At 39.7% G+C, this 144179-nt stretch overlaps 1 long non-coding RNA gene across 3 annotated transcripts; it reads left to right on the top strand.

Annotated features, from left to right (window-relative positions):
• The first annotated feature begins 55752 nt into the window (after nt 1-55752).
• Nucleotides 55753-142352, top strand: LOC131809425 (uncharacterized). 3 transcript variants are annotated; one of them, XR_009345165.1, is made up of 5 exons: nt 55753-55892; nt 71889-71994; nt 123967-124099; nt 139756-139822; nt 141390-142352. It is a non-coding gene; the product is annotated as an uncharacterized LOC131809425 (long non-coding RNA). The 3 variants fall into 3 exon arrangements; XR_009345166.1 differs by lacking the exon at nt 123967-124099 and adding an exon at nt 97217-97346; XR_009345167.1 differs by lacking the exon at nt 123967-124099.
• Nucleotides 142353-144179: the final 1827 nt, after the last annotated feature.

Raw genomic sequence — 144179 nt, 5'->3', positions numbered from 1 at the left:
CCTCCAAGTTTATACCTTTTAATCACTTTTATTTCACACACACCCACACCTAGCAACCATCAGTTTATTCTCTGTACTTGAGGGTCTGGTTTTTTGTTATTCTTTCATAACATTTGTTATTTGTTATTTTGCTTTTCAGATTCCACATATAAGTGAAATTATATGGTATTTGACTTTTTCTGTCTGTCTTATTTCACTTAGCATAACACCCTCTAAGCCCATCCATGTTGTCACACATGGCAATTTCTCATTCTTTTTTATAGCTGTGTAATATTCTATTGTGTGCATTGTGTGAATGTGTATATCACACATCTTCTTTATCCATTCATCTATTTGGATGCCTCGGTTGCTTCCATATTTTGGCTATTATAAATAATGCTTTTGACTTTTTAAAACATTCAGAAATGCACAAATCATTCTTACCTTACAGGCTGTAAGGTAAGAAGTATAGAAATATAAAATATGGGCCAAATTTGAATGTAGGTTGCCAACCTCTGGTACAGAGAATAAATGAAATATATATTCATATGCTGGAATACTACATGAAACACGTAGACACAACAGTATAGATGAATCTCATGAACATAATATCAAGTGAAAGAAACCAGTTGCAGAAAGTATAAGATTACATTCAGATAAATTACAAAAGCAGGTGAAATGAATCTATGATTGCATAAGTCTGCATGGTGGTTACTGTGTGGGAGTGAGTGACAGGCAGAACAAAGGAGATTTGGGGGTGAATAGTCATGGCTGCTTCTTCATTTAGTTTGTTTAGTTTACAAATTTTCACCAGCTACACATTTTTGTGTGCTTTTCTGTATGTATATCATACTTCAAGAGGGAAAAAAATCGGGCGTCTGGGTGACCTTAAGCTTCTGCCTTCGGCTCAGGTTGTGATCCTGGAGTCCCAGGATTGAGGCCCACATCGGGCTCCCTGCTAGGCAGGGATTTTGTTTCTCCTACTGACCTCTTTCGTCTCATGCTCTCTCTCTCTCATTCTCTCTCAAATAAATAAATAAAATCTTAAAAAAAAAAAAAGGAGGAAAAAAAATCTCTCAAAATTCTCTTCATTAGTACAGGCCTTTACCTCACACCTAACCAATTTACAGGTTTCTAGATGCTCTGCCCCACTTTAGTTACCTTATTTATTACTCCAGAGAATCTGAAATACCAATTTATCTTTTGGTTTAGTGGAAAGAGCAGCCACGGTATAGACAAAAGCCTTGTACTTAGAAATGAAGAGCAGCATTTAACTCCACTGTGAACTGATCATGCAATACTTGGTCTTTTGAAATTTTATTTTGTCATCTGAAAATGGGAAAAGCTGTATCTGCATTTGGTGTAAAGATTACCCTTGTTAATGAGGAATTATTCTGTTTAGCTGTATACTTTTGTACAAATTATCACTACCTATGACTTTGTTTTTTGAACCACCCACAATGATCAAATTTAAGCACATCCATCCCCTTCCTTCTCTGCCTCTTGGTCCTCCACTTGGGGAGACAGTATGTATGATGAGGAACATAGACTCTCAGTTCAAATCGTGACTCTATCACTTGTCTTGCAGCTTCTCTGTGTCTCCCTTTCCTCACTGGTAAAATATCTACTTCATATTATTCCTCTAGAGGCTGTGGCAGTCAGCCTCCAAGATAGTCTGGATGACCCCTGTCTACTGAACTCCATGCCCTGGTATAATGCCTTCCTGCACTGTAGGAGGGTTGGGCTATGTGGTGTTAAGATATGGCATAAAGGAGGGCATTTCACCTGTGAGATTAGGATATAAAAGACAGTGACTTTCACTTTTCATGGCCTCCCTAGTGATCATTCACTTCAGGGAAAGCCTACTACCAGGTCAAGCAACCCTATGGAAAGGCCTGCATGGTGAGGAACAAGGCTTGTCAGGAAACCACAGGAATGATCTTGGGTGTGGGTCCTCCAACCCCAGGTACATTTTGAATTTATTACAACCCTGGCTGTCAGCTTCTTTGCAATCTCCTGAAAGACCCTAAGTCAAAATGATCCAGCATGCTGCTTCCAAATTCTTGAACATCATCAACACTGAACATTATCAACTGATAATCAATGACCTTACAACAATGAATGGTGCCTGATGCATACTAAACGTACAGTAAATATTAGCTATCTCAATTATCTGCTCCCTGAAAGCTGGCACTTGCACATCTATAAAGCTCATTGCTGATGTCAGCATTTTGTGCTCTGCAACAGGCAATGTCAGTGGCTTGAGCGTGGGCAGTTTCCCTTCCTTTCTGTAGCCCCTTTAAAGACCAAATATTATTAGGAGACATCTATCTGTGTGCACAGCAGTGACAGTGTGGCTGGGAGTCCCTATGGAAACACCTCCCCGCCCAGCACTCTTTCCTTAAAGGATCTCTCTAGCCTCTGCCTCTCAAAAACTTGGTCCTGCCCACTGGTCTTTGTGGCACATCCTATTATTCAGGCCTCCTTCCTGCTTTCTCTGTCTCCTTAGATGTGTTGGTGATTCAGATTCTCCTTCTTTGGATGTGGACTTTTGTTCCTTTTTGCCATAGGCTCCGTAGTTGCAGGGTCAACCAATGAGTCCCCTGGTGTTTTTAGAAGCAGAGCTGGAGACAGTTTAGGATTCTAAGAGCTTTACTGAGGGTTGCTATCTATGAGAGGTAATAGGAAGAGAAGCAGGGTGGATAGGGAAAGCCTCAGCCTGTGATGTAGACCTGACACCTAGAAAGGAAAGTTGGGAAGAAGCAAGACTGGGGTGGGAGAGCTGCAGACTCAGGTCTGAAAAGTCAGTGGTCCCACAGTGAGCCAAGGACAAAGAGCCTGAAAGAGGAGTCTCAATCTAGGCTGAAATGACCGGGCCCATATACTTTTTCCATGCTCAGTCAGCAGTGAGGGCAACCTGGGAATGATAGGGCTTTGGCTTAAAAATCCTAAGATTCATCCTAAGATGAAACCTAAAGGTGCTAATGGCTGGAGGCTGTTGGCTCACTGTTCCTGACAGCTGAATGGCAGGTTCTTTCTTGACCAGAGGTCCATGCCGTGCACTCGCATGGCTGTTGCAAACATCCTCATTTCTGTGGTCAGGCCTGGCCTCCTGCACCCCCTACCTGTGTCAAACATCTAAGCTTCCACCTTGCTTGGAAATGGGATTGACTGGCCCTAAGTGGAGTGTCAATATGAAAAAGCATGGGACTCATGGAGGTGAGATGAGAATTAATTATCTCTCAGGCAACCTGAGGGTACCCAGTGGGGTTTGGTAGTAATCAGTCATTGTTTTCATTGAGCATATACTTAAAGCTCTGTACTGTGCAAGCATTTCCTGTATGAAAACCCAAACTATAGAATATAAAATTGGAAGGTACTTGAGTCCCTAGTTAAGTCTCCCTTTCATGAACAAGAATCTCTTATAAGTACTCAATATAGGCTCACTCTCCTCTTTGCATACCTCCAGGGATAGTGAGCTTCGGTTATCTCTTTGGTTGTGAACAGCTCCAGTTGACAGAATCTTCCCTCTTTAGTAGAATTCAGAATTCTCCCACCACTTTTAATTTTTGAAGTCACTTTAATAAGACTTCCAGTTCTCTCATTTATTAATCCTATAGATATTTGAAGACAGTTGTCATTCAACAACTGAAATACTATAAGAGAGGCTACTGGAGCCTCTGATCCTCTAACTGTAAAACAATGGAGTCTGACTGTTCTTGATCACTAGGGTCTCTTTATGACCTAAAAGACTATGAAGCCATGAAGACTTCATGGAACAATTCTCAAATAAAAGAGAAATCCATATAAATTAAAAGACGATGTGCTCTCTCTGAAGTATTTGTTGTACATTTCCTGTGGAGCACAATGGGACTCAGAAATAGTGGGACCATCCACCGAGCCATTGCTCATTTATGTTGAAATAAAACAGGCTCTGGCTAATTAGAAGCATTCTCCTCAAGATGAAACAATACAAGCTTTCCAACATTTCCCCACCATTAGCAATTCCTGATGTTGACTGGACATGTTAATATAACCCCCCACTGTACCTCAGGAAAAAAAAATGAAGCAGGCATGATAATTCACAGCACAAGAAAGAATTCTTTATACTTCCACTCAACTAGCGCACGCACACACACACACACACTAATCTTACACTAGGTACTCACTAGGCACTGGCCTCCATGATAGGTTCTTTCACATATATTTATTTTCTCCTCAAAATAATATTATGAGTAGATTTTATTAACTCCACATTCCAAATGAAGAAATCTGAGCCTCAGAGTAGTCAAGTGATTTGTTTAAGGTAACCTAGTTGTTAAGTGGGTGAACTAGGGCCTTCTGATGTGAAGTCCAGTGCTCTGCCCACTCCACCAGCTACAAGGAAAATTCTTAATAAAAGACTATGTCTATGTATGTAGAGTAGGCAGTATTTTAATTTCAGTTGTTCCAGAGGCATATCCTGAAATATGGTTAAGGTGAAAGTAGTTTATTATCAGAGGATAAAGAAATACAAGAGGTTGGTAAGGTGGGTCAGAGAAGAAAAGGTAACCAATAAATTATGCATCATCAAACCAGCTATCACTGTGGGCAGTTGGAACTAAATTCTGCTGGGGAAAATCTGAAAGTTAGTGTAGGATACAGGATACAGAGTTAACCCCCTAAGGGGGAAGCGGCTAGGGCTTTTATAAACCAACTCTGTCAGTCATTGTTTGTGGTCTTCTTCTAGCAGATATTCATTACCTGGCACTATCTACCTGCCAAGCAGGTGGACAAAACATGCTTTAGAAGTCTGAGAAAGACTTCAAGCAGAGACATTTGGGAGCCGGCAATTTGAGGTTGGGTCAGTGTGGACTGAAGTAAAGGGCAGAGGATATGGGCGAGCCATGACAGCACCTGGTATAATAAATAAGTGACAGATACTACATAATCTGTCAGCAAACATATCTTGACCACCTCCTGTGTGGAATAGAACAAGGGTGAATCACACATATATGGACCTGCTTTCATGTGGCTTAGTATCCAAGGAGGAAGAAAGAAATAATTTATTCTAAATAAATATAAAATAGTAAAAATGTACTATTGTGTGAGAAGAAGAAACCATAACCCCCACTTAGCTAAATCTTACACAAAAAACAAAAAACTAAAAGGAATCCACAACAAAGCCCCCTCTCATTCAGTGTTACTCTATATCTCCTTTTACCTCAGACTCTATTTCTTTTCTCCTTGTTGGAGCCAAATTCCCTAAAACAGTGTGTTTAGAGTCTGCCTTGTCCAGTGAATTATGAGAGCCTCTGAGGGTGGGCCTTTTTTGTTATCTTTAATTGTATTATGTAGTATTTGACATATGAAAAAGAATAGATGAATTTGAACATGAGCAAAGATGCAGTAAGTTCACTCCAGCCTATCTCTTTCATTGACTACAACTAAAAACTTACAACAACAACAACAAATATATATATATATATATATATATATATATATATATATATATATTTGATTTAAAGACTCCAAACATTAACAACAGCAGGCAGATTGGGAGGGAAGTCCATTGTTGAATAATGACCCGTAACTGGGGTGAGTTTCAGGGGTTTTCCTTCTAGTTTCTCCCAGGTTTGCCATAAGGGAAGACAGAGTCCCATGTGGCAGAGAGGAGACATATAACAAAATTCTAAAAAAATTCCCCTGTGTTATATATAGCCCGAGGAATACAGACAGAGGCCTCCCAATACCTGGAGAGTATAAGAGGATATTCCTGCTTTTGTGCGTGTGTGTGTGGGGGGGGGGCAGTTCTCCCTGTCCTTTCTTGATTCTGGTTGTGGTCATAATGTGGACATTTAAGTCCACTAGTGACAACCTGTTTTTCTGGTTAAGTAAATTTAAAAAAAGGACCACCTTGTCTCAAAGAACATAGAGGAAATCCCTGTGTTGTTTTTTGTTTCCTCCACTTTGTCATGAGGGTAGGCACTTTGTCATGAGGGTAAGCACATGTCCATGGAATTTTTCAATAGCAGAAGGAGAACCCTGATGTTCTAGCTAGAAGACTTAGAAAGGGAGTCCTGTGATTTCCATAGAAAGCAAGAGTGTATGGAAAATCATCATGGGAAGAGTTCTGGAGAAGGGGATCCCTGAATCTGTGTATAAATTGACACAAATCCTTAACTCATTCCTGAAATATATGAAACAGACCTAATGAAACATAGCAAAGGCTTTAAAAACAGAACAGATATTGAAACCACCACCCACAGAAAGTGAGCTAGAACTTGTCTGACCTAACTGATCACCTGCTAAAACAACAAATCCACATTCATTAGAGGATTTTAGCAAGACCTAGGGCTTCACAACAAAATATTAAAAATTTCCAGGATTTATTCCAAAATTATTTTACATGTAAAGGACTGGGAAACTCTGGCCCACATTTAAGGGAAAAGACAATGGGTATCAACCTGGAGATCAGATATTGGCATTATCAGAAATAGACTTTAAAACAGCACTTAAAACTAATCTCCATGTAGTAAAAGTGTATAAATTTGAAAAAAGTGGTAAGGCAGAAGCTTTTAGTGACAAATAGAAATGATAATCAAGAGGCAAATCAAACTGGAAGAAATAGAAAACTGAACAGAACCATAGCCAGCAAAGAAATTGGATCAGTAATAAAAAACCTCCCAAAAAAGAAGAGTGCAGGGCTAGATGGACTCCCAGCAGAATTCTACCAAATATTTAAAGAAGAATTAATACCTATTCTTCTCAAATTGTTTCAAAAAAATAAAATGGAAGAAAAACTTCCAAACTTATTTTATGAGACCAGCATTATCGTAATCCCCAAACCAGAGAAGGATTATCTTAATCCCCAAACCCTCATCAAAAGGAAGAATTACAGACCATTATCATTGATAAACATGGATGCAAAAATTCTCACAAAATACTAGCTAATAGGATCCAGAAGTACATTGAAAGGATTATTCACCACAACCAGGTGTGATTTATTCCTGGACTGCAGGAGTGGTTCAACATCCACAAATCAATTAGTGTGATACACCACATTATTAAAAGAAAGGACAAGAATCATATGATCCTCTCAACAGATGCAGAAAAATACTTTACAGAATATAGGGTTGTTTCTTGATTAAAAACTCTCTACCATGTATGAATAGAGAGAACATATCTCAATATCATAAATGCCATCTATGAAAACCCCACAGTGAATATCATCCTCAATGGGGAAAAACTGAGAGATTTTCCCCTAAGGTCAGGAACACAACAGGGATGTCCAGTCTCACGAGTATTGTTCAACATAGTATTGGAAGTCCCAGACTCAGCAGTCAGACAACAAAAAGAAATAAAAGGCATCCACATTGGCAAAGAAGAAGTCAAATTTTCACTCTTTGTAGATAACATGATACTCTATGTAGAAAACCCAAAAGACTCCAACAACAACAACAACAAAAATGGTTGGAACTCATACATGAATTCAGTAAAGTGTCAGGATATAAATTCAATGCACAGAAGTCAGTTGTATTTCTATATGCTACCAATGAGGCAGAAGAAAGAGAAATCAAGGAATTGATACCATTTTCAATTGAACCAGAACCTATAAGATATCTAGGGATAAACCTAACCAGAGAGGTTAAGGATCTTTACTCTGAAAACTATTGAACACTAGGAAAGAAATTGAGGAAGACACAAAGAAATAGAAAAACATTCCATGTTCATGGATTGGAAGAATAAATATTGTTAAAATGTCTATGCTACCTAGAGCAATCTATACATTCAATGCAGTCCCTATTAAATACCATCAACTTCTTTCAAAAACTGGAACAAATCATCCTAAAATCTGTGTGGATCCAGAAAAGACCCCGAATAGCCAAAGGAATGTTAAAAAAGAAAACCAAAGCTAGAGGCATCACAATTCCAGACTTCAAGCTATGTTACAAAGCTTTCATCATTAGGACAGTATGGTACTGGCACAAAAACAGACACATACATCAATAGAACAGACTAGAGAACCCAGAAATGGACCCTCAACTCTATGGTGAACAAATCCATCAAAATCCTATAGGAGAACACAGGGAGCAACCTCTGTGATCTTGGCCACATCAACTTCTTGCTAGACACGTCTCCAAAGGTAAGGGAAACAAAGGCAAAAATGAACTATTGGACGACTGCATCAAGATAAAAAGCTTTTGCACAACGAAGGAAAGAGTTGACAAAACCAAAAGACAACTGACAGAGTAGGAGAAGATATTTGCAAATGTCTTACCAGATAAAGGGCTAGTATTCAAAATCTATAAAGAACTTACCAAACTCAACACCCAAAGAACAAATAATCCAATCAAGAAATGGGGAGAAGTAATGAAGAGACATTTCTCCAAAAAAGACATAAAAATGGCCAACAGACACATGAAAAAAAAAAAAAGTCCACATCACTTGATGTCAGGGAAATACAAATGAAAACTACAAGGAGATACCACCTCACCCTAGTCAGAATGGATAAAATGAACCAGTCAGGAAAGAATTGATACTGGCAAGGTTGCAGAGAAAGTGGGAACCCTCTTATGCTGTTGGTGGGAATGCAAACTGAATGCAGCCACTCTGGAAAACAATATGAAGGTTCCTCAAAAAGTTAAAAATAGAAGTACCCTATCACTCAGCAATTGCACTACTAGGTGTTTATCTAAAGGATGCAAACATAGTGATTCAAAGAGGCATCTGCACCCCAATGTTTATAGCAGCAGTGTCTATAACAGACAAACTGTGGAAAGAGCCCAGATGTCCATCTACAGATGAGTGGCTAAAGAAGATGTGGTGTATATATACATAATGGAATACTACTCACCCATCAGAAAGAATAATATTGCCATTTGCAACAATGTGGGTGGAACCAGAGGGTATTATGCTAAGTGAAATAAGTCAGAGAAAGACAAATATCCTATGATTTCACCGATATGGGTAATTTAAGAAATGAAACAGATGAGCATAGGGGAAGGGAAGGAAAAATGAAATGAAGAAAACAGAGAGTGAGGAAAACCATGAGAGGCTCTTGACTGTAGGGATCAAATTGAGCACTGCAGGAGGGGAGGTGGGTGGGGGTTTAGGTAACTGGATGATGGGGATAAAGAGGGCACTTGAAGTAATGAGCACTGCGTGTTGTATGTGGATGATGAATGACGAATTCTACCTCTGAAACCAATAATACAATATATGTTAATTAGATTGAATTTAAATTAAAAAATTTAAATTAATAAAAAAATGAAGCAAATCCAACTAACATGCTCAGTAACCTGAAAAAAATGATCCACTGTAAAGTCTCAGTATCAGAATGGAAGAGACAGAGGAAAAAGAAAAAAGATTGAAAAAAAAATACATTGAAAGATTGAAGAACGTTTGAATCTCAGCAACCTATTGAACACAAAACACATGTAATATAGTTATGAAGCAAAATAATAAATAGGTAGGAACCCATAACTTAATTTAAGAAGTAGAACAGTATCAGTACACTATCTATCCCTCTCTCATGGTCATGTCTGCTTCCCAGAGGTAACCTCACTCCTCGTTTTTGTATTTATCATTCCTTTTCTTCCCATAGTTTCATCACATCTGTATTTATTCTCCAAATTACTTATTTCAAGATGATTGTTGTTATAATACTGAGTTTAATTATTTGAAATTTGCTTTACAACATAATGTCTTTCATCTATGTCATAATCTATAGCTATAGCTAATTAATTTCCACTGTTCTGCAATATTTAAGTGTGTAACTCTGCCACAATTCACATGCCATTTTCCTATAAATTACTATTGTGTTACTCGTTTACTCATTTATTTATTTTGCTATTACAAACAATGTTGCTATGATCATTCTTTTGCTTGTCTTCTGGTACCCATTTGCATGATCTTGCTAGAGATAAATCTCTAGGAATAGAACTTCTGGACCTTGGGTATGCAAATATTTGATTTTATAAAATAATGCCAACTAATTCTCATAATGATTTACATTCCCTTTCATATCCTCACCAACAAATGTCAAACTTTACGATTTTTTTGTTAGTGTAGTAAGTAAAAACCATACCACAATTTGTATTTCTCAGACTTCTAAAAAGTTGAATGTCTTTCAATGCCATGTAAGTGTGACCTTTTTTGTTAAATGCCAGTTCATAAATTTTGCCCACTCCTATTTTGGGTTATTTGATTTTTCTAATTAATTTATAGAGGTTTTTTTTTTTTTTTTTTTTTTTTAGTATTCTGTACACTAATCTTTTGTCACTTAAAAGTATTACAAATATGATCTCCCAGTTTGTGACTTGTTTTTTCACTTTCTTTATGGTGTCTTGGTGTAAAGAAGTCTTAGATTTCAATATAGTTGACTATATCTTTTTTTTCTTTCCTTTTAGCATTTTTTTTTGGTGTCTGCTTTTATCTCATTGTAAAAATAGTCTCTTATATAATCCACTGTAAATTTTACAGTTTTGCCTATCATATATACCTATAATCCATTTGGGACTGATTTTTTTATATGTCATGTAGGAATGATCCCAATTTAATTTTTGTCTCTTTGGATATTGAATTGTCCTGGTGCCATTAAATGAATAAATCCTCTTTTTTCAAATAGGTTGTGATGTCCCCCTGTCAGATATGAATTTTTCATATATGTGGAGTTCTAGTCTATGAATCTCTATTATAATCTTGTAACTGGTTTGTCTCTGCCTACACTGATACCATACTGTCTCAATTATCAAGTTTTATAATAAGTCTTTCTATTTGATAGAGAATATTTTCCCACTTTGGAAGTGTTTGGCTATTATTTGGCCTATGATCTTGCATATACATTTTAGAATCAGGGATTCAGCCTCCTCAGAACATCCTAATTTTTTAAAAAATGATTTTATTTATTTATCAAGTAGGCAGAGAGGCAGGCAGAGAGAGAGGGGGAAGCAGGCTCCCTGCTGAGTAGAGAGCCTGATCGGGGCTTGATCCCAGGACGCTGGGATCATGACCTGAGCTGAAGGCAGAGGCTTAGCCCTCTGAGCCTCCCAGGCACCCCCCCACAATGGGTTTTATTTGCAAGTGTATCAATCTATAGATCCATTTGGAGATAATTAGCATTTTAAAAATAGTCTCTTTTTATGACTATGCTGTATCTCTCTATTAATTGAAATCTTCATTTGAATCACATTTTCAAGATATTCAGCATTTTTTATTCTAGAGGTTAATAGGAATGAAGTTGTATGTATTGATCTTATAAGCAGCCACATTTTAAAATTATCTCCCTATTTCTAATAATTGGTCCATAGATTCTTTTAAGCTTTCCAGAGATAGATATATAATTTTCAAATATGACAGTCATTCTTCTTTTTAATCCTCTAGACCTAATTATTTTTGTTTCTTACCCTTCTCGTGTCTCTAAGGAGCCAGGTTTTGTTCCTTAGAGAACTCTGGAACTATCTAGTACCTAAGACTAAGAGAAAGAATGAGAGAAACATTGGAGGGTCTGCACATGTTTTTTTCATACAGAGGAATGATAAGATTACTTCCACTTAGAATATTTTAAAGGGATGATAGAAAACAATGTTTTGTTTTAATTATTCTCCAAATCATGCTCATTCAACATATTAATTGCTCTCATATTATCTTTAATCAAGGGCTATTAGATATCATTATTTCCATTTCCAGATGAAATAATTGAAACTAAAGAATGAAACACGCTGGTCAAAGTCACAACTCTCTGAAGTATTAGAGCTGCAATTTGAACCCATTCTGGGTAGTTCCAGTCAGCTAGGCTTGGTCAAAATTTGAGGTGAGTAGAGGGAGAGGTAAGAATGCCCCTGAATTTCTAGCTAGAATTTCTAGTTAGAACCATAGAGCATGGGACACTGTTAGCAGGGTCAGGAAGGTCATGGAAGTTTTGTGGAGGGGCTGGAGCAAATGAGCTTGATTCCTGAGGCATTTTTCCTTTCATTTAGAAGCCCATTTCTCCTTCATGGCCTAGTTCACAATGATTCCGTTTTTGTTGTTGTTAATATATGGAGAAGAAGAATTTTATTGGAAATGTACTTAGCAGTTTGAAAGAAGAGCATTTTTTGCTACATTGTGGCGTGACTCTGGCTGGCTGTTCACAAGTGCCCTTTTCAGTCAGCTTAGAACAGTCACTGCCAGTCCTCAGCTGGCCTAGTCCAAGGTCCATAGCTATAGAATTCACTCTCAGAGCAAATGTAAATGAGTCCAAACCTCCATTTAGGATGCCCTGACATATCTTGCTTTTGGGGAGAGGTGGTGGAGGGAAGCCCATTAACAGCTCTATCCAAAAAAAAAAAAAAGGACTTTTCTTACATCTTCCCTAGAGCTATTTCATCCAGAAATCTGGGACCTCCACAGGAGTATAAATCTGTAACAGCAGTCGTTTTAAGACTCTTATTTAATCAGAACCATCCTCCCATAATGCAAGGGGCACCAGCTCTATCAGTCAACAACCCAGCTAGAAACAGATGACACTCTCCAACTGAATGATTTGAAGATAGTTTTCAAAAAGAACTATTCACAATGGTAACGTCATGGATTAGGGAAATAAGGGATGTTGGAGTACCCTGGGGCTAGTAACAGGAACTGATTACAGGCTTATGCTAGGAAACTGAAGGAGCAGAGTTAGTTGTCAGAACCCAGAGAGGATCATCTTAGTAGAGGATACTTGACAAGACCTGTGGCCTTCAAATCAGGGACGCAGCCAGCCTGAAGTGATCTGCTATGTAAATAGTCTAGAGAATAAGTACCTAATTTTACCTTCCTTCCGTCTTCTACTCTCCTGTCTTCCTTTGGCTAAACCAAGGAGGCCATTGATCATGGGAGTCTGTTGATAGGTTCATAAGGCCAGTGTCCAGTAGCACAGAGCAGGTTATAGAACGGTGGAGTATAAATATGGTAGTCCAATTGCAAGAAATTTGGCAATGTCCACCACCTTTGCCCTTCAGCTCCTCCTTTTGTCTTTGTCCAGGCAAAAGATTGATGTCCTTAACATACATGACACAAAAATCCCATCAAATACCATAATTTTACATGAGGGTTTCAGTTTGATGAAATTCCCATTTGAAGCCTGAAGGTTTTTAAGGAAAGGTGGTGGGTGGAAATGAGGGGTGGATAAGAAAAATGTTAATTAAAGGAAACGTGCAGATATAACCTCAGCTTTCATTTAATTGTCATGTGGCCTGTGTTGATAATTATAGCTGACTTCTTCCACCATTTGCATTTCCATTACTCACTGCCAATCCCTCAGCTGGACGGCATTTGTTATCTATTGAAGTAACCCAAATATTTATTCTTATGAGATCTAAATCCTAGAAAATTTTGCTTTGGATTGCCCTCATTTTCCATGAACAGAACTGTTGGAGAACAAGAAATGCCTTAATGAATCCCCTCAATCATAGATACAGTCCCATTTACCACCACTGTGTAACATCATTAATTCCCTCCAGCAATTAGATTCAGATATCCTTGCTGGGGCAGTGATACCGTTCTTTGGCTATTCAGCAGCATGGGGAGCCCAAAAAATATGAAGAAGTAGGAGCCTCAGTACTGTCTCATTCGAAGTAATATATCTGTAGTGAAATATTTCTCCCTTATGACAGTAGTAACCCCAAACCTAGTGAGTCCGAAGTAATGGTTTAGCAAACAAAAATTTCTCCATAGGATGTTGTCTACTACTAATGTCAGAAGTGAGACCTTATTGGGGCACTTGGTAGAGTTAGTTGGGTGCCCGACTCTTGCTTTTGGTTCAGGTCATGATCTCAGGGTTAGGAGATGGAGCCCAGGACTGAGCCTGGCATCAAGCTGCCTTGAGCCCCATGTAGGGCCCCAGCCTGCCTGCATGGAGTCTGCTTATTCTTCTCTCTCCCCATCAGCCTCTTCCCCTGCTCATTCTCATGCATGTGTGCACACATGCTCTCTCTCTCTCTCAAATAAATAAAATCTTAAAAAGAGTGAGCCCTTATTAGGCCATTCCCTCATTTCCTCAAACCGACTGTATATGAATAATGGGACACGTGATAAGACCAGTAAAGTCTTTAAATGGAAACCCACTGTCATACTTCCTTTGTTATAAAATGTTTTCACTAATTGGAAGCAATGATATGCAGGACATTATAGCAATGAATAAGGTATTCTGTAAGGCCACAAAGGGTAGAGTTGTCTTAAAGATGCAGGTGGGGGAGGAAAATCTTTACTTAGAAATTTTGTTTATTCTTGTGGAATAAATACTGCTGCTTCCATGATGAAATAGGGTTGGGAAAACCAACTGCTACTAGATAACCAGCTGGTCCCCCAGAAATGTTATCAGGGGCTCCGCAATGGCTTCTGCTGTTGCCAGGCTGGGTACTCACCAGGGAGAGATCAGAGTGAGTCACAACATGTTGTATCCAGAGATAATACACACTCTAAAAATACTGTTCTTCAGGTGAAAAATGAAAAAAAAATGCTATGGAATTAAAATAAGAGCAAATTCAAATGAATCCAAAGTTAAAGCACAGTTGGGTTTATAGGTCTTATTATTTCTTCACATGTTTTCTTAGCATCAACTATGTGCTAGGTGCTGTCTGTAGAGCAAGGGACACAGAAGTGAAAACTGTCAGCTCTAGAATCTAAAATGTCAGAACAGTTTCTAAAATATGGTAGTTGCCATAAATGAAACATGTGCTAAGTGTTGTAAGAAAGAATTGATTATTCCCAATTGGGTAAGGGAAGACTTTAGCCCAGGATCTGAATGTTGGACAATGGCAAGGTGGGTCCAGAAGAAGATAAAGAAAAGTGTAGTATTTCAGGAAGAGGGAAGAGCTTTTGTGGTGGTGCTGAGGTATAAGCATGGGATACCTTGCATTCTGATAACTCTAAAAATTTCAGTTTGCTTTTGCCATTGGGTCATGTGACTCCACAGAAAGCAGTTGGGGAAGTATAAGGCTAGGAAGATCTTGATGCTGGAAGGTCTAGATTGCAGGAGATCTTGCAAGCTGGAAAGTAGTTCTGCCTCTACCCAGAAGCAGAAGAGTATGGAAGGGTTTAAAGCAAAGTGGTAACATTATCAATAGTGTATGTTAGAAAGCACACCTGTAGAGGGATAATGGTATAGGGCTCACAGGAGCTTAATCCAAGGGAGGGAAGAAATGATTCTGACTGGACTAGAGTAGCTGGAAGGTTTTTGTAAAAAGGGTATAACAGAAGCAAGAGATATTTAAGAGATGATATGCTTATGACTTAGAAACAGATTGGATAAAAGTTAAGTAAAAGAACGGCAATTTTATTTATTTATTTATTTGTTTGTTTGTTTGTTTGTTTTTACTGAGGTGTAGCTGACACACAATGTTACATTAGTTTCAGGTGTACAACATAGTGATTCCACAGCACTGTACACCACAGCACTGTACATTAACGCTCTGCACGGCACATGTAAAACTACCACGTCACCGTGTAACACTATTGTGATACTGCTGACTCTATTCCCTCTGCCGTCCCTTTCATCTCTGTGACATTCATTCCATAGCTAGAAGCCTGTACCTCCTACTCTCCTTCACCCATTTTGCAGAAAGGGAAGACTCTTAAATGTCTCCTGTAATTAGGGCTTAAATGGCTGGCTCAATGATGATGCCATTTGCATAAAAGATAGGAAATAGAAGAAATAGGTTTTATGGGAGAAATAAATTTAATGCAAACAAACAGGATTGATTGAATTCCTATATGATGGAAATAATGTCCTGTATAGTTTGCATTAGTAAAAGGACTTTGAGGTAGACATATGTGTCTGGAACACAGAATCAAGTTCAGAATAGAAGGAGTAGATTATAAAGTAAGAGCGTTTTGGTGGTAAGTGAAATGACAAATGAGAATGAAATCTTTTAGTAACAGCGTGTAGAGTAGAGAACCTTTGTGTCTCCCTCTATCCTCTAAGCTCCACAGGACAGCCAATTGGCCTACAAATCCCTGGTTGCCTAGAAAAATGCTTGGTACAAAGAATATACTCAAAAAATATTTCTTAAATGAGGAGTGAGAAAGGAATAAACTGATCGAAAAAAGAAATGAATGAGTCTAGGGAGCATCAATATTTGAGCAGAGAGCAGGGGAAGCCATGGGAAGCTCTGGGAAAGACTGACAAAAGAGATAGAAAAACAACACAAAACAGAAGCAGGAATAGTGCTGTAAAAGTCACAGTCCAAGTAGGACAGTGGAAAGAAAGGAATGGTCAAGAGGGTCAAATGTTGCCCAGATGTCCAATAAGATGAAGGCAGGAATGTGCACAGTGGAACTGGTGATCAGGAGAGAGGAAGACGGGCCAACTTGCCCTGGATTTAACAGTGGATGGGAAATGAGAACATTGAGCCAGAGAAAGAAAGAAATGTTCTTAAGAGAATTCAATTAGAAAGAAAGAAAAAAATAGATAAAAGACAAAAGAAGTTTCAGGAGTAGGATTTAATTTTTCATTATTCTTTTGTTTGTCCTCATCTTTTAAAAAAATACATGGTTTGTTTTGGATGGATGAAACCAATCAGGGTTCTATGCTACAGGAGAAAGAGAAAGGCTGTATCTCAAAGAGGAGGTGATTGATGGGGCAAGGTTTCAGGAGAGACTTAACCAGACCCTGGAGGAAATGGTTATAATTTCGCCATTTTAGTGGCAGCTGGAAGGACCCTCACGGTCACCTTCATTTTGGATTTTGGAAAGACCTGGCTCGAGATTCCTCTTGTCTCTTCAGACTTCTCCATGGGTTTCTGTGCCCGGCTTCCATCAGCTGCTGCAGCTCAGGCTATATCCTGGCTAGAGTGGGAAAGAAAGGAAATTGAGGAAGACTTTGGAGAGAGGGATCCAGCACCCGCTCTTGTCTGGGAGCTGACTCACACGCTCAGCATCTCCCCACACCCAGCTTGTTGTGCTTGGGTTTTGTGCTTTCCTGTGGAGTCCTTCTTATATTTCCCTCTGAATCAGAGTGTGTTGGGAAATACCAGGGAATCATGACAAACTTGTCCATGTGGGAAAGAAAAGATGTTGCTGCAGTTTTTGGGGAGCCTCTGGGTAGCAGTTACAGCAGGGAAAGAGCAAGAGGGCTGCATTAGGATGAAAACCTTTACTCTTTTCTTTCTTCTTTTTTCATTAAACAGATGTTCTTTGGTCTAAGGTGGAAATGAGATGAGAAAGTCAAGTTCTCTGTCCTCAAGAAATTGTTGGTATAATCAGATTAAGATACAGAAGCATGGGCCACCAAGAACCAAGACCCACTGGGGAGGGAGCCAATTAGCAGCTGGGTTCTCACCCCAGTTTGAGAACTGAGGATCACAGAACAGATTATAAGAGAAGTCTATTTAGGGGAAGGAAGTTTGAGCATGCATAGAGTGAGGTGACCAATTCCTTTCCAGCAGCTGAAATAAAAGGAATAGAATAAAGCAAAAAAGGGCCTCTTAATATGGGCAGGCAGGGTGGGGGGCAGGCGGGGCTGGAAAGTCCTGCAGTGTTATGTGTCTGGGGGTGAGGTGATATCTCCCTTGTGCAAACTCAGAAAATTACACAGTGTCTGGCTCACTAATCCTCAGCCTGGGATCCCTAGACCTCTAGAAGTTCAAGAAGGGAGATGTGATGGATCTGTGGGTTATTTTAAGTGTCTAAACTTGAACTGAATGTATTTCAGTATGACTGAGCATGGAGGGGAACGAGGGAGTGGCTGCTGTCAGACTTGAAAAGTGGCCATTCCCTCTCTGGTCAGAACAGAACATTTTCAGTTCTTCCTGAAGTCACACTCTGGTGTGTGTGTGTGTGACACACATTATATTCCTTGTGCCTTCTCTCCTTTCTCCACTAGGTAATTCTGAGTCTTTTAAGACTTGGTGCAGGTATCATGTCATCGGGCCCAGGCAGGGCTATCTTTTTCTTCCATATCTCACACAATCCTGTATTTTCCCTGTCAAAACCTTGATCACTCCCAGTGTATGAGGACTGTTCCCATTAGTGTTCCCCACTAGACTGTGAAACCCTCCAGTACTGGAATGATCTGTGACTCATGACCCAAACTCCAGCATCCAGAGTGATGCCCTGCCTATCATAATGCCTGGAGCTGGGGGACCATATAAGTCACCCTGCAAAACATCTTTCTCTTCAGGGGTACTTGTCCTGACATTGCATGGGATAATGGAAAGAATCCCGGCCAGGGGTACCAAGAAATACTTCTGGATTTAACTCTGCCACTGATTCATCTGTGGCCTCTACCACTTACTTGCCTTCTTTGAGCCTTGTCTCCTTTGTAAAAGGAGTGAGAGGGAGTTAGAGACCAGGTGGGAAGTAGCATAGTGTGGGGAAACAGAAACCATGTAGAATATCTGGGGACAAATCCCAGCTATGCCACATGTCCTCTTTGTCAGGGAACTTCCCTGAATCAATGCCCCCTTGTGTGAAAACAGAATGAGGATACCTGGCTCTTCAGGTCATTGTGAGAATATGTGGGCAGGTGTAAAAAGTGCCTGTCATATGGTAGCTAATGAACAAATCATATTCATCTCCACTTCTAGGGGTCTTCCCATTTCATATTCTAGATTTACACATCTATACAACCAACCTCAGTCAACACTCTCTGACTTGCCTCATACAATTATGCAGATACTTTATCCCCCTTATGCTTTTGTCATTCGTTCATTTAAAAATACTTATTCTATTTAAGAAACAAAACGGATGAAGGGGTGGTGGGGGAAGAGAGACAAATCAGGAAACCGACTCTTAACTATAGAGAACAAACAGGTTGCTGGAGGGGAGGTAGGTGGGGATGGGTGAAATAGGTGATGGGGATTAAAGAAGGCACTTGTGATGAGCACCAGATATTGTATGTAAGTGATAAATCACCTGATTTAAATTCTACATCTGACATTAATATTACACTGTATGTTAACTACCTGAAATTTAAGTAAAACCTTGGAGAAAAATTTAAAAAGATAAAAATACTTATTCCATTTATTCGTTCAATATTTCAATAACTTACTTGGAAAAATCTTACCTCTGCTCTCTGAGTGTTAGCTATGTGATTCTAGAGTAGTGGTCCTCAATTATTTGGTCTGAAGAACCCATTACACTCTTGAAAATCATCAAGGAACTCAAAGCACTTTTGTTTATGTGGGATATATCTATCAGGATTAGAAATTAGAACTGAAGAATTATGATAGTATTTGTTCATTTATTTTAAAATGACAATAATAAATCCATTCCATGTTCACAGAAATGACATTTTTATGAAGAATAATTATATTTTCTAAAATAAAAATAATTAGCCAAAAGGGTGGCATTGTGTTATGTTTTTTCAATTTGGTTAATATCTCATTTAAATGAAGACCGCTGAATTCTCACATCTGTTCTGCAGCCAGAATCTGTGCAGTATATTGTTTTGTTGAAGTCTGTGTAGAAATCCTAGCCTAACACAAATATGTAGATGAGTACTGGAATCATTTTAACAACCTTTTCAAACGATCATGGATGTTCTTCTTTAATACTACACCAAAACTTGACAAGTGGTAATTTCTTAGAGCTTGTTACAGTGTGAAATCTGAAACCAAATCAATGAGCTTTTCACATTTTACTACACTGAAATCCACTGATATATCTTTCCTTCGAATGGATTTTTTTGCCCACACATAAATTTATAATATCTTATACTGGTCATATGGAAAATATCAGTTCATTGAATTATGCAGATCTTCAGAATGTTGACTCATTTCATTATACAATATAAAAAAATCACATTCCTTATTATCACCACCAATCTCATGAGAAAAGTGTATGTTAGAGTGTTGTTAAGCTCATGATGGCGGATACAAATTTTCCAAAATTTAAATTCTTGCTTGAAAGCTTGAATTCAATCATTAACAACAAATGCCATGAGTTGTTCTTCTTAAAGTGGTAGACTGTTTTCATTAAATTTTAAGAAAATATATGACATATACCCTAGTCTAAATAACCATAGTTTGTCAGTCTATTTTACAAATAATAAAAACATTTTTTACAGCTCTTTCTTAAAACATTTTTTTTGAGTGAAACTGGATTTTATTTTTATTTTTGTTTTTTAACTATGAGTACATGGTGTTAAGGAATACAACTACTAATAAGGTTTGGTGCTAAAACATCAGCTGTTTCCTCACTCTAACTTCTGCACCATCAATCAGCACAGTGTCAGCACAAATGTCAACACAAATGTCAACACAGTGAAAAAAGCAACACCTTTTTTCTGTTATTATGAAAATAGGTTTTACCTCATAGAACCTTACCTAAAAGAACCGTGGGTATTCCCAGAGTCCCCACACCACATTTAGGGGACATTACTAAGATTTTTTGTTTTAAAAGGTGAGCTAGCCTCACATGTGGACTAGACATCAAGTGTAATTTGAAAGCATTTCTCACTTTTCTTTGACAATGACCATGGCTTCTTTTCCAGATGACATCTGTCTAGTATGTAATTGGTGACTACATCCAAGTAAACATGTGGAAAATGAGAGCAAGTGGGTGTGTGGGCTCAGAGGGAATTGCTTATTTGGGGGATGATGGGAGAGCACAGTTCTGGAAGGAGTTCAGTTCTAGGAGTTTATATTTCTGGTCTTCAAAAGATTACCACATACATGCTGTCATACAATTTATAATGTGCCTGAGGGAGGTAGCTTAATGTAGAGAAGGAACATGGCTTTGCACTCAGCCAGCCTTGAATTTTAATACCAGCTCTGTTGCTACTGTCTATGTGACCTCTACCAATTAACTTTACCTTGATAAACTTTGATTGTCTTATCTGGAAAATGAAGCTACAGTTTGTAGAATAATATGACGGTAGAAATTTAAAGGATGGGACATTGGGTAGATGCTCTGATGTGCCACATTGACCTTCTCCCCGCTTCAGAAATGCACTCATTACTGCAGGGAGTGCTGCTGAAGACAACCCTCAGGGTCAGTCTTCCTTGGTGAAGAAAGCAAACTGCTTTGCTCAATGTCACACCTCCTTTCAAGGGGCAACCCACTTCCAATGACTGATCAGTAACCTGGCCACCTCATCTCAACTTGGTATAGCTCTGAAAGGCCATCTCAGCTCCAGAACTCCTCATGGGGTTAGCTGAAGTCTGTATCAGGCCATCTCAGGTCTGAGGTCTGAAAGGCCATCTCAGCTCCAGAACTCCTCATGGGGTTAGCTGAGGTCTGTATCAGAGCTTAACTTCTTACTCTGTCCAACTCTGTGTCTCTCCCCTTCCCTTCCATAGGTGTCAACTTGAGTCTCCTGAATAAAATCCTGTAAGCTAATCTTCAATCAAAAGTCTGGTTTCTGATGAACCCAACCTGGCTCAGATGTTCTATTAATATTATAATTATTTTTCATAATCTTCTACCCCCTATGATGGTGTGTGGGCTCTGGTAGCTGGGAGCCCTTTGTGTGATGATCCTTGATGGTTTAAGAGGAGTGTTTTGAGGCTGGAGACAGGAGAGGGCTGAATGAATCTCCTTTAATTAGGAGGGAGTCAATATAGTTTGTGGGGAGGAAGAAATGGAGCTGTAATGAGAGGAGAGATGGGGAAACTGGGAGAGAAAAAGATAAGAAGAACCCCCTCTGGAAGAAGAGTAAGAGGAGCCCTGATGGTTTGGACATGTCTGATGAGGACCTTTATGTAGTAAAGATTCTGAAACCACCATGTTAGGGTACAAGTCCCTGCTCTGACATTTACTTTCTCTTTGAGCAAGTTATTTTATACCTTTATGCCTAATTTTTCTCATATGTAAAGTAAGACTAGGAGCTACTTCAAAGAGTTGTTTTTAAAATTCAGTGAACTAACTCATAAGAAATACAAAGATGAGAAACAAATTTTTTCCATATATTTATCACTATACGATGGGAAGTCAGAAAAGCATATGAAAGTATCATAATAATGATGTAGATGTATATAACTTCTGTAGTTTTGTTGAAGACAGAGTTCCTAAGACTGTGGGAGGAAGATTGAAGTCTTTGCAGAAGAAGTAACATTTGAGAGATGATAGAATAAATAGGAACTTGCCAGGGAAGACAAATATAGAAGGACAGATAGGATAATACCTGCAAAGTCTCAGAGGTGTGAGTACTAGAGACTATGGGGATTTCTAATGTTATTGATTTGGTCTGATGGAAAGCTACAAGCTGCAGGGAGAAGTGAGTGGTTAGGGATTATTGCTACAGTGGAGAACTGTACAGCACCCAACATGCTCTGTTAGATCCTGAATGTCAGCTGGGACTTCATCCTGTGGGTGCTAAGTAGCAGCCATATATATACACACACACACACACAAACATATTTGAGCAAGGATGTTTACTAAAGCATTGTTTGTAACAGCCACAGTGTAAGCACAAACTTAGTATGTGTATATAGTTGATTGCATTTAATTATAGTGATTTAATGGAATACTATGTGATCATGAGAAGGACTGAAGCAGACATGGGACAATCTCCACTTCCTATTTACAGAAGAAAAAAGGAAGATGTAGAGCTTAGCACATAATGTCCCTTCAGCTGTGTAAACACGTGTTGTGCATGGAAGGTCTTCGGCAGAATACTCAGAAACTGGTAACAGTAATTGCTTTGGGAGTGGGGAGACATGTTGACTGATGGTCTGGAGTAGAAGGATATTATGGAATAAATGCTTGTGTCCCCCCAAAGTTTTTATGTTGATGTTCTAACCCCCAATATGTCTATATTTAGAAATGGGACCTGTAAGGAAGAAATTAAGGTTAAGTGAGGTCATAAAGGTAAGGTCCTTATCCAATACGATTAGTGTCCTTATAAGAAGAGACATCAGAGAGCTCTCTCTCTCTCTCTCCACATAGGAACCAAGAAAAGGCTATGTGAGGACATAATAAGAAGGTGGCCATCTACAATCCAGGGGGAGAGCTCTCACCAGAAATTAAATTGTCAGGAACCTTGTTATGGGAATTCTATCTTCCAAGACTGTAAAATAATAAATTGCTTTGTTTAAGCCACTCAATCTGTAGTATCTTATTATGGCAGCCCTAGCAGATTAATAGGAAGAGAGATTAATTTGATTTTTTAAAAAATTTTACTTATTTATTTATTTTAAAGAGAAAGAGAGTGAGAGAGAGAGAGAGAGAGCAAGAGTGAGATAGAGAGAGAGCATGAGCATGGGGAGGGGCAGCGGGAGAGAGAGAGAGAATCCCAAGCAGACCCCATGCTTAGCACATAATCTGACTCAGGACTTGATCCTACAACATTAAGATCATGACCCAAGAAGAAACCAAGAGTCAGATGATCAACTGACTGAGCCACCCAGGTGCCCTGAGAGACTTACTTTTAATTGTAATTTTTCCCTTTATATTATAGACACCTTGTTAAAATTATTTGTGTCCCCAAGCTTCACCAGCTTATGAAAGAGCCACTAAGTTAAAGGAGTTGGAAACACCTACCCTTTCCATCATGTGCATTTCAAAGGTCCCAGCTCTCTTCCTTCAAGGCCCTTCCTTTTCCCTGACAAATGGGTTAGAGGTCATGTCCTCTCCAGAATACTGCTATTGCAGACATCTCTCTGCTGCCTAGAAGACTCCAGAAGTAGATGCTGCCGTTCCTTCAGAATTTGATATTGGGCATCAGTGTTAGCCCGTTTGCCTTAACTTTGCCTCAGGTTGGCCTGGCTGGTACAAGAACAGCAACAAAGCACAGTCAGGAGTGTATTGACTTCAGAGTTAGCTAAGCCCATGACTGAGACCTTGGCTCTGAACCTTATTAGTGGCCCTGCCACAGCCATCTATGAAACTTCTCTGAGCCTCTGTTTCTTCATTAGAAAAAAGAGCTATACATTATGAAGATTAGCAACAAAACTCAGAGAGTGCCTGGCTCCTCGTAGACACCCAGTGTGGCAGCTGTTAGTGCAAATGACAGTGTTATTTTTCTTGCCTCTTTTATAGCTCTTGAAAGGGACTTTGCCAACACAACACACACCATTGTCCATTTTCTCCCTGATTAGTAGGATTGCTTCTGTGTATCAGGCCTATAACTTCTTACTCTTCCTGTTTGGTTAGGGTCTCTAATTTGGAGGAACTTGGGATACGTTTTCCTCTGGGCTGGTTGGAGGACATTTGTATGGCGGTGCCAGTAGCCACAGATAACCACACATACTCCTTTTTGCTGAGCTTAACCGCCAGACACTGTGATTTTCTTTTAACTGACAGTTATTTCCCGGTCAGCCTACAGCTTGACGGCAACCTTTGAATGAACTACCTTTGAGAATTTAATACTCACTAACTGGAGGAAACATATTCCACAATTTTTTACCTGTCTCTCAGGCAGATAGTTCAATGACACGAGAAGAACGTTGGCTTTGAGGTCAAATGTTCCTGTGTTGATCTTGATTTTGTCTCTGCTAGTTGGGTGAACTTGGGGCAAATTGGGGCAAGTTACCCATATGGTTTTGTCATCTGTCTAGTACAGGTAATACCTGTCTCACAGAGTGGTTAAGAAAACTCAATGAATTATGAAATGTCAAGTTTCTGATACAATGCCTAGTATGTACCATAGAACTAGTAAATATTAGTTCCACTTTTATCTCCCTGCAAATAAGAAAACCGTAGGCTTTCTGAGGTTGCAAGAACACCTAAGTCAGCATGGGTATTGAAGTTGGTCTCCTCCACCTCCAAATTAAAATTAAATTGGGTGCAGAATCTTAAGTACACCCAATTCAGACTACAGAGAGCCACAGCACACTTTAAGTGATAAACAGTAGGCTTTTGGAGTTAGTTTTGTTAATTGGTTTTAACAATTTTACAAGGTTTTTGTTGTGAAATTCTAAATACTAATTATATGCACATCTTTAATATTATCAATTTGCCCTGCTTCTTCATTGATTTGAGGATATTTTATTTTGTATTGACATATTTTTCTAAACTATCCCAAATTCATTGTGGAAAGGGTGGGAGTATAGAACACTTAAACAAAACAATGAAATGAAGTACAATAAAAGAAAGCCAAAGAAGGGATTTATCCAGGGCAACGTTTTATCTCCGTGTGTGTTTTGCATCTTAATTAGCCTGAAAGCTTTGAGAGAAACATGCCATTTTAATGACCAAACACTACTTGACCGATCTTTCTTTCTTTCTTTCTTTCTTTCTTTCTTTCTTTCTTTCTTTCTTTCTTTCTTTCTTTCTTCCCCTACCCACAAAGAAAACATCTAAAGAACAAAACTTTCTGATATGGAACAAATTCTTATTTTTCTCTGGCACATCATTTATGTGCTTGTCAAAGACAGAGGAAGAAAGGCTTGCTGAGGGTCATGGGAGTGTGTGGTGCTTGAGAGGCACCTGGCCTTCCTGGCTCCATCTCCTACTGGGGCACAGAGCGATGTGGAGGGCTGGATGTTTTCAGTCACACACTCACTCTGTCTGTAGCATTAACCCCAGGAGCCTTCTCCACTCTTCCCATAGCACTTGGTGTGTATCTCCTTCCCCAACCCTGGGCTCATAGAACAAACTAGTAGAATCAGTTGACACAATCTCATATCAGAAGCAACTGGGCTCGTCTCATCCAGAGCCAATAACACATAACACACAAGATGGCTGAACTCCAAGGTCACTGCACATTAACAGACGAGAGGGGAATTATCAGTGGAGAAATACAATCAAGCCATGTGGATGGGTGACAAGAAGTCCTTTGGCCAGAAGAGCAGATTACATACCAGCACTGCCCTGGCTCACCGCCCTGAAGAAATACATAGCAATCCACACTCAGGGAAAATTCCATGAAATCGCAGAGCAGAAACCTCCTGAAGCCAATGGCAACACACTCCAAGAAAAACATCCAATGAACCAAACCCCAAACAACGCAGACCTCAGAAACGTAAATAAAAATTAACTGAAAAAGGAAACCTTCAGAGTCTTGGGAAGGAACACAACAGATTAAGTGACCACAAAACACTAAAACACCAACTAGTTATTTACCCACTGCTTTGTGGTAAATACAAGGCCTGTAGTCTCCAGGAGGTTATTTCTGGGCGCCAATGACTTAGCACATAGGCCAGCAAAGAGCATGGACTTTATTTTCCTCCCCAGGGCAAGTGGCATTTATAATGCGCCTGAGAACCAGAAGGAAGTTCCTTTGAACCTCTTAGTCTTATTGCTATTTTTAAGGATGAGAGAGGAGCATAGGGTGGGAAAATCACTGGGGTTAAAGTCAGAAGCCTTGGCTTTGTGTGCCCTGCCCCTTACTAACCCTGCTATCCTGGGCAAACTACTATACCACGCTGAGTTTAGGTCTCCTCATTTGGAGAAACGAGTGGATAATAATAACAATATCTCCCTCACAGAGTTGATATGGATATTAAATGGGAAAAAAGTGGATGTTAAGAGCACTTCATAAGAGGTCAACTACAACAGGAGAGTCAGTTGTTCCTATTACTGTTCTACTGCATTTCTGTAAGATCATAGGAGAGTTAGCATTTACCTACTCTGGGTGAATTTCTATTTCTGAGATGTGCCTCGCTGAGCATCTCCTTCAATCAACTTGGTTAAAATCTAAAACCATTCACGTCCTTTAAAGGTTATAGAATACAGGGATGCCTGGGAGGCTTAGTTGGTTAAGCATCTGCCTTTGGCTCAGGTCATGATCCCAGAGTCCTGGGATTGAGTTCCGTGTTGGGCTCCCTGCTTGTCAGAGAGCCTTCTTCTCCATCTGCCTGCCATTCCCCCTGCTTGTGTTCTATCTCTCTGACAAATAAATAAATAAAATCTTTTTTTTTTAAGTTCTAAAATATAGATGAAGCTTTTCTTAATGACTTAGAACCAAAGTTACAAATACCTGCTATGGTTCTTATTAGTAGTGCAGTTCTGTCTGTGTGTTTGTTTTTGATCTTCTCTCCTTCTTGGTGGTGACACAGCCCCAATCACTGACCTATCCTAATAACTTCTCCTACCTCTATTCTGCTTGTCTATTTCTAATTTAGTAAAAACCAGACAGCCAAGCTTGTTAAAAATGAGTCCTAACTAGGAATCAGTGAGTATTTAGAATCTTAGTAATAAAATATGTGGTGTTCATGCAGGGGCTTTGAAAGCACCATAGTGGAGCTCAAATATCTATTTCTGGCATGAGATTAGAGAATGGCAGGTGTCAGACAAGTTGACCTCAGGGTGAACATATGGGGCCTGAGTTAGGAATACTTTGATGGATTTGGTCTGCTCTCATCTTTCTCAAATTTGATGTAATTACAGGTGTGATCATGGTCATATTATGGTCAAAAAGAGTAAAGGTTGAATCAGAAGGATTAACATAGGGACAAGGAAGTATCTTGAGGACCTGTGAGACATTCCTTGGGATCGACCTGTACCTAATATCTTAGACTGTTTTGACTAAGTTGAACTCCCTGTTTAGATCCAGAATCATTCAATTCAGCAAAATTAGTTTCTGGATTGATTTATTCTCTGGATTGACTCACTGTTTTATTAATTTCCTCCAAATAAACTGTTGTTTCAGCACGACAGCCTCTCACTATGGTGGAATCATGATAGAATCCCAGAACTATCATACTAGGGGAAACCTTGCAGATCACTCAGACTGCAGTTTCTATTTATTTATTTATTTATTTATTTATTTATTTATTTATTTGACAGAGATAGAGAGATCACAAGTAGGCAGAGAGGCAGGCAGAGAGAGAGGAGGAAGCAGACTCCCTGCTGAGCAGAGAGCCTGATGCAGGGCTCGATCCCAGGACCCTGAGATCACGACCTGAGCTGAAGACAGAGGCTTCAACCCACTGAGCCACCCAATTTCTAAATGCTACTCTGAAGACCCATTTTGGTCCTGACAAATTTTCACCAGTCTGTGGAAAGATGAGGAAAAAAAATGAGGACAATAGGACAATACAACCATTTTTGCACAAAGTTAATTCATCCCATTTAAAGTACTATCTTTTATACTGAAATTTTGCTCATCCTTTACCCTTTCATCTGAAATGTTTAGAACGATAAGTGGCAATTATCTGAAAAATACCTATTAATCAAATCAAAAAGTTGACTCTGCTATGTTCTGTTTCTGATCTGTGGGTGTTTTGTTTGGTTGTTTGATCTATGGATTTTAAAAGTATAAGAACTTCAGAGCTAGACCAGCTCCTTCATTTTCAGATGAGGAAACAAGCTCAGAAAATTCACACAACTGAAATTCACACAACTGGGAATTTGGAAAGCTAAAAACAGAGCCTAGGCTTGCTCTTTCTCTTCTCCATGGCTATGTCCTTCCTGAAGAGGAAGGAATTGGGGAAAAGAGAGCCTCTAATTTTCGAGCATACCAATGTGCCTGATGCAGTGCTGATGCTTCACATGTGTTCTTTCCTTTATTCTTCCAACTCTAAAAGAAAGTTAAATTTGAATGCATATTATAGCTAAAGAAAACCAAGTTTGGAGATGTGAGCCAGCTTGACTCAGAATACATCAAGCCATATTCCCACCTACTTCCATGTCATCCAACAAACATTTGATGTCTTCCCTGTATGAGATAAGTCTAATGCTAATGCAATTGAAAGATCTTAGCAAATTATAAAGTGATAAACAAATACTAATAATTTTTTAAAATATCTAATATTTTTTGCTTTTCCTCTCAAACAAGTCTGTGAGGCTTGTTATCATCCTCTCCATGAAAAGCAAGTAAATACCATGTAACCACTGCTGAGCTGACTGACATTGGCTTCCTGACTCCTCACCCTGACCTCTCTGCCTTGTGCTCACTGAGTGAGGGATACCTTTTCTGGAGAAAAAACATGGTGCACTAAAAAAACTTTGGTAGGCAAAGGATTATGAGCCAATTGGCCACAACTGTTGCTTTGAAAAGGCAGGAGCAAAAGAAGAGTTGATGGAGATTCCAGGCATGAAAGGGTCATAAGTGCTGGGGTTTCCAATACTAAGCCATTCTCCTCCAGATGATTTTAATAATCTCCAGCACATGTGTTCTAACCCCTTGATGCTGTACAATATGTGTAACCAAATAAAAGATCTCTCCAGATTTGGAGATTTACTGTTTGTGATGGGAAAAGGCCAACCAGATGACATCATTTATATTCCAAATATGAGCTGCTGCCAAGGCTGGTGATGTTAAGCTGGAGAAATTGATCCTCAACATTATTCTGTGAAAGAAAAAAGAAAAAAGATCTTGGCTTAGTGTCTTTTTGTTATTTATGTGAGTATGAAGACTAGTTTAATAAACTTCTATTTTATCCAGGATTGCTATGTCCAATGTGTGAGCTGTTTGGGCATACAATCACTTCCTTATAATTAAACTTACCAGGTTGGAGGATGAGAGTTACTATTTTGGTTGTTGTTGCTGGATGGATAATTGATGGTGGATTGAACTGAGAGGTTTGTCTGTTCCAGAAGACCACACAGGGTATCAGGACTGTGGTCACTTGTTCAAAAGCAAAGGTGCCCAGTCTATAACTTTCCTTAACTTCTTCCTTCCTAACACATGATTATCTTCTAATGTCCGTATTCTCTGCCACCATGACACCCAGGGAAATTTGACACCATTCCCAGTTTCAAAGATAGATCTTGATTAACCTAAGCCAATGGACATGTGGCATTCCCCCATGACCACTAATCTAGAAGTGTCTCATGAGTATCATCAGCTAAATGAAGGGACTTAGGTTCCATGCTTGAGGAAGCAGGATTTCCCTCTTTTACGTGGTGGATGATAACAGAGGCACAGAGCCTCCATTGCTAAAGACATCCATTTTGTAATTATGAGGGCGACCAGGTTTAGAATGAAGCCAGTGTTGAGGATAGCTGAATGGAGGGATGGGGAAAAAAAAATAACCAAAGTGCTTGATTATATCATTCAGCCTCTAGGCTGTGCTTTCCCTGTTCCTGGACTTCCTTTTATATAATACAGCATTTCCTTATTATTTAAGTCTGTTTGAGTTTCTGTTGCTTGCCCCCGAAGGCATCTTGATTGAGAAAGGTGACAGATTCATTTGCTGAGTTCCCATCAACTTTTGAACCACATTTTCAGTGTTTTAACATAAACAATGAATCTTAGAACACTGAAAAAACAAAACAAAATTTAAAAAAAATAAAGACTACAAAGGATTTTACAGATAAAATAAAATAAAATAAGGATAGAGTCTTAAATGCATGTCGAAGGACTTTATGTGTCCAGCTGCCACCACACTCAAAGTGGTTTTCTAAAATAAAAATTACTCACAACACTCCGCGGCTTCTTGATCTTGCCCATTCCAGCCTCATGTCTAATGCTTCCAGTCTCCTCTCTAGCCATGCTCGTCAGCGCCTCTATCATCTCTCAGTTACTCTGGTGTGCTGCCCTTCTCTCACCTCTAGCACGACTGATGTTTTTTCCACTGACTCTAACGTTCTCCTTGACTACCTCTTTCCCACCCCATCCCTCCATCAAGGCTTGACTTGAGTATCATTTCCCCTGGACAGCCTTACCTTCATTGGCCCTGCTAGTACTCCTCTAGCACCCTACTTATCCCCTATCAGAGCACTTTCCACTCTATATGGAAATGAGCCTATTGGACTGCGGGTCCAGTGAGGACAGGAAACATCTGTTCTGTTTACAGTTTTGTCCCCAGGGCTTAACACATAGTTGGTACTACATAAAATATTTGTTGAAAGAATGATGAATTAATTACTTAAAGCTATTCAAACAGTCTACATTGCCTAGTGCCCAAGTGCCTTAATATGGCTTTCAATGATCTGGCCTTGACTTCCTGTCCAGCCCCTCTCCTGTTACTCACCACTAACTTTTTTTATTTTAAGTGCACTGAATCACACATCCTCTGCTGTTCCATGTCTTAATGCCCCTAATGGGCATTTGCTGCTTCCTGAAACTACCCATTGCTGTGCAGCTCTGCTTCTTTAGATTAGGAGATTATTATGAAAAAGTGAGAGGAATTAACAACAACAACCCAGCAAACCTGGGTTTGAATTCTGATTAGTATCTTCTCATTTGTGTGACACTGGACAATGTACTTAATCTCTCGTCCACAACGTGGGGGTACAATTGTACCCAACCAGGTTACTGTGAGGATAAATGAAGGCACGGGTAAAAAGTCACTCAGCACAATACTCCTTGCACTAAATTCTCAGAATAATCCTGCTTGCTGAATCATTGTTGAAGTATAACTTTTGGTTTCAGAATCAACCACTGATTTGGTTCTAGGTTGCTTTGAAAAAGTAAAATCAAAGAATAAAAATTGACCATGAATTTGAACTTCAGGAAAAGAAAATGTGTGAGGGGGAATAAAGTGGCCTTGAAGGGTCTTTGTTCTTTGCTTTCATGTCAGAGTTTGGGGTTAGCAGGAGTACAGTTTGAGAAGTTATTTGGTTTGGCTAAAATGGTCACTTTGTTATGGCAGAACTTGCAATTTCCAGGAAGTTATTGAGTTCCCACAGATTCAATAACAATTGCAGTGCCCATGGGGCAATCCTTCATGGCCAAATGAGAGCGCAATGGCAGGTGTTCAGGGTGTTTTTAAGATGCTTCTAGGCAAGAGCTGAAGGACCAAGTGGAACCCCATTAAAAGCTTTTCCAATGGGAGGGAACCACATTCTCTAGGTTCACAGGGTACACTGGACTGACAGTCCTTGAAACTTCTTCCAATATTACTGGGTCCTATTCTTTTTTTTTTTTTTTTTTAATTTTGTGGGTTTTTTTTTTTTAAATTATGTTATGTTAGTCACCATACAGTACATAATTAGTTTATGATGTAGTGTTCCAAGATTCATTGTTTATGTATAAAACCCAGTGCTCCATGCAATACATGCCCTACTTAGTACTCACCACTGGGTTCTATTCTTTGATGGAGCTCCTGGTTTTGAGTCCTGGGCTTCGGTTCTCTGCCTTCTGTAGTTTGGGGGAACTTAACTATTCAGAAACTAGCTTTCCCTAGAGATATCTTGGAGGAGTAGACAAGGAAGGAAATAGCTTCCAGAAAGGTATACAGATATTAGATGCTACATATAACCAGGACTTTTCCTTCACTTAAACATCTTCATTGTTGAGTGGAAGGGGAAAAAATGTTTTTGAACAGGCTAGTTTTGAATATTGGCTTATCCACTAATTGGCTCTACGAGTTGAGGCATGCTAGTTGACCTCTTTGAGCCTCAGCTTTCTCACTATAAAATGGGATTAATATCTGACTTACAGAGTCTTGGTGGTAATGAAATGAGACCATGGACACAAAACATCTAGCAGAATGTAGAGTGCTTAGTAGGTGTTCAGTGAAGTTGACTTTATTGCTAATTTGAAAAATTATTTCCTATAAATCAACTTCAATCGCTTTGGAGTGAGATGGGAGATACAGCTCCCTTTGCACCTGACTTACAAGCCACAAAGGAAAAGAGATATAATCCAAAAAGCACCAGAATCATATTTACTTTACAATTAACCTCTCTGGAAGCTTTAACCATTATGAAGGTGGGCCAAGAAAATGTCTTAAAATGTCAAAATGTAGATCCACATTCTTCATTGTGGTTGGGATGGAGTGAAGGGTGGAGTGAGCCTCCATGGAGTGAGGATTAAGAGTGAACTCTCATAGAGATAAGGATTAAATGGGCAGAGAATGAAAAATAATGGTGGAAATGGGAATAAGGACAGCCTGAGACTCACTTTCCTCATTTGTAAAATAAAGAGGTGGGGTAAGGGGCACCTGGGTGGCTCAGTGGGTTGAAGCCTCTGCCTTCGGCTCAGGTCATGATCCCAGAGTCCTGGGATCAAGTCCTGCATCGGGCTCTCTGCTCAGTGGGGAGCCTGCTTCCTCCTCTCTCTCTGCCTGCCTCTCTGCCTACTTGTGATCTCTCTTTGTGTGTCAAATAAGTAAATAAAATCTTAAAAAAAAAAAAAAAAGAGGTGGGGTGAGATTAGTGTCTCCTAAGTATGGGCTGCCTGTTTGCATTTTCTATCCAGATCTAAGGAGAGGGGAGATAAAAGGAAGGACAGAGAAAAGAAAAACTGAAGGCAATCACTGTGCTAAAGAGCAGGGATGGGCAGGATAAAAGTAGTGATATTTTGTGTCTTTGGTACATGGACCATGGACTCTGGCTAATGCTCAAGGTCCCCTCCAGCACTTTCCTTTTTTTCTTTTCCTTTCCCTCCTCTCCTCTCCTCACCTCTCCTCTGCTCTCCTCCCCTCCCCTCCCTTCTCCTCTTCTTCCCTTTCCTTTTTCTTTATCTTCTCTTTGATATTTATTTATTTATTTATTTATCTATCTATTTATTTAATTTTACTTTACTTTTTAGACAGAGAGCACATACACACATGTGAGTGGGGGCAGGGGCTGGGGGCAGAGGGAGAGGGAGAGAGAGAGAATATAAAGCTCCCTCCACACTGGGCATGGAGCCCAGCACAGGGTTTGATCTCACAACCCTGAGATCATGCTGAGCCAAATCAAGAGTCTGATGCTTGACCAACTGATCCACCCAGGCATCCCTCCTCTTCTTCTAATTCCTCCCCTTCTCCTTCTTCTTCCCCTTCTCCTTCTTCTTCTTTTTCTTCTCCTTCTCCTTCTCCTTCTTCTTTACCTTCTTCTTCCCCCTCCCCCTCTTTTTCTCCCCCACCCCTCCTCTTCCTCCACCCCTCCTCCTCCTCCTTCTTCTTTTTCTTCTTCTTCTTCTTCTTCTTCTTCTTCTTCTTCTCCTCCTTCTTTTTTTTTTTAAATTTTTTATTTTTTATAAACATGTATTTTTATCCCCAGGGGTACAGGTCTGTGAATCAGCACTCACCCAAGCACATACCCTCCCCAATGTCCATCACCCCACCCCCCCTTCTCCCAACCCCCCTCCCCCCAGCAACCCTCAGTTTGTTTTGTAAGATTAAGAGTCACTTAAATTAAGGACCAACAAATAATGAAACTTCCAAGAAGAATATACTCAACTAAGCAAACATTGGCTGAACAGCAACAAGCAGCTATTGTACTAAATGCAAGGGGTTCAAATAGAATGCTGTCCATCACTCCAGTGACTCCTACAGTCTAGTGGGAGAGACAGAGACTCTGCCTGTAACCTCAACATAATGTGATGAGTCTGTGATGCGGGAAGCCCAGGGGCTATGGAAGCTCTGAGGAAGCAACTTGGTGGCAGATGTCAGGGAAGATGTCCCCAGGGAGGTGCTGCCTCTGCTGAATCATGAAGGAAGAATAGGAGACAGCCCTGTAAGGAGAGGTGAAGGACAGTGTATCCCCTCAGAGCAATGACCTTTGCAACCCTGTTTTATTCCTCTGCATCACTCCTGGGGCAGCAACGTGGAAACCGTTCCAAATCGTTGGCTTGGGATGGTTTATTTTGGATGTGCTCATCACTGAGTACATATTTTTCCAGGATTTCTGAGGAGATGGATTTCCATGTGTGCTGTGCTTCAGCGTGTCTCCTCAGGGTGTTTATTTACTGTGCTTTATTCCATAACCTAGCAGGGTGTCACAGCTGGAGGCAGCTGGTGGTAAATAAATAGCTTCCATTACCCAACCCCATCACCATCCTCCATCCTGCTTTGAAAACATGGTCTCAGCCCATGGGTTCCTCCACCCTCAGATCCATTGCAAAGTGTCAGAGCCCTGTGGAGTTGCAGGAGTGTTTCCTTTTAAAAATGAAATTAAGAAATAAAGCAAAGGACAGTTTAAGGCGCCAGAGGATTCAGACCATAAAAAGATAGACTTTTCTAGGGAAACGAGGTCAATCATATAAACTCCTTGATAGGAAAACAAAGATACAAACACACCTGAACAAAGCGAATGTATGTTGTGGTCTGCTGTGAAGGTGATTTGGGAGTGATTCCATAAGGCATGGTGTGATTGAGAGTTTCCTATGCGCTCTTTGCTTTCACATGTTTTATCTTCGTTGGTGATTTCGGTGTCACGTTTGTCCAACCAGTGATGAATGAAAGCAGAGTGAATGGGAAGGATGAAGGCAGGGAACGAGCAGCATCTACTTCCTGCCTGCCATGATGATTGTGTACTGAAGATGCTGATATGAATTCATGATCTTACACTGTTTCCTTATCTCCAAAACTATGAGAAGTCAATAGCACGGATGCTCTCACCCAGGTCTTTGACATATCAGACTTGCAGGCTTTCAGCTACATACAAGTACAACAGAGGATCTCTTCCTTGCACTCTGGGCAGGACTGGGGTGCAGTGGCATGCAGGAAGGAGAGAGGAGAACTCAGACATTGAATAGAGGAGAAGAAGGAAGGTCTTCTATTCCTGCGTTAGCAAACTCTAAGAAACCACTAAGAAAAAGGAGCTAAAAACATACATTTGATACTAGACACGGTACTTATTCATCGAGACATTTAAGACTTTAAAAAGGCCAAGGAATTTGTCTAAGTGAGGAAAAAATTGAATATCTATAATTTTCTCTTTTTTCCCATTTAATATGAGAATGAGTGAGGGAATGATACACTGGAATTCTTACAGCTTTGGCTTGTTAATATCCCCAGTAATATTTTTTTATTTTTTGCTTGGCAGGCATTTTCTTGAAGTCAAGCTTGACAAGTCAGCATGAAGAGTTCTCCACAAGTAGCAGATCAAACAGATCAAAATATTGCCATAAAAACAGTTTCTGTTAGACTCTGAGACATGCAAGTAAGTCAGCTCCCAGTTCTACTGGCACTCAAGCAATCAGAATGAATCCAGGAGAAAAACTGGAAGCTTGTAGAAATAAATGCTAACAAATTTGAATACAATCTCCCTTCTGAGACTTTCCTGTTATCATGAGAAACGTAACATCAAGTGAGTTACCTAAAGGTAAGGAGAATAGAAGAGAGAGCAAATGAAGGAAAATCCTAGTAAAGGAAATCCATGTGTTCTGCTTTTGGGGAGAGATTCCATTTTCTCTCCATAACTTCATTAGTTTGTTAGCTTTTTTGTTTTAACTGCAGACAGTTCTGGGCATCTGTGAAGTCTCAGGACTACTGAGTACCAAACTTACTTCACGCTGTTCTAAAAATTGATACCATGAAAGATTTGCATGTATAGACAGGAATTTAAATGCATGTGTGAAGGCTTTCAGAAAGTGAAAGTGTAGTATGTAGTGAACATAAAGGTAAATTACACACACACACACTCTCTCTCTCTCTCTCTCTCTCTCTCTCAAAATATTCATTTACTGGCTTTTTCCAGGCAATTTTGAAATAAATTTATAAGAAAGTTCATGAGCTTGAGATCCAGCCATATGGACAGAAAGATACTTTTCATAATATTGACATTGTTGGATTTTTCTTGATATCTCTATAAGCCATCATTAATTACATTAATTACAGGCTGTATTGATAACAAAGACTAAATAATCAAGTAGTCATATTAGGAAAATTGTGAGTTTTTATTATTTTGGTTTTTTTTTTGTTTTGTCTTTTTTCGTCAACATATTTTCATTTAACTTATGGAAGATGGTTATTAGGGGTCATAAGCGCAGGTAAGTGTGAGAAATCCAGAATATAATTTTTTGTAACTTTAACTTTCTTCCTGAATTTACTGGGTTGTAGTGGTGCCATGCTGTAGACATGCTTATATAGTCTTTATTATTAGGCAATTTTAATCTGTTGATTTATACAAAGGTGTCTCAAAAGAGCATACTTTAAATGTCAGTTCCCTCCTCTGCCCCAGCTTTTCCCCCCTTTCCTGGTTGTGGAGATAAAATAGATGAGGAATCTGTAAAGATAGATGGAGGTGAGATTAATGCACAATTTTAGGCATGTTTTCTTCATTTAGGCCAAAGGGATCAGACTTTATCTGCTTTGCAACTGCAAAGGCTTTGAGATCATAGAATATCACATGACTCATAGTCAAAAAGCTTGCCTAGGATTTTTCTTTCCTTTCAAGCTCTGATAGCATGACAAGAATCCTCATCCATTCATCTAACAGAAGAATTATATATAGCAATCTGTTAACTCCTTTGCTCCCACGTTCCTCTTCTTGCAATAGCCAAGTGGCTTCAGTACCATCTTCCTTATGTAACCTTGTCTTTTACGTTGGGCCAAGGCCAACCACTCCAACCCGTCTACAGAGTTGCCACCATTGTTTGCCCCACATTCTGAAGCATGCCATTTCTTATACTCAGTGCCGTTCTGCTATTGGATTGTCAGATGGTGGGGCTGTGGGGTGTAATCTTATCCTCTCTTAGAAGCTCTTGTTGACACTCAGTACCCAAGTGCCTCCTGGGTTAGGGTCAAGATCACCAAATATCCAAAGCACTGAGAGTATGGTGGCATCCCTTTCTTGTATGTAATTCAAAATAAAATCAAAGTAAGCCACAAACATTAAACTGATAATCTAGCTGAAATTAAAATCAGTCCCTCCTTTTAGAACATCCTGGAGAAGTGTACCAGAGAAGAACATTTTTGCATTCTTTAATTTAAAATTACTCATTCAGTCATTCATTCTTTTACTCATTCATTCATGTACTTAGTTTTGTTTAGATATTCATCCTTGAGGCATAGGTTCAGTTGGCTGCTATTAGAAAAATCTAGCACTGATTAAGACTCTCTCAGTCTTGCTCATTCCACTCCTCCCTCTTGGCCGTGCTACCTGTGATACAGCTGCCTGCTACAGATTTCCTTTTCCCTTGCACTCCAGAAAAATGAATGCTCTGTTCTGCTACTTAGAAAGGACTTTCTCTTGCCTCCTCTCTTGAGAAAGAAGAAGTAATTACCCTTGTTAGTACTGGTGGCTGATTAACTTATGCCTTTTCGAATCTGGTGATGTCAGTTTTCTTTTGCCTCCCATCTACAACCAAATTCACTTGATGCCTGTGTTTTGCACAATCTCTGGTGCCTGTCAGGAAAAGGTGGTCCATGGAGAAGAGCTCTTCTTGGGGATTTTTGGGTAATCAAGAATAAGCATGAGACCCACTGGGGAGGAGGGTCATGGAGGTGATGGTACTTCAACGGGACCTGGGCCTGCTAAAGGAAGTAGGAGGAAACACAACTTCTAACCCATGTGTAGGACTCTAGAGTTTATAAATCTTTCACATGATTTCCTAAATCCATTCTCACTACAGCCAATTTCACACTATCCTAATACTATGCCCATTTTACAGATGAGCATTTAAAGCCCAGAGAATTTGAGTGACTCCCAAAGTTACCCAAATGGTAGAGAAAACTTGACCCACTTGATGATTTTGTCAAAGGCTGGCCCATATTTGAGATCTAATTTGGATCGTTTCCTTTCATAAAACTTGAGTTTATTTAAGTTATTTGCATATATTGGTATTTCTGCTCCATCTTATTCTAGACAAGATTTAGGCAACACACACATATCCCAAATGAATATGTGGGAACTGCATTTTTGAAAGATTTTGAGCCCAAAACCTCAAACGGTTTGTTTAGTTTTTGGTCAACAAACAAGAGCACTTGTATTTCCATCAGTAAGTTTTGGGGCCTGTTTGCTTTTGGAGGGGTCTGAGTAATGTCTAGCAAGCCCTCTTCTGTTGGAAACCAAATACACTGATGTTGTACACTTAGACCCAGGCAGAGGAAGCCAAGACCCAGGAAGCTTGCCAGATGTTTACATTGCCTTTTCATGGAAAGCTAAGCTTTTAATTTTTGTTTGCTTATTTGTTGAACTGTAGAAGGAAGTTTGAACAAGGCCCATCACAGGGCAATGAAGGGCAGAATGTTGAGAGGTACTGATGAAATACATGGCTGACCTCTATGTGAGTGACGGTCTAGCTATTTGATAACCAGAAAAAAACTGAGGTCCCCGGGGGACAGAAGGGACAGGACCCTGGCTTTGGCTCTGTCCTGTGGATAGCCATTGTTTGCAGGGTGTGTCACAGTCCTTAGGGAATATGGTTTTGCACCTGAGAACATAGGCTCTGGGATTCGTTCCGGACTTGAATCATGATTTCATATTGAGTGAGTCCTATCTCTTGAGCTTCTGGTTCCTCATCTACAAATGAGGATCCTATCTTCTTGAACTCTGGTTATAAATGAATGCTACGGCCTAGTTAAATATCGAGCACAGTGCCCACCACTTCACTGAAGCTTCGTTCGTTAATCTACAGCGGGGCTGCCAGATGCCTCTGACTTGGATGTTCTTGGGAGCCACAGTGTTACCATGATTCCTCCAGTCTACCAGCTTTCACAAACAGTCACCCTTTTCTTGCCATTGGATGTTTCTCAAGGTTTTCCTTGTCTTTTTTTGTTGCTGTGACAACTCAGGCACCAACTTGAGGGAAGCTTCTCTCCATGTGAATAAACACATTGACAGTATAGATATATAGCTTGGACTAAGAGTTGTGGCCTGTGTCATAAAGGAAGCATTTCCATTGAGTCACAAAACTAGCCGCTGGCATTTGGGTACTGGAGGCCAGAAAATTCAAGGTTGTATGTTTTGGGGGGGGGGGCTTTTGCTGTCTTCTTTTCATTCTTGCTTGTGCTGACCCCTCATAGAAAATGTCTTCTCCCCTTTTCATTCTATACCTCAGTCCTACTGAGAGGCAGTAGGGAGCAGGAGAGCAAGTGGCACTTCATAGACACCCCTGGGTTCGGTCCTGTTTCTGCTGCTGTCTCAGTGTGACCCCAGGCACATTGTTAAACATTTTGACTAATTGGAGGCAATATGCCTGACGGCAAAGCACGGATGATGGAACCAGGTCTCTGGTTTTAAATTCCAACTCTACTGCCTAGTAACTCTGTGACCTTGATCATGTTACTGACCTCAGTTTCCTCACACTTACAATGGGGATAATGATCGCACCTTCCCTGTTGCTTTTTATAAGGATTAAATAAGATATAGATACAAACACACACACACACACACACACACACACACACAGTAAGTGATAAGTATAAATATATACATATGTACACACATATATCTATCATTTATTATATATACACTTGTATTTATGTAGATGTATATACACATATAGCACGTAGAACAGTGTTCAGTGCATAATTAATGCTAAATAAAAGTTGGCTATCACCATAATCACCACCATTAAATTCTTTACTTCTAAAATAGGTGATGATAATCCTGATTCATTGCGTTAAGAAAAGTCAGTTCCTTTTCTTCAGTCGTGCTCTTAGCTTTCTTCCCTCTTCCCTTTCCTTTCCTTTTCTTTCCTTTCCACCTTTTCTCTTTCTTTCCTTTCTTTCTTCTTTCTTTCCCTATCTCTCTTTATCTATCTTTCTTAACTATAGGGTTTTTTTCTTTTTTCCCCAAAACATTACTATCTCAGGACATACATTTAGGTAAGAAAACAGTACAATTAGGACAACAGAATGTGGAGAACAAGTTTAGAGTAATATATAAAAATGTTTTGAGCTGGTTGAAAACAGGACCATAAGAACTGCTTTCACTGAGAAGTTCTCTGAAGAGTAAAAGAAAAATGAACTTCAATTGAAAATCATATGTACAAAACATGAGGCAGTTCTAGTGAATGCAGAGGCATGAAAAAACAACATAGGCAATACTTGTGCACACAGCAGTGTTTGGCAATGGAAAATTTGTTAGAGTCTGGCTTCATTCTTTGTTAACCACGCTTTCATAAAAGAATCGCATTTCCTCCTGCTCGCTAAGCTAACCTGTTATTTCTGATCCTTCCAGCTCACATTGCTTATCCCTTTTGCTATCTTTGTATCCCCAGCATGTGATACCTTTTAGTGAAAGTTAGAGAAATAATGCTTACAAGGATTATTAGAATCACAGTTTAGTACTTTCCTTTAAAATTCAAGACTCAGATCAAATCTACCTTTGCCTCAGTAGAAGCCTTCCTAGGATCTCCCAGGTTCCTACCTTTCTCTGTGTGCCTGACTGCAAATAAAAACTCTAAGGGAAACGCAGTTTGCTCTTGATTAATAATCAAGACAGATATCTATCCACAAAAATCCCTTCTCCCCTCTAGCCTACAGCTAGGTGAGGCTTCCCAGTCCACCTTCTGTTAGGTGTGACCATGTGACTAAGTCCTTTCCAAGCGAGTATGAGTGTAAGTGAAGACTCCATACATGCCCAGCCCTGTCCACACCAATCTCCTGCATTGGCTTCTCCCTGTGCATTCTCTCTCCTGGCCCACTGAGATGTCGATGCCTAGGGCAACCTCAGAAGCCACAAAGTAAATACTGTAAGCCTCCATCAGTATGGAGGAGGAAGGCCTGCCAATACTCACCCAGACGGTTAAGTGAACAAGAAATACATTTCGTTTGTGTTAAGCCACCACAGTTTTCTCTATTTATTATCCCAGCCTAGCCTAATATAATGTGGGACACACCAACAAATCAAATTTTTTTTGGTCCAGAATAATATGACCACAAGGTTAGCTGAGCTACCAAAGTGAGAGGTAATGAAAATTAACATTCCTTTTGGGCTCTCTAAGTCCCAGAAATAATACTTCTGCAGGTGCATTTCTTAATTCCTTCCACATAGTTTGTCTTGGAAGCCCGTGGTGCTAGGTATTGTGATCCCTGCCTCATAGGTGAGGGATGTGAAACAGAGAAAGGTAGAGTCCATTGCAGAGCAAGTCGGGGAACTGATGTTCAAAGGCACATTTGATGAAGTCCAAAGCTCTTTTGTCTGAACCATGTTGCTCATGAGATGTCATCAGTTGCCCTATCCCACTGATGTATAATGGGGACAAAAAGCATCATACATATGGGCTCATGACAGTCTTATTTTCAGAGAGTTTGAAGAACTCTTTTTAAAACTACATTTCCTTAAGACTGTCTCATGAGAAGTCTCCACTCCTGCAGACTAGGAAACCATTATGTCTCACATGGCTTAGCGTTAACATGGCGACTCTCTGAAGAGATTGGTGTGTGGTCTGATGCCAGGTCAGAACAGCTGACCACAGCTTTCCTGACTGTGTTTAGGGTTCATGACTTCCTGGCCTCTGTCATACCCCTCAAAGTAGATGCCTTGTCTACATTCCTTGGTCTTTCCATATAAACAGGACGCCATAGGCCACTTATGCAACTTTCAAGAGAGGTTTCTAAACACTGAGGCATCTATCAGTCTCTTTCTGCCACTCACTGTAGTAGAATGCTGGGCTGAGGAAACCAGTTTTCCTCCAGCTGTGTCACCTTGGACACATCTCTGGGCTTTCGTGTCCACAAAAGAACCTGGTCTAGAGCCGGGCTCTTATAACTTTCCATCACCAAAGACACTACTTGACATAATAATTGGACCTCAAGTACCCCTGAGTTTTCTGTAAGGAATGAGCCTCTTCTTACCTTCAGTACCTCGTACAATGCCTGGCACAATACTGGTGTTTACTAGATAACTGTGTATGGGATTCGAGTCTGCAAAACTTCATTTTGTTGGGTAGTAATCAGTGCTCTTCACTAAATATTCCAGATGCTCTCCCCCTCCAGGCCCTGCAAGTTCAGATCACACTGCCAAGTCCCCTTGTAACTCTGCTGGACTGGCTGACTTGTTCTCGCTGGCAAGCTGTGAGCAAAAGTTTAAACATTTCATCTCCTGTGCCAGATTCTCAAGAATTCTTATTCCCACTGCAGGAAGAATGACCCAATGTTCTAGATAGGGGCTGATTGATCAGCCTGAGTCCTGGTGTGAGGACAAGGCAGAGCAAGGCCTTGGGCTGACTCCATGGACATGCAGTGGGGCCCAAGTCCACGTTTGCTGGTTTCAAGCACTGAGATTTGGTATTGTTCCTTATCATCGTGTGATCTAGCCTGTCCCAGAAGATTCAAGAAATTAAATCATAATCAATTGGCCTTCTCATTTTTAATAATTGCAAAAATATATGTCTTGCATCCAGAGCCTCTAACGAGAATGCACTAAGTGGTGTGATTGCATTAAATTGGTAACTTTCCTGCAAAAACCAAAGCAATGGGATAATTTCAACAGCAACAGTCACAACAAGATAGTTTTATCTGCCTTAAGAATATAATTTCTGTTGGATTTTAAAACTCTTGTGTACAACGTAGATGCTCATTCCTTCTTGAGCTCATGATTTTATTCAGCATGCCCTGTTTGGATATCTCTGGCCTAACATTTCCCAGAGGCCCTTCCCATCTGGCACACTGGAAAAAAAGCAGATAGTAAGTTCTTTGGAAGTTCTGTCTGGAAGCAGATAATAAGTTCTTTGACCTTTCTGACATTTTTTGAAGAGAAATGAGAAATACCACCTCTCTGAGTTATTGTGAAGATCAAATACAATATGATATCTGCTGCACTTCAAGCAGCATGTGGTCCATGGGTACCGGGCTCCCTGAGCATGTCAGGTGCCTTTTGGTTTTAAGTGTGGTGACCATGTGTTTCAGTGTGTTCCAGTTTCTGCTACTTGTTTTTACATAATTATGAATAGGGTTTCCTTTTCCTTTAAGATATTCCTGTTTTGAAATCAGTGGCCTGGGCCTCTAAGCTCTGAGATCGAGCCCTGTAGCTCCATAGTTCTGTGGTCTCCAGTAAGGGTTCCTTTGGTCATTCAGCGACCATTCTCTCCTACAAGGTAGTCAAGATAGACCTGCTGTATCCTGAAGTTTTCACATTATTGGGATGGGCCTCTTCCCCTGTCAGAGGTATAGAAGTAAAGTCCAGAGTAGACCCAAAGATCATACAATCCAACACCTCAGTTTTCTGTGGGGAAATAGGCCTTATGAGGGAAGTAGCTTATCTCAGGTCACATAAGAATTAGAAGGCCAGCTGTCATGTCTCCCCACGTCATGTTCCTTATATGCTCGCCAACCTGGTGGTAGTTGAGTATCCGAGACCCATGAGGGGATTACAGGGTTCAAGGCCTAGCTCTGCTACATACTAGTTACTTCTCATTTGTAATGTGTGGCTAATAGTGACTACCTCCCAGAGTTGAGAATGTTTAGAGAGCTAAAGCGTGTGGTATCCTCAGAGTATGCATGGAACACAGCGAGTTCAGGAAACGCTGCCTCCCTCCCACTGTCATGATCAATCTACCTCACAGTTCCAGCCATTGGCATTGTTATTTTGTTAGATTCTTGGGTACACAAATGTGTGAATGGTCTTTGTCTGCAAGGAGTATATTGTCAAGCTTTTTGAATCTCTTTGCAAATTCTTCACAATCAGTTCATTTTATTGTAAAAAAGTGGAACAGGAAATGGCTGAGGAGAATCTGGACATTTCCTCTCATAAGACACTATGCAAGCCTAAAAGTTAATAATAGAATAATGTAATGATTATGGGCACAGACTCCAACATCCATAGTCCCTGGAGTCAAATCCTCTCTCTGTCACTCACTAACCAGGTGACTTGGGTAAGTTCTTTAACTTCTCTGTGCCCCCGTTTTCTCCTCTATGAAATGAGGTGGGTATAGTAAGACTACATAGGGTTTTGGGGATGGTCAGTGAGCTAATATGAATACCATACTTGGAGGATTGTCTAGCACATAGTAAATGCTGTGTGATGCCAAGTTTTTAAAAATCATCATTATATGTGCTATTTATTTTTCTCTATCTTTCTCTACTTTCTCTGCCTAGGGAAGCACCGCTCATTGTTTCACTGTACTGTAACACCTTTTTATTCATTATACAAACAATTTTATAAAGTAATACAGACAAGGGGGAATCATCTATAACCCTATTTCTCCATCAAGTTGCCTGCTCTCTTTCCCCCAAGTTCTCTTGCAGTTTTGGACAATTCACAACCACCAATGTTACCCGGCTCTCCAGGTTACATTATTTACTTGTCTTTCTTTTAACTTTTTTTTTAAATTAAATTTATCTATTTTCAGCATAACAGTATTCATTATTTTTGCACCACACCCAGTGCTCCATGCAATCCATGCCCTCTATAATACCCATCACCTGGTACCCCAACCTCCCAACCCCCCACCACTTCAAACCCCTCAGATTGTTTTTCAGAGTCTTTTAACTTTTTTAACATAATTTCAAATTTACAGAAAAGTTGCTAGAATAGTGCAAAGACTACCCGTGTCTCAGTTTGGGCTGTTATCATAAGGCTCCAAGACTGGGGGACTTAGAAGCGACAAAATCTGTTTCACACATCTCTAGAGACTGAGAATTCCAGGATCATGGTGCCAATATGACTGGGCTCCAGGGAAGGCCTGTTCTCTGGCTGCAGACCACCCATTCTCCTTGTATTCTTCCTTAGCTGAAAGACAGAGAGATCAAGAGAGCTAGGTCATTACTCTTGTAAGGTGCTGATCCCATTCATGAGGTACCCACCCTACTGACCTCATCTGATAACCCTAGTTATCATCCAAAGATCCCATGTCTTGATACCATCACATTGGAAGGTAGGTTTTAATCAGTGAATTCTGAGGGTTACATAGACATTCAGTCCGTAATATTCTTTATACCTTTTTCCCAGATTCCCCAAAGGCTAATATCTTACTAATTTCTTTTATTATTTTCTCTTTCTCTTTACAGTATTTTCTGAAACATTTGAGAATAAGTTGCAGACATGATCATCCTTTATCCCTAAATCCTCCAGTGTTTTTTTTTTTCTTTTTTAAACAAGGACATTCTCTTTCATAACCACAGTCTAATTGACAAAATCAGAAAATTAGCACTGATGCAACACTATTATCTATTCACCTCATTCAAAATTCACCAATTGCTCTATAGTCCTTTGTAACAATAGAAAATCATGGTTTATGCATTACATTTAATTGTCTTGTCTCTTCAGTCATATTTAATCTAGAGCAATTTTGTTGAGTCTCTCTATGTCTCTCATGGGCCTGACATTTTTTGAAGATTTTACTTTTGAGTAATCTCTATACCCAATGTGGGGCTTGAACCCACAACCCTGAGATCAAGAGTCACATGCTCTACTGACTGAGCCAGCCAGGTGCCTCATGGCATGGATAGTTTTGAAGTGTACAGGTCAGTTATGTTATGGAATGTCCCTTCCTTTAGATTTATCTGATGTTAACTCATGATTAGATCCTGATAATAAATTTTTTATAAATATCACAGAATGATTTTGTGTTCTTCTCTGAGCTTCATATTAGGAGGCTGGTGCTATCAAATTGTCCCCTTACTGATATTAACCTTTGAACCTTGGTTTTAGTTAGTGTCTTCCCGTTTTCTTTATTGTAAAAACATTTTTGAGAGATCCTTTGAAACTATGCAGATATCCTGCTACTCCTCACAACTTCACCTACCAGTTTTCACACCCCATTGATAATTCTTTCCTGAATTGGTTATTATTGTTATGGTTGCTAAATGGTGTTCTTCCAAATCCAGTACTTTTTCTACTTTCATTAGTTGGCTTTCTGCTGTAAGAAAGAGTTTTTCCTCCTCTGTCATTTGCTTAGATCCACATGGACTCATATACGTAGTCGTTTTTATTCCATGGGTTATAATCTCTGTATTTCTTTCTTTAGATGCTCATATTATATCTCTGGCCACCTCTGGTCACTTTTCAAGTTCTGGCAAGGTCCACTCAGGCCAAGTTAGTAGTTTGCTCCTTTGTGTGCTCCTGGGCATGCACTTTCCTCTCCTTCCACATGTTTGTTGATAGGTTGTACTTATTGGTTTCTATTTTCACAGTAGCTTGTGAGCATTTGAGTATATTAAGAGCGTCTGATTCTACAATGCTTACTGTAATAGCTGGCGTAGTGGGGAGACTCAGTTCATCTTTGTTAAAAGCATGAACGGAAGAAAGAAAATACTTAGGTTTCTACTAGTCTGCTTCAATCTTTTGCAAAAAGATTTTTTTGCAAAAAGGAAATTATCTATTAACATTCATAGCAGGCTACTGTGTGCCTTGCAATAACAAAACCAAATCAACACGGATTAAATTGTTGACATGTTTGAACTGAACATAAATGTTTCCCCCATTTCAGGGGCTGCCTGCCAACTCTGATCTCATATCCTTACAATTTCTTTACCATTAGCTTGATACAGTGTTGTTTTCTCTATCAGTTTTTCATTCATTAAGAACCTCTCTCACCACAGATAAAATAAAAGAGGTATTATCAGCCCTTCCATTGGAGGTGGTGAATCTAATTAAAAGGGCCTGGGCTCTTGATCAAAGGAACTTAGTTTCCTGTCTGTACAGCTAGACCTGTGACTCGGGGTGAGTTACGGTAAACTCATCGGACCTTTGTTTCCTTCACTCTGAAATAGAGATCATAACACTTGTGATGTAAAGATTATCTTGGCCTCCAAAAGAGGTAACCTAAGGGAAATCACCTTGAAACTCTCTGGAGCTTCTGAACCTTGCACTTGGAGTTCCATTTGTCTGAGATGCCCTTCCTGGGCTTTGCTGCCTCTTTATTGGCCAATCCCTCCTATTTGTCAGAACTCTGCTTATGTATTATCTCCTTGTATGTGCCTCCTGGAATGACATATTATACCCCTCCAATCTCTGTTTTGTCTGCACATAATGGAAAAGGTATTCTAGGATATATAGTCTCCATTCATAATACTTACTCTTGATCTCTACCTGGGTGCTTATCTCTTCACAGTCCTGGTATTTATTTCTTTGTATAGAAGCAATTCCCCAGTTAAACATTCAACTCTGACTATAAAACTATCCTTTGGCTCCCTCAGTTTCCCCTTCTCAGGATAACCCAGAACCCAGATCCTCATGCTTGGGCTTAGTCTCTATGTGATATACTCATTGCTGGCAGCTTACCCTAACCCGGAGGATTTTCCCTAGATATGGAAAGAAGAACACCTGTAGATAGCTAGATAGACTGCAGAGGCCAGAAAATATGTGTTAAAAGGATGGCAGATATTTCAATCAGGAACTTTAAAAAAGAGCTAGATGGGGCACACTAAAATTTTTCTTTTGATGCTCATCATTAAGAAGGAAATATTGGGGGAACCAGGTGGTGGGTATTAGAGAGGGCACGGATTGCATGGAGCACTGGGTGTGGTGCAAAAATAATGAATACTGTTATGCTGAAAATTAAAAAAAAAAAAAGGAAATATTCAGCTGCTTACCTTTGGAGATTGGTAGTAAGTTCATGGTATGCTATATGCAGAAGGATTTTTAGTTGTTCCCAGGATGAAATGGAGTAATTAATTTGCAGTGTCTGTCGAGGATGCAGAAAAGGGCGACGTAGCTGCAAGGGTGCCATTATTTGTGCCACTCCTGATCTAGTCCAATGTGCTGTACTACCAATGAATCCTGTTGCCATCCTTAGGCTAGATGTGCTTCCTCGTCCTTAATAGTTCTACATTCTCAGAGTCATCTCACTCTTTCAGATGGAAATATGGGTAAGATGCTCTCCAAAGGTGGGGAATTAGGGATGATGAACGTTATTTCTGCCACTATGTCACTCTAGAATTTTCAACACTGTGGTCCTGATTTGACAAGTGATTTAGCGTCCAGGCTGGGGAAGGACTAATGGATGAATCAGTCCTCTGTGCATGGCCACTGGGCAGGAAATTAATAAAAATGCTGGCTGACATGATCTATGGTACTGTAAGCTCATTATGCCTGATTAGTTTCCAGCCTTTCACTCCCTCTGACAGCCTAAGGGCCTCGAGGTTTCCAATGGCAACCGTTCCCTTTCTCTAATTGATTGCTAGGTCTCCAGCCATGAAACCAGACCCTTCTACAGACTTGTCAGAGTGGGGCTTTTCTGCATCGTGTTACCTCTCCTTTTTGGCAATGGGAAGGTGAGCTCGTGGGTTGTCTAAGTGGTGTTGACAGTGAAGCCCTTTGAACTCAGGAAGCAAAGTTTGAAGAGGTCAGTTCAGTTCAGTTGATCAAGTTCTTATCGAACTTACTATGTGCTGACATCTGCGCTCAGTATGGATGGCAGTAGAAGTAGATCATGTGAAGCAGAATACGGGGGAGAAGTATTTTCATTTATATAACAAATATTTAGGAAGTACAGTGGCACCAAGCACTGTGGTAGGCAGTAGGAACAAAGGGACTTGAGAGAAGCAGAGAAAATAAAGTAGATAAGAGTGCTAAAAATCTGTTCATTTTAATATAGAGAGAATTAAGATATGGTTATAGTAATATAATTGGAGGTATATTCAGTAGAATCCAAAATGAATTGATGTGTATATCTAGATAGAATTTATTTATTTATACATATATTTGTATGTATTTTCTAAAAAAGCATCTGTTTTACCTACTCTACCCTCCAAGTTGGGCTAACCTCTCCCTGAAATCTCCCTTCTTGGTGCTGAACACCCAATGGCCCGTTCTTGCTCCCCACCAAATGCACACTTTTTTATATTTTTATTTATTATAAAATGCTTACACTTTTTTTTAAAATCTTGTTTTTCACACAGTTACCTTTAGCCTATGCCTGTCATTCAGAATACATGGGGGCTGAGATTTCCATTTCGATAGAGAGGAGGATGCAGATGAACAGTGAAGAGGATGAATTTCCATATGTATTACTGGCGGGTTTTATAATGATTATTCTTATGGAAGTGACTTCTAAACACATCCACTTCAGAGGGCTGTCATGATTCTTCTGCCACTGGCAGCTAAGAAGCAACTTTAGCCAATACTCAATGTAGCAGAAAGGAGGTGGTTTTTAGCTTCAGGGATAAACTCAAAAGTTACTGCTTCAGAGACGTCTTCCCTGATCTCCCACATAAGTTCGGGTTCCCTATTAAGTGGGAAGTGTAAGTGCCAGGCAAATGCAAATTACTATTATCTTCTTCTGGGACAGGATCAGAAGGAAATAATATGAGAGGATATGCTGTGCCTATCTCTGGGTTAGGTCTAGTTTCATTTTTAGCCCATGGAAAAAGGTGAACTTTTAATCTTCTCCTGCCATTCATGACCACCCACAGGGGACCTCATTAGTGACTAAGTGTTCTTGCCACACCCCTAACTTGGCCCAAGAGGTAATGGGCTCTGAAAACATGGCCTTAGAACAATTCAGACATGAATTTTTATTTAATAACATATAAAGGATAATAACCAGACAGACATGCCTGGCTTCCCCAACACTGTCTCTCAATGACCTCACAAGAAAGTAACATTTGAAATAATGTAATGTACATGGGTCTGGGCAGACTCTGTAAATCTTGGTCTTCCCGTTAGAAGTGAAGCAGAGGACTACCCTCTTTCATATTCATTGGCGTCTCATCATAAGCAAGATAAACTGTCCCAAGTTTCATTCAACTTCTAAAAGATTTTTCTAAGTACTCTATGATGCTGTTTTTTCCTCTCTTTCTTTCCCAGGGAGCACCGAGGGTGTTGTGGTTTATTTGCCATGTGAACTCAAGTGAGTCATTTTGTGTCTGACGCTGTTTCCTTGTATATAAAATGGGGATCAAAATCTTTCCGCTCCCCAGCTCTTAAAGTTGTTTGTGGGGCTAAATGAAAGATCCCATAAAACTCTGTGAACATATAAGGATTCTTTATTATCAAGGGTCTTTGGGGGGAAGGGAGGGTCCATACTGTCTTGGCAGGTCAGCACCAATGTTTTCAAAATCAAGTTGACACAGATAAATTAATGGTCCCATCTTGACATGCTCACTGGACAAGAACAAGTACAAACAGCAAAGCTCTGGCTAACCTCTCCCCCTGCCCCAGGCCATGTGTTTGTGGGTTCTGAGAGCTAGCACTGAGATGTGATCAGCTTTAATATTCTTTTCTTTTCTTTTTTTTTTTCCATATAGCCATAGATGAACCTACATCTGTCATTCTGAATAAGACATAAAGGCTGAGATTTCAATACTGATAGAGTGAGAATGAATTAATATTGAATCCATCTGATCTAGCTGACTATGACTGGCAGTAGTTTTATGATGCTCATGCTTAGGAGTACAGAGTTCTAAAGAAATTCACCAGATGGCTTTGTTGGCGATTCTCTTTCCCCGAGATGGCCAAGCAGAGAGTTTTGTTCATACACGGCATCGGAGAAAGGGGATAGGTTTTAGCTTCAAGCAGTTCTGGGTTCCAGCCTTGATCAAATTATTTTTCTACGTAAGTAGAAAAGTATATATATTATAAAAATATATATTATAATGGGGATACTTTTTTTTTTTTGGTAAAAAATGTTCAGTTTTATTCTCATATGTTATAAATCTTCTGGCCTGCAGGCCTTCTCACTCTAGAAGCAGTGGATTTCAGATCTTTAGGGGAAAAGCCGAGTGCCTTCTTACAACAAGGTTGTTGCTTAGTTTTGACTTAAAAATCAGATATTTGTTTGAGTCCGTAGAAAGTTAAAAGCTTCAAAGCTGGTTTTGTGGAGAAAGAATGTATCCTGATTAGGACTTGCGTTTGGTTGAGTGCAACCCAAACCTGGCTACTGAGACCGAAACCGTTTTTGTTTGTTGGTTGGTTTTGTCTTGTTTTTGTTTTTGTTATTCTGCATAACAACAAATCCAGAGTTAATGTGTTGGCATCATCCTGTGGTTGGGGACCCCATGGTGGGTGGTTTTGTGTGTCCACTTGGCTAGGCTCCCATCCCCGGTTATTCACTCACATGCTAATCTTGTGCTGGTGAAGGTATTTTGTAGACGTGATTAGAATCTATAATCAGTTTACTTTAAGTAAGGAAGATTATCCTCCATAATCTGGGTGGGCCTGACTCAGTCCTTTGAAAGACTTTAAGAGAAGAATGGAGTCTTCCCTGAGGGAACAGAAATTTCACCTGTGGATCACAGCTTGTTCGGGTGCCAGTGTCCCAGTCCACCCTTCCTGATGGGCTGCCTTACTGGATGCAGACTTTCCTAGACAGCCCCCACAATCACATAAGGCAATCCTTTGCCACCCCACCCCCACCGCCCACCCCCAACTCCACCTTCCCAGCGGTTCTGATGGTTTCATGGAACCAGGCCTGACACAGACCCAGGCTCCCGGCAGCTTCCTATTACCCTTCGTCAGAGCTTGCAAGGTGGTTACCGCACTGCTAGGCATCATCTCTGCATTCCTGGCAGGAGGAAGGGGGAAAGACAAAGGGCAGACACCAAAAACAAACACCAGTTAAGCTGTTTTTTTTTTTTTTTTGTTTTGTTTTGTTTTGTACTTATTTATTTATTAATTGGTTTTTGTTTTGTTTTTAAAGGAGAACCGTACTCCTAGCTCATTGGCGAGGACTTGGCTGCATGGCCAGCCCTGCCAACCCTTGGATCTGGGGAGGAGAGCACTTTTCACCGGCACATGATGCCTCGGAACAAAAGCGGGGATCTATAGTCAGGAAGAATGGGGGGATTGGAATTGAGTTGGCAACAACAGAGAGGATTTTCTAAATTCCTTTATCATATGAAGAATCCAACTTCTTAAATCACAGTTTCTTCCCTAATTGTAGAAAAGTTACTCCTTCCACCTGTGGCATCCAGGCCCACAGGTTTGCTGTCTTAATGTGGAAGAACACATGTGCAGGAAATGAGAGCCCTGAGGCCTCTGCCTCCAGCTGGAGACACTCTGGGAAGGAGACATGTGGCCGAGTCAGGAGAGATAGGCTGATTGTGCCCTGACCTCTCTTTGCATCTCAGCCCAGAGTGGGGAGCGGTAGTAGGTGTTAGGTGAGTGATACTGGGAAAAAAGGCTCTCCTTCTGGCTTATGTGTGCACAATTACAGAGGCAGGTGGGGGACCAGAACTTGGCTTTTCCAAACCACCTGTCCTTCCTGTGTTGTACGATCAGGTGACTCCTATTTCCCAGAGGCCCCTGAGGAGGTGTGGAAAGTCACTGGTTTCAGAGTCAGCAAGCTTGTCACAGGACCTGCAGTAGCAAGGGGAAGAGCCATGGGGCAGGACAGGGACCATGGCACACAGTGGAGGAGAGGCCTCGGCAAAATCTGAGCTGTCAGAGAGAAGGCTGAGCAGTTAGCAGGCTCTCCAGGGCCTTGAGGAGCTGACGGGTGTAGGGGAGAGAGAGATCTAGATTTGCCACCTTTGGCAGCAGAGGACAGGGCAAGTGTCCGAGCACAGGGAAAGTGGCTAGTAGCCATAGGAAGCAGTTCTGAATGGCCCCTCCATACAAGAGGCCAGTTACTCTGGAGATACAGCCTTATTCCACACTGCTGGTCCTCCATCTTGGCCTGCAAGATGGAGGAGGCATCCAGGACCGCATCCCGCCCCCCGCCAGACTGTCATGTCTTCTACACCCAGTATTCCCACTCCCGTCGTCCATGTTTGCTACTGTATTGCCTCATGTCCTGTCTTTCAAAGCAGATCACAATACAGTTCATGCATTTTTATTTGTATATCTTACATCTCTAGAAAGGCAAGAGCCATAGCCAATTTCTTTAGAATGCAGGTTCATGGTGGACATTTGCAAATATTAAATTAAATTAATTAATTAATGATGTTATTCCTTCCTTGGGGCCTGTATGTTTAGCTTTCAAACACCCAGTGTGGCCAATCATATGTGGGTATATTTTTATAAAGGGAATATAGTTTATAGAACATATTTCTCTCCATAATTACTATCCATTAATGTAATTTGCTAATTTCATTTTACTTTTCAAATCTAGTGGATCATTAGCATTTATCTTTTAATTTTTTAAAAGATTTTATTTATTTATTTGACAGACCGAGATCACAAGTAGGCAGAGAGGCAGGCAGAGAGAAGAAGGGAAACAGGCTCCCTGCTGAGCAGAGAGCCCAATGCGGGGCTCAATCTAGGACCCCGGAATCATGACCTGAGCTGAAGGCAGAGGCTTTAACCCACTGAGCCACCCAGGTGCCCCTGATCATTAGCATTTAAATAAACACCACCTTTAAAGTATTTATGAATCAGGACTCAAATATATGACTTAGTCTTTTTAAAAAAAATTTATTTATTAAGAGTGATAAATTATTTATTAAGAGAGATAAATTTTATTTATCAGAGAGAGATAGAGGGATCGTGCACACAACAAGCAGGGGGAGCCACAGAGGGGAAAGCAGGCTCCCCACTGAGCAAGGAGCCTGATGTAGGACTCCGTCCCAGAGCCCTGGCTGTGATCACGACCTGAGCCAAAGGCAGATGCTTAACTGACTGAACCACCTGGGCATCCCTCTGATTTAGTCTTAAAGTACAATGCCTATATTTTATTATAAAACAAATTCCAAAAATACCACCTCCAAGAATTCCATATCTTAACCTTGTTTTCACTGTGATATGTTTTCCAAAGTCTTTCTTTAATCTTATTGTTTTAGGTAAGTAAAGTCTCTTCCCATCCAGGTCCCGTTGTAGTGTGTAAGAAAGAAGGCCCAGAATGGCTTTCTGGAGAGTGTTTCCTCCAAAGAATGTGTGTTTTTGTGTGTGTATATGCATGTTATGTTTTATATACATATACACTCACACATATTTGCATGTATGTTTTATATACATACGGACTGGCATCTGTATTCATTGATGACATATTTTTTTATTATATATTTGGAATATACTACTACATGAAGGAGAAATCATAGTCATCAATTCAAACCCAGAAGGTTCCTAAAAACCATCACTCCAACTCCCTTGTATTAGAGCTGAGACAACTAAAGCCCAGAGAGGTCCAGGGACTTTCTGAAGACTTTGTGAATATCAGATCTCTGCTTTGCCTGCAGAGCTCCTGACTTTCGGTTGAGAGTCCTCTGCAGGATCCTGTCTGCCTTCAATAAATGTGTCTCCGTCTGGCTGGGGACTGAGTCCCTGTGACCAGCCTAGACACACACCACTCTTGTTACAGCTTACGATGAGAAGACCGCATTTCTTGAACTCTTTCAGTGAGGGGGCTCATTTACTCATTTAGCAACTCCTCTGTTCATAGGAGACTCTGCCCTACTCTCCTCTAAACTTCGCTGTTAATATGGCAGGAAATTGGAAAAAGGTTCTCAGGTCAAAATGCTGTGCTGAAACTATGAAGGCAGAGCCGCAATCAGAGGGTGTCTGTGGAAGAGAAGGAGCAGGACAGAGGCAGGAGAATGGAGAGGGGAGGGAAGACTTCAGGATGGAGAAACGGGAAGACAGAGATGACGCAAGAGCCAGGGCAGAGGAAGAGGCTCCGAGGAAGAGAGGAGCAGAGAGGCACAATGTGGGGGGAAGGCACACGGAGACCCAGGAGACAAGAGCCAGGTGGAAGGGAGAAGGGGAAAAGATACCCCTTAAAAAGATACCCAAAACTCAGAAGACTGAATGAGAATAATAATAGAATAATAACTGATAATAATAATAATACTATAATAATATGATAATAATAACTGAATAATAGAATAAGCTTATTTTAAAACAGTATATTACCTACTTTTTCGAGTAGGGAAATATATATATTCAATATAGATATTCAATATACTTTTCTTCAGTCTCCAGACACCTTAGTTGAAGTATCTCCATACTTACACATTGGGTCTAGTCGTTAATCCAAAAGTTCAAATAAACATACCATTTTCCTTGCATTTCCAGACTTTCTGTAGTTTGCTGGCACCCGGGGAAGAGAGAGGAACAGTAGTGGGGTTGGGGGAATTAGGGGAGCCAGGTAGAGAGGCAGATTCTGAAACTTAAGCAAAGAAAGCAAAAATGAGCCTCTTCTGGTCTAAGACTAAGGCGTATACAACAGAGCTGCAGCCAGTGCTCGGCTGTGAGGAAGGCCGGAGGCCCAGCCTGGGGGAAGGCCCAGAAAAGCAGTGGCCAAATGGCTTCCCTGGGTGAGGGTTTTAAGGCAGAGGTGGCTTTGGATTGAGAGGTGGTTCTCTTCTAACAAACAGACCCCAGGAGTTATTTTCAATGCATGAATCTGAAAAAAGGATGGGGGGATCTTTCTAGCTCTCTTTCTTTTGTTTTATATTGCAAGCTCAGATGTTATGGACTGAATTCTGACTCTTAAATTTCATATGTTGGAGCCCTCACCACCAGTGTTACTGTGTTTGGAGATAGAGCCTCCCCCAGGTAATTAAGGTTAGATGAGGTCATAAAGGAGGGTTCTTAGTCCACTATGATTGATGTCCTCATAAGAAGAGGAAGAGACACACAGATCCCTCTCTCTCTTTGTACTAATGCAGGGGAAAGCCGTGTGAGGACAGAGCCAGAAGACAGCCACCTGCTGGGAGGAGAGTCTCACCAGAAACTGAATCTTCCAGCACCTTGATGCAGGACCTCTAGCTTCTAAAACTGTAAGAAAACAATTTTTTGTTGCTTAAGCCACCCAGAATATGGTATTTTGTTAAGGTAGTCCAAGCTAATCATACAGAAGGAACAGAGTTTCATTACGATTTGTTAAATAACCTTTATTAATAGGCACTGAAATTTACATCCAGACCTGGAAAATAGTTCTCAATAAACGTGTGTTGAAGAAGACCAGTAGGTAGGTGTTTTGACCAGTTTATACTAAACTAACAATAATGCGATAACACCATATTGATGATGTATGAGATAATGATAAGATATGCAAATGTTAGTTAATTTTGCATTTGAACCTCTTAGAAACTCAACAGATAAATATATCTTACACTTGATTTCATAGATGGGAAAATAGTTTTACCCTTTAGAGCTTTGGTTTCCATCCCTTCTCTGGTGTGTCAGGGCCATACTCAAACCCATGTGTTCTGAGTCCCTCCAGTGCTCTCTTAAGCCAGAAATTCTTTGGGAAGAAGTTAAAACTCACTTGTTGGAGTTTATGCTATTTTTCAGTCTATCTGGAAAATAAAATGTGTTTCTTCAGGGTTCAATGTGATCATAGCCAGGAATTTTTGGCAACGATTTTTAGCATCACAATATGTTCTGGTCTATAATGGGTTGAGGGGTGGGGGAAGCATGACATTCATTCATAATGCATGGAGAGTGGTCAGGGAGAGCTAGAGGAGGAGAAGCAAAGCCTCTTCGGAAACAGGGACACCATGGGAACCACTGGAAGTTGCACTGAATAGGGAGGAGGATTGTCAGAGTCCTGGAACTTGACAGAAGTCTAATTCTGGAGCTTTGAGGCAGGATAATTTAGAAGTTCATGGCAAGAAGAATAGAAAATGACATCTGATACAGGAAAATGTCTCTGACCCAGACAATAAAATAAAATTAGCTTATGCTGCATGTCAGGAATGTAGGGTTTTAAAGAAAGGGACTTTTGGCAACAATTAGTGACTTAGTTTTATGGAAAGAGAAAATTAACCATTAACGTGATAGAAATTCTTCTCTCTTTGACTCCTGAGTGGACAATTTCAAAATAGATTTATGAAGAACCTGTCTACCATAGTGATGACCCAATCAACAATACATCGTTGTGTTGGCTCTCTCTCCATTCTTCTCCTCCTCCATCTCTCTCTTTTTCCACTTTTCTCCCGCCCCTCATCCCTCCTTTCTAGAATTACTTCCTAAATAAACCTACCTGCATACAAGATTTGGTTTTGGCTTTTGCCTTTGGGGGAACCCAGGCTAAGAGAGCTGGTTATGGTAGATCTCCTAAAATGTAGATCTTCAGGATGAATTTTGGGGCTCAATCAGCAGAATCTGATGGATTAAAGGCTCTAGTTCCCAAGCATAGGTGGGAGAAGGCACTTCTACCATGAGACACAGTAATATTTCCACTAACTTCAAACTGAACTTCAAATTTCATACAGTTGGTAAGACTGGAAACACCCTACTGGCCATTTTGGGCTCCTCTATCATTGGACCAACAGGCAAAGATGAGAGTTGCTATACTGGTGGGGGTAATGGACCCTAATTACCAAGAGGAGTTAGAGTTGCTGCAGCAGAACAGAAGCAGGGCTGAGTTTGTCAGGAACCAACAGATCCATCTGCCATGCACAATGGTAATGGTGAGCTGACAACCAAAATAAACCATGCATGGGAGCAGTGGAGGCTTTAGTTCTCTTAGGGATGATGTCCTGAGACAGTTCACCAGGAAAGTAGCCTCAACCAGCTGAAATGTTGGCTGGGAGTGAAGGAAATCTGTAGAGGGTGTTGGGGGAAGGGAGATGATGAATACTAATTAAGTCTTGGGATAGCTGTGACTATGAGAACCTTAGCTTTTTTCACTTGCAGAAGAGCAGTTAGCTACCTCCTTGAAGGTTATAAATTTAATGGAACACATGAGCAAATCTGAACAATGCCAAGGATGGACTGTTACCAGATACCTCTTGTGAGACACGTCAGGTCCTTTCAGCAGGACTTACCTCAGGTGCTGCTGTGACACCCAGTTCAATCAACAGGGAGCGGTATTACTTTAACTGACAAAGCCAGGAAAGGTCTGTGTCTGAATGAGTTAATTTCTTTGGGGTTATGCTTGTCCAATGGGATGGAGAGCCAGTGAATACAAATTCTTCCTTCACTCACACCCCTGGGACAGAGCTCTGAGATACGTTTTAGAGGGCTCCTTAGGAGTCCTGGCAGGATCAAGTGTCCGATCCATAGCAGTGACAGGATCAATAATCATGCATCCTCTTAATCTTCTCTCTGTGTGTTTCATTTGCACTGATTCTAACTCTGACTTGCAGGCTCACTTCTCAAATGAACTATTTGTGCACTGGCTCTTGTTTTAGTATCTACTTTTGGGGGGAATTCAGGCTAAGACAATGTAATTCTGAAACTATTTTCTAGTTGTATCAGGTAATTAATCTTGGCAATACTGTTTTAAGTAAATAATATATAATTAGATTTTTTGACTTTTTTTCTGTGAATTAGAGACTGTCTAATGTGGGACTTGGAATTATTCACATTTATTATTGCACCTATAGTTTTAAAAAAATTATTAAAAAATATTCTTTCCTGCAGTCTATTCTTATCAACAGAATTTTATCTTCCTGTGTCTGCTTCCCAGAATGAATATATTTGTGAATTCTTAGAAAGGGTGCTAATCAGATAGCTAATGCCAAGATGAGTAAGGAATCTTTTATAATCTTTATAGCTGCTATGTATTGTATTTTTTTCTAATCCATCGCTTACTTTCTTAATTATTGTTTTTTTTTTTAAATTATTGGTCTTATATTTTAATGTTTAATAATAGCCAGTGGTTAAATATATTAAACTTTATGTATTAAAATAAATAGTAACTCTTAAAACTGTGATTATAGCCAGAAAGGTATATTTATGGTATAACATTCCATGAGTAAAGAGGGTATGAGACTCTATTAGGTTGAATACAATAACAATGAAAAAAGACTGACAGTGGCTCTTCCAAGATGACAACAGAATAATCTAATCTTGGGCTCAAGGACAAAAATATTTTAAAAATCTTATCTAATGCCATCATATTCCTTAAAAATATTTTTTAGAAAAGATGGAAGTTAAATACATGCCACTTTTGGTGTCGAATGAACTGATGGGATCTGGTTCTTGTTGTGCCTGTCTTTTCCATGCAAAACACAGGGTTTTGTTCTTTCATTTGGAGAAAGTCACACTTTATTAATAATAACAACCCAATCTCTTGAGGGATTGCTGAGCAAAGGCACAGGGCTTTGGAATGCTGGGCTCTCTCCCTGCTTTCAGGATATTTGGGGAACATTTTCCTGGAAGCGTTCTTGCAATGGTCTTCTCAAACACATGTAACTTACTGGAGCTTAAAGACTTACATTTGTAAAAGCCATTAGTGTCGATTAATGTAGACAAATGATTGAAATTGGGACATTGGGAGGTACAACTCCACACCTTGTACCATTTACGGGCAGGAAATGAAGAACAATTAGGTTGGTGAGGCTGGAAAACAACCCCCGCCCCCAGCCCTGCCTGCATGGGGTCAGCTTCGGGAAAGCTCGGTGGGTATATAATGGATGAAGGGCTGGAGCTCAGGCAGCCAGTGATGGGAGCGACAGACGGCAGGGTTGGCCAAAGCATTTCTCAGCTCAGCTCCCCTGTGTTTAACATTTCTGATAATGATGATAACTTAGAATCGGGCTCCTACAACTACCTTGGAAATACACTCGCTCAGTTGTTGATTCATTCCTTAATTTTTTTTGTCAGTCAGTAAATATTCTGTGAGCATTTAGTCTTTTCAAGGGATCTCAGTGGTGAATGGGGCATAATCACGGCCTTTACAGAGGTGATGGTCTAGGGAATTTTCATAGCGTGACAGTGCATGGAAGCTGTAGGGGCTCAAGGGAGAGACTTAAATCTAGTCTTAGATATAGGAAGCTTTTCAGAGGAGGTGAGGTGCAAGGTAAGACCTGGTGGATGAATGTAAGACTTTATTTAGAAAACTGGAAAACTGGGGCGCCTGGGTGGCTCAGTAGGTTAAATGTCTGCCTTCTGCTCAGGTCATGATCCCGGGGTCCTGGGATTGAGTCCTGCATCAGGCTTTCAGCTGAGCAGGGAGCCTGTTTCTCCCTCTCCCTCTGCTGCTCCCCTACTTGTGTGTGCTCTCACTCTCTCTCTTGCTTTCTGACAAATGAATAAATAAAATCTTTGAAAAAAATGAATAAAAAACTGGAAAACTGGTATCAGGAGTTGAAGCAGAAAAAAATAGAGGAAGCCAATTCATGGCTTGGGCATGTTTAGTTCTAAGGGGAAAGTAATAAAAATGGATATTTCTTATGGGAATTGGCACATTTACATACCCAATACTTTTTGAAAAAAATTTTTTAAATGTGATTGAAATATATGAGAACAATTATATTTCATACTGTCTGCTTAGGTAGACTAGAAAAATGGATAGTTTTAATTTTCTTAAAATTCACTCAAATATATAATTATCAAATAACTCCAAGACACTCTGCTTAGCCCTAAGGGGCACACAGCAAGTTCTACAGTACCCTGTGCTTCAGAGACTCTCAGCCTGGTGGACAAGGCTGCAATCAGGATGAGAGTAGAATTTCTTAAATTGTGCTCTAGGAGATAAGGGAGTTAAGACATTCCTTCTGGTTTGGTATACAGTGTACAGTATGGCTGAGGGAGATTGGAGCAGACCTACTAAGAAGATAAAATATTGAGGAAGGCCTTAACATGGGAGGTGGTAGGGGCTCCTTCTTAATAAGCAAGCATTCATGTAGGATGATACTACATTGCAATGCTACATTTGGAGTGTGATTTTGAATATGGTGGTTCACTGTGTTGGAGGGCCATGTCTGCTGTTGGGTTTTTCTTCCTCCAGGTTTTATCTGTTCTAATACCTATTTTCTTATCAGTTAGCTAATGTGAATGATTGCCCAGTTTATCATTTCAAATTGGGTTTGGACTGGAAAATTTGATAACTCGACTCACTGAAGCATACGGTAGATTAGATAACACTTCAAAATATTCTTAGCAAGGATGGAACACAGGAATCACTTGTTCAAGAGCACAGAACACAGCTAAAGGAAGTGGCTAAGCCCAGGGCAACAGGGAAATCAGGGCCCCAGTGATGCACCTGAGACTTTTTTTTTTTTAAGTTGGGCAAGTTATTACTCAGCCCCATTGGCTTATGGCCAGGAAGCAATAGGTGTTCAGAGTTAATAGATCTTCTGATTTTCTAAGAGGAGGTAGGAATCTACATTGTGTGTGTGTGTGCATGTATAATCTAAAACATTTTAAATTTTTGCTATAAATGACTGCTTCAGAATATACTATAAGAAGCAATTACAGTTACAATCATCTGAAGATTGTATTCTACCTACACGCCAGCCATTTGTAGCTGCTGGCCCATTGGTAATAACTAAACTAAACAAGCCCATTCCGGAGCACTATATTCATATCACCCACTTAATTCTCACCAAAGGCTTTTGGAAGCAGGGATGGTGATGATGATAATGCTCATTTACAAATAGAGAAATGAGATACAGAGGAGTTAAAGAACTTCCCAAGAGCACCAAGCTAGCCAAATAGCAGAGTCAACATTTAAGCGGTCTGGCTTCGGAATTTGTGTTCATGAATGTCACACTATACTATTTCTCAAAATGAATGCCTTTTATATAGGGACAATGATTTGAGGTGCTCAGGGAACTTTTCACTGATCTTAATTTTGTTTCACATGGTAGGAGGGTGGAGGATCAAAGTTTAGAGATGCCACTGAATCCATGAAGTACCTTACTTATTCTGAGTTAAGTTTTCAGCAGCACCAAACTACAGTGTCACAGTCAAAGGCTCTGGAAGCGCAGACTAAATTTTGAAGTCTTCCTCTTCCACTTATTGGCTGACCACGTCTTGGTTTCCTTAGTTGAACAAGGAGGATAATGAAAAATACCCTGCAGGGTTAGTACAATGACTAGAAACAATACATGAAAAATATGTGGCTCAAAATAAGTGCTTGTTAAATTAAAGACATTATGAAGATGATAATTTTTGGTGAGGCATTTAACTAGTAAATTTAAGGTATCGTGTTGTAGGGAATCAAACATTAATCCCATGTAATTCTTGTCATAAGAAAATAGAGGGATCAAGTAGTTAAGTTGAGGAGATGAGACATTTTTATAACTTTTGATAATTTAATGTAAGGTAATAGAAAGAAGTACACAGCTGAGGGTGATCTAAGAGGGAAAGATTATGGAAAGATTAATATCCATTGGAGGAGATCAGTGAAGACTTCTTGTAGGAAGAGGTATTTGAGCTTGTTTTTTTTAAAAGGTGACTAAGCTTTGGGCCAGTTGGTTAGCCCTCTTTGAGGTTAGAGAGTCACAGATGATGGTGATAGCATAGCAGAGGTACCAAGATGAGATATGTTGGTGCTCTTAATGTGGAAATTCTAATTGGCTGACTGGAAGTGGAGAGCAGGATATGTGGAAGGCAGTGGCTGTAGAGACTTCTGTAGGGCCATTCTTCAGGTTCAGCTGACAGGTAGGAGTGTTGTTTCTCCCTGACTAGACTAGAGAAGGTCTGTGCATGCGTATCTCTGGGCTGTAAAAGGGAAACAGAAGGGACAGCTGGCAAACATGCGAAATCAAGAGAAGGAACTTAATTTCCTGTCCAGTCAAGGTTCTGACTTGTAGAGAAGGAATTCCAGTTGGAAACCCAGATGTCCTCATATAAAAGGAGAGGAAAGATGTATGGAATCAGAAGAAGTCTATAAAACAAGTTGAAAATTGGGAGTTATGGAGGTATCTACTCAAAAGGACCATTTGAAATCAATCGGCTCACCCTAAACCTTTAAGATTTTCTTATGTGCAGAGTGGAATGTTCATTTGGAAAGTTCTCTCTTCACAGCAAAGTTTGTGTTTCAACCAGAAAGGCAGTGTTCAATGGTAGAGAAAAATCTGGCTGCAGAGTCATTCACCCTGGGGTCCAAAGTCTGGGTTTTTCTTGACTAGCAGTAAGAACTCAACAAGTCATCCATCTCTCAGCTCCCATCTCTACATCTACAAAATGAATATAATAATAGTTACTGGTTTTAATTATATAATAATCGAACATTTGATGAAGAGATGTATAAATAAGATTTGTTTGTAGTAATGCTGGTGTAGTATTTATTGCCTGCAGTATGGTTTAAAGTCCTTGTCCCTTCTCATCATTGTATAGTCTTCACTTGGGGTCAATGACTGATAGAACATCCTGACATATGTCCATCACCCCTTTCCAAATGCCTTCAGGTTGCTTCTCAACTCTGCATCCTTCCAATGTATCCTTTCAAATTCCACCAATTACCATTAAGGGTGGGCACATTAAGGCAAAAGCATCCTGGTGCAGGGTAAAGGACAATGGATTTGGAGTCAGACTTTGTGGATTTTTAATGTTGGCTCCACCAGTAACTGAATGAGTGGACTTGGAAATGAGTCAACCTGTATAAAACTGTTTAGTACAATCTGGGTACTTAGTGTATGATGACATGGGAGGAAAGAAGAAAACCAAGCAATCCTTGGCCATCAGGAGTGCTGAACACTGGCTGATACAGGGTACCAGGAGGTGGTGGAGGTAGGCCATAGCTTCAGTGGCAGATGATGACAATCCTCTTGTGCCCTTGCTGACAATGTAAGAGGATTTGTTTTTCCCATGACCTGCATATGTTCAAGCCAGACAGGCATTCCCAGGAAGAGACCAGAACTATTTATTCTTCTCCAACTATCTCCTATGCTTTTCATATCTCCACTTTTGCCTCGTATGTGGCCCCTACCTAAGATTCTTCCCTTCTATATTGGACTGTCCCCTCTCTTCTGCTAGACATCAGAGCTGTAAATTGAGTCTTATTTTTATTATGTCCCCTGTGCTCTATCACCCAATTCAATGTCATGCATGTGATAAATTCTCAGGACTTTTTTTCCTTAGGGAATGGATAAGAAAAGAGATGTTAAGATCTGGAGGAGAACTTACTCTTCCTAGTCTAAGACTGCCATTTCCTAAACTTGAGATCTATAAATTACGGATGCATTTCTATGAACCACTTGACTATGTCAGTGAAATGTTGTACAAAATTTGAATATTCATTTTTTTCTAGACAGAGTATTCATAGCTTTTTTCATATTTTCAAAGCAGAACATGATGCACAAAATGCTTAGAATCTACCCTTTTATTTTATGAATGAAGCCCCCCAAAAGGTACATATTTTGGCTAAAGTAATATATTACCAAGATAGCAATGGAAGGAGAAACAAGGCTTATTGGTTTTCTTCCCAGAACTCTTGATGAGTGTATGAGTGTAGTCTCATTCATTCACTTTTTTTTTTTTTCAATAGAACATAACTTGTATTAAGCATGCATTAACTGTTTTGACAGATACTATCTCTGTTTCACAGGGAAGAAAACAGAGTTTTGAAGAGAAATTTTCTAGGGGCATATTACTGAAAATTGGCCCACAGAGCTTTAAACTCAACCTTGTTCAACTCCAAAACTCAGGTTGTTTTTTTTTCTTTTTTTTTGTTTTTTTCCATTATCGTGTGTCCAGAATCAAGAATTATTTATTAGTAGAAGAAATTCCATTTCAGAATTTCCAAATTTGCCCTTCTCTTATGTTGCTTGTATTAGATCAATTTTAGTGGTGAACAAATTAATTTGTGGAGTGGGAGAATCATTTTGTGGTTAGCATATATGTTAATTTTGATTATGATTCCATTTTTTCCCAAACGGAAGTACCAACATTTTTTATATGATTTTAACATCTTAATACTCTGCACTGTCAACTGTTGCAGCTGTGCACTTAGACATTGGACTAAATAGACAAATACCCTTGCCTTCATAGACCTTACATTCTAGAGGAGACAGTAAACAAAGAGTCAAAACCATCTTATATCAGAAAGTGCTTAGTGTCATAGAGAAAAACAGGGAAGGGGAGGAGATACACAGGTTTAAATAGAGCAGTCAAAGAAAGCCTCTCTGGAGTGGGGACTTTCGACCTGTCAATAAATTACAGGCAGTTCTTGTAATTTGTAAAGTTGCATTCTAGAAAGTCACCACAAGTGCCAGATTAGCAAACACTGAGCCATTGCTCCCAGGGGAAATACAGGGTTAGGTTTCTGTGAGCCTCTGTTCACAAAACCTTTGTCAACATATGAATTCATAATCTTACTGTATGTTCGGTTCTGTGTAAAGACATCTTCACATTTATTGTCGAATCATTAACATTGAACTTGGTGCTCAACAACGTTATCACTCACATCTGACTGAAGATTCACCTGTTCATTCTCTCCATAAGCATGCCGTGGCTCTCCTGCCCTTAGGAACACTGGACAGTGCTCTGGCACTCTTTTCAACCATGAAATCACCAACAGAAAGCACACAGTTGTGGAAAACATGGCACCATTAGGCCACATTAGCAAGCAGGCAGATTTGCAGATGCAGGCTCTACAAATAAGGAGGATGGACTGCCCTTGGCTTGCTGGAAAATGAGGAAATTCCTTGGAAGACTGGTTGACTCCCACACGTTTCCTAACTCTCTACTCAGTGCTCTTCAGTGGTTTAAATTCTGTGCTTATTCTGAACGTTGCTTCCCCATGTGCTGTGGTGTAAGACTTTTCTCCCAAATCCACTCAAATGCTACTGAGTGGGAAAAAGGAAAGAGTGAGAAAAACCAGACGCAGAAGCCGAGAAAGTTTTCCATGCAGGAGTTTTGTTCAAGCAGACAGCCAGCCTGTGTTTCCTATAGACCTTTAAGTTGAGGGGCCCAATCCTAGCCACTGTGCAGGGGTAATTTGTGACTCCTTTCCATCCTAATTAATCCCTCCCCCTCACCTCAACTCCTCCACGGCCCTCTCCCAGGGATATGGTCCAAAAACATTGCAGAGTTTCTTTTCTGATTTGTGACTTGTCTCAAAGAGCATAATGCCTCTAATTAGGTGATTTGAATCAGAAAGTTAAGAGCAATTTCATGTTGCCTTTAAACCAGAATTTTCCCCCACTCTGGGCAACACGATTCCAATTTTTTAATGAAAATCACTGGAAACAGGAAATTTTGAGAAAGGCAGTGAGTTATGGAAAACAGGACTCAGCAAAGCAGCTTGGCCATGCTACAGGAAGCCCTTGAGTGGAGTGATTGTATCTAGGACCCAGAATAGGGAGGGGGAGAAACTCAGGGCCTAGACCCGGCTCTACTCCTACTCCCTGTGTGACCTCAGGCAAGTTTCTCCCTCTCTGTGCTTCCATTTCTTAACTGGGAGGTGGGACACTCGACAGGGTAACTCTCAGCCTTAGCATTCTGGGATACTGGAAAGGTAAAATAAATCTAATAGTACTCTTTACCTGTTTGTATCCAATCATCTATTTTGAAAAGTATTTTGAAGTATGTTCTAGTGCCTATTTTTAGTACTAAGAAAATCTTGTGTAGACTAAAAAATGTAGAGTGCTTTAGAGTTTTTTGAATTTTAGAATTTGTAGAGTTTTGAAATCACTGTCCATGTATATTGAATGTCTGTACTTACAGAGCCATGGGGTTCTTTGTAAGGAAGTGTACATTTCTTAGTTCAAGAGCTTGTCGGATCCAACTCTCCAGCCTACCAGTTCAGACTCACTTCTTCTCATCCCCCACTCTTATCTTCTACCATTATTTACTCTACATCAAACCCTGAAGGCTTTCTTCAGTTTCTTCTCCATATAGGGCCTCCTCACCTTTTCTCTCTTTTTGGAAAACCCATTCTCCCATTTGTTCTTTTAGGAGGGCCTTATCTCTTTGGTGTTTAAGATTCTGCTCCTATCTCCTATGTGAAGCCTTTCAGGACTTTGCCAGGTCTGACTTTTCCTATCCCATACCAATGGGAAAGTTCTAGCAAAGTGCTGATAATTCTGATAAATGTATTTATTTGCCCACTCATCTTCTTTGCTAAACTGGGAGCCCCTGACCCCCCGATGTGTCTGCTTCCCTAATACCCAGAGAAATGTTTGACACCTGGTACTCAGCGATATTTGATGAGGGAAGAATGAAGGAAGAAATCCAAAATAAAAAACACATGTGGAAAGTTTAAGCATGATTACCCCAAATTACAGGGTCAAACCCTACTTCACATTAGCCATGGGTGCCATGAAGAATGTGGGCTTAGTATTGCTAGATGTTTCTATTTTTCAGGAAAAGCAAAAATAAGCAAATAAAGATCTCTGAATTTTTACATAAGATATCACAATTTTTAATGTTTACAATCCATTGAAAATCATTTAAAATCACTCTGGCAAATATAAACTTCCAGGTATATAACTTTTGACCCAAGATAAAAATCCACATTCCTTAGTGTATAACCCAAACTGGTGCTTTTCAAACTGGTATCTGCATTCCTATATTCTCAAATTTATTATTATCCACTCTTGGCAATCACTTTTTTTTTTTTTTTAAGATTTTATTTATTTATTTGATAGAAAGAGAGAGCTCACAAGTAGGTAGAGAGTCAGGCAGAGAAAGAGAAGGGGAAGCAGACTCCCTGCTGAGCAGAGAGCCCCATGTGGAGCTGGATCCCAGGACCCTGAGACTTTAACTCACTGAGCCACCCAGGTGCCCCAGCAATCACTTTTAGTTTCTATCATTTTTTGATAACATCTCATGCTTATATTCTTGTAAGACCATTGCATTTACTGTTCTTCTTTTGGCCTTTGGCCCTTCTATGGGCCTTTCTTTCATTCTTCAGTTGGAGAAATTGTTTTATATTTCAGTATCAGGTTTCCATGTCTTAGCTATTTCCTATGGACCCTTCTACTCCATAGAAAGAGAGATTCTTCCCTCTAGGTTTTAGACATGAGGGTGGACTTCTGTTATTGTTCTTGCCACCATGTATTATAGCCATTTGTTGGTAAGCTCTTCTAGAACATTCTTTTATTTATCTATTTGTTTTTAATGTATTGGCTTTCTCCACTGTGCCAGATACAGTGCTACTGTTAAGGATTCAGATGTGAAATCCATATTGTCTCCATTCCCAAAGAGCTCATAAAATCTAATAAAAAAAAGGGACTATATTTATCTCTGAATTTTTAACATCTTACAGCAAATTAATAGAGATTCAGTAGATTTCATTAAGTGAGTCAAATATACAGTGCTAATTTTCTGAGTATTTATGAGGAACAGTGCACTCTGAGGGAAGAAAAAATGGTAGGTATTCTATGAGTACTTGGAAACAAAGATAAGGCATGAATTTTCCCCTGGATTTTTATGATCTGCTTGGGAATATCTCTATCTGTGTCTGTATATGAGTGGAACATGATTGCATTCGAAGTCCCATGTAGAAAGTAGATGATAAGTGTTACATATGTTTAACATAATGAAAGATAATCATGAGGTGGGGTAGTTAAGAAAGACTTCAGTAAGAAAATGGGTTCTGAATTGTGAATTAAAGGATTAATATGATTGGGTTGGGGATTGAGGGAGAGGCATGGAGGAGGTGATGCTTATGAATATAGGTAGGGATATAGGAATAGGTAAGAAATTTTTGGAGATGAGTAAAGAAGAAAGAAAGAAGGGAACTAATGCTTAATGAGCACCTCCTCAAGGCCATGCTTGACTTGACCCATGTCACACACAATTATCTCTTGTCCCTCCCACATCTAGGCTGTATGCTCCTGGAGACAAGGACCTTTACTATTTGACCACCACTGTATACCCACCCTGAGCACCATATTTTGCACATTATAGATACTCATAAATAGTTGTTAATAGGGATTAAGGACATCATAAAGTAGACATCATTGTATCCATTTTACAAATAGGAAGACTACAGTTCAGAGAAGGACAATGACTTGCCCAATGTCCAAGGCAGTTGTTAAACTGTGACCTGGGCCACATCATCAACATTCTGTAGGAACTTGATAGAAGGGAAAATTCTTCAGAACTACGGAATTGGAAATCCAGGTGATTGACTCATGAGAAAGTGTGAGACCTACCCATTCTGGATAGAAAGTGGCAGGCTGAGGTTTTCCTGCTTAAAATTCTATATTTGGTCTGTCTGCAGCCAAAGAATTAAACTTTAAGGCTACATTGCCTGAAGTTTGTTTTGTGGGGCATTTTCTAATGTCTCTAATGTTGATAAATATTACTTGACAAAATAAAAATTTCCATGGCCAAAGATGTTTGAGAAATACTGGGTTAAGTCAGGTGAAGCAAGTCTCTACTGTAGAGTATATCTGAGCCCATAAGGCACACTATATCATGAATCTCTAAAAAGGGAATGGAATTTTCCATCTTTTATGAGGCAGTGTGGTGTAGTAGTGAGTGTGGGCTTTGGTATCGGGCCACTTGTATTCAGATTCTTTATCACTGACTATCTTTGTGACCTCCGACAACTCTGCTTCCCCCGACCACTCTATTTCTTGGTTTCCTAACCTGTAAGTGGATAATGATAATTGCTCCTTCACAGAGTTTTTATGGAGATATTAAGTAAGATAGTATAAGTAAAACATTTATCATAATGCCTGGTAAGTAATTAGTTTGCAATACATATTAGCCATAATTATTCTTAGTGTTGATATTATCAGTGCTTTTAGAAAGTACTACAGCTTGGCTCACTCATACCCAGGTCCAGCCCCTTCTGAGTGCGTCTTCCTACCCTGACTGGAAATCCAAAAACTTCATCTGAGGGACATCCTTGAGCTAGGGAGCAATCTTTGACCCTAGTTTATGCTACACAAGCACACTTAAATTTTGGAAGGAAGAAGAGGTAATGAGAGGAGGCAGCCCATTCAGGTGACTGAATCTTCTGGAAAGGAAAAATGAGAGGTGTTTGGTTCTTTTGGGGAAGTTGAGACAGAGCTTTAATGTCCAGGGTTGGCAGCATGGGTCCCCTTTGGCAGGCGGTAGCAGTGGGAGCGGGGACTCAAAGTGTGGTTCCCAGACTGGCACTGGCATCAGAGAAAGAGCGGGTGAGTGAAGCAGGAACTTAGGCCACACTCTAGACCTATAGAATCAGAATGTGTACTGACCAGATCCCAAGAGATCTGAGTACACATTATAGTTTGAGAAACTCTTACTGGAGTCCTATGGGTCATGTTCATGGAGCAACGAGACACCTTTGCTGGCTACATGTTAGCACTGATATTCAGTTCTCAAACGCTGTTTTTGTTAAACTCATTCTGCTCAAAATCAGCTAGTATGGCTCCTGTTATCTGCAATGGAAGTTTTGACCATATAACCACAGAAATCTTCTTTTTGCGGGGGGAGGGGTTAGCCTGTGACACTTTGGAAAGCGCTTTTATAAAACAACAGGGAATTAAAGGCTACTTATGTCATGTGGGACCAGGTTTTTAAGGGAGGTCATTTTGTTCTCTTGAATCTGTTGCTCATAAAGGCAAAAGGAGCTTTGCATTAGCAAGTGTAAAAAGCCTCAACTGACAGAACTGGCTTGTGTTTAAAACAATCTGGAAATTTTCAGTGGAGGCACTAATTTGTTTCCATGCATTTTGGGTAAACATTTATTTCTCCTTACAGAAACCTTACTTCATATGTGCACCTTGTCTCAGTCAGCTATAGGAAGACACTGAGGTCATGTGTTAGAGACTAACCCAAGCCAGTTGGGTTAAGCACATATCTTAGATTTTCTTTGGTAGAAAACAGTAGGTTCAAAGAGTTTAGGTGGGAGAATTTTAGCTGCTTCCTCAGAACCTTGTTACCAGGTCATTCTCAAAGCTAATCTCAGACCAAATTCTTCCATATGTGCAAAAGTTTCTTAAAAAAAAAAAAAAAAAAAAAATATATATATATATATATATATATATATATATATATATATAGGCACCTGCGTGGCTCGGTGGGTTAAGCCTCTGCCTTCAGTTCAGGTCATGATCTCAGGGTCCTAGGATCGAGCCCCACATCGGGCTCTCTGCTCAGCGGGGAGCCTGCTTCCCCCTCCCTCTCTCTGCCTGCCTCTCTGCCTACTTGTGATCTCTGACTGTCAAATAATTAAAAAAAAAAAAAAATATATATATATATATAGAGAGAGAGAGAGAGAGAGAAAGAGAGAGAGAGAGATTCAGCAAGCTGACACCAAAGCCTTCATCCATGTATTTTCTAAAATTGATGAAGTTCCAGCTTTTAGCCTTCCTAGGTTTTGTAAACACGATTTTGAATAAAATGTGGCTTCCAGGGTGAGCACGTTAATTTTCAAGAGGTGGTGTTCTGTGACCCTTCAGTCAACAGGAACCATCCAGGATGAAAGGTGAAGGTAGCATATTTAATAAGAGTATAATCTATAGGCCTTGCTGGAGTCTTCCATCTGGCACATGCAACACAAATTCAAGGGTGTGGGGGAATCTCTAAACTATTTTAGCCAATTTTTATGCATTTTGCCACCAAGAGCCCATTTCTAACATTTGACTTACTAATTAACCAAGTGCCAATTCCATCAACTAAAAGCATTGATGGCATTTGCTCTGCTAAATAACAAAGCTTTGGAATTGATTGTAGCTATTGCTATGGTAAGCCTCTTCAGAACTATAGCCTTTCTGATGTCATACCAGCTGATCATCTTTGCAATGTATATGCTTGATAAGAATGTTTGTGGGGGGCCCTGAGTTGTAGCTCTTGACCTGTTACACACACAGATTTTCATTTATGATTATGATTATGCACACATAATTTCACATAATTTATGGTGCTTAAATTATGGGTAATTTAAATGCATGGAGATGGATTGGTTTGGACAGAGCTCTAGGTTAATAGGGAAACCAAGTTTGAGTTTTAAGAATGGGAGAAGGGGGGTGGGGTTATGGACATTGGGGAGGGTATCTGCTATGGTGAGTGCTGTGAAGTGTGTAAACCTGGTGATTCACAGACTTGTACCCCTGGGGATAAAAATATATTATATGTTTATAAAAAATTAAAAAAAATAAAATTAAAAAAAAGAATGAATTTATTAATTTGTTCTTTTACTCACTGATTAGTGAGCCTGTACCAGGCCCAGAGATTAAAAGACAAGATCTATCTCAAGGGGACTAGAGTCTGCAGAAAAGAATATGCAATGAAAACAAATGGCAGATACTATGGCAGGTGAGTCCCTGGTGCTGTGGTCATGTTGGTAATGGGTGGAGAATGAAGGGGTGGAGTGAAATGGGTGCTGTCCCTGAGGGAGTGACTTCCTGAGAAATTGACATTTAAGGTGTTTTGAAGATGAGCAGAATTTGGCCAGGCTATACAGGGAGACAAAGGAGGGTGGTGATGATAATGTTCAAATAATGACAGCGTGCTTTCAAATCCACTTAAGTAATGGTGAGACCAATAAGATTATATGTTTTACCTTCCTTCATCCTCTCATTTTGGGGTAGAAAGCAATGAAAGGAGTTTGGGCTGTTATATACCATGAACTGGAACTAATTGCTTTGGAATAAGAAAATCAGAGAATTAAAGAATTTTAAGTGCCCTGTTGAAGACTCTTCACTAGGAATAAACTTTCTTGTTCTTTATCATCACTGAATGAATTTTCCCCCTCTTGGGAGGAAGTAAAGCAAAGGTTTCCAGAGCATTTTGTTGTTATTTATTTTCAGTTATTGAAGAGACCTGATTCCTCATACTACAATTTCTTGTACTGTATTCCTCACAACTTTCTGTTCAAATCCTTGTTCTGCTACCTAGCTTAGTCCTCAACAAAATGATTCCACTTTCTAAGCCCCTGCAAGGGTTATGAAATTGATTTTATTTATCATGAATTAGATAATTTGTGAACGCCTAATCTAGAGCTTGTCACATAACAGAAGCCCCTACATGTTAATCACAAAATGCTGTATTGCTAATGATATCCATAATAACATTTTAAAATTATAACTTTCTGTTGTCTGTCATACTGCACAGACGGGCAGAAGACTTACGGTGGTGGGATTGGCCTAGGCCAGGAATCACTGAAATAATGATCTATCTATCCTGTGTCTTGAATTTACTTTTAGCTTTGGCACTGAGCTCAGAAAGTCATCTTTATGTGGGAGTAGCTCATTTGACATTCCAAGCAAACACGCTATTTGGCATAAATCTTCGTGCAGCCTTCACAACAGGTGTAGTTCTACATGCCCATCGCCTGTTAAACCCATCCCCCACACACCTCCATTTCTCACTTGCTGACAGCCATCCTCCACGTTGATCCTCCTCCCTGGCTTCCAGCGCTCAGGTCCAGGGTGTCTCCCTCAAGAATGTCTACTCCATTCCTAGATAGTTAAGAAGGGTCCAACTTGTTCTTTCAGTGGAAAGAACACACACACACACTTCAAAGTTTCAAAGACCTATTATTCACCTTGGCTCTGAATAAACAGTGTGGCCTTGGGCAAGTAACTTCATGTCTCCAAGCTTCTAGTTCCTCACTTGTAGGGTGGGTATGAAATACGCATGTCAAGCATTGCTGGGGTTGAGGGAGATGGTGCGTGTAACACATTTCCTACAGTGTTGGTGCACAGTTGATGCTCAGGAAGTAAGTGGTTGATATTACTTTTTATTGTTTTTATTATAAAGTTCTGATACTAACTTCTCTCCTGATAATAGAAAAAATGAGTGTTTTTCTTTTTTTTTTTTTTTTTCTTTTGGAGTACTAAGGAGGAGATAGTAATCTATGTATGTTTTCTAATCTTCCATTGTCTCACTTGTTAGTTTCACTGGATTCTTAGCATTTCCATAGAGATCAGACCCCCTCACCCTTACTGCATGGTGTCAGAGGTAGGAGACCTAGTATTTAGATAAGCCTGATTTATTAAATGCATTTTTTAAAGTTTTATTAAATCCAGTTGGTTTTTGTTTGTTTAGTAAGCCCTACGCTCATTGTGGGGCTCAAACTCATGACCCCAAGATCAAGAATCAAAAGTTACATGCTCTCCCAAGTGAGCCAGGCAGGTACCCCTATTAAATGTATTTTGAAAACAAGGAAACAGAGCTATGGAATACATGGGGGTGGGTGAGACCTAGAACTAGAACAAAATTGGTCTTTAAAAAGCAATTTGGTCTAGGGTTTAGAATGTTTTCAAAGTGAGTTTATGCAGAGAAAGGAGAACCCTTTTCCACTGTCGGTGGGAATGAAAGCTGGTACAGCCACTCTGGAAAACAGTATGGAGGATCCTCAAAAAGTTGAAAATAGAGCTACCTTATGACCCAGCAATTGTACTACTGGGTATTTATCCTAAATATACAAATGTAGTGATCCAAAAGGGCACATGCACCCCAATGTTTATAGCAACAATGTCCACAACAGCCACACTATTGAAAGAACCTAGATGTCCATCAACAGATTAATGGATAAAGGTGTGGTATATATTTATATACAGTGGAATACTATGTAGCCATCAAGAAATGAAATCTTGCCATTTGCAACTACGTAGATGGAACTGGAGGGTACTATGCTAAGCAAAATAGGTCAGTCAGAGAAAGACAATTATCATACGCTATCTCTGATATAAAGACTTTGAGAGGCAGGGTGGGGGTCTGTAGAAGATAAGGAAGGGAAAAATGAAATAAGATGGGACTGGGGAGGGAGACAAACCATGAGACTGTTGTTGTTTTGTTTTGTTTTAGATTTTATTTATTTATTTGACAGACTGAGATCACAAGTAGGCAGAGAGGCAGGAAGAGAGAGAGGAGGGGAAGCAGGCTCCCTGCTGAGCAGAGAACCCGATGCGGGGCTCATTCCCAGGACCCTGAGATCATGACCTGAGCCGAAGGCAGAGGTTTTAACCCACTGAGCCACTCAGACACCCCAAACCATGAGACTATTAATTTCAGGAAATAAATCAAGGGTTGCTGGGGGTGGGGGTGGGAGGGATGCGGTGGCTGGGTGATGGACATTGGGGAGAGTATGTGCGATGGTGAGTGCTGTAAATTGTGTAAGACTGATGAATCACAGACCTCTACGCCTGGGGCAAATAATACTTTTTGTGTTAATAATTAAAAGAAAAAGTAGGTTTAAAAGCTCAACTGATGTAACTTATCAGAATCAACAGCAGCAGCAGCACCTTGACGTTACTCTTTCCTTCCTCCCACTCTGAGGGGGTGGAGTGGTGGCGAGGGGAAGGAGCAGAAAAGGGGATCGGAGTAAGTACTAACACAAAAAGGACCAAGCTGGCCCAAGGCCTGAGGGGAGAGAGGAAGACTCAGCCTTAATTAATTCCTTCCTTCCAAAGAATCAGAGGGCTTGGAAAGAAGCAATAATAGAAGGTAACCCTGGAAACAGCTAGAAAGACACCCCGGCTCTGGGAACTGAATGGAGACAGGGAGCAATTTAAGGGTGAGGTGGCCAAGAACAGCCCAGAAGTGAACCAAATGGGGACTTGCTCTGACCACAAACTTAGGGGAACATGGATACTTTCCTCTAGTCTTATTTTCCCTACCACCACATGTAGGGAAAAACATATTTGTGTACATATCGTGTTGCAGGCACAGAAACTCTAAGTCACACATACAATTACTTTTGCAGGCTATTGACTTTTCACAGGGCTTAGGAATGAACGGTAGAAGGAAGGCGGGGTGGTTAAAGGATAGTCACAGCTGACTCGATTGAGATGGTTTTGCCAGAAGCTCATTCTCCACTGCCAGATAGGTTAGGTGCCAAACAATGTTGAAATAAGAACAGATACTAGATATTATTATGTTGCAGGTATGTTCTTGGGAACTGTATAAATGTTGTTGTTAATAAGCCTCAGAGTAACCATCTGTCATAGGTCCTGTTATTCCCATTTGCAGAAATGGAACTCCTAAGATTAACTGACTTGCACAGAGTTACACTACTGGCAAATGGTTCAAATTGGGATCTGCTTCCAAAGCCATTGTCCCTTTCTCCTCATCATGTTGCGTTTGGAGTCCAGTCCTTAGAGACTCAAGGGTCCCCTTGCTATTGGAGAGTGATAGTGAATCTAGTACAACCCTTATCTTGCAGTATTTTCCAGAAACGTTGCCAGATTTTTTTTTTTGTTGTTGTTCAATGGAACCCTTCTCCTCTGTTGTGTAGCTGCTCCCTCTCTTTCTCCTCGCTTGTCTTCTCTTCTCTTTTCCCACTTTCAGCCCATGAGAATTTCAAGGAAAATGAAATCCGTATGTTTTTGATTCATTTGCACTTAACTCATCAAAATGTGATTTTGAGAGAGAGTAGATTTGCAGAGAAGTAAATTTTAAAGCCCTTTGTCCCTGGAAAACAGGATGTCTACTCTGGCCAAAATCATAAAAACTTCAAACTTCAAGTGTTAGGATTCAGTTTAATACATAGAAATAATGTGATTTGAGGGAGCTGTAATTTTAGACCAACACTTTTCTGCAAGCCAAGTACAAGAAGATATGCACACACATTAGTGCTATCAGATGAAGGCTTGGAGGTGTCTGGTTAAGTAAATGTCTACTACTGCCATCATTATCATAAAGGATATTGACATTGTGGGCAAAATTACATTCACATTTTAGGATTGGAAGGAATGTCAGAATTCACATCACTCCATACTCTCAGTTTATAGTTGAGGAAACTGAGGCCCAGTGAGATCTGGATCTATGCTCAGGTCACAGAGCTGGACCTAACCTCCTGAGTACCAGACTCCAAGTTCATTGCTCATTTTCTTGGCTTGCTATAAACCAAAACCGAAACCGACCCCACATGACATTGCATTACTTTTACTAAAAATCTCTCCAAAATAACACTATCTTTATTTTTTAAGTGTTTTTTTTTTCAATTTTAATTCCAGTATAGCTAACATACGGTGTTATATTAGTTGCAGGTGTACAATATAGTGATCCAACAAGTTCATTCAACACCTGGTGCTCATCACAAGTGCATCCTTAATCCCCATCACCGATTTCCCCCATCCCCCCATCCACCTCCCCTCTGGCAACCATCAGTTTATTCTCTATTGTTAAGAGTTTCTTTCTTGGTGTGTCTCTCTTCTTTTTCCCTTTGCTCATTTTTTTTTTCTTAAGTTCCACACATGAGTGAAATCATATGCTATTTTTTTTTCAGTCTTATTTCACTTAACATTATACTCTCTAACCCCATCCACGTCATGGCAAGATTTCATTCTTTTTAGGGGCCGAATAATACTCTATTGTATGTATATATCAAATCTTCTTTATCCATTCAACTCTAAATGACGCTTGGGTTTCTTCCATAACTTGGCTATTGTAACTAATGCTTCTATAACATGGGGATGCTTGTAACCCTTTGATTTAGGGTTTTTTTTTTTTTTAATTTTGGGGTAAATACCCCATAGAACAATTAAATACTGTGTCATATGGTAGTTCTATTTTTAACTTTTGAGGAACCTCTGGTTTTCCAGAGTGGCTGCACCAGTTTGCATTCCCACCAACAGTGCACAAGAGTTCCTTTTTCTCTACAAATTTGCCAACACCTGTTATGTCTTGTGTTGTGGATTTCAGCCATTCTGGCAGTTGTAAGGTGTATCTCATTGTAGTTTTGTTTTATATTTCCCTAATGGTGAGTGATGTTGAGCATCTTTTCGTGTGTCTGTTGGCCTTCTGGATGTCTTCTTCTTCTTCTTCTTTTTTTTTTTTTTTTTTTAAAGATTTCATTTATTTGACAGACAGAGATTACAAATAAGCAGAGAGGCAGGCAGAGAGAGAGAGGAGGAAGTAGGCTTCCCGCTAAGCAGAGAGCCCAGTGCAGGGCTCGATCCCAGAACCCTGGGATCATGACCTGAGTTGAAGGCAGAGGCTTTATCCCACTGAGCCACCCAGGCACCCCTTCTGGATGTCTTCTTTGGAGACATGTCTGTTCATGTCTTCTGCCCATTTTTAGTTGGATTATTTGTTTTGGGGGTGTTGAGTTGTATCAGTTCTTTATATATTTTGAGTACTAATGCTTTATCAGATATGTCATTTACAAATATCTTCTCTACCATTCTGTAGGTTTCCTTTTAATTTTATTCTTTCCTTCACTGTGCAGATTTTTATTTGATGTAGTCCCAAAAGTTTATTTTTGCTGTTATTTCCCTTGCCTCAGAAGACATATCTAGAAAAATATTCACCAGTATCAGAGACATTACTGCCTATGCTCTATTTTGGCATTTTTATGGTTTCGGGTCTCACATTTAGGTCTTTAATCCATTTTGAATTTATTTTTGTGTATGGTAAAATACCACCATGTTTGATTCAGATGCTGGACTAACAATTTTAAAAATAAATAGTATCTCCTATCACTAGGGAAAAAGATAAAAAAAAAGACCTCAGTTTGTATGTCAGCATTAAAAATAACCCTAATTCACTTGAGAAAATGACACTTAAACTTCACCCACAATGGAGTATATCACTGGTGGCAGTAGATATTCCTTTACACATGAAAGGTGGGAAATGAATAGAGGAAAATAACCAGTCTGTGTCAGGAAACTTATATAAGTTTCAGTAATCATAGCAACAATATTCTAATTAATACTTGAGAGGTATTATGCATGTTATTTGGGGGTTAGTGTTTATAGTCAGAGTCAGATTTGACTGTGTAATTAACTATGTTAATCTTGGTCAAAGACAAACTATGTTAACCTAGGCAAGTTATGCCTCAGTAGAAACATCTTGAGAATGGGCTTGATGGCAGAGGGTGGTGAAGATTATGCACCATACATAGCCTGTGCCTCTAGTGTGCACAGCAGGGCACACTGATGGTGATAGCATTGAATGCTTACAGCAGTGTACCAGGTACCTTCCTGAGCAATTTGTAGTTATTTATCTAATTCTTGACAACAACACTATCAAGTAGACATTATTACCATCTTCATTTCATAGGCAAAGAAACTGGTTTAGGGAGATTAATATAGGCCAGATTAGTAAGAACAGAGACTCCAACCAAAAACTGACTTCATAGCATGTTTCTTTAATCACTCAATTATTTTTATTATTAAGATATCAGATAATTTCAATGTGATGCCACAATCTGCTTAGGATATAGGGATTATTCTTTCTCACTCTCACAGGTGAAAAAAAAAAAAAAAACGCTGCTTGCAGAATTTAAAGTTTAATGGGGTCAATAGGCAGCAAAGTGAAAAGCAGGCTCTTCTTTTCAGATTCCAAGTCCTGTGCTCATTCCAGTGTGTCCCGCTGCCTCTCAAGGAAAGTTTGATCAAGACATGGAGTCCAGAAAGGGCTGATTAAAAACAAAAGATTCCAGAGATTGCTTGGGTTTGGGAACTGGATAGGGTGCTGGAAACCTTGAGCCGGGGGCCGCTGTGCTTACATCGTCCTGCCCTCCTGCGGAGTCCTGTAAAGCTATTTATTAACTGTGCTCCCGAGCCTGTCCTCCGCCTGGAACCACAAGGCTTTGAGAGTTCCAGCAGTTTATCTAAATTTGATCTTTCTGAGCAAATTGGAGTGGCTTCTCTATTCCAGCCGCCTTGTCTAGACCAAGTCTGAGGGGAAGGTTGCTTCCGGGGGCTCCAGTGTGCGTGGCAGCCCCTGACACATGAACTTGTCTCACTGCAACTCTCCCTTACAAGGACCTCAGAACACTTCCTTATCTTTCCTCTCACTTCCACTCATGTTTCTTGGAGGCATTCTTACTGGGCTTGGAAAGCAGAAGGAGGGGGTTTTCACTTTGGGTTTTCAAAGGAGTTTTTCACTGAGTTTAATTAAATGAGTACTTACCGAGTGTGTGTCCTGTGTTAGGCCAGTGCTAAAGACTAGGGAGACCGAGGTAAGTAAAAGCGAATTGTTTTGTTTTTGTCTTCTTTTATCCCTGTCTAAATCAGAGTCCAGGCAGAAAAAAAAAAACAAAAAAAACAAACAAAAAAAAAACAGGACCCAGCCAGGAAGTCTAATGGGAGGATTTAACACACTGAACTGGTGACAAACTTGTTAAAAGAGCCAAAATGTCAAATGGGGACAGTAAGGCCCCTTAGAGATCAGGAACATAAGAAAAAGCTTCTTGCATTCTTAGGACTGTAGACACCACGGGGAATGACAGTGGTCACAGAATCTAGCCAAGAAGAGCACTGAACAGGACCTGGGTATGGAAGAGAAGGGCTGTGACAGGAAAGGAGAGGCCAACACAGATGGGGAGACCCCTGGAACAGCAAGAGAAGAGGCAGAAATGGACTGGCATACCCCCTCCTCCTACCTGTCCACCAGCCTCCAGTGCCTCCCACGGCTAAGGAGAACTGAAGCCAGTTGGCACGGGGACCTGGGAACTAGAATTTTGCAGGGTCGGCTCTCCACACTGCAAGCCCCAGCAGGGTGGGCAGTGGATAGCACAAACCTCCCAAATGCCTCCTTCCTCTTTTCTCCATCCCTGCCACCTTCCATCCCTCAGCCTTTACGTGATGGGATGACAAAGCAGCTTGACTGGGTAAAAAGGCTTGCTCCCGCTTTAAGTGCAAGTCGTCCAGCTGCCTTCCCAGTCAGATCCAAACGTCTTCCAGTGCACACATACTTCTCTGTGGTGTCATCCTTCTTGCTGTTTCTGTCTCACCTTCTCACCTTTCCCCAATTGTCCGACACCACCTGGCTCCTGAGAAACCAAGATCAGTGCATTTCCTTTCATCTCTCCTCCTTTCTTTTGGCCAGCTTGTTTGCTCTAGATGTCTGGATTTCAGCCCCTCTTTATAGTGTTTATTCATTCAATAGACATTTCCTAGGTTCTCTCGGGTGTCAGAATTCTGAGAAACAGACATAAGATGGGATCCTTGCTCTAAGAGTGATTCTGATGCCTTCTTCCCTCCTGGAGTATTAGATCCTGATAATACAGGACATTTACACAAAGAGCAAGAAGAGACACAGGGGAGCACAACTTGAGTCTTGAGAGTATGTCAAAGATTAAATTAGGAAGTCAGGTTCAGCTTTCACTTTCTATAGGGAGGTACAGATAAGAAATTAGCGGTAAAGCTAGAGGTAAGAAGGTAGGTCATCACTAGATGGGACCAAAACAAAGGAGCTGAAGGCATTTGTAGTAAGAAGGCTGGAAGTAATTTGAGTTTATCTTAGTTGACTTAGCTACATGACGAGCTGGACAGTTTTAAAGACATAGGATGGCCCTCGCCATTTACAGAGTGGTGGAGATTGTCTGAGCATGAATATTCCTTTAAGCCAGGGCTTGGCCAACTTTTTCTAAATGGGCCAGATAGTAAAAGGTATAGACTTTGTTGGAAACATGGTCTCTGTTACAACAACTCGACTTCACCATTGCAAAAGTAGCCATAGACAGTACACAAACAAATGGGTGTGTTGGGGTTTTATTAAAATTACACCTACAAAAATAGGTATTGGCCTATGGGCCAATTTCTGCTAAGTTAGCAGACCTGTCTCCGCATCTCATAGCTGGCACTATGTGCAAGTGAGGCTTTGGCAATCTTACATCGCCATCTGACTCAGTCCTGAGGGCTTGTCTTTATTCATTTTGTGCCATGCTTCCCCACCCATTCCTGACCTTCTTCATTTCTCACCTCACCATCAATTAATTTTTTTTTCCTTTTGGTTAATGGTTTTACCACATTCCTTAGAGCTGATGTTCAACACTACCTTTCCAGTGTTGACATCCTTCTTCCTATTTTAGAATTCCTTTCCCATTAACTCCAGTTACATTGATTGAACTTGTACTAAGCATCCAGAATTAAGCCAGGTGCTTTATGTTTATTTAATCTCTATTAGACTATTTGATATTTACATTAATTCTGTGAGATAGGTATTACTCCTTTAATTCAATAAATGATGAATTTGAAGTGGAGAAGTTCAGTACTTTATCCAAGGAGATTGTGAATGGCATAGCTGGAATTTTAAATATATTTAAATACAATAAATAAAAAGCACATAGATTTAAATAAAAAGCACTTTTCCCCCCTCTCAGTATACCTCCAAATCACACCTTAAGTTTTACGAGATCACAAAGATCTGGCGTTCAGATTGACACAATTCCTCTGCAAATATCAGGAACAGAGTATGGAGAGAGACATGTTGGTAAAAATGAGGTGGCAGTGAGCTGAGTGTCACACCCTCTGGGCTCAGGCCTGACCTGGCCCCATCAGGAGGCCTGCAGGAGGCCTCCCTGAGCCCCTCTGTTCTCTGTGTTCATCCTTTCTTGCTTTCCCTGGGAATAATCAATATGCCTTAATGCTCATGATCTTGCTACTGTATTTAGAAATTTTGCAGAACTATTCACTTAATAGTTATCTTTAGGATTTGAACATAGGTGCCTAAATTTCTAATATTCTAATAAAGTATAATGTTAATCAGTGTCTATATTCTGCTCTCAAAAGAGATGCGAACCTGAGCATGTTTTAACATCTCTCTGCAAGCATCCTACTTCAACCACCCTGAGATGGTTATTGAATTTTAAAAGATTGAATTTTATACTTCCGGCTTAAACACTCATGTAAATATTGCTGTTATTATTCATATTATACTCAATACTTATTTAGATTTCCAAGTTTGCCAATTTTAATTTTTCTTATGCTTTTTACATCTCCTCCTATATAATAGATTTTTTTTTTCCTTAGCAAAGCCCCAGAGATAAGAATGTGGATGGGGAGTGGTTTCTTGGTGGTGATTTTGTTTTCGTTTATATCTTCCTTTTTCTTACCATTGTCATTCTTTCCTTTAATTCTTAGAACACTTGTAACATGTTTATTACATTCCTTTTTAGATCACAAATAGTACTTCTAGTCCTCATATTTTAATTTTCCCATTTTGGAGGATTTGTGATCCTTCTTCTATGCACTGATTAATACCTACATTTTGGAATTGTGCTTTGGGAGTTCAACTTCACCGCTTCTCAGCCTTTTGGCTAAAATCCCAAGTGTGGGATTTCATCTTCTGGTGAATGATCTTATGTAGGTTTTTCTCTCACCTTGCATTAGGGTGTGAGCTGCCCATCTGGATTGTCACCTGAACATCATCCCTGACTCCCTGACCTTTCTAAACTCTTTTTAATTTATTTATAGTATTTGAGAAAGAAAGAGTGAGAGAGGGGGAAGGGCAGAGGGAGAGAGAGAACCCAAGCAGACTCCCTGCTGGGTGCAGAGCCCAATGAGGGGCTCCATTCCATGACCCTGAGATCATGGCCTGAACTGAAACCAGGAGTCAACCTCTCATCTGAAAGAACCACCCAGGTGCCCCATGACCTTTCTAAACTCGTTACTGTATCTCAGAGTAAAGTGTGAGAATCCTTGCATTTACCAGAATCCTTTGGGAAGGATTTGACGATGATGAACATTTACACAAGATTTGGAAGAGACAAAGCTGCTCTCCAGCCACAGCTGCTGCTCTAAGATGCGAGAGTGCAGCCAGTGCATTCTGTCTAGTCTCCTGAGCAGGAATTGAGCACATTTCTGCTGCAAAGGACCAGGTATAAATATTTTAGACTTTTCAGGCCATATAAGATCTCTTTTACCTAGTTCTTCCTCCTTTTAACCTCTCTTTTATCTGTATACCTACAGATATATACATGTGTTTGTGTGTGTATATATATATATATATATATATATATATATATATATATTTATTTATTTATTTTTTCTTAGTTAGCTGCCAGTACAGTAATGGGCTATGATCCAGGTTTGGCCCACAGGCAATAGTGTTCTGATTCCTGCTCCAAAGTCTATCCCACTAGGGGCAGTCAGCCCACTATCCTGTACTTCCAGATCCTGAAGGCTAGTGGTGGCCATCCTGATCTTATTCCCCACATCCTTCCAAGGCTGTGAAAGATCCTAAATTCCCTAAGGTAGCATCTGGTTTCCTATTCAAAGCTGACAAGGTGCTTTAATGCTGATCCTTGAGCAGACACTGTAGAGTTCACATAGTAAATTGGTTTCTCTGATTCCTGGGATTTTGGTTTTCTACAGTAATAAGTCAGATCTGCTCCTGGTAAGGCACAATTTTAGAATTCCCATTTCATGCTATGGTTCTATCCTCAGCCAGAGTAAGTCGGCTTGCTTCTAGCTCTGGCCTGCTACTACTTTTTGGAGATTTTCATATCCTCTTTCATGGACAGAAAGCCTATCCCAACTCTATGTCCAAGAAGGGGTCTTAGCTTCAGATCCTTACAGTGATCTGGGTCTTGGTCTAATATTTTTACAACATAACCATTGAAATTTTAGTTCCTGAGGTTTGTGTTGGGTTAATCCCCTTGGGGGCAATTCAGCTTCAGCTTCCACTAACCACTAGGGTTCCTTCTAAATTTCTGGCATAGGGAGATTTCCTTCTTTGCTTTGTAGTTGGTTTGTATATTTTTTAAAGAATGCTCTATCCAGAATTTCTCATTTTAAACTGTGGAGGGGGTTATTTTAGCATGTACTCTATCTGCTCTCTTGACCTGGAAGCCCAGTGTTCACATCTGCGAAGTAAGAGGGTTTTGTTAAATGATTCGCAAAGTCCCTTCAAGTACTCTTCTGTTCGTAGTTACTACATCTAGGCACGTTGTATTTATATATAAATATTGCTGCCAACACTCAGACACATGTGCTGGCTCAGTGGTTATTTATCATTGAAGGAAGACTATTAGTAGGAAGTTAAGCCAGCACACATTTAATATTTGGCAAGGGAAAGGAGGAAAACAATGTGGCCAATATGTTGCATGCAGTGATTGAATTCATCATGTTAACCAGTGCTGGTGAATCCAAAAACTCCTTCCATATCATCTGTTGTTTACAAAGGTATCACTCATTTGGGAAAGCAAAGACGTATTAAAGAGCACAACACAGACCACACTTGTTACCTTGGGCTCTAGTTCTCCACATTCAGCAGCCTATGAGGTATTTAGAGACTATCCACAGCAGAAATGCTCAGATTCCACACACTGCTGTTCCTCTCCGTTGGAGAGTTAATCCTTTAATTAATTCATGCATTCATCATATAGTAACTGAATTCTTGCTATGTGCCAGGCATGGGGTTTAGTGCCAGAGATAATAGAGTCCGTGAGGAAGTCCCCATTCCACTCCTCACAGATCCCATGGTCACAGGGGAAGACAGATATGGAACATGTGCCACAGGCTTGTTGAGTGAGACTAAAGATTAAGTAAAGGATTCCATGAGAGTGTACAAAAGGAGGAGCTCAACTGATGTGGAAGGTTCTGGAAGGTGAACCTACACAAGTAAATTACAGGCTGAGACCAGAAGTCTGAGTGTTAGCCAAACAAAGACATGGGGTTTGAAAGAGAGAGAGCTTCTTGTTTGAGCCACTGTATAGACGGTGGTTCCATTTACTGGGAGAGAGAAGGGGGGGTAGGGAAAGAGGGAGACACACACACACACACACACACACACACACACACACATACACACACAGACTGAGACAGAGATTGAAGGGGAAAGGAGAGGAGGGATAGGAGAGAAGAGGAGAAAGACCAGGGTTCAGCTACAGAAATGTCATTAATGGAGCAGACAGAGCTTTGGAACTAGAGAGATCCAGTTTTAAAAGTAGGTTCTGATAAGTCAATCAGAGAAGGACAATTATCATATGATCTCTTTGATATGAGGAATTTGAGAGGCAGGGCGGGGAGTCGTAGGGGGAAGGGAGGGAAAAAAATGAAACAAGATGGGACCGGGGAGATAAACCATAACAGACTCTTAATCTCAGGAAACAGGGTGCCTGAGTGGCTCAGCTGGTTAAGCAACTGCCTTCGGCTCAGGTCATGATCCTGGAGTGCCAGGATGGAGTCCCACATTGGACTCCTGCTCTGTGGGGAGTCTGCTCCCTCCGACCATCTCCCCACTCATGCTCTCTCTCACTCTTCAAATAAGTAAATAAAATCTAAAAAACTGAGGGTTCCTGAAGGGTTGGGGAGGATAGAGTAGCTGGGTTATGGACATTGGGGAAGGTATGTGCTATGGTGAGTGCTGTGAATTGTTTGGAACTGATGATTCACAGACCTGTACCCCTGAAACAAATAATATATGTTAATTTTTAAAAAGTAGATTTTGTCCCTTTCCTGCTCTGTGCATATAGACAAATGACTTAAAATTCCTGTCCTTAAGTCCCTTATCCATCAAATGAAGATAATATCAGCTTTCAACGTAGTTAAAATGCTCTATGAAGATTAAATGCATAATGACTGTCATATACAGTAGGTAGTCAGTAAGCGGTGTTTCTCACCTATCCTCCACCTAGCCAGTCTTATCTCTCAAATCATTGGTTGAGAGAATAGTAGTGAGTGACAAGAATTCAAGCCCAGGAAACTGAAGACTAGAGCTTTGCTTATTAGTAAATTGCTGTGTGACATTGGGTGAGTGACTGCCCTTCTCTGTGTCTCTGTCTCCCTCTATGTAGTGAGGGAATCAGTCTGGATGACTTCTGAAGCTTCTGCTAATTGAATAAATCAGTGATACTACAATCAGAATGTCTATAGATCTCAGACGATATGCTAGAAAAATATCTTGTGGGCACAGGATTAGGGCAGAGAGAGATGGCAAAGGTACAAAAAAATCTATTTCCATTTCATTCAAAAAACATGAATCATCTTCTCAGTAAATAGCCTTCCTTTACTGATGTCAGTGACATGCCAACTGCCTTAAAGTGCTTTCACTTCACTCTCCTTATCAGATCTTACTGGTGAGAGATGTGTGTACTGGTTTCTTAAAACCAATAGCTTCATGGAATGGGTGTGCCTGAAAGAGAAACTCACATGAAAAAGGAGAATGCCGCAAAGCTGTATTTTCAGGATAGTGCAGAGAAGCAAGAATCTGTTTTTCATTATAAATGAGAATGTTTTCCTAGATGTTGCAGGCAGCCTTAAGTGCAGTATTCTAGAACGAGGGGATCAATGTCTCCAATGTATACTATCCTGGTCAAACCACAAAGCAGGGATCGTGTTTGAGAGCTGTCATGTGTGAAACCTCAGACTCTGCAATCAGACAGTCCTGGGATCCAAATTTGACACTATTATTTTCTGGCTGTTTGACTCTGGAAAAGTAATTTAACTAGTAGTCTAAGCCTCAGTTTCCCCATCTTAAAGTAGGGATAAGAATCATAACATCTTCTCCATTGGTTTCTTGTAAGGATTAAATAAGAGAGTGGAAGTAAAGGAATTAACACAGTGCCTGAGAAGTCATGCTGCTGTTGTTGATGACTGAGTTCTGGCCCATGAAAGAGTCAAGGCTATATCTCTTTGGAATTGTTATATTAACTGAGGGTGTTTGGCTGAGAGAAGAGAATGTTCAGAGCTTATGATCATAGGTGTAAAGACTGAAGAGCTATACTGAGGAGAAAAGCAGACTCGTAGATAGGGTTCGACCACCAGATAGAGAGTTGATTAGATAACTTTTAATGGCTCTTTTGGGTCTGAGATTCTAGGACCCAATGAAAAGCCTAGAAATAAGTTTCTCTATTTGCTCTTCCATTTGGTTAATATCTGTAGAACACACATTATCTTTGTCAGGTGTAGAAGGATGCAGAAATAAACAAGATAAGGTCTTGGCCCTCCAGGAACTCACTGTCTGATCTAACAGAGAAATTACTGGACAGTGAGAATTAAGATACTGGGTATCCATGATCAATCCTGGATCAGATTGACTTCTAGCACTAATTTTTAAAAATATTTTATTTGTTTATTTGATGTATACAAAGAAAGAGACAGCTAGAGAGGGAACACAGCAGGGGAAGTGGGAGAGGGAGATGCAGGCTCCCTGATGAGCAGGGAGCCCTGCACAGGGCTCAATTCCAGGACCCTGGAATCATGACCCAAGCTGAAGGAAGGCGCTTAACTGACTAAGCCACCCAGGTGCCCCCTCTAGCATTAATTTTTTAATGTAAGTCACTTATCTTCCTTAAACCTTTGTTTCCTCTTTTATTAATTAGGTTCACATTATCCCTACAAATTTACAGAGTTATTTTGAGAATCAAATGAGGTAATAGGTGTGGATTACACATCTTTGATAGAGTGAGTGTTAGGTGCAGAATGAGTCTTCTCATGATTTTCACAGAATTACTACTAAGAGTTAAGATGAGAATGAAGTGCTTTAAGTATTCCATGTTCACATTTTGAACAGGGAAAAGTATCAAATTCGGGAGACAGTGTCCTTTCAAGAGGGCTTGCTAAGAACACTATCACCTCCTTCCCAACCTCGTAGTGGAGGAAGACGAGGGAAAAAGTGCACACTTTAGGGAAGTGCTAGTTTCTCCTTTCAGCTCTCAAGTGTTTTCCCTTCCTGAAGCACAGGGAAAAGGACCCAAGAAAAGTGCCCATAAAGATTGAGGACACAGAGGAAGGGTCTCTCCCCTAAGCTGGGGACTGCTCATCTTGGAGGTACTTAGCAAATGTCTCAGCAGAATGGCCGCTGCTGTCAGAGTGTGGAAATGGAGGGGGAGCAAGATGGTGGAGCTGAATGTCAAAGGGCAATCCCCAAAACATGTGAATTCCTTTCCTCAGGTAGTGACTGGGTTTGAACTATTTTGCTTCCCTAATCCTTAAATATAACTGGCCAAACTACCACTTGACAAGGAGGAAATTGAGGCTCAGAGAATCTGAATCCCTTCTATAATTGTGTTCGAATTCCAACTCGTGCCCATCTGATTTGACAGAGTGTTCTCTATGCCACACTTGACTGTGCTATGGTTAGCCAGGTCAGCCCAAGCCCTGGGCGTGGAATTCCTAAGCTTTCAAGAAAAATCTTCATAGTCCAAATGCATTAACTTCTCTAATACATGCTTACAATTATTGTTGAAGTTGCTTGAGTCTGAAGAGAGTTGGTTCATTTAGAGACCCAAATCTGTCTCAAAGCGGAATCAGTGCTTCTTCTGGGTCCTGTGGGCTTCACCACTGGGGCAGATGACTGTGACACAAGAGAAGCCCCCCCCCCCCCTTCTACTATGGGGGACTAGCCAGCCCCCTAAACTTCTTGGCTGGAAGTACAGCTGATGATCTTGGTCCCCCCAACACCACACCCCTTGTATCATTTAGTGCAACTCAGCAGACTCCCAGATGCCAGTTTCACATCTCTGTATTTTTGGAATGACAGCAGACCACCTGGTCCAGCATAGCAAGCTGGAAGTGCCAGGAGGTTAAACTTCAGTTCTCTGATGTGGTAGCTGACTTAACCATACACCTTTATTGACCACAATAAAGTGGTCATAGTAAAATACACCTTTATTGACCAAAATAATACACATTTATTGACCTCCCTAGCCCTATTTTTCTTCTCCGTTTATCTATCTACCATTGTTGTCCGCACAACCCAAACAAACCTTTGTACTCAAATCCTTATCTGGAGGGTCTGCTTCTGGAAGTGCCAAAACTAAGAGAGTCTAAGAGTCATGATTTCCTGTTAGACTCCTGTTCTACAAGGATGTGTCTAAAAGTAGAAAAATTGCTTTGGTTCTAGGGTCACATTTACATGGTATGGAAAACAACACACAGTCCAGCTACCTCGTAGTGTCTGCCTAGGGAACTTCAACCTCTTAACAAAACAGTATGGACTAGGTTTTTTCGACCATGTGATCTCTGACTCTGTTCTCCCACCGTCTGGCTTTGGAGACATTCACATTCATGCTGAATGCTCTTGCTGTCTGTCCTGCTCTTATCCCTCTCGTGCCTTCATAAATACTCCCACTTGGCTTTTGAAAATCCAGACTTCTAAGTCTTAAAGCTATTTTGTTGTGGCGAACACCAGTCCATTGCTCAGAGTCTACTGCCTCCCTGTCTCTTGTTATGTAGGAGATTTTCTTATGATGCTGGAAGATGTCCTCACAGATAAAACCTTAAAGGTATCTGGTTTCTATTAAAAGCAAGTCTATAGGATTAGAAGTTCTTTACTGCACAGTGATGAAATGCACAACACCAGATGTAGTTGCCCACATCTTCTTTCCTATTTCCCTTTTCCTGTTATTGCTTTGTTTAATATTTGCATGGGGAAGGAAAAATTCTGAATCCTAAAGGGAACTGTCAATGTTCCTAAAGCACACTCATGCTACCATCTCCCAGGTCCACACCTTTTTGGAGGCTACCTCATATTCTAGAATCCAGTTCTGTGTAGCCTCGTTGACTGCAAAGAGCATGGAGGAAGTTAAAAGGACCCTCCCTGGCAGGTGGAACATGGTATCATCCATAGGTCATGGTGACAGATACTATAGATATATGTCCTTCCAAGCTCGGAGGGGATGTTTCAGAGGTCATGAAAGTAGATAAACTAGTAGTTCTATCTATAAAGTGGATAAAATAGCAAGATAACATCGCAGAGCTTCAGATGTTAGGAGGACTGCAGGGTTAAGAATGAGGCTCGAGTGTTAGCAGCAGCTTGAAAAGCAGTGGTTCTTCATCCAGTGTTGTAGAAACTGTAGGAAAAGAATGAGGATAACACCATCCAGGTTAATATCATAGCTTCCTTCCTTCTGTTTTGTAAATACGGCATTTGATGCTCAAATGCTCAGGAGAAACTTGAGATAACGTTAGATAACATGCATATTTTTATTAGAGGAAAATGTGACAATATAATTATTGACATAAATTAAGTTTATTTAAATATTATTTATTCATCTTTTCATCTTCCACTAGGGATATGCTTCTTGAGGTCATGTTTCCATCTTAACTAACTTTGTATTCTCAGTACCCCGCAGAAATTCCTATGTGGGAGACACGGATTCAATCCAGTCTTTGTTGAGTGAATGTTGAATAAGAAACCATTTGTGACCTCAGCACTTCACACAGTCCTCCAGTATGCAGATGTCTGTTGAATGACAGAATTAAGTGGCATAGAGAACATCGCACAATCCAGGGACCTGGTTTGAAAATAAGATGGCTTCTTCATGTTGTATAAGCAGGAGTGGGCTTAACTGTACAAGGAAAGGAGGGAAGTGGGATTTTAATGTGGGGAAGGGTCTAGTAGAGTATAGCATTATTATTCCTACTAACAGCAAAACAGGGAGGGGGCAGACACTTCTCTTTTTTTCCCAGCTCCCAAAGCCACTCACCCCATCATTGATTTCAAATCCTTCACACAGTAACCACTAAATGGAAACAGATCGTCCTTATTTTGTAAATATGGAAACAGGTTAAGCAAGCTGGCTTTAGTACTCTGTAAGGCTGAGAACTTGGAAGAAGTGTCATCATTTACAGTTCCTCTTTTAGACCACCTAGTGTCTCATTCATATGTTGTTTCCCTAAAGAGTACACACTGGAGAATAGTTTTCCTGGAGTTTGAGCCAAGAGCATTACTAGCGTGAATGCAAATTTCATCATGTGACTGAAGAATAAAAGGGTAGTAAGAGAAAACTGATTTCTAGGAGGAGGGGGAGGTAATCTGTGGTAGTTGAAAGAGTCAGGAGACTGGGTTTTGTTCCCAGCTATGGTACTCATTATGTGGCCTTGGATATAAGTCCTAAAACCTCTCCAGACCTCAGTTTCCCTATCTCAAGAGTAAAGGGGTTATGGAACTTGCTCTTCTTTATTTTCTGATATTGTGAGTCTCTGTAAGATACTTCAAGTAAATGAGGGCACATAAAAACATTAGGTCTCAGGAATACTATCCAAGAACCATCAAGAGGGAAGTTGAGCCAAGTTCATAAGGCGATTTAATCCTTAGAAGCAAAACCCAGCCAATAGCCAGCCGGCTGTGATTCCCTGTGCTATGTTTTCCTGCTTTTGTGCCAACCCCAAAATGCTAAGTCATTGCTTTTGCTAGAAGGATATTTTCTTATTGCATTCTGAGGATTTGAACAAATATTTTCATTTTGAGGAAAGCTTTGAGAACATTTTCAAATTGAAGGTTAGGCTTTCAGGACAAGAGGAGTCTCCAGACTGCAAAACAGAGAGCTCCCAGGTTTGGACTGACACTCAGAGCATCGCTGGGCTCAACTTGGTCTGACACAGCCCTTTCTTTTCACTGAGACCCAGCTGGCTTTCAGCAAAGCCTGTGGCCACTGCGGCCACCATGGTGGTTCTTTCACGAGGGGCAGACACTGACAAAGCATTTAGCTTCAGCCTCAGGACTGGTAACACGCTGAGGCCAAGGAGTTGGCCACCTACATGGAAAACTACTAGATTTGCTTCCTCCCTTGCTCCCGTTTGCAGGCCTGCCTGCAGACATTCCACGTCTGGCTCTCTCTCCCTTTCCTTCTGACTAGGCAGCTTTTTTTTTTTTTTTCCCCCAATGGCAGCTCCCCTGGGAAAGGACAGCATGCAAAAATATTAGATTCACAAATTAACTGTCACTTGAGATCACCTTAGAAGCCGACCTGCAAGATCGAGGCTCCTATAATGTCTGTAGTATATTTTTTAAGCATTTTCAAATACTTTGTTTTTCTTCACTCTGGATATCAGATGGGAAAGATGGAAGCTCTGAGGCGGTAAGTGGTGATAGTCCTCTCTCACTGTTGTATGAGGGGGGTCACATTTAGAACAGTTCTGCCTAAAATCACGCTCCCAGAGTAGTTTACTCATCTAGCTGTCCCTTTGTCATCTAGGTGACAATTTATCAGGAATAAAGAAGACAAGCTTTGTGTTCTTTTTTGTTCACCTTTAAAAATCATGTCAGGAATTACAGCCTCCAAAAGGCCATCCCAGAATATCCAGATTAGAATATCCAGATTATCTGACACATATTCCCATGGCATCCTGAACTTTGCTCTGTCACTTGCCAAAATATATTAAAATTATATTTCTGTCTCTCCAGTAAAGGAATGGCCCCTGTGTCTCATTCTGTCAACTTCTTAGTTTCCTGAAATGCTGTCTTCTCAAGAAGACCACCTTATTTATGGTTTTAACCGACATCCTACTGTATACTATCTGGTTTGTTTTTCCCACAGTATGTATGCTTGATGACCTACTTAACTACTTATTTGCTTATTTACAAGGTTTATTTTTATTTCCTGTCTCCATTCTTCAGCTAGAGTGTCGGCTGTACCAAAGCAATCTTTGTCCATTGATGTATCTCAAACACCTAAGACAGTGCCCGGCATATAGTAGGCATTCAATATATACTTGTTGAAAAAGTGAATCAGAGAAAATGAAAACATCTCTGTAACCCTTCAGGTAAAATGCCAGAAATTTATTATTCTGTTGAGGTTAAAGGTGTAAGGCTAGATTGAGCAAAAGTTACAAAGCCTGTTGATGAAGGTGGGGAATAATGGCAACTGTGATGTTTTCAGTAGTACGGATTGTCCCCATCTGTTAGACCTTGAGTCTGGGGCAGGGCTCTGACCCAGACAACGTGAAGGAAAGATTCTAGAGCAGTGACTTTGCCTAAGGCTTAATTAGCTATAAAAAAATGCTTGGCGAATTGAGAGGACAAAGGGTCAAGGGAGATATTACAAGATTTCATTCAGAAGGAATTAATTAGTCTTTTCAAGACTTGTCCCCAGCAGACAACAGGAAGCCATCATGAGCTGGATACATACCCACAGCAGCATTTTCCACTAATCCTTCTAGAATCTCGGGGGGGGGGGGGGGACCAAAAAACACAAACAAAAAAAGCTTTCATGGTCAAACATGTTAGGAAACTTTGCATATTTCACAATCCAGTATAGCACAGGATTTGACATTTGATAGGATTTGAGGTGTCCTGCAATAAATAATTTATTTAATCTTGTTTAACCCAGTTTTATTTGACCTCAGAAATATGTTTTCTTTTCTTTTCTTTTTTCTTAACATCTTGTACAAATACTCCTCTTCTGCTTGTGAAATTTTCCTTAAAATCCTCCTTCCCTTCCATCTGTCCACAAATGGCCTAAATCCTCCTAAATCAATTCTAACTTCAGAACTAATCTATCAGTGACTTCTGAGAGAATAATATCTCTGAGGGCCCCAAGCCAAATTATTGTCAAAATCCACTAATTATTTATTGAAAAACTGCTTTAAATGAGGATCCAATCATAGTCTCAAAGAACTTTCTACTTAATATTGGGGGGGTTACATACAGAAATACTTCAATTACATGGTAAAGATGGTGAAGAGCATAAGTGAGATGCCTTTAAAATAAAATCAGTTTAGTGGTGCCTTGGTGGCTCAGTCAGTTAAGTTTCTGCCTTCAGCTCAGGTCGTGATCTCAGGGTCCTGGGATGGAGCCCCGCACTGGGCTCCCTGCTCAGTGGGGAGTCTGCTTCTTCTTCTCTCTGCCCCTTCCCTTGCTCATGCTTGCTCTCTCTCTCAAATAAATAAAGTCCTTTTTTTTTTATTTTATAAAAAAATTTTTTTATTTTATTAAAAAAAAGGAAAATAAACTTAGTTTAAAGATATGTGTGGGGGCGCCTGGGTGGCTCAATGGGTTAAGCCTCTGCCTTCAGCTCAGGTCATGATCTCAGGGTCCTGGAGTGGAGCCTCGCATCGGGCTCTCTGCTCAGCGGGGAGCCTGCTTCTCCCTCTCTCTCTCTGCCTGCCTCTCTGCCTACTTGATCTCTGTCTGTCAAATAAATGAATACAAAAATCTTAAAAATGAAAAGATATGTGTGGCTTTAGCAACATGGGGTCAATGAGAAGAGGAAAGAGGGTAGAATTGGCCACAGAAAGACTTGGATGAATTTTGGAAAACTAATCTGGCTCTAGCACTAGTCTCTGAAAGAATAGGTCAGTAATTTAATATTTAGTGTTTCAAGGGGGTATAGAGAATGCATGCTAGGCTCAGTAGACATCAACAGCCATGGAACGTCTATTAATAAGGTGAAAATGGCTCTTACTTAGTCAGTAAATACTTATTGTGCAGCAGCCACTTGCTCGATACATAGAAAGGAATAGATAGTGATAGCCTCTCTCCTGGAGACCATGGTCTACAAGAGAGGAAAAGGTAAATGATCAACATTATCCTGTCACTCATCCATGGTAAATGGGATTTATTTATTTGAGCAAATTCTCAAGGCTCCATGTGAGGTTTCAGAAAACAGGTTGTAAAAGCCAGAAAGAACTTGACCTTGCCAGGCAATTCATTCTTTCATGTCAGAACCCTGTTTCAGGGATTTGAAGAAGCAGTCTTTTTAGGGAGTAAGTTAGCAAGAAACATCAGTGAACAGGTGGGCATGTGGTAGGTATCACACAGAGAAGATCTAGTTTAATCCTCATGACCATCCTTTGAGCTAGGTATGTTACAGATGGAGAAACTGAGATTCAAGGTGTCAAGTAACTTTCCTAGAGTTCCCTAACTTGTAAATATCAGAGTCTGATGTCTTCATGGAGTTGGGTCTTCATGGTCTGTCATGAGAAGCTATCCAAATATTAACATGTCAGAAAGTTTTGCAGATGTGAAGTAAGATCCAAATATTTCTACAATCAAAATAACCCCGATTTTCACAGTCCAGTTGGCTCATGTGGTAATCTTACTATTAACAAATGTATTACCCCGTTAGAACCTGTGGAAATGTGGAAACTGATTTTGGAGCAAAACATGGAGGTAGGTAGAAAATGATATAGAATATTAAGTAGAGTCAAAGTGTTAAGTCATAAGAGAAAAAACCATTTTTTTAAAGTTGTTTTTTCTCCTAGGTATATAGTGATTATTTTGGACATATAATGCTAAATCTCAATAATATCACAGTAAAACATGTGACATGTCCACTCAGAAATCACATAAAAAGGATCTAGCATCAAAACATTGAGAATCTAGGCTCTAGATGTACCAAGCTTTGTTTAAATAATACCCTATAAGTGACATTTGTTCTCTACAGAATCTTTCGACCTAGGACATAATGAGGATAATGAAAATATTTTTTAAAAGATAGCTGATCAAACTTGAGTGAAACTTTTAAAAAATGTACCACCAATGAACTCAAATCTAAAGATATATCTCTTACTCTAAATGCCTCTACCTCTTTTTTCTCAGATCTCTGTCTCTTTTCAATGGAATTCTGAAATCAATTTCTGGTTTTTTCTGCACACTTAATTGATCAGGATTAACCAGCTTGACTAAAAAATTAGATAGTCCTCGTTCCAGTCCAATATGGATGCTAATTTTTGTGGGTTCTTGTTTTTGTGATCCTCATCCTCTTCCTGTCTATAGATCTTGCTAGATTTTAGTTATTATGAAATAACTATGTCTATATCTGTGTCTCTTTATCTTTCTCTATCTGTGTATATGTCTATGAACACACATACACATACATGGTGATAGTTTCTACTCCCTGTAGCAGCACTTGATTGACTTTAAGTTTCGTCTTTAATTTCACTTCCACATGTTTTTCAAAATGCTGGGTTTGTGATTTACATATTACCTCCCAGAATCCATTTTTTTGTCTGTCCTCTAAATGTATATCTGCCTGGCAGGTAACTTCCTTCCTGCCTATGATCTCCTTGTTATGAAAGATATTGATTTTGCAGAAAGGGGTGAAAATGAAAATTGATTTCCCATTGGGCCATGTCATGATTCTTCTCATGTAACACTGTTAAATATCCCTCAGGAACAATATTACCTTTTAAGTATTTCGTATGATGGTCTTATGGGGTACAGTAGTACATCAAACCCTTTCCCCATTGTTAAAGCCCCTGACACATTCAGTAGACTTGTATGGAGATCTCCTTTCCCTAGACTGGAATGGTGTGTGGGTCAACAGTTGTTGCCCACTCAAATAGATATAAGTATCTATTTTAAAGACATGTCTTTAAAGCTGCGAGGGAGAAAGATGAGAAAGAGTATTATAGCTATTAATTCTCCTAACTCTTGGCAAAACAATAGTCCAGATGCAAATTGGACCCACTACCCTTAGAAGAAAGTTTAGTAACCATGTTTTGTTACTCAAGAATGATCCAGATGGCTTATCAAATTATTCCCTTAATACATTTAGTGCTTTCTTTGAGATAAACCCTTTTGGATTCAGTTTTCTTGATGTTGTTTCTTTCTTGTTCTTGTTTTAGTGTTCCTTATAGATTGTTAAGCCAGGTAGCCTCAGTCTGGCATGATCCTTGATCTGGTTCTGCCTTGAACCAACTACTCTATCTATAGAACTTGCATTTTACTGAAGTCAGTGGGAAGTCAGTGCCATGGACCAAGAGCATAATGTTTCTTTTTTCCTTAGGCTGATCGTTGGATTTTTCAATGAAATGAAAGCAATTACTAGCCAGTGATTTTAAAATGTTTTTCTTTCTCCCTTATGAAATAGATCAACTTGGGGAAAAAAACAGGGTATCAACTAATTTTTTTTTCACTTAAATTTTAGATTATTGATTCCTAAATTGTTTTCCATTCCCAAACAAATTCTCAAACAATAGTGATTATCATGGGATGGGAGGGGATCCGTGTCAATCCTATGGGGTGTGAACTCTGGTTATAATCCCATTCAAAGTCCATGAGTTGGACTAAGCAGGTAATTTGAGTGAAGATTTATGTCTCCCAAACCACTATTTAAATGGGCAGAGAAATGTAAAATGGATGAAAATGTGCATTAAAGTCAAAATAAAGGAGGATGCTTTTCATATTCTAGATACCTCAAGGGATTTCAGGAGTTGGAATAAAAGAAGACATGCTCAAATCCATCCTCCCTGATAAAGATGTCCAACATTACAGTAAGGAAAAGAGATTCTGACAAAGTCCCAGTAACAGCCATAACTTAGGTGAGAGCTATCAGTGGGGAATAGACAAGTTAGAGTATTAAATGCATTTCAAAGCTACCACTTTACAATAACAGCCAGCAAACTTTTTCTGTAAAGGGCCAGATAATAAAAATGGTAGGCTTTGCTTACCATTGGTCTCTGTACCAATAACTCACCTCTGCCCTTATAGCAGAAAGCAGCCATAGCTGATATGCAAATGAATGTGCATAGTTGTGTTCCAGTAACATTTTATTTATGGATACTGAGATTGAATTACATATAATTTTCATGTCATGAAATAGTCTTCTTTTGGTTTTCCCCCCCAAACATTTAAAGTGTCCTGTTAGGGGTGCCTGGGTGGCACAGATTCTTGGTTTCCGCTCAGGTCATGATCTCAGGGTCCCAGAGCCACATGTAGGGCTCCATACTCAATGGAGAGTCTGCTAAAGTTTCTCTCTCCCTCTGCCCCTCTCTTCCTGCATGCTTACACACTCTCTGTCTCCCTCTCCCTCTCTCTCTCTATTGTAACTAACTAACTAACTAACTAAGTCTTTTCAAAAAATAAAATAAAATGTTTCCCTAGGTCATACAAAATTTCTAAAAATATTTGCAGGTCTTACAAAAATAGGTGACAGGCAAGATTTGGCTCACCTTTTGCAGTCTGGCAATCCTTGACCTACGACAGGAGAAAGCATCTGGGCTTAGTGGCTCTGGGGCATATGGAATAGCTTAGCAAGTGTTGAGAGCGCTTGGGGAGGCAGCAGCACCAACACAACTAGTGACAATTCCATGATCTGCCTGGCATGGAGTCCTGACCAAATGCAATGCTGGAAAAAATAGTCTGTTGCACAATAGTTTCAGCAACTGCCCACATACACACCCAGATTTCACAGATGTTTTTTTGAAAAGCAGTCTTTCCAGAAGAAAAATAGAGAAGATAAATATACAAGTCACATACACAAACAAGCAAAACAAATACACAAGCTCTTTACAAAATAACTGATAGGAAAGACCCATACAGACCTGAAAAGTTTCAATCTCACTAGAAAGAAAAGGAGAATACGTTAAGACAACTCAATACCATTTTTTACTTATCAAATGGGTAGAATATTAAATAGAGTTTTAATATCTAGAAAAGCTAGTAGAAACATGATTACCCTTATCTCTCTGGTGGCAGTCATAGTATAATAACCATTCAACAAACCATTCTGCTATTTCAATATATATTGAAATAAACGGTGATATAAAGATTTGGGGTAAGGTATGCATTATTGCATACTACTTATTTTGAAAGAATGTTTGAATCAATTAAATGTTCAATAGTAGAGGATCAGTTAAGTTTGTTACATCCATATGCTAGATTTTGTGTGGACAATAAAACCATTCATAGACTTTTTTGACATGAGAAACTGTTTATAGTTTATTCTAAGGGAAGCAAGCAGATTATTTTTTTAAAGATTTTATTTATTTATTTGACAGAGTGACAGTAAGAGAGAGCATGAGAAGGTAAAAGGTCAGAGAGAGAAGCAGACTCCCCATGGAGCCGGGAGACCCATGTGGGACTCAATCCTGGGACTCTGCAATCATGACTGAGCTGAAGGCAGTTACTTAACCAACTGAGCCACCCAGGTGCCCAAGCAAGCAGATTATAAAAGTGTGTGTGTGTGTGTGTGTGTGTGTGTGTGTATACACACACAAACACAAATACATATACATACATACATATATATTACATATAGTGTGTATACATATGTTTTTTTACTCTATGTAAACATAGTATGGTCTCAAGTTTTTGAATAATTCTGTGTGGATATATAGTACATGGTGTGTAGTGAGTGTGTATATATGTTTATGGAACAAATATTGGGTAGATATACCATAATAATAGAGCATTGTCTTTCTGTGGGACCATCTTGTATACAGATATCTATAAAGATTATGGTTTTGCATTTTACAAAATGGAATAATATGATATGTGTTCTTTTGAGTTGCTTTTTAATGTTTCAAGATTAATCGCTGATGATACATTTATTTTTCCTGTTGCATGGTATTCTGTTGTATGAATATATATCACACATGATTATGAACAGCCCCCCCCCATAAGCAGTAGTATGTCTACAGGTCTCCCAGTGTACATGTGCAAGAACTTGTCTAAGATATACACCATTGGAGAAAGTTAGTGAGTTGTAGGAAATAATAATATTTAACTTTATTAGGTTATACCAAATGCATGCCAAAATTTATTGTTCTACCAAAAATATATTGGCTGATTCCTCCACAGTTCTCAAAAGTGCTCAGCCATTATATAAATTGCATCTTTTTTTTCCTGTTGTTTCTTTCTGGAACTTTGATTATTCATATGTTAGACCTTTCAGTACATAGTCTGTGTATATAATCCCTCATATTTTTTCCTTTTGTATTTATTTTTTTGTCTCTCTGGGTCATATTTTGGAAGTTTCTGGCTCTGTCATCTAGTCCACTAATTATTTCCTCAGTTGTGTATAATGTGACTTTTAACCAGTCATTGAAAGTTTAATTTTAGTAATTATATTTTCCATTTCTGTGAGTTATTTTTGGTGTTTTTCCAAATATGCTTGGTCATTTTTACCCCAATTTGCTTATACCTAGTTCATATTTAAGCCTCTTTTTTAATTTTGGGGAAAATATTCTTATTTTATATAAATATCGAATAATTCCAATCAATACATGAAGTTGTTATAGCTCCTATTCTTCCACCTATTTTTTGTGTTGACTTTCATTCTTGGTACTTTGTTTCCTTGTGTTTTTGTTATCTTTTACTTAAAGTACATTTTCCTTGGAACTTTTTCTGTAGGAGTACTTAGTGGCATGGAATGAAGTTTTATTTTTTCTGAGAGGATTTGGATGTGGTTCTGCTAATTGTTTTTAGTTCCCTATGACTCAGGGCGATTTCAAACTAAATTATCTTCATGAGGTGTTTTATACTACAAAGTAGCTACAATTTGGGCTGAAAAATCTGTATGAAGATTGACTTGTATTCGCAGTCTCTAGAAAGACTTTTTTCCCTTTGGTTTATGAATCGAATCAACACAGGAGAGTTTCCTTGCTTTTCTTTTCTTTTTTTTTTTTTTTTTTTTTTGCTTTTCTTTACTTGCAATTTTATTTAGATTTAGTGTGGATTTCCATTAAATTTCCAAATTTGCCTACCCCTTCTATTAGCTTTCTCTTTCGTACTATAGCAAAATGCCACAGACTGGGTAGGTTTAACCAACAGAAATTTATTTTCTCACAATTCTGATTGTGAATTGAGGGCTGATTTCTGGTGAAAACATTCTTCCTGGCTTATAGGAAAGAATGAGACTGCCTTCTCATCTTGTCTGCACATAAGGAAGAGAGAATGATCTCTCTTTTCCTATTCTTATAAGGCTACCAATTATATCAGATTGGGGCCCTCTTCCTATGACCTCACTTAACCTCCATTTCCTCCTAAAAGCCCTACCTCCAAATATGGTCACACTGAGGGGACATGGCTTCAACATAAGAATTTAGGGGGATACAAGTCAGTCCACAGTATATCCCAAACTTTAATCTCTTGATCTTACCCATTGGATAATTGTTAAAATGGAAAGTTAATGCCACCAGAATGTTGCCCAAACCTTTTATCCATAATGATAGCCATATTTAGTGCGACTGTGACTTTCCCTTCATGTTTGACATCTTCACATTCCTTCATTTTTGACAGCTCAGAGGTCTATTTACAGAACCCGAGTCTTGGTAAAATTCTCTATCACAGAACTTATCTTTTTATGTAATTTTGGATATGTTTGGTTAGAGTTCATGTCCTTGCCTGATTGACTCCAGTATCTGGATCACCTATGCATCTGAGTCTTGGGTTTTATTTGCTTGTTTTGTTTCCAGCCCTGGTTTTCAGACCCAGTGTTCTATCTGACAGCATGTCTAATAAGTTTTCACTGAATGCCAGAAATTGTGCATAACACACTATACTAGCTCCAATTAATAATATATTTTTTTCCCCAGAGATAGTTCCCCATTTGTGTACTAGGCAAAGAGAATAGGGAATGATTACCAATATCCAGTCCGGAATCCAGACTCAGGATCTGAGTCAAGACTGGGGTGCCATTTTGGAAAGTGCACAACTACCTTTGTTGGCTTGTGTTCCTGTGACGTATCTCCCTGGAACTTTCAACTAAAATCCTAGTGCCTCCTCCAGTGTCTCTCTTCCTGGTGGGTCTTAAATTCTGTTCTTGGTCTTTTCAACAAGGAAAAATGGCCTGTGATTCCAGTCTGCTTTTCAAGGGTTTTTTGTTTAGTTTCAGAATTTGGTAGATATCTCAAGAGGAAAACTGAGAATGAGTTTCCCCAAAGTTCTGCTGGTTCCTCTGGCCCTTCAAAGGTGTTTTACCCACATCTTTAGACTCCTACCCCCAAACCAGAATTGGAGAATGTCCTCAGAGGAAAATCAGACGGAGGATACCACCCCACTCCTCTGTGGTTTTTCTGTTCCATGATTTTGGTCTCCAAAGTCTTCAAAACTTTCAGGGGTTTTCTGGTGCCTTTTTAACAGCTAATTTTTGTATTTATTTAGCTTGTATAATTGTTCTTAGTAAAAGCTCCAAGTAATTCAATTCTACACAAATGTAGAAGTATCAGTAAAGCATTAAAATATATTTATCCATATTTAATTCAACTTTTCTAGTTGTCTTTATCATAAAGATTGTTTCAGGTAACCAGACATAATGTCAGAAACTGATTTAGATAGGACTTTTTCTGAAGAGAATTATTTTTGTGGTTTATGATATGGTCTAGAAGAACAGAGACTTACAGCAAACAAACACAATTAGAAATAAAGGGTATTAATGCTGATATGCTGTTTCTAAATTTAACTTTTACATGAGTATAAAATATGCATGAAGAAGATACACATATTTAAATGTAATGTTCAACTAATTATCGTAAGCTGAACATATCTATGTAAGCACAACCCAGGTCAGGGAATAGAACGTTATCTCTATCCTAGAAGTACCCCTATACCTCTTCCCAGTTACTTCTCCTCCCTCCTTTCTTTCTTTCTCTCTTTTTTTCCTCCTCCCATCTTTCTAAAGATGATCCCTATCCTGGCTTCCCATACCATTACTAAACAATATGTTCCACTATGTGAATGATCCACAATTTATGTTCCCATTAGACTGTTTATGGCATTTGGTTGTTTCTATTTTGGGGCAATTATGAATAATGTTTTGATAAACATTCTTACACAAATAATTTTAATGTACTCTTGCATTTCAGATTTATGTATGACTAGAAAGGAATTGATGGGTCTAGACTATGTTTCCATTCAGTTTGAATAGGTAGTATCAGGTAGTATCAGTAGTTGCCTTAATTTACTGATCTACAAGCAGTACATGAGAGTTTTAGTTTCTGCATAACTTCAGCAGTATTTGCTCTTATCAGTCTTTTTAATTTTAGCCATATTAATGATGCAATAGAATTTTATTGGGATATTAATGAACACTTCCTTGATTACTTTTTCTATGCTTATTGACCATGAAATACCTCTTCAAATCTCCTGTCTACTTTTCTATTGGCTGCATGTCTTTATTTATTATGCTTAGGGTCATAACTTTGAGAATAAAAATATACACTAGTAATAATTATACTGGGACTGTCCCAAATAAACTTGGATGTATAACAACATAATTTTCTTTGTTTTAATCACACTCATGTAACCACTGCAACAATTGGGATATAAAATATTTCTATCACCCCCTGCAATTACTACTATTAATACAAAATGGTACAATGCTTTGTATATACTAGTGTATATAATCACTCATAGAAACCTTGCAAGTTTCCCACATTTACCTAACCTTTGGCAATCACTGACTTGCTTTCTGTCACTATAGAATAGTTTACTTGTTTGTAGAGTTTTGTATAAATGATATCATGCAGTATATACTCTTGTGTATGGCTTCTTTTACTCAGTATAATATTTTTGATATTCATCGATATTATTGCCTCTATCATTATTCATTATTTTGTACTGCTAACTAGTATTCCATTTTATGGATACACCACAATTTGTTTATGTATTTGCATCTTTAGTAACTTCCCCCCCAACCTAGATTTTGGGCTATGAAGAGCAAGGTTTCTATGAGTGATTATATACAAGTCTTTATGACAGATATGTTTATTTTTCATAGATAAATACCTTAGTGGAATTACTATATTGTATGGTAACAATATGTTTAGGTATTTAAGGAACCACCAAAATTTTTTCCAAAGCATTGTACCATTTTGTATTAATAGCAGTAATTTAAGGGAGTTCTAATTATTATACATTCTCACCAACACTTGGTATTATTAGTCTTTTTAAATTTTAGCTATTGTAGTGTTATCTCATGATGACAAATAATCTTGAGAATTGACAATGTTTTATTATGCTGAAATACAAAATTAACTTTCTGCTAAACCTATCCAGTGAAAATTCTATTATGGATGTTATATTTTTTATCTCTAGAAGTTACATTTGGTTCTTTTAAAAATATCTTTCCTCACAGTGTTCATGTTTTTCTTCAATGCTTTGAGCATATTGAACATAACTCATAAGAGCTCTTTTAATATTCATGTTTGCTAGTTCTATCATCTGTGTTATTTCTGAGTTTATTTCTATTGACAGATTTTTCTCTGGCCCTATTACCTAATTACTTCGATTAGATGCTAGATATTTTAAATTTTACATTGTTGAATTCTGGATTTTGCTATATTTCTCTAAGGACTATTTGACTTACTTTGACAGAGAGTTATGTTACTTGGTAAACGGCTTGATTATTCTGAAGCTTATTTTTAAGCTTGTTTTGTTTTATTATGTTTTTCCAAGACAAATCTAGATTAGTCTTTCCTCTTTGGCTAGTTTAATAAAGCATGACTAATGACTAATAAGGCATGACTCTAAATCCCCTGTGTATTCAATGAGGTTTCTCTACCTGCTGAGAATTCCAATGATTACTTATGCTTTGTGAGCCCTGGAAATTGTTTGGCTTCTAAGTCCCCAGTAATTCTACTTTCTCCTAAAGATGTACTTTTCACAGTTTCATAGAGTTTTTCCCTATGCATGTGGATTGGTATTTAGCCAAAGACATAAAAGGACTCATATGCAGATTTCTGGAGCTCTTTCTCTGCCTAGCTCTCTCTTTTTATATTCTAACCCACAAAGCCAAGCTGTTAAAGTTTTCCCCAAAAGAAATTTTGGCCTTTTCAACATAACATATATGTTGGTCTCTCTCTTGGTTCTCTTTCCCACACCCTCATCCAGAAATTGCCTCCAAGCTAAAAGCCAGAATGAACATAGAGCTCATTTGATTTATTTCTTTTCTCTTAGGGATCATAAATAATTGCCTGAAAATCATTATTTCCTGTACCGTGTTCATTTTCTATTTGTTGACATTAGAAGGGTAATTTTGGAACCTATCATTCCCTCAAAGTCAGAGGCAAGAGTTCTGGTCATCCTGGTTTTACATAGTACAAATATCTTCACTCACTCTGTATAATCTCTTCATTCTTTTGATATATTAATACATAATACTATCATTATTATTGAATTTTTGGTATTTTCTAATATTTAAGTTATTAACATATCTCAAAATATATGTGTACCACAGTTAAACACTAAAAATTTGAAACTAATTATTTGTACTTTCTACTAATGCTTATTGTTGACCTCTATGGAGATTTAAAAAATACTTAATGTCCACTTGTCAAATAAAAAATAAAAATAATACATGTCATGTTTATCTTCATTTTCATTCTATACTTATAATGTAATCACATTGTAGTTAGAAAACATAAGTGATATAAATGTTTGTTATTTGTTGACATTTGTTGTGAAACAGTTTATAACATTTTGGTTGCTGTATTTCCTAAATGCTTCTTGTGGACAGAATATAATTTTTTACATTGTTGGATCCACTATAGATAAAGATCAGCTTGTTCATTTTGTTCAGATCTACTCTATCTCTATTGATTTGTGTTACTTTGATCATCAAATACTGGAATGGTGACCATACAGTTGTAATCACACAGTCTGTAATATGAATGGCACTCATGAAATCAACCACAAAGAGCAGCCTTTCAGCCCTAACAACCATTCCCAATTCCTGGGCATTGCCTGCATGTATAGTCCCATCTTGGGCATGATTCAGTTCCCCTCCTTTCTGGCTCAGCACAGAAAATGGAAAGAGACAGGTTCAATGTCAGAACTGGGCCAGAAGCCATAGAGTCTAGATGGTAGACCCCAACACGTAAATAGGGAGCCATGGAAAACAGGACTCTTAAGTCAAAATCCAGTCAGAAACTACTGCAGTGAATGTTGCAATGAACTGTTAACTTATTCTTTCAACAAATATTTCTTGAATTCTTTCCTTTGGCAAGACACCAAGGGAGGATATGATGCCCCAAGATCATTTAAACAATTCCCTGCACACTGAATTCCAAGCTTTAATAAATTGTTCACACAGACTAATAGCAGCAGGGCATTCTCTGATGACTAAAAACAGAGTATTGTCTTTGTCATTTTAGAAAAGAGTAAGAAAAAACACAAGAGTAATTTCTGGTCTTTCATGGAAAACAGTTATTAAACAGAATGAGAAAAATCCAGTGGTCTCATCTATCCCACACTGCTGTTTTTAGAAGAGGACAGTAAACAGTGACAATTGCAAAACTTGATGGAACAAAATGAATGAGGCTCCAAGAAACATTCTCAGTCTGCCCTTATAGCTCTTACAACAATTTTTGAGAAAGGGCCAGCTAATTTGTACCAGATCTGATGTCTGTTGACATACTTTAACAGGTGTCTCTTATTTCTGCTTGGGCAGCTTTTTCTGCAACTCATCTCCCTGTGTCCACTCTCATTCCAGTCCTCCAGGTTCTTCTCCAAACACAGCTTGGATCATGCCACTCTTTGGTCCAACCCTACAATACATGATCATTTTCTAAAGGTATAACTTCTTAACCATCACCTCCACCCACCCTTATTTCATAGGCCACCCTGTTACACATGTTATACTCTGACTACACACCACTACACACCATCTTTCTGCACTCCCTCCTCCACACACACCACCCATTCCTCTGCCACACTTTGGTTCATCGCCAGAGCCTATTTGGAATGCCCTGTCACCCAGCCTTCATTTCAGAATTTTAGAAACCATCAGGCCTATGATGAAGTTTGATGTCAGTTCAGGTCAACAGATATTTAAGGGTTTCTAGGCTCATATCAAACATGGTGATGCCCTGAGGATACAAAGATGAAGAGATAACTCACATCCTATTCTTGAGGAGCTCCAGTCTAGATGAAGAGTCAGACATGGGCAGAGCATATCCATATGGCAAAGGTACACCATCCTGACCCCCTCATTGTATGGGGCAATGCAATGGCAGAGTGAAATGGTGGCTTAAGAGAGGTGGGCCCTGCTCAGCCTGGGTGAAAGGGTTGCTGGAAGAAATTATCTGGGTTTGGTGTCAAATTAGAAGATATTCATAGCATTGGAAGTGGGGAAAGATATGGTAGACAAGAGGAGCTTGAAAAAAGATTGTCATTTTCTTTGGTATCTCTTCAACTTTCCCTCATTTCTACAATTACATTTGTGTTATTGTATTTTATATATATATATACATACATATACACACATGTAAATATAATATATATTAGATATTAAATATATTTAATATATATTATATACATTAATATACTAACCGTATTCAGCCTTTTATTTTAGTTACTTGATTGTAATTAATATTTATCAAGTATGCAGTAAGTTTTAGGCACTATGGTAAATCTTGCCAGAAGTTGTCTCATATAAACCATATGGTTCCATATGTCTATTATAGTACATTACACATGTGTGTGTATATATATCTATCTATAGATATGGGTATAGACATATAACATTGATCTATCATCTATTTTTGTATCTATCTCTCATCTATCTCCTATTGGCTCTGTCCTACTGAATTAGTATTTTTGCTAAAACACAAATCTGGCTATGTCACTCCATTTTTTAACCCCCTAGTGACTTCTTATCACTAAGAAGAAAATGGCCACCATACTTAGCCTGAGTCTGAGATCATTTGAAATCAGATAACTTGTCCCTCTCCAACCTTTGTGCTTAACATCCTCACCTTTGCCCCTTGTGTACCAGCCACTCCAAACTTTTAGTTTTAAAAATTTGTGAAATTGTCTCCTGTCTCTGTGTCTATAGTTCCCTCTGCCTGGGATGGCTTTCCCAAATCAACCAACTGGCAAATGCTCACTGCTTCTTTAAGACCTGACTCCAATGTCTCTTCCTTTGTATCAAAATTCTCCTAAGCAGAAATAATCATTCTCTCTTTGGTTGCATATGTCTATTATAGCATATTTTGTTTATAAGCCCGTCCTCTCTATTAAAACGTGAATGTCTCGAGAGTGGAGATTGAGTCTACATTCTCTTCAGTTCATCAGTAGTTGGCACACAAGAGTTCAGTTGCTTTTTTTTTTTTTTTTTTAGTAAATTAGTAGGTGAGTGAAAGAATACATCAAGGAATGAAAGAGTGGTTGAATGAATGAAGGCCTGTGTCTTTATTTCCCATCTCACATTCAATCTGTCAGGAAATCTGTTAGCTCTACCTTCAAAATATTTCTAGAACCTGATTATTTCTCACCACCTTCACTGCTACCATTCTGGTCTAAACTATCCGGATCCCTAGTTAAGATTTCCCCTAACAGTTTCCTAATAGTTCTCTATGCCTTGATCCTTGATAGCCCTTAACATCTATTCCCAACATGGAAGATAGATTTTTCTACTTAAAAGTAGAAATCAGATGAAACCCTCTTCAGTCTTCTATTTTAGGCAAAATAAAAGTCCCCATTCTTTTCAGTGGCTTATACACTTTGATGAACTACAACCTCTCCTTTCAATCTTCTACCTGGCCCTGATCACTTTCTAATCCCATTTCCTACCACTTTCTGTCTTGCTCGCTCTACTCTGGCCACCCTGGCCTCGTTGCTTCTCCTCAAATATAGCGGGATTGCTTCTGTCATAGGACTTTTCCACTGGCAATTCCCATTGCTTGGAATGCTCTCTGCTACTTGTCAGCATGGCCCACTCCCCCAACTCCTACAAGTCTTTGCTCAGATGATAGATGTTTAATGAGCCCAACCTTGACTGCTTTATTCAGTATCATTCTCCTGACCACCTTGTTTTAATTCCATGGCACTTGTCATCTTCTAACATACTATATATTTTAGTTACTAATTACATTTATTATTTATTGTCTGACTCTTCCTACTAGAACATAGGCTTTGTAAGGACTTGTTATATTTCGCTCAGTGATACATTCTAATTAGCTTAACAATGCCTGGAACATAATATACATTCCCCAAATAGGTTATGAATGACTAAATAAGTGCATGACTGCGTTGTAAGCTGCTGCTGCTGCTGCTTTTGTGGGGGAGGGGAGGGTTACGGTTAGGGTATGTGCCTGGTAAGATGTACTCTTCTTAAATGCCCTGAACTTTTCCATATTTCTTATTGAATTTCTAGGCCCAAATAAAGTGACTGCCACTTAGTAGGTGCTCAGTAAATATTTGTCAAATGAATGGATATATATATGAATTGAGTTTCAGTGGATCACTCTTAAGAGAAAGAAAAAAGCCTGTCAGCTAATAATCAACTTAGTTTATTTAAAATCTCTTGGTGTTTATTTTAACAAAAGCCTTCTTGGAATTCTAACACTAAAATAGGATGTCATAGAGGCCTCTGTGGTTTTAGTGGCTTTGACCTTTAGCATCTTTCTCAGGATGGGAGGGTGAGTATACATGGAGGGCCTTAATTAATCCAACCCTGAGGTTGGAGTGATGTGCTGACAAAATAATCAGGAAACCTTACAGACCATCTTCCCTAAAATAACCTTGCCATTGTTCCTAACTACACCAAAAACTCTAATTTGGGCAGTTTCGGCTCCTCTGAATTGACACAGAGTGCTTTTAGCTAACATCAAATGCTTAACAAATCAGAGTTTCCCACGAGAACCTTCCATTAAGTTTGTGTTCTGCCAAGCTACAGAAAAGGAAGGTCTGTATTTTACAAACACAGAAAATAGCTTTAACCATACTCCCATTTTTGCAGACTCATGGGTAAATTTTCCAGTCAAGCATCAGTCTATGTGATCTGATTTTTGATCAAAATATAATGTCTAACAGGTGGGCTATTTGGGACTCAATCTTTGCCAGGTGGTGTGAAATAATGACAAATGATCATAGTGCCTATATATAAATGATCACAGGTCACTCTGCTTGACCTGTGGTTCAGACCAACCTTCCTAGAAACCCATTTTCAAACTACACCCACCGCTGTGATTGAAAGTGGGTATTTTCAAAATTGCTTGGCTCGGCCCACTTGCTGCTCTGGAATTACTTTGAATTGTGGCTTGACTGACAAGCTTATAGAATAGAAATCTGATCTCTGAGTAAATAAATAGCTCCAACGGGTTCATGCATAGACTCCTAAGTGTGGCATTTTTCTAAGCATGAGCAGATACCTCATCATGAGTGTCCTTATAAAAAAGATACGAACTTTAATCTCTGGAAAGTAGGTCCAAAAACTATTCATCTTTATGCCCATATTATGAAGTAGTTTTTAACATAAGTTCATTATTTGTAAATATTTAGAAATGAATAAATAAATTACAAATCTCTTTTACAAGCATTACAGGAAAATTATCACTGTTTATAATGCATATACATTTTTTTTAAAAATATTGGTTTGTAGGAAGCTAAGAGATGTCTTTAATTGTGGCAATTGTCTACTAGCATGATATCTTACTATATTTTCCAGAACCATAGTTTCCTTTAGTTGTAAAATTACTTTTGGAAAGACACAAATGGATGTATTAGATGTCCTGCATTTTTTGGTTCAATTTCCTTCTAGAATAAGATAGCAAAATCTTTGCTTTCAGAACTAAAAAATATATTTTGTGTGTATATTTGATGTGATAAGTTAAAAAGAATACTCTTTCATTTCAGTAAGCCTTTATTCCATATCTTCTATATGCAAGGCAGGTAGAAGAACCCTTGCACTCTGTTAAGCCATGGGTTAAGAAGTGATAAAGGTAAGTCTAGATATAGAGATATAGACACTGTTATAGATAGCAGGAAAACAACTTGGTGATAGGGCACCTGGTGGCTGTTGAGTGGCTGGCTCTTGATTTCAGCTCAGGTTATGATCACAGGGTTGTGGAAAGGAGCCCCATGTTGGACTCCATGCTCACCAGGAAGTCTGCCTGAGATTCTCCCCTCCTCCCTCTGCCCCTCCTGCTCTTTCTCGCTCTTTCTAAAGTAATAAATAAGTAAATAATAAATCTTTAAAAAAAAACAAAAACCCAAACAATGTGGTGATGCTTTCATTTATATGAAGTATCCAGAATTGGCAAGTCTATAGAGACAGAAAGCAGATTTGTGATTGTCAGGGACTGGAGGCAGAGGGAACAGAGAGTGACTGTTTAATGGGTATGTGGTTCTTTTTGGGGTGATGACAATGTTCTTAAACTAGAGAGTGGTAGTGGTTGCACAACACTGTGAATATACTAAATGTCGCTAATGGTACATGCCATGTTATATATATATATTTTACCATAATAGATTTTTAAGTATTAAAGCAACAAACAAACAGAAATCCCAGTGTAGTAGGACAAATCATTCATTCAACAAATATTTACTGAGCACTTATTATGTGTCAGTTGCTGATTAGGTCCTAGGCACAAACTGCTGAGCAACACCATACATTATCATTCTGTCATGGACTATATCTAATAGAGAAGTAGAAATTAATAGTTTTTTAAAGTTTAACCATAGGTAAGTGCTATGAAAGAAAGAAAATGGATAACTAAGACATTTGGCCTAATTGAGAGTTTTGGACATGGGTCAGGGAAGATTATACAGAGGAAGGAACCACCGATCTGAGTTCTAATGGACGAGAAAATGCTGGAAGGGAACTAGGGCAGAAGGATGGGAAGGACATAGAACTGGCTAGGGAGAAAGAATAGTGTGTGTAGAGGATGGATGGTAAGGAAAGAGGGGAACGTGGTTTGGAATAAGGCTGAGAAAGTGGGGAACAAATCATGTAGAGCATTTGAAGGGTTGGAAGGCCCTGGAGGGGGACAGAGGAGTCAAGGGGAGAGACCCTGGAGAATACAATAAGCCTTCTAGGAGCTTACTGCAATGGGAAAAGAAGTGGTGGATATAGAGACAGTCCAAGGGGTGTTTGGAAGATTAGTGAGACAGAACTTGATGATGGATTGCACCTGGAATCATAGAGGAAGAAGGGAAGGAGACAAAGGGAGAGAGAAAGAGAGAAGGACAGAGAGACAGAGAAATCCTCTGTCTTAGCTTTCTGGTTTGTAGATGTGTATGATTGATGGTGTCACTCTGAGATAGAAGTGATCCAGAGGCACCTTTTGCAGATAAAGGGAGGTGTTGCAGAAGAAAACACTTAATGTTGGAAGTGGTTCGCATTGACTCAGATGGGAACCCTGACACAGCCTTTTCTTCAACTCTTGCACTAAAATTTTTTCTGTGATTGTGGGAGGTATAATTAGTAGTAAACCAAAGGTCTGTGTTGCAATGATAGCTACATATTTTTGTAACTCATTAAATATATATTAACTGCCTAGGAAATGGTATATAGTTCTATTATCCTTAGCCAATACTTTAATTTCTTTTTAAAGTTACAAGTATAAAATAAGAATAAAAGGGAGAAGAGAGATACCAGTTATTGAGTTTCTACTCTGTACTATCAGTTACTATACTAGGTACATATTAAATATATTATTTTATTTTTAAATGACATATGGAGTAGATATTTCCACCATTTTAAAGTGGAAGAAACAAGGGCTCAGAGTAAATTAGTAAATTATTTACTAATATTACTATATTACAAATACAGTTAATAAATAGGAGAGGGAAAACTTAAAACCAAGTCTGTGGGGGCACCTTGGTGGTGAAGTTGATTAAGTGTCAGATTCTTGGCTTCAGCTCAGGTCCTGATCTCAGTGTCTTGATCTCAGGATCATGAGACTGAGTCCTACATCTATCTCTGTGCTTAGCAGGGAGTCTTCTTAAGATTCTCTCTCTTCCTCTCCCTCTGTGCTGTTCTCTCTCTCTCTCTCAAATAAATAATTAAGTCTTTAAAAAAAATTAGAGTATCTGGTTACCTACCAAGATTCATGTTTTTTTCAACTACACTGACATTTTTCTAACTTTAGTCATTTGCATATCACTGCCATGGTTTTTACTACATAGGTGTATCATTTACACTAGTATTTAAAAAATATTTTCATTTGAATTGGATCATCTTTTCCTCAGCTCAAATATATTTTGTAAGGGTAGTTTATATTACTTTCATGAATAGAAAGTGTAAATATAAAGGCAATCATAAAAGGCAAATGGAAACCATACAACTTACAATTAAAGAAACATTCTGAAATGCTAGCTACATGTTGTTTTTTGTTGAAGTTCTGAGTTTGATGCTTATTATCTCCCTATAAAATGAAGGATTAGGAGATTCAGATAGGTGTTGAAGAAAGAAATAATTTTCCCACCATGGGATTCAATGTTATTTACTGCTGCGGACCACCTGAAGCTGTTCTGTATGCTATTGGCATCAAATGTGCCCTGATGAGGGGGCCCCTGAACAATGCCCCACTACTTCCATCAACTGAGAGATCTCCACTTGGGAATTTCTCTTGATACTGATCCAACCAGCATTCGTATTCAAGATTGTGGTGCCAAGAGAGTATGTGGCAGTTCAGGTTGCTTCTTTTAGAAGAATTATTCCAGATAGGGTCAAATGTAGCCTCCCACCGGTGTGGCAGGCATGAAAGAGAAAGGATTTGTCAACTTGAAATCTCAGTACTTAACAACATTTTACAAAATTTAGCTCAAGATGGAACGTTTTTCAAAGCTGACTTTAAAAAGTGGGTTTTCATCACTTGGAAGGCCCCCAAATGACCAGAAATGAAATTTAAAAACTTCAGAGACACTAAGAGAGAGTTATAGCCCTGAGTCCAGGAAGATGACCCCATGAAGACGAGCCCATGAAGACAGGCCAAAGCAAAGGAGGCACTTTGGCTTGATGGAAGAAGGGAAGAAACAAACCTATCACACTTGGCATTCATTGAAGGGAGACAGAAAAGTAACAAGTGCTTTCTGGGGAAAGAACAGATGGAAGGGCAATTGAGTAGAATTAAAAAACATTGCTGTGGTCTGTTCCACAAAAGCCAGCAGAGCTGTGGTTTCTCGGGAGCCAGATATTTGAAAGGTAAGGAAAATAGAGATCACATTACGTGGTACCCAAGGGTTTAATGCACAAAACAACCATTCTAATGAAGGTTTGCTAATTTCTCTGTCTTAGAGATTAGCAAGGGGAATGAGAGGTATCTAAACCTATAACACCCTGTATTAACCCAGTCCGAATGATTTACTGTTACCATATTTGGGCCGACTTTGAGTTCAGGATTGGAAAAAAAAAAAAAATGAAGAAAAACAAGCTTACCCATAAAAAGAGATTGTAGAACTTCACGTCCCAACAAGTGGATAACAATGTTAACATCGTTTTTTATGGCCTAATAAATGTCTTTCATAAAAATCGCTGAAAACACACTCCCTAGATCTCTTTATTAGATTGAAAGAGATATTGATCAGAAGAGGAGTTGATCAGGAAGAGAGAGTAGATGGAAACCAGGTCTTTGGTTACATAAAACTTTTTAAACTTTCTAATCAGTAAAAAAATAAGTATTTTTAAATAGGTAATAGAAATGAGATGAGAGAATTTAGATAATATGCCTGGACACACACAGCTGACAGTGTGGAAATCAGAACTTAGAACCTTCCTGAGTCTACAGCCTTTGCTATTTCAACCAAACCCCCAAGTCTTTTCTAATTACTCATACCAGCTTAAATGAAATGGCCCATATGCTATTAATATTACATTTAAAACTTCATGGAGTCACAAAACTCCTTTGTCAGGAAGAAATGATGGCGATTTTGACCCCATTTTTAGGACACTGCAAAAGTCCATGGGCAGCAGTATAACTAATGGTCCCCCCGACTCTTCAACCAAAGTAAGGCTCAGGCAATTGCAGATCATGCCTCAGATGACATTACTAGCAAGTGGTAATTCTGGCCATCCATCTCTGTTTGTAAGTGGAATTCTTCTATCGCAGTAACTTCTGCCTTTGAATGGATGGCCAAAACATGACTTCAGTCATTATGATAAAATGTGTTTTATTAGGGATCATCTTCGTCACTGGAACAATCCATTTTAAAGATCAAATTACGACTGTGGGGACTGAACTCTTCTTCAAAGGGGAAGTTCAGAATTTGGTTGTCTTTGCTTTCCTAAATTCAGACAGACTTGTAGGTGATCCAGCTTCTACTCGGCATATCTTCATTAACTCTTTCATCCCCTGAGTGCAAAGATATGAAACAAAGGAGTGAAGACAACAGGGTCTTGATCTTCAAGCTGTGCACAGCATCATGGATATCTTCAGACAGGCACGATCGTCATAGATCCGAGGAGTCTCTTCATGAGGAGAGAATGCTGCAGGGCTATGGGGCCCACCTAGAGTAGGCAGGTGGTGAGCACAGGGGACGAGATCAGAAACCAGGGGGAAAGTGTCAAGGCAGTTGATACAATGATGTTGACTCAATGGTTTGAATCTGTGATCCTAGGTCCAGGGTTCTGAAGCCCCTCCAGGACTGCCATCTGTAGCGTGCACCCTTTCCATTATCCTTTAAATCCTTTAATGGCAGGATTAACAACTGTTTGAGCACTGCAAACCTTCAACTTTAATTTTCCCCATCTTCACGGCTGCTAAGTCCTAGTTTATTTTTCACTGGAAGTATGAATGTGTGCGTGTGACTCTGGATCTCTGCCTGTCTTGGGGAATGGTTGGTGAAATCTACATGGGGATGGCATGGCACATCAGTAGTAACCCCAAATGTCAAAGGCCAAAGCACACCATGGACTGTCTTGGTGAAGCTTCCACAGAGAACAACAGGGTAATTGAACTGCTGTGGGATTTCTGTGTCTAGAGCTAATCTGTGGAAATGATGGGAATGATGGGAGCCATTGATGAATGGTGAGGGTCACTGTCTTTCCCTAGAATGAGAGACAGAGTAAGGAGTCATACTGTAGAGACCTTGCATGGGAGGTTGTCATGCAGTTTGTAGACATGGCAGTGCAAGGTGAGAAACTGAGCATGTCTAATAGAGCCCTTACCCTGAAGGGTTTACCTTTTTTTGTAGTTATGTCGCAGATTATAATGGACAGTTACATAAAACATGTTCCTTCTTTGACATGACAGTTAACTTGGTTATGCTCAGCCTTTAGAGAGGCCCTTTGGGATGGGCTAAGGGAGAACAGAGGTAGCACGCTGCCCGGGGAAGTGTGGCTTCCCCACCTTCATCCAGTGCTACCCATAAAGGGGGGACAGCACCATTGCAAGACGGAATGCGGCCTAGGAGTTTCAGGTGGAGGCCATTTCCAAATGAGCAGAGGCTTCAGGTGGTGGGGAGGAGAGTGGGGCAACCCTGAGAAATAAACAAAGTGGCACATGTGAGGCTAATCACTTTTGTTCAAGGACGCTGAGGAAGATGCCCCTTGACTTGGGAGAAGCTTGCAAGGCTATTGTTGCCAGAATAGCATATTCAGGTAGAGTCCAGGTGAACCCTATAAAAATATTCCCCTTATCTTACAGAATGCTTCCTTGGGAGGGAGGAATAAGAGATGCCATCAGAGCTCTGGAATGTGCAGTAGGGGCAGCGTCTGGAGCATAATCCACAAACAGTAGTACCTGTATGGCTGCCCAGCACAGGGGAGAGTCCCGGACCATGAGCTTCAGCTTCTCTGCACAGCTCAGCAGAACATCAGAACCAAAAGCAATTAGAGGAGAAGTGGTCATGGCATAGCAGATACAGTAGAAACAATATGAGTTTGGGACTCAAGAGTGACCTGGATCTCAGTCTTGTCTTCAAAAGCATATTCTTCTTCTGAGCAAGGCACTGAGACAGTCTTTGTGTCAGTTTTATTATCTGCAAAATGAAACACTTTGCTGTCAGGAATGAGGAAACATCATATTAAAAAAGGTAGCATCTTAAGCACTCAGTAATTAGGGTCTGTTATTTTTATTATCATTGTGACTTGTGATTCTATCATAATTCTTAGAATTAGTTCATAATAGCTAATAACAGCAGATAGCAGGAGATAACAGCTGTGTGCTAGGCACTAGTTTAAGCATTGGACTTAAGTAACGTATTCCCCATGACAACCTGTGAAGTACCTGCTATTTTCTCCATTATACAGAGAAGGGAATTGAGGCCAGAGAGGTTGAGTAACTTGTCCAAAGGCACACAGCCAGTAAATGGCAGGATCAGGATATGAAAGAAACCCAAGCCATCAGGCTACAGTGCTCCTTCTCTCAACTGGGATGTTATAAATGTGACTCTCCATCTACCTTTCCCTACTGTTGTAACGGCTGCTGAGAGTCTCTATGAAAAACAGCACAAGGCCTGTATCACTAACCTGGAAGGACACAGGGACACAAATCTGAGCTGCATGAGGCCAGGGGAACAAATACAAAATCATGTGGACCCACAGGTTTGTTGCAGCTGTGGATCTAATGCAGTCAGAGCTGGAGACTCCACAGTGAAAGGCAGGTGTCCGGAGAGTCAGGTTGGAAAACGAGATGCTCCTGGAGCTGGATAAATTGGGGTTAGCAGGGAATGTCTAACCAGTGTTCTCCTCTCCCATCTTGGAAGCACACAGAGACTAATAAGGAAGAGAAAGAAAACTCAGCAATTTTAAATCCACAGGACTTAACATTAAACGTGATGGAGTCTCATTTTACACCAGAGGAAATGGGGTCTCAAGTGGGGATGGTGACTTGCTGGGAGTCCCGTAGGCAGATGTTGAAAGCATCCTGAAGAAATAGGAGCAGCTTGGGGTCGCTGTGGGGGAGGGTGTGCTGTGGGTGCAGGGGGAAGGGAAGACCGGAGAAAAGATGCGTGTGCAATGCCCAGGGGAAGCTCACTGACAGCAGATGCTCAGTGGTTGCTGCCATCTTTGTGCTTGTTATTGTTTTGATTAGCCTTGTTAGAATGCAGAGAATTATCTTCGAGGGAGAGAGATGGGAGGTCAGTTGAGAAATTCTTTCCTAATCCAGGGCAGCGATGATGAGAGTGTGGGTGAGGTCGGGGGCCCTGGTGGGGTAGAGGAGGGGGCATATTCAATAAACACCTCAGAGATAAAGCAGATGGGCTGGGGGCACTACTGAGACCCGAGGATGGGAGGAAACAGGGCCCTCCTCCTGGGTACACTACCAGGGCCAGGATGGGAATTAGAAGGAGGCAGAGGTCAGGGAGGGGGCAGAGAAGACAAACCCTCAGCCTGCTTGTCAGTTTGGCCTTCTTCACCACAGATTTTGGATTCTGTTCAGCACAGAGGAGACCTTTTCTCCCTCCTGCTGAGCACATCTGGTTTTCAGGACGAAAGGATCTGATGGGTCAGGTTTAAATGGTTTGAATGACCAGCTAAAGAAGAGATGGGATGGGAAGCCTGTCAGGTCAACACGGTGACCTCCCCGGGGCTGTAAGCGATCCTCCCAATAATAAACATGGAGTCTTGGCCAGCAGAGGCCCACGATGGTCATTGTTTTCCTGACTAGAATTTTATATGCTCACAGGCTAGAAAACTTGGCCAGAAGTTTGAACCATGTGTTTTGTCAAGTCCTATAAGTCTTTAGACTCCTTTTTGATAATTAGCCCAGTGAGAACTGTATGAGGAGATTTCTATGAGCCAGACCACTGCCCTGATCTTTTGCAGAGAGTATCATTGATATCTGGACAACCATGGTGGAAAAAAAAAAAAAAAAAAAAAAGAGAGAGAGAGAGAGAAAAGAAAGAAAAAAAAAAAGAAAGAAAGAAAGAAAGAAAGAGAGGAAGAAAGAAAAGAAAAAGACCTTTACATAGGCACACAGGTTTGGAATTGACAGTTACCAAAATGGGAACAAATTTGAACATCAGCTTCATTGCTTCCACACTGCCGATTTGGTGGTGTTTGTGCTTTGAGGACCTCCCGGATCTTGGAATGTTTTCTGTTATTCCAACCTACTTTCAGCAAAATATGGAAAAATCACAGTAAGATGTGAAATATTGACAGAAGCTTCAAATGTTTCCCCTCCCTGGGCATTTACAGGGACAAAGCAGTAGGGTGGTCAGGCACTATGTTTCAGACATCAGCCTTAGTGGTAGAAAAGTCCCCTCAGTTGCTCCATCTGAAATGCACCTGAATCTCTTCCCAGGGCCCGGCCTATTCTCGGAAGCCCATATCAGCCATATCCACTTCGCAGAGCTTTATTGTCAACACCAGCCCACAGCAGTCTCCCCTATACCGAACTTCTCTTGGATTGACTGCATGCTCCTGGCTTACCACTTGTATACGAATTGCAAAGAGCAGACCAATTAACTAGCTCCCTCTGGATGACATTGTCTAAAACTGAGTCCTTGCAGACCCAAAACGTAGAGTTCAAATCTCAGGAACTCTACCTGAGTTATTATTAGCTGGGCATCCTTGAGCTACCTCACCATGTAATGCCTCCATTTCCAAATTTGTAAGCTGGGGGTGTTAATGCCAATCTCATGGAACAACTGTGAGAATTAAGTGGAATCATGCAGAAGATACCAAGCCACCATGATAAGGGTTGGAAAGAAGCTAACTATATCCTTTTTCAAACTCCTATAGTTGTGACAAGAGGCAGCACATAGTGTTTCAATTATTTTCCAAGCTGTCTTTGTATGGGTAATGACTGAATATTTTCTTTAAATCTACTTATGAATAATTTAAATTTATTTAAAAACAAAATTTGTATTACAACTCTAAATGGAAAAAGCAGCATTCTTGCTCTAAAAAGAAGTAGAACCAAATGCAGTAAGACAAAACAATATTATTAAATTCTAACTAGGCTCCAAGCAGTAGATCTGCTCTCTTAGTATTAGACAAAGGAGAATCAGCAAATGTTAAGTAGGTTTTGTGGATAGGCTCTTAGAAAACTGAGCACCTTTTCTTCATGTAACCAGGTTAGGAATATAATTGAAAAGAGACAAACTGTTTCATGACAAGGCTCATTGTGTTTTAATTTATGTCCTTTTATCGCTTAAATCATTTTTCAGGCCATTCACTCTGTAGAATAAATATTTTGGTAGATAGTGAGACATTTTGGAGGTAGAGACACCAGCCTTCGAAATTTGGCTCGGCTCCCTAATTGCCAATTACACTGAGCAACTTACTCAAAGTCTTTGTACTTTGGGTTCCTCGTTAGTCAATGAAATATTAACACTCAACTTGGAGGATATTTGCATGGATGTCATAAAGCATGTTAAGTACGTAGTAGAGTGCCTTGAATTCATAACAGAAAAGCATAAGGATGATGACAGGGAAAATTGCCTTGTCAAAATACAGATAAATAAAATAAAGAGCAGGTTGTTTGTGTGCCCAGCCATCGGATTCGCTAGGACAAAGATGTCCTGTGACTCTCATCCCAGACATCTGGACAAGCTGTCAGCACGGAACTGGGTGGTTTTGAAGCACTCCAGGATTATATAATATTGGATGGCAACCAGGACTGTTGGACCTTCTTCTTTTATTCCTTATATAGATTTCATTTTTCAACCACACAAAGTTAGGAAAACATTTATTTTGGTAAAACATCGAGAAAATACAATAAAGCAGAAAGGAAAAAAATAAAATCACTTGTGATTCTACTACCCAGACAAAACGAAATGTGGTATTTTCAACTATCTTCTTTTGGATTGTTCTACTGAGAATGAACATATATATTTTTTAAGGTTCAAAGTTACTCTGCCCTTTATTTTGCTATAAGTTCTGTTTATTGGACAAATAAGATGTACTCATGTGAATATTTTTGTAATCATTCTACAACATGTTTTTCATGTCTATGAGAGTACATCACATGGATGTAATAACATTTACTTAGTTATATCTAATATTAGCCATCTAAGTTTCTATGATTTGCCATTTTACTATTTTAAAATATCACAGTTCACTTCTTTTTATATAAATCATGACCCATACACAAGACCATTTCTTTTGGATAAATTGCAAGAGATAGACACTCTAGTCAAAGAATGTGTGTAGTAATAAGGGTCTTTTAGACTGCCACGTTAGTCTCACGAAATTTAATGTCAATTTACAATAAAAGTATAAAGAACACACACATCTTAGCTACCCTGCCCAAAGTAGGTGGTATTGCACAAAAATTCTTTTTGGCCAATTTAGTTGAAAATGTTATTTTAGTTTATACGTTTCTTGTATACTTGCTGATGGCTTGTTTTTTTTTTTCCCCTTTTATGAATTTTGTGTTCAGATCTTTACTTATTTTTCCCCATTGGAGTATTTATCTTATTCTTACTTATTTGCAAGAAAATATTTACATATTAAGATTAGTAACTTGTACATCATACATATTGGCACTGATTTTGCTGATAACCTGTTGGTTTCTTATTTTTACATATACCACGTGTGATAGCTAGAACATTGAAAAAATTATCATTGTACTCATATCTGTTAATGATTTCTTTCATAATCTGCCTTTGGTATCAAACTCAGAATATTTTACTCTACAGTCAGTTGTATAAATTTTTGCATTTATTTTCTTTCAGTGCTTTACCAGTTTTGAACAATTATACAAATAATACACAAATATTATTATGTATTATTATGTAAAATTTATTATTATTTATAATATATATAATATAATTATATTATATATTATATTATAATTATATTATTATTATGTAAAAATTTTAATATTTATGATCAGAATCACTGAAGCATGACCTCATTCCCTTGGTTATCTCATTCAGTCTCATGACTTAAAATGTGACCTGATGACTTCCAAATTCTTATGTCCATTCCTGACCTGTTTCTCAGATTCCAGGGTCATCCATCTGATTATTTGATATCTACCTGGACATCTAACAAGCATCTCAAATGTAAACACACCCAAAACTAGTCCCTGCCACCTCTGCTACCACCCACCTCTCCTATCAGCTTCCCCATTTCAGGAAAAGGCAAATCCACCTCGCACACTCCTCATAATGAAGCCCTCAGAGTCTTAGTGATGTTCTTGTCTTTACAGTCCTTGTTGAACTAGTCAACAAATCTTTCTGCTCTTCCTAAAAAATATATCCAGAAGCCAACTGCTTTATGCTACCTGTCCTGCCACCATTCTGGTCCCAAATACCATCATCTCCATCCTGGTTTGCTGGGCCCCCTCTGTGGTTTCCCTACCTGCTATTCTTAACTTAGTAACCACAGAGTCATCTTGTTAAGGAAACTAAGTTAGGTCATGTCATGCCCTTTAAACCTTCCAACAGCTTGCTCTGTCATTCAGAGGAAATACCACAGTCCTCAAATGCCCTATAAGGCCCTGCAAGGTATGCCTTATCTTGCTGACCTTATTCTCTGCTACTCTTTCTCCAAGGAACAGCACCCAAGCCAGGGCACTGAACAAGCCAGGCCCACTCCCTCCTCAGGACTTGTGCTCACTGTTCCACTGCCTGGGAATATTCCCCATATCCACATGGCACTTTCCCTTGCCTCTGTCACATCTTTTCTCAAAGGTCACATGCTCAGCAAAGTCTTCCTTCTTTGCCCCTTCTTCTGCTTTATTTTCCTCTGCAGCATTTTCTACCATGTGACCTATATTTTATTCATATATTTTGTTTATGGCCTTGCTCGTCCCCACTAGAAGGTATGCTCCATGAGGGCAGAGTTAATGTGAATGTCCGCGCCTATATCCTCAGCACCAGGGACAGTGCATGGCATGGCATATCCTCTGCTGTTTCTTAAACGAACCAATTAACTTATATCAACTTTCCTTTTATCTTCACTCTCAAACCCATCCCCTTCTCCGAACACTAGAGGTAACTAATAAAAAATGAAGAAAGCACACTGCAGAACATTATAGACAAGGAATCCTTAATGTAAAATAGACAAATAAATAAGCAAATGTTAAAAATTTATGGAGGAACACACACCAAACTAAGATGTTGTTCTTCCATCTGGAACTTATTTCTCTATGAAGGAGGGGAAGATGTAATTTTTTTTCCCAAGTGACTAACCAATTGTGCTATTATTATTACAAACTATCCACTAATATCCTAACATATCCTCACTGATACATTATGCCACTTTTAACATATATTACATCTGTCTCAACTGGAGCCAGTTTCCTGGACTATCTAAAGTTGTTATGCACAATTTTAAAATCATAGCATTATAGCAAACTTGCATATCAATTAGAGTTAGGCATCTCTTACTATTCTTTTAAAAATATCCCTAGCTATTTTCATGATTTTATTCTCTCAGCTATCTTTTGGCTATCTTTTAAGTTGTTAGGCTAAAGAATGAGAATTTTCATTGGAATTTCATTAAATGTACAGAATAGTTTGTGGAGAATTGACATATTTATATCTTTTAAGTCTTTCCATCTTAGAACATGGCATGTCTTCCCAATAATTCATATCTTTTATGGATCAGAATGTAGTCATTGTGTCCTCATTTGGTTTAGTAAATTTCCTCTTCAAATTTTTAAAGTTATTATGCACAGATAGAATAGCTATTCATTTTTGTGTATTTTTATTGTGAACCAAAGTACTGAGCTCTGTTACTAGAGTTTTTTCGTTGTTGTGTCTCTTTGGTTTTCTGGATAGATAATTATTGTCTTGAAATAATGAGATTTTGTCACCCCCTTGATTAATCTGGATTCCCCAACATTCAGAGCTTAAGATATGGTGGCTTATATATGAGTGATTTGGTAGGAACAGCTCTTTCACACTGGGGAGAAAAGCAGAGAGAGACAACCAAAAGATGTGTTATTGGGTGGGTCACAGCTAGGGGTTATTAATTGTCTGATCCCACAGGACTGATTGAGGATCATATGTGATGCATTTCCATATTACCCACAATATGGAGAGAGAAGGAGAAGAACTTATCCAACTCTCTCCCTGCAGTTTGCTCCAGTTTCACCCTGAGAAGTGTGAACTTTGCCTCACTTCCGGGTTTTGCCTATGTGGATTCTGTGCTTAGCCCCAGCACATTTCATGCCTCAGGATCAAGAGAGAAACCAGAGAAGGAGAGGTGCATGGTGCAGATTTGACATGAGGCTCTGTCAGATTGCACTGGCAATAAGTCAGTCTGAGATTACCCAGAACAGTGCTTACTGGAATAAGAGATAAACAAGGTCAAGGGGATTTGAAGTAGTATATCAGAGATGTCTGATATGGTCCACCCCTTGTAAATAAGATCCTCTACTGCCTGCCTCATATCTGCCTCCCATATTCTGCAATATGGAGCCCAGTAATGCCCTCACCTCATCCCCAAGACAGAAGAAATGCAAATCCATTCTTTAATGGAGTCTCCTTCAGAAAGGTAGACAGCCACAATCTCTGAGGCTTTGAAATAGAGTTAATAAAACAAGGTTTAGTCCCTACTGCTAAAGCAGCACTGAGTATCTCTTGCTTTCTGCCCAGGGGATTCTCAGACCTGCCTTTTGGGATACTTGCCAAGTAAGAGCACCAGCCATTCTGATGCAAAGAACAAAGAAGTGTTGGGGGACTAAAGCAGTAAGGTGACCCTTGACAAATGGGGGAGGAGAACTGGCAGGTAAATATTCCTTTTTTTCATTCTTCAGTGGACAGTTTGAAGATTCATCCTAAATTATTCTTCAGAGGGTCTCTGGCAAGATCAAGTCATAGTTGCCCCCTTAGGGACCAACTTGGTAACATACCATTGGATTGGTTTTTTTTCCCTCCTTTTCTGCTCCATTATTCCTATTGACCCTACTCTGATTTGATATTTCTTTTGCCAGTAAACTACATATAAGAAATCCCTGTCTCAAGCCCTGCTTTTTGGGAAAATCGAGGCTACCTGCCATCCAGGTGTGTCACCTCTGATCTCTGACCCAATATCCCTTGAATGTTCTAGGTATTCTCCTTTCTCAATACCCTCTATCTAGAAAAAATGGCACATGTTTATGGACAAATCACCAGAATATTTGTCATATATATATATATATATATATATATATATATATATATATATATCTTGTGATATCATAGAGAATTTCAACAAGGGGATCTCTTCTGTCAATAGGGGCTGGTTCTTTGAACTGTCTTAGAACTGGAAATGAGGTCGGGGACCATAATTTCCCACAGCAGCAAATGAAATCAGATTTTTGCTTTCCAGCCTCATTTTTTTTTTTTTTTTTTTTGTAATTATACAATTTGAGCATCATCCTGGTCTGTTGTTTGCCTATTTCACCCCTAGGAATTTCAAGATGTATTATCTATTGCTCTGGATCTTTGTAAGCCAGAGCATCCGACTGGCAACTCTAGGCTTGCTGTCCATTTTGGTAATTATGGTCACTTCGTCTCTGATGGTTGAATACAGTTTTCTGGCCTCTACCATTCCAGAAGCACCTCCGCTGTCTACTCTGGCCTATAGTAGATAGTCGCCACTGAATTTCTAAAAAATGCCAATAGCTTTTGTGCTAGTGTAGATTGTCTTAGTAACATGAATGTCCTTGGGGGCCCTCCTTGGGAACACAGATAGTAGAAATTCTGTTCTCACCTAATAAATCCATTTTAATATTCTCAACTCCCTTACTGCCTGACCATTTTCCTTATGGTATGCTAAAGCAATTCTTGCGTCTCCATCTCATTATTGTCCTTTGTCAGGTTCAAGCCAGTGAACTGGGACCAACTCCATATATTCTTGCAAAAATGTTGAATCTTGAATCAATAAATTCTCACCTATCCGATTTTATAGTCTACTTTCTCAGATCCCAAACCTCAAGGTCCTCCTCTATGCATGCTCCCTGGTTCCTGTGAACGTTAGTAGCAAGAAGCTATTTCCTGGAGCAGACTGTAATTCCCTGCTAGGACTGTGCAAGCCACTTGATCTCTTATTAGTCTGGAGGCGATGAGGAGTGGCAGGGAGGATCTTAAGATAAGCATCATACTGAAATGCATTTGCCTCAGGTGATGTCTTAGCTTGGGTTCTTTCAGAAGTAGATTCTGCACTGGGTGTGGTACAAAAAAACAATGAATACTGTTATGCTAAAAAGAAATTAAAAAAAAAGAACTAGATTCTGTGCCAAGGATGCAGGCACAAATGATTAATTAATAAAGTATCCCTGAAGATACCAGTAAGGGAACCGAAGAACCAGGATAAGGAAGGAGGGGAAGCCAAGCAAATGTGCAGTTTCAGATGAAGTCCCAGACTCATTTGTTCCCAAATATTCAGAGCAGTTTTAGCTGTAGTAATCAAAATTTGCAGTCTAACAATCAAAATACACATCAACAGGCAAATAGAAAAACACATGTGATATAGTCCCATAATGGGAAATCACTCAGCAGTAAAAGGGAACAAATCACTGGAACACAACAGCAAGATTGAATCTCAAAAACTTGCTAAAAAAAAAAAAAAAAAAAAAAAAAGAAAGAAAGAAAAGAAAAAAGAAAGAAAAAAAAAAGAAAGCAGAAATGCAAGAGGTGAGTACCATATTAATGCACTTTATGAAATTCCACAATAGGGAAATGTCATCTATAATGACTGAGAGCAGATCATTTGTCACCCTGGGATGGTATTAGTGATGCTGGCGGTAGTGATACTATAACTTCAAGGATACTTTGGGGGTGATTATAGTGGTCTATACATGGATTATATAACTTTATTATAACTTACTGAACTGTACATTTAAAATGAGTGCATTTAATGGCATGTAATTTCATTTGTTCTTCTAGTTTCTTAAATAGAAGAAATGGTCTCATTTTGAGACCCCTATTTTATAGCATATTTAGTGCTATAAATTTCCTCTAGGAACTGCTTTATCTGTATTCTGTAAATTTTGATATGTTGTGTTTTCATTTTCATTCAGTTCAACATAGTTTCTAATTTGACTTTGAATCTCTTCATTCATTCATGGATTATTTAGAAGTGGGTTATTTAGTTTCTACATATTTGGAGATTCTTCAATATCTTCTTGACATTTGTCTCTAGTTTAAATTCCTGTGGTCAGATAACATATGTTTGATTAAATTTATTGAGACTTGATATGTAGCCCAGGATATGATCAATCTTGTTGCAGAACTTGCGTTCTGCTGTTGGGGTGGAGTGTCCAATAAATTTCACTGAGGTCAAGTGGGTTGAGAGTGTTGTTCAAGTCTTTCATAGGCTTGGTGATTTTCTTTCTTTTTTAAAATTCTTATTCCTTGCTGATTTTCTATCTACATGTTCTATCATTTTCTGAGAGCAGAGTTTTGAAACTCTCAACTGCACTTGTGGATTCTTATAACTCTCAACTGCACTTGTGGATTCTTGTGTTCCTAATTTCAATTCTGTTTTTGCTTCATATATTTAAAAGCTCTTTTGTTATATGCATGCATTTTGGAGGGGGCTGATATTTCTTCTTGATGTATTCTTGTCTAACTTACTACAGTTCACCTTCAAGTTATTTTTATGCCATTTTATGTGCTCTGTAAGAAACTTAGAGCAGCATACTTCAATTTCCCCTTCCTCTACTTTAGGCTAGAATGGTCATACATTTTACTTTACCTATGCTCTAAATAACACTATTTAATGCGTTTTAAAAAATTTTATAAAGTTAATTGTTTATAAGACATTAATAAACAGGAAAAAATGTTTTATATATTTATGATTTCTGGGACTCATTTTTTAAAATTTAGGTCTGAATCTCCATCTGGTAACATTTGCCTTCTGCCTCAAGAATATCTTTTTAACATATCTTACAGTGCAGATCTGCTGGAAATGAATTTCACACTGCTTTGTTAGTTTGAAACGTTCCGGCAATATCTTTCATTTTGAAGGTTATTTTCTTTGTTCTTTCTTGATGCTCTGGTCATTTCTTTTCTCTTCATTTTGGGCATTTTTTAAAAAAGCTTTATTTAGTTAAGAAAGAAAGAGTTTTTGAGCAGAGGAAGAGGGTGAAGGAAGAGGGAGAAAGAGAATCTCAAGCTGACTCCCCACTGAGTGCAAAATCCAATGTGGGGCTTGATCCCAGGACCCTGAGATCGTGACCTGAGCCTAAATTAAAAGTCCGCTGCTCAATGGACTGAACCACCCAGGTGTCCCAAATTTTAGGCAATTTTAGTTGTTAGATCTTCACATTAATTCTTCTTTAGGATATAATCTATTTTTTTTAATTAGGCATATGATTTTATTTCTAGAAATTCCATTTGAGTCTTATTCTTATATCTTGTATTTTTTCTTATCATCCTGTTTATGGGTTTGCTGTCTTCTTGACAATACGGAACATGTTTAATATTCTTGTCTGATGGTTTCATGATCTCTGTCATGTAAGGATCTGTTTTTATTGGTTAATTGCCCCCTGATTATGGTTTCTACTATCCTGTTAATATGATATTGGATGCCAGACATTGTGGTTTTATGTTGTTAGATGCTGAGTTTTGTTACATTTCTTGTTGTAGTGTTGGATTTTGTTCTTGTATGCTGTTATTTGGAACAACTGAATCCTTTCAGTGTTTGCTTTTAAGCTTTGTTAAAACATGTCCAGAGTAGCTTTATGTGTAGGGCTAGTTCAGCCCCACTGCTGTGGTGATAACCTTCTGAGAACTTTTTTTTTTTTTTTTAAGATTTTACTTATTTATTTGACAGAAATCACAAGTAGGCAGAGAGAGAGGAGGAAGCAGGCTCCCTGGTGAGCAGAGAACCCAATGTGGGGTTCAGTCCCAGGACCCTGGAATCATGACCTGAGCTAAAGGCAGAGCCTTTAACCCACTGAGCCACCCAGGCGCCCCACCCTTCTGAGAACTTGACCTGGTATCCCAATTATTATAATGCCTTTCCATTTCTGTTTGGTTGGCCCATACACCATGTCAGTCCTCTATATGATTCTTTCCTGACTTTGGGTAATTTCCTTTTGTGCATGCGTACAATGGTACTCACCCAAGAATTCAAAGGACCTCTCTGCAGCCCTCTGGAGCTATCTCTGGGTGTACCTTTCTTCACCCTGGTGCTGTGTCCCTCAAATTCTAGCTACCTTGTGTGCCACTTTCTGACCTATTTGAGCTTTCCCCACTTGTACTTCATCTCTAGGTGGTAAGCTGCACATTCACAGGTTTGTTTCCCTTCTCTCTGTCCTGTGCTCTCTACCATCCAGTGCATGAATACCAATTTTTCACACTTATTCTCTCCTAGATCTCAGGTCATGAAAGGGAAGAGAATAAGTAGAATGGAATTGTTATTCCGTTACCTTCTGGGAAAGGAGGCCACTTGCACAGAAGTTATACTTCCCAAAGTTTATGTTAAAAAAAAGGAAAGCAATCATGCTGTAAATTATTCTGATTTTGAGTGTAGTACTTTTTGAGAATTCTTATTACCTTAAATTACATTTTAAATCTCTACTTTGACCCTAACTGAAGTGTGTTTAAAAAATAAAACTGTAAGTAAACATTAGTGGTTTATTATATTTTTATTTGACTGATTGTCAAGGGGAGAAAAGAGTTGGTGGTAAATTGAGGAGGTCAGTTTCGGATTCAGTTTTTGAAGTTTTCTGTTCAGTGTCAGGAGGACATGTTCAGAAATCCAATCTATGACATTGGGCACTCAAGACAGCTCTGAACTACAGATTTACTTTCACTTATTCATTATCTATGTGTCTATTTATTTATTTATTTATTTAAGAGAGGAGAGGGGGCAGAGGAAAGGGAGAAAATCTTTTTTTTTTTCTTAAATAAGATTATTTAAATCTTAAATCCAGCAGGGAGAGCAGCAGGCAGAGGGAGAAGCAGGCTCCTGGCTGAGCAGGGACCCCGAATTGAACTCAGTCCCAGGACCCCAGGATCATGACTTGAGCCAAAGGCAGACACTTAACTGACTGAGCCACCCAGGTGTCCCAAGAGGGATAATCTTAAGCAGGTTCCACGCCCAGTGGCAGCCTATTGTGGGGCTCGATCTTACAACCCTGAGATCTTGACCTGAGCCGAAATGAAGAGTCAGATGTTTAACAGACTGAGCCACCCAGGCACCCCTGAGCTGCAGATTTAAAAATTATCTACAGAGTTGGAGGCCGAAACAGTGACTATGAATGGCTTGTAAAGAAGAATGAGAGGAGAAGAGGGGCAGGGTGGTGTCCAGTACAAAGACACAGACTCACAGATAGGCAGAGGAGAAAGAACTTACAAAGAAACACAACCTCGACAGTTGATACTGTAACTGAATTCAATGCTGGTTTTCTTGGAGAAGCTAACATTTGGGTGAATAAAGAGTTCTAGTATAAACTTATTCAATATTACTAGGACCCTGTGAGGTAGAATGTTCCAGAACTGTCTACTACCTTTCTTTCCCCCCTCCTTGTCTTCCTCAAGCAGCCTGAGCTGAGGAGATATTGCCTGGGATCATGTCTGAGGGTCTTTCTGAATTAATTGACTATGAAAAATTTATAAAACACAGATCTTACAATAACATAGCAGCAAAAACTCGTCAGAAGATTTTGTGAGGTACTCTGCCACACACACTGTTAAGGCTAAAATAGCTGTTCAATATATTTTCCATGGCTTTTATAAAGAAATTCTTGGAAAATATTGCAAGCTGGCTTGGGCTCCTCACTTATGTAACTCATATTTCTATGTCATTTCTCTCCATCTGAGGTTGAATAACTCTGAGGTTACAATTGTATTGCTCTTATGTGGTAAGTCGGTTTAGCTTTTGAAATTATGCTTCTACTCAGGGCTTTGGCAGCTAGTGGATTCTACTCTTCCTTGGATAATGAATCCACAAAAAGGAATTAGACGGGTCCTTGATTTCATCACAACTCTTCTCCATAAATGTCATCTTAATGAAGGTGTTAACCCCCAAACAAAGCAGAATTCTGTCTTCTTTGGAACTCTGTAATTAGGATTTAGGATTTAGGATTTAGGGTTTTATGGCAGAGTCAGTTCTTTCTTTAAAAGTATTCTTTATTGGCGGTAGAAGGAGATAGTCATTTAGGAAACAGAAAAGATCGTGAGTTAGATTTGTTGATTTGCCAAGGTGTTTAAAAATATGGTTTTCATTCCTTACCACCCAGAGAACTACGACATATAATTTGACACATATTATTCTCATTTTCTACATAAGGAAATGCCCCCAGGGAGTTAATAACTTGCTCAAGGCCATCAAGCCAGTATACTGTGATTTGTCTGGTCTGCTTCTTAAGCCTTTTCTCTCTCTACATGTCACGCTGCCTCCGTAGTGTAGGGAGATGAATTCTCCTGCGCTCTTCCTGAGAAATAAGAGTTCACTTCATTCTGGTACATTTAGAAATGAGAAGGTAGTACAGAAAAGAACTTTTACCACCACATAATTTACCAGTATGATGCATTGTTTTTACTACTGAAGTACTAAATGCATAGAACACAGTAACCCAGTTCACTATATGAGCAAGAAACATGTACTTGGGAAATGGCACAGGATTGGATCTCAGAGCACCTGGGTTCCAATTCTGGATCTGCCACTCACTAGCTCTGTGTCTCTGAACAACGTTCTTTACTGTCCCAAGCTTTGGTTTCCTCATTGGAAGAATGGGGCAATGATACCCACCTCACTGTGCTTCTAAGGAAATCTCAATGTCTCAGAAGTTTGGAGAGGCACCTCTTGCTTGTAATTTCTATGTATGGAGTCTATCAACAGATCATGAAAGGAGTAACTTAGGGGAAAGCTAGATCATAGCCCATTTGAGTGGTCTGAAATTCCATCACTGAGCCAATGGGCCATGACAAGGAAATGGAGGTAGGAGGTTCGGGCAGATAGGATAGATAAAACTGACAACTAATGAGAGAAGAGATCTACAGAGGGTGATGGGGGTGGGAGGAGAAGGTCAAGTCTGGCATCAGTTCTGCTCTGAAAGGAAGATGGGCCACAGCAGTTCCTACATCTGCAGGAAGAGGTGTGCTAGCAAGTATATGGCCATCAGGATGGGGCAGAAAGAATTAAATGATATTTTCAACGTAAGAATGTGTGGCACTCATAATTGTTACTGTTATACATTTGGGTATACCTGGCAAGATAAACACTAAATAGAATTAACGTATGTATGAAAGTACTTTGTAAATGACAAGCATCATATATTTTTAAAAAATATTTTATTTATTTATTTGACAGACAGAGATCACAAGTGGGCAGAGAAGCAGGCAGAGAGAGAGGAGGAAGCAGTTTCCCTGCTGAGCAGAGACCCCCCCATGCGGGGATTCATCCCAGGACTCTGGAATCATGACCTGAGCCGAAGGCAGAGGCTTTAACCCACTGAGCCATCCATGCACCCCAACATTGTATATTTAAATGATTATTCTCCCCCTTTTATAAATGAAGATAAATAGTTGTCCATGTTTCTGGAGTTCGTAAATGGCCAATGTAGGACCCCGGCCTCTCTGAAATCTGTTATTCTTTGTCATACACTGCTGTTCTTTGGTAAAGCCTATTTGAATATATGTGTGTGATCTCACCAAGGAAACAAATATTAAAGGAGTGCCCAGCAGGCACTGAATTAAACACTGGGAAACAATGACATAAGGTGTCCTGCTTTGGGCTGTCAAGAACCTCACAGGAGGTCACAAGAGACACACACATAAGAAAGAAGAAAAATGAACAAGACACTTCTCATACGTTGAATACTCTGGGAGCACCGAGAAGGGAGGATTTGGGAGTTTGTATTTTATGCAATTCACTGTGTATCTATTGATCCCCATTGTGTTCTGAGCCCTGGGCTGAGTTGAGGAAACAGATAAATAAGAAAGAATCCAGGGCCTCAAGCTTGTCCCAAAAAAAGTGGCAGCATTGCAGAAATTTGTTTGCTCATATTTACATAGATACCTAGTCCTTCCATATGGAGACTCTTAATCCCATTTTGCTGTTGGGTCATTTTATACAGAAATTGGGAGCTCTAATGTTTCTTTTCTTGTATGTGTTTCACCGTGTCCTCTTTCTCCCTCCTTGTACCTAGAGACCCAAGGATCAGGCGAGGTCTTTTCATTTGATGAATAAAGGTGATATAGTGAAGAAATAGCTAAACTGAAATGTGGGCAAGAAAATGATACTTCAAAAGTGATTTTCATCTAATATGAGATTTGAACTTTGGCCAGTTTTCGCACCTCAGCACCTTGACCGTATTGTATTTCTAGAAGGTAGAAAATATTAAACATTGTTAATGATTGATTGCATCTCAGCTTTCAAGTGTTACATCAAACCTTTAAAGCTTTAAAAGGGGGAATTTTATTCTCTTCACGCACATCGACAGAACTTTTTGGTTATTAAAAACTAATGCTGTGGATTTACTACATTTAATCCAAATTTGATCCAAAAGTGAAATTCCTTTTTGGCAGCATCATCAATAATTTACTGCATCATGAGATTTCCTTTTGGGGGCACAAAATATTGGCTAGGAGAGTTCTGGCTGACACGTTATAAAATAAAGCTGGCAAATGGACTGTATGGGGCTTTGCCAACGCTATACCCATCAGAAGAGTCCCAAGCGAGTGAGTATGGCTCTCCTTTAAGCTGCCCTCTGAGAGCTGGTGTGCACCACCAAACACCCAGAATGGCCTAGAACTCTGGAAATCTACACCTGGAGTGGATATTAGTAGTCCCCTACCCTACCCACTCTCCTAAATCAGGAATTACTTTATTTAAAAACCACCTGAGTATATAAAAAATATATGATTATAAAAAATAAAAAATTAAAAAAAAAAAAAAAAAAAAAAAACCACCTGATACAGGTTCACTCAGGTTCAACTGAACTTAAATGTACACCATCATTGGTTAGCTCTGAATGCTAAACAGCTGATAGATACTCCTCTCAGATGCTTCTCCCCATTGACTCTAGTTCTTTCCTATGAGCCCCAGGAACCTAGCTGTCCCTTTTTAACACAAATCTTGCAGATTAAATGAAAGGTTTCCTCTTGGCCCCTCTAAGTCTTCTCAATTTCAGGAAAACGTTCCTGAGTCCTTCCGCTAAATCAACTGCTCTCTTCTGAACTTTCTTTTATGTACTGGAATCCTTTATAAGTTGTGAGGTATGAGCCAATACCTGGGTGTTCACTTGATTTCAACACACTGCTGACCAGTTGAATGTTCAGTGATAGTGAATGTGATGCATCTATGGGCTATCTCTGACCACTTCTTTACTAGTGGTTGCCTGGCATGCTATGCTGAAGAAGGTTCTGATGTTTTCTCTGTACTCTAATGTTATCTCTGCATTTTGCAATGTCTGTTATGGGTACCTGAGCGGAGAGTGGTGGCTGGTTTGCTGCCACCTTAGACAGAAAGACCCTCTGAATACACATCTTTCCAAGTTTCCGCGTGGAGTTACTGAAAGCGAAGACTAAAAAGCCGTGTCACTTATGTTTCCTTAAGTTCTTTTAAGGGTAAATAGTTCTATTTATTCTCTGAAAATGTCCTCACTGTACTTAGTTCCATGTGTCCCTGATATTTAAATAGGGGTGGCCCACAGAGACCAAACTATGAAATATTCTGGAATGAAGGAAAATCGTATCTTTGTCCTAAGATGGCTTGTTCAGATATTCTTCTGAAATCATTGAGCATCTCTGAAGATGATCAGGATAGTAATGGTGATAAAAATAAGTAGGCTTTATTGTGTTTTATAGTTTTTACATCACTTTAAGCTCTGTTCTTCCTTTTGATCCTTAGGACACCCTTGGTATTATTATTCCTATTTTAAGCTGCGAAGACAATTTTGGAATTTTAAGTAACATGACCCAGAACATTTGATGAGTATGTCATCTTGAATCCTGTTTTGTTAGTTTTGTTTGTTTACTACAAACCCTGAAACTTTTGCCATGTAGGATGGGCTTTGGGGGCATTTGTTCATATTTATCTTTGCCAGTTCCGTTTCCCTGCTGGCTTATCAGTAGTCACTTTTCTCTTCCTATGGCTATAGCCCATGACTAAAGCTCGCTCTGTAGCCCAGTAATTATTTTCTCCCCTGTCCTTTCAGGACCTAGAGTGGGTGATGGCCTTTGCTCTGGATGGGCAGGGAGAGAGGGTATGCTAGCAGAAGCTAGAGCTAATTACTACTCCAGTTAAGGGAACTCCAGCCCACACTGGTTCCCTTAACCCTGACCTTAACTGTAAATAGGCCTTTCATTAAACTCCCTTCAATTACCCTTTTGAGTGTGCTTTCCATTTTCCTGCCAAGGCCCCAACTGACACCACTGACCCAGGGCAGATAGGTCCCTGCTGCCCTTCTCTGATTTACAAGGCAAACTTAGGTCTGAATGACATTTAGATTGGATATTAAAGAGAGGCTGCCCCATTCTTTGGTGGGAGCAATTACCAAGACACAACCCAATTCATTTTGTGGGGAATAGTTGCATAGGAAGGATAACTTCCCAAATTCAAGTCCATCTAGAACCTCGGGGAGTACTCTGACTTTGGGATTATTGGGAGGAATGCATTCTCTTGATACTCAGCCAAATTTGATTTATTAATCTATTTTATTTGTGTTGAAATGGAGCCTCTATTTCGTGGTAACATAAGTTTCAAAGACAGACTCCACCATCTGGGTATATGTATGTGTATGAGTGTGCGAGTCTGATGTCTGCATCTGTGTATCAACCCCCCCCCCCAACCACACACACACACAAAGCTCGTGGTGTGAATATGGCAAAGTTTATTCTTGAAACTATCTATTTAAACTGAATGAATCCTAAAACCATAAGTGGTAGCCCATTAATTTTCTAGCAATGTTCTTTTATAGCCACTGGATTTTACATAGAATTTAATTTCCTATCTTTTTGAGGTGTTCCTAAATTTCCTACCATCTGAGCCTTCTAAGCACACAGGCCATGATGGCTGGAATACTCTTTTATGCTTTCTATTTTTTTTAGTACAAATGTAGTGGCTTTTCTCTATAAGTTATTAACATAGTGCAATATAATGATATCACTCAGACATATGTATAGGAAACATATATCACTCAAGAATTTTTAAAGACCTTTTAACAGGGAATTCAGGGCTTTCTAAAGTATTAAAAAGGCTGGAAGTGTGGACAGTAGCTGTATATCTAGGAATGCCCCAGAGCATCACAAGAATCACACCTCTTCCCCCACACCCCAGAGCTGCTATTACTGTCCAATCAAAGAGTGAAGAATTTGAGGCTAGCTACTGAAACAACTGAGTTCAAGAGCATGCCTCAGTGGCTGCAGTCCAAGGAAGCTCCCATTGCTGTCACCACCTTGACCTCCAGAAATGTGGCAGTTGAGCAAAAGGACTCTGAGTCTGCTCAGTGCTTTAATGATCTTAATGGTCAAGCCTAGAGGCGAGTTGCTGGATTGACACCAGAGGAGAAAGTGCCCACATCTCAGCCCTGGTGATGACCTCTGTTTTACTCCCCCCTTAAAATTTCTTGTGAGCACATTTGATTTGCAAGCCCTACTTTACATCCTGAACCTTTGCCACAAGGGAATCTGGAAAGAGTGGTTTTTCATTGAGCTTTCAGTAGCACAGAGAGGTATGGTGGTTGAAAGGAGGTAGGACTGAATGTCGTATGCTGATCAACTCTACCTGTCCCAGCAATAGAGAGAAAACTGAGCTTTGGAGGCAGATGGACCTAGGTTTCCTATTTATTAACTGTGTTTCCTTAGTGAAATTACAACTCTAGTCCTAGCACCCATTTCCTCTTTTTAAAAACATTTTTTTAATTTTTTATTTTTTTTTTGTTTTTTAAATTTATTTTTTATTTTCAGCATAACAGTATTCACTATTTTTGCACCACACCCAGTGCTCCATGCAATCCGTGCCCTCTATAATACCCACCACCTGGTACCCCGACCTCCCACACCCTGCCCCTTCAAAACCCTCAGATTGTTTTTCAGAGTCCATAGTCTCTCATGGTTTACCTCCCCTTCCAATTTTCCCCAACTCCCTTCTCTCTAACTCCCCATGTCCTCCATGCTATTTGTTATGCTCCACAAATAAATGAAACCATATGATAATTGACTCTCTCTGCTTGACTGATTTCACTCAGCATAATCTCTTCCAGTCCCGTCCATGTTGCTACAAAAGTTGGGTATTCATCCTTTCTGATGGAGGCATAATACTCCATAGTGTATATGAACCACATCTTCCTTATCCATTGGTCCATTGAAGGGCATCTTGGTTCTTTCCACAGTTTGGCGACCATGGCCATTGCTGCTATAAACATTGGGGTACAGATGGCCCTTCTTTTCACGACATCTGTATCTTTGGGGTAAATATCCAGGAGTGCAATTGCAGGGTCATAGGGAAGTTCTTGAGGAATCTCCACACTGTTCTCCAAAGAGGCTGCACCAACTTGCATTCCCACCAACAGTGTAAGAGGGTTCCCCTTTCTCCGCATCCTCTCCAACACATGTTGTTTCCTGTCTTGCTAATTTTGGCCATTCTAACTGGTGTAAGGTGATATCTCAGTGTAGTTTTAATTTGAATCTCCCTGACGGCTAGTGATGACCCATTTCCTCTTTTCACAAAGAGTACAATAGATTATATGTAACTCTGAATTATTGGGAAGACCAAATGTGATAGAGTTCTCAAACTGGATTCCAGGTTACTCTGGGTGCCAGAGCAGTCCTAGGGGCATCTCAGGTTATCGTAAATATTCAAAGAAAACACAGTTTTACTTGTCATCTGTTGGACTCCAAAGTACTAGCCTGAGGTAGGTCACAGTCTCAACATTTTGCTACATTGACCACGTCCTATCTCTTTGAAAATGCGTTTTCAGCAGTTCCTCTGTTGTCAAGCTCATAATGCCCCAAAACTGATGTCAGCATTCCAGTGTCCAGTAGGATTCTAAGGTTTGGCAAAGGGTACAATGCCCAGTAGGCACACAAGCCCCATGAGTCAGTATTATGGGATAAGCTGTGTCCCCCACAAACTCATTTGTTGAAGCCCCAACCTCTTGTACCTCACAATATGACTGTGTTTGGAAATAACATCTTTAACGCGAGGTGATTAAATTTAAAAAGATGTCAACAGAGTAGACCCTGACCCAATCTGACCAGTGTCCTTATAGGAGGAAAAAATTGGGGCACAGAGAGGGACAGCAGGGATGCAGGTGCACAGAGGGAAGGCCATGGAAGGGGACCCAGCAAGAAGGCAACCATCCATAAGCCGAGGAGGGCGGCCCCTTGGGAGAAACTGTGCTTACAGACATCTTGATCTCAACCACAAAATTTTCATCTTATCACAACCTAATAGAGAAAGAATCAACCACAAAATGAGAGATGAAATGAAGAAGCCAGTCGTGAAAGTGGGAGAAGTGAGATCAGTGGAAGCTCGGGCCGTCATCAGAATGCCACCTCACCTCAGAGGCAGACGACCACTGTCCAGCTTGGGGTGCAGCCTCCATGTGTGGCCTTTGCTCCGAATTCCTGCTAGGCGTGCCTCAGCTCCTTCCCACAGAGAAGTCCTCAGTGAAGAGGACAAAACACGCCCCTTCTCCAACCAGAGTAATCAGGGGAGATAGGGAAGGGAGCATAGGCCCTTGGCTGTTTCCATGTAACTGTAACAAACTCCCTTTAATAGTGTCTTACCTTCATCAAGCTTCTAAATAGACTGTCCATGCACATGTTGCATGTGGTTATGTGTGTGTGTGTGTGTAGGTGCATTTGTGCAAATACATGAAATACACATATCGATCTATCAAAGTGGGACGTTGGTAAAATTCCCCATGCGGGCTCCCAACAGAGAGGCTGCACACATGTGGTTTGTACTGTGCTTCAAGGCAGTTACCTTTCACTGTTTGCTTACCCTTGCTGGCACTTACCCCATGTACCAGGTACAAGTCCAGATACTTTACCCATAGTAGCTTTTCTAAAAATCACACCGACCTCCAGAGGTTGCCACTCTTCATCACATTGTCTTCAGATGAGAAAAATGTGTGTGCAGAAAGGTCAGCAACTTCTTCCAAGGCACCCGGCTAGTGAGGGGTGGAGGACCCAGGTTAGGAGTACGAACGAGTGCTCTGATGGCAGAACCCTAACATAGTTTACTGCGTCTATGTCGTCCAGACTTGATCAGCCCCTTCCTTCCTTCTCCTCCCTCCCACAGGGCCTGATGATTCCCATGCAAAAAGGCCCCACATTTATTCTTGTGCAGAGTCCTGCGGGGGAGGGGGAGGCCCTGTGCCCCAGGCAGGGAGATGAATTAGGAGACCGTTGCAAAATCCAGGCCACAGACACATTATGGGCCTGGCAGAAGGAATGTACCTGGTTTTCCCCCCAGATAACTGAAAGCCTCAGAACGTCATTCTTCCTTGGAATCTTCCTCTCTCTCTCTCTCTTAATATTCCTGCTGGTGCTGCTCATTCTGGGCAGTGATTTCACTGACATTTTGGAATCAGCTGGGAACGTTCTCTTAGACCCTTCTCAGTTCTGTAGCCTTCTACAGTAACTCCCTGTTTTTCAGCAGATTTTCATTTTCCTCTTTTGCAGCTCCTCTCCTTCACCAGTTATTACTTGACCTTTCATCTTCTGAAGCCCGACTAGCATACAGGCAGCTTCCTTGGAATTTTTAGCTGACAGATGTGATCTAAAGTTCCCTGCAGTTGCCTGAAAATAAAGGGATCAGAACACAAAATCTTCCCTGGTCTTTAAGAGAAGGATGATAAAATAAGTGTTGGGGGAGGTGGTAATGAGAAGACCATACCCACTTCTGGTTTCCATCTGCACACACTCACAGTGCCTCTCGAGGAGAACTCCTAGTGGCTGTGGAATTTTGTATCCAAGTATGTTTTTTAATTTGAGACTCCATGTGGGCCAAGTTGCACGTGGCCAGAATTTCTGCAAGAGAAGATCAGAACATTCTGTTTTGCCATGTCATTGTTTGCAAAGGAAGAAGGGTGATTATTTTATGAATTTTTGAAATAGTAGAAAGAGAACTAACTGGCCTTGTCAGAAACCTGAGTTTGGAATTTTATCCCAGGGCTCAGGGGATATGTGGGGTAATCATCCACACATCATGAGGGTTTTCATAAAATAATCAGGACACACAAAGTTCTTTTGGTGTCCTTGCACAGCATTTCATTGAAACTACCTTCGTCAAGGTTACCCATGATGCTCGTGATGTGAATTCCAGAGGCACCTTGATGCGTTCGCCCTCCTCCCCCCATTACCAGGTTTTAGTACAGCTGATCCTCTGCCTTTTCTACCTTTCCAGTTTGTCCGTGTCTCGTCCCTGGTCTGATGGAAATGGTGATCCTATTCTTAGACTCAGTTCGTTGACTCTTCTTTCTCTATGCTCCCCTCCAGGTGATCTCACTTGACGGTTCCAGTAGAATGTTCCACAGACATCTCAGACTTCGCAGGCACGGGCCAGGTATTTGTTGATTACTGACCGTGCATTTGCTCTCTTATGTTCTCCTGGTCCTACGAGGACTGGAGGTCTGCAAGTGACAACTCCCAGACTCTGAAGCCTCCAATGCGATGAGGAAGGGAAAGCAATGAAAAACAATCGTGCTCTTGGCAGCACCTCTGGCCATGGCCACCTTGATGTCTTCCACTCAATGGCAGTTGCCATGATCCCAACAGTTTCTGTAAGGCTGATTTACACACCATCAATAGTAGAGGTTGCTGTAGCATTGGGAGAGTAATGAGGGCCCTTGCGAGGCATCAGGAGCTGGTGGTTCCCTCACAGTCAGTGGGTGAGTGGCTGGTGAGTTCCCACCCACTGGGGGCAACGGCTTCCCCATCTCTATGCACTATCCCATTCCCTCTGCTTTCCAGTCCCTTCAGGACCATTAGCACAGTCAACTTACCCCATGGTCATGGTAGGCACAGTACCTTGAGCGTACACCAGTTTTAGGGGCCTTGGAAATATTTTGTTTTAAATTTATTTTTTTATTTTCAGCATAACAATATTCTTTATTTTTGCACCACACTCAGTGTTTTATGTAATCTGTGCCCTCTATAATACCCACCACCTGGAGATATTTTAATTATTATCTTTCAATTAGAAAGAAAAAAAAATGGAGGAAAGAGCCCATAAAAAGCAAAAGCACCTCATTATAATGCAACCATTTTCCAGCAACAAATTCCTTTTTGGGTGAAAAGTTAGTAGTTTCTGCTTTCCTCATGTGGACACTGCTAAGTCAGTTCTCCAAATAGTACTCATGATTCCTGCCCCTGAAGGCCCTGTTCTCCCCATTCTTCTCGCTCTCTCTGGGAAGGGTACCATCATTCACCATAAACTCAGAGACCCAGCCATGATCCTTGAGTCCCCACATCTAAAACATCTCCACATCCTTCTGTCTGTTCAACAGACACATATCTCAACTCTGCCCATTGGTCTCCACTTCCACTGGTACCAGCTAGTCCAATTCACCTGTCAGGGCTTTCTTCTTGGCCTTAAAATGATATGAGACCATGTTAGCATGCCCCCCAAGGCCCTGTATTGTCTGGACCCTGCCTCCTCCCCTAGTCTGCTTCTCTGCCCTCAGTCCTTGCTTATAGGCTCAGTATAGGAGATGAGTTGCATTAATGGCCCCAGATTTTCATGCCTCCCTGATCCCATGTCCTTTGGTAGTACCTTCCCACACAGACCATGAGATCCTCTCCTTCACATCATTATGCAGGTGTTACCTCCCAGGCAATGACCTAAAACTGCCCCACCTCTCCCATACTTCCTATTACACTGTCAGAGATATTGCAGACCTGGTTTCAAGGGTCGGCTCCATTATTCTGGAGCTCTGTGACCTCCTGATCTCTGATATCTACTTTTCTAATATGTAAAAAGGGAATAACTACTACCTTATGGGGCATCATGAGAATTTAGTGGAACAAAAAAATGTAATACTGCTCCATGACAGGTCCTTAGCAATAGTCATGCTCCTTTATGAAAATGTTCACCAGCAATATTTTAGAATTAACTTTCGTTTTTGATTTAGGAATCCACCCACTTACCAAGCAGAGTCAGCAAGACAGAAACAACAGTTCAAGGAATAAAAATATCGTCATTCTTCTACCTTAGCAAGTGTTTTATAATTGCAGTGAGCACCGAGAATCTTGGGGGGCCACTACACCCAAATGTCTTGGTAATAAATATAGGTCTGTGCCTGTGTCTGTAGTATACCAGGGACCCAGGAGACAAATAAGGTTGAATTCCTCACATGAGTGTGTTTTACGAGTGTTTTCCTGAGGATCATAGTAGAGGCATTTACGGCCACAGAAAAAGAGACTTTTCAGGAGTCATTTCATGGGGCGAGAGACACCAAAGTGGTTATAAAAAGTAAGGCACCTCTGCATAGTACATCTTTTGGAAAGCAGGGCTGCTGAGTACTTGGCATCATTGCCCCTCTGCTTCTCCAGGTCATCTTCCCTTCCCTTTGTCCCCAAGGAGCTGTGAGATCCAAAAAAACAGGTGAGGCTGATTGCAACTGCTTCTGCTACTGAAAGATTCTACTCCTTAAAACCAAAAAATATAAAAAGGGATAAAAACTGCCTACACCGGATTTTCTTCCCACCCCCTGGACAGCCCTGTCATTTACAACACACAGGGCTCAGCCCTTGGCTGTCATTAGCACTGAGAAAACTGTTGAACTCTTTCCCTTTTTATGTATTTCTCAATATTAGAGCCGCCACTCGGATTTATGTGCTCCAACAGAAAGAATAGACAAAGAAGTCCATGTTTCTGAAGGAACAGAATCGTGTTCTAAAGGAGAAATCAAAGCAAAGAGCAGATTTGGGTTCAAGGAAAGGCCCCCTCCCATATCCCTGGAATGAGTATGGTTCCCTCCAAAGCAGAAATGCCAAGTCCATTCTCTTGTTAACAGTTGAGTTTTCTTTAACATCTCTGTGTTTACATAGCATACTGTCTTTCAGCAATTGGTATGAGGGGGATTCATCTTATATAATAAAATTAGTGGGTTCCAGTATGTGTCACTGTCATTATCTACCTGTCATCCCAAAAATGAGGAGAAAGGGAACATTCAAGAAAGTCAGGGAAGAACACTATTCCTCAAGATTTATTTTCTGGAGCATTAGATGCATAATAAGTTAATAAGTGTTCCGAGAAAAAAGACCCTGTGGTCAAGTGAGATTGGGAAATGCTTCTTTAGTTAAGGCTAAATGAAACTCTTTTCTGTGGAACTTCTTAAAACCCTTTATTAATTTGTATTGTGAACCTCCAAGACTAGGATAGGGCATGTAAAAAATTTGGTAAGAACACTATTCATATCTTATGGGAATAAATTAGAAAAACAGAGTAAAAAAAATAAAGTTCCCGTTTTCAAGTCAGTCATTGCCTAATGGGGACACAGTCCCATAAACAGACTGTTAAAACCAACTCAGTAAAGCATAACAATTAAGATAAATACGTAGAGGACTGTGGAAGCTCAGTAGGAGGAAACTAAGCAAGTATGAGGAGCCAGTGCTTCCTGGAGGAGGTGATCCCAGAGGTCGGCTCTCATAATGAGTGGTGTCATCCCAATCCCACCAACATCAGCCCATGATTTCTGGTCATCTACACAAAATAAACAATCCTTTATCTTCAGTAAAGCAAATAGCTTTTCTATGTTAGTATTTTTGTGCATTTGTTTTTTGTTGTCTTTGGAAGCCAGGTATATCTAGATCCAAACCTCAATTCTCCATCTGAGATCTTGAGGTACTACCCTAACCTCATCTGTTTTTCAGAATTATCATAAGAATTAGAGATTTTATAAGTAAAACACTAACAAAGTGCCTGAAATGTGACAGGTTCAACCATTTAGACTATTTTTACTTTTATTAAGTCTTAAGATTATAATGGATTTACAGATACCTAATCTATGCATTCACTCAGTGTATACTAATCCCATTCTAGAATGTTTATATTATAGCTTCTGTTTGAGACTCTGCTTAAATTTAATTTTGTTTAATAAGATCTCAGACTCTGAAAGACTATAGTGCTGCATCTGGGATATATACAAAATGGATTAACTACACACCTTGTCGTGGATCAAAAGTTTCCAGTTCATTACTCAGGGTGGGGAAAAAGTAAGAGCATAGTAATAGGCACAATAGATCTGGGAGTCAACAGGTGCTAAATAAGAGACTCAGATAAGAACCTGTGGGAGAGAAGATAACTTTTCTCTGGCAGATGAGGGAGGGCTTCCTTAAGGACGTGACATTCAAGCAGGGCCTCAATGTATGAATCATATATGGACATAAGAGATTAGCAAGGGAAGAAATCCAGGAGAAGAAGAGAGAAGAAGCAAAGTAATCATTTCAGTTTGTCTAACTTAGGTAGCTCCTGTGGGTGATACACAGAATGTTAACCCAGAAACGTAAACTGATAACAGATTATGCAGGACCAGACTTCATTTTTGCCAGGGTGTCACATTGGACAACCAACATTGTTTAAATAAATGAGTTGACAAGAAGGGAAATCTGTAAGAACCCTAAAACTGCAAACTTCACCAGTTAGCTTATGAGCTGACCCTGTTTCTAACAAAGGTCTTGACTTTGATGTGCTTAAGCAAACAATGAATGAGGCATTAGCCCTGGAGCACTGGGGATAGATGGTTGTATACCTGATATCCACTACAAAGTAAGAGCCTCCCAAGGACTATGGAAATAAAGTATAGGGCTTAAAGGAATCTATCTACTGTTAGAGGAATTCACAAATAAGATCTGTGCATCAGCCTGGACATAAAAACAAAATCATCATCTCTGGTGATTTCTTACCAAATACTGCCATG

This window comes from Mustela lutreola, chromosome 10 (genome assembly GCF_030435805.1).
Source record: "Mustela lutreola isolate mMusLut2 chromosome 10, mMusLut2.pri, whole genome shotgun sequence".
NCBI classification, from domain to species: domain Eukaryota; kingdom Metazoa; phylum Chordata; class Mammalia; order Carnivora; family Mustelidae; genus Mustela; species Mustela lutreola.
The sequence above is the reverse complement of the archived record's forward strand: the minus strand, read 5'-3'. Positions and strand labels throughout refer to the sequence as shown.